This window comes from Homo sapiens, chromosome 9 (assembly GCF_000001405.40).
Source record: "Homo sapiens chromosome 9, GRCh38.p14 Primary Assembly".
Classification (NCBI taxonomy): domain Eukaryota; kingdom Metazoa; phylum Chordata; class Mammalia; order Primates; family Hominidae; genus Homo; species Homo sapiens.
The window spans coordinates 94,540,606-94,681,412 of NC_000009.12; the positions used below are offsets into that span (position 1 = coordinate 94,540,606).

The 140,807-nt window shown below is 46.2% G+C and overlaps 2 protein-coding genes and 2 long non-coding RNA genes across 19 annotated transcripts, besides 13 other annotated features; 1 reads left to right on the top strand and 3 right to left on the bottom strand.

The window, feature by feature from the left end:
- Window positions 7,408-7,577: an enhancer, noted in NCBI's record as "experimental_110288 CRE fragment used in MPRA reporter constructs". NCBI's record gives its function as "activates a minimal promoter by MPRAs in K562 erythroleukemia cells, with activity observed for the introgressed 9:97310380 variant allele {active_cell/tissue: K562}" and the evidence as "EXISTENCE:reporter gene assay evidence [ECO:0000049][PMID:34662402]".
- Window positions 7,893-8,062: an enhancer, noted in NCBI's record as "experimental_110294 CRE fragment used in MPRA reporter constructs". NCBI's record gives its function as "activates a minimal promoter by MPRAs in K562 erythroleukemia cells, with activity observed for both the introgressed and non-introgressed 9:97310865 variant alleles {active_cell/tissue: K562}" and the evidence as "EXISTENCE:reporter gene assay evidence [ECO:0000049][PMID:34662402]".
- Window positions 9,932-14,284, bottom strand: LOC124902218 (uncharacterized). Its single transcript, XR_007061674.1, has 2 exons — window positions 13,954-14,284; window positions 9,932-12,749 (listed from the first exon to the last, which is right to left on the bottom strand). It is a non-coding gene; the product is annotated as an uncharacterized LOC124902218 (long non-coding RNA).
- Window positions 12,690-13,352: an enhancer, noted in NCBI's record as "H3K27ac-H3K4me1 hESC enhancer chr9:97315577-97316239 (GRCh37/hg19 assembly coordinates)". NCBI's record gives its function as "activates a minimal SCP1, AML or CMV promoter by ChIP-STARR-seq in primed H9 embryonic stem cells {active_cell/tissue: H9 hESC(primed)}" and the evidence as "EXISTENCE:reporter gene assay evidence [ECO:0000049][PMID:30033119]".
- PCAT7 (prostate cancer associated transcript 7) lies at window positions 13,994-34,049 on the top strand. 14 transcript variants are annotated; one of them, NR_185904.1, is made up of 4 exons: window positions 13,994-14,242; window positions 14,548-14,740; window positions 18,364-18,547; window positions 26,785-30,332. It is a non-coding gene; the product is annotated as a prostate cancer associated transcript 7 (long non-coding RNA). The 14 variants fall into 14 exon arrangements; NR_185905.1 differs by lacking the exon at window positions 13,994-14,242 and adding an exon at window positions 32,374-34,049 and having other exon boundaries at window positions 14,478-14,740; window positions 18,279-18,547; window positions 26,785-28,218; NR_185903.1 differs by lacking the exon at window positions 13,994-14,242 and adding an exon at window positions 32,374-34,049 and having other exon boundaries at window positions 14,478-14,740; window positions 26,785-28,218.
- Window positions 14,017-14,679: an enhancer, noted in NCBI's record as "NANOG-H3K27ac-H3K4me1 hESC enhancer chr9:97316904-97317566 (GRCh37/hg19 assembly coordinates)". NCBI's record gives its function as "activates a minimal SCP1, AML or CMV promoter by ChIP-STARR-seq in naive and primed H9 embryonic stem cells {active_cell/tissue: H9 hESC(naive and primed)}" and the evidence as "EXISTENCE:reporter gene assay evidence [ECO:0000049][PMID:30033119]".
- Window positions 18,005-18,505: an enhancer, noted in NCBI's record as "H3K4me1 hESC enhancer chr9:97320892-97321392 (GRCh37/hg19 assembly coordinates)". NCBI's record gives its function as "activates a minimal SCP1, AML or CMV promoter by ChIP-STARR-seq in naive H9 embryonic stem cells {active_cell/tissue: H9 hESC(naive)}" and the evidence as "EXISTENCE:reporter gene assay evidence [ECO:0000049][PMID:30033119]".
- Window positions 18,115-53,219, bottom strand: FBP2 (fructose-bisphosphatase 2). Its single transcript, NM_003837.4, has 7 exons — window positions 52,952-53,219; window positions 46,702-46,864; window positions 43,972-44,064; window positions 30,857-30,997; window positions 26,665-26,802; window positions 22,737-22,856; window positions 18,115-18,527 (listed from the first exon to the last, which is right to left on the bottom strand). The coding sequence occupies exons 1-7, from the start codon at window positions 53,119-53,121 to the stop codon at window positions 18,333-18,335; spliced, it is 1,020 nt and encodes a 339-aa protein (NP_003828.2). The 5' UTR covers window positions 53,122-53,219; the 3' UTR covers window positions 18,115-18,332.
- Window positions 46,906-47,407: an enhancer, noted in NCBI's record as "H3K4me1 hESC enhancer chr9:97349793-97350294 (GRCh37/hg19 assembly coordinates)". NCBI's record gives its function as "activates a minimal SCP1, AML or CMV promoter by ChIP-STARR-seq in primed H9 embryonic stem cells {active_cell/tissue: H9 hESC(primed)}" and the evidence as "EXISTENCE:reporter gene assay evidence [ECO:0000049][PMID:30033119]".
- Window positions 47,408-47,907: an enhancer, noted in NCBI's record as "H3K4me1 hESC enhancer chr9:97350295-97350794 (GRCh37/hg19 assembly coordinates)". NCBI's record gives its function as "activates a minimal SCP1, AML or CMV promoter by ChIP-STARR-seq in primed H9 embryonic stem cells {active_cell/tissue: H9 hESC(primed)}" and the evidence as "EXISTENCE:reporter gene assay evidence [ECO:0000049][PMID:30033119]".
- Window positions 50,686-51,228: an enhancer, noted in NCBI's record as "H3K27ac-H3K4me1 hESC enhancer chr9:97353573-97354115 (GRCh37/hg19 assembly coordinates)". NCBI's record gives its function as "activates a minimal SCP1, AML or CMV promoter by ChIP-STARR-seq in naive H9 embryonic stem cells {active_cell/tissue: H9 hESC(naive)}" and the evidence as "EXISTENCE:reporter gene assay evidence [ECO:0000049][PMID:30033119]".
- On the bottom strand, window positions 62,528-99,658 carry FBP1 (fructose-bisphosphatase 1). Of its 3 annotated transcripts, NM_001127628.2 has the most exons (8): window positions 99,439-99,658; window positions 98,536-98,729; window positions 79,724-79,886; window positions 77,163-77,255; window positions 69,316-69,456; window positions 66,210-66,347; window positions 64,852-64,971; window positions 62,528-62,967 (listed from the first exon to the last, which is right to left on the bottom strand). In NM_001127628.2, exons 2-8 carry the CDS (start codon window positions 98,703-98,705, stop codon window positions 62,776-62,778), a joined length of 1,017 nt encoding a protein of 338 aa, NP_001121100.1. In that variant the 5' UTR covers window positions 98,706-98,729; window positions 99,439-99,658; the 3' UTR covers window positions 62,528-62,775. The 3 variants fall into 3 exon arrangements, with proteins under 3 accessions (NP_001121100.1, XP_006717068.1, NP_000498.2); XM_006717005.5 differs by lacking the exon at window positions 98,536-98,729; NM_000507.4 differs by lacking the exon at window positions 99,439-99,658 and having other exon boundaries at window positions 98,536-98,913.
- Window positions 67,440-67,941: an enhancer, noted in NCBI's record as "NANOG hESC enhancer chr9:97370327-97370828 (GRCh37/hg19 assembly coordinates)". NCBI's record gives its function as "activates a minimal SCP1, AML or CMV promoter by ChIP-STARR-seq in primed H9 embryonic stem cells {active_cell/tissue: H9 hESC(primed)}" and the evidence as "EXISTENCE:reporter gene assay evidence [ECO:0000049][PMID:30033119]".
- Window positions 69,370-69,869: an enhancer, noted in NCBI's record as "H3K4me1 hESC enhancer chr9:97372257-97372756 (GRCh37/hg19 assembly coordinates)". NCBI's record gives its function as "activates a minimal SCP1, AML or CMV promoter by ChIP-STARR-seq in primed H9 embryonic stem cells {active_cell/tissue: H9 hESC(primed)}" and the evidence as "EXISTENCE:reporter gene assay evidence [ECO:0000049][PMID:30033119]".
- Window positions 98,987-99,046: a silencer, noted in NCBI's record as "silent region_20057". NCBI's record gives its function as "represses an Ori minimal core promoter by ATAC-STARR-seq in GM12878 lymphoblastoid cells {active_cell/tissue: GM12878}" and the evidence as "EXISTENCE:reporter gene assay evidence [ECO:0000049][PMID:35858748]".
- Window positions 128,495-128,634: an enhancer, noted in NCBI's record as "active region_28632". NCBI's record gives its function as "activates an Ori minimal core promoter by ATAC-STARR-seq in GM12878 lymphoblastoid cells {active_cell/tissue: GM12878}" and the evidence as "EXISTENCE:reporter gene assay evidence [ECO:0000049][PMID:35858748]".
- Window positions 128,622-128,916: a silencer, noted in NCBI's record as "tiled region #4124; K562 Repressive DNase matched - State 4:PromP". NCBI's record gives its function as "represses a minimal TATA promoter and a strong SV40 promoter by Sharpr-MPRA in K562 cells {active_cell/tissue: K562}" and the evidence as "EXISTENCE:reporter gene assay evidence [ECO:0000049][PMID:27701403]".

Below are 140,807 nucleotides of genomic sequence, written 5' to 3' on the forward strand. Positions count from 1 at the left end.
CCAAAACTCCGGCGCCGGTCACGGACTGGGAAGGCAGCCTCCCCTTGGTATTTGATTCACCCACATTTCAAAGGCGTCAGACCATGCAGGGACACCTGCCTTGGTCCTTCACCCTTAGCGGCAAGTCCCCCAACCCCTTCTCTCCTTGTCTCTACCCCTTCTCTGCTTTTCTGGGGGAGAGGCAAGTACCCCTCAACCCCTTCTCCTTCACCCTTAGCGGCAAGTCCCGCTTTTCTAGGGGGCAAGAACCCCCAATCCCTTATTTCTGCACCCCGACCTCTTATCTCTGTGCCCCAATCCCTTATTTCCGCACCCCGACCTCTTATCTCTGTGCCCCAATCCCTTATTTCTGCACCCCAAGCTCTCATCTCTGTGTCTCAATCCCTTATTTCCATGCCCCAACCCTTTCTCTGCTTTTCTGGAGGGCAAGAAGCCCCCACCCCTTCTCCATGTCTCTACTCTTTTCTCTTGGCTTGCCTCCTTCACTATGGGCAACCTTCCACCTCCCATTCCTCCTCCTTCTCCCTTAGCCTGTATTCTTAAGAACTTAAAACCTCTTCAACTCTCACCTGACCTAAAATCTAAGCATCTTATTTTCTTCTGCAATGCCGCTTGACCCCAATACAAACTTGACAGTAGTTCCAAATAGCCGGAAAATGGCACTTTCAATTTTTCCATCCTACAAGATCTAAATAATTCTTGTCGTAAAATGGGCAAATGGTCTGAGGTGCCTGACATCCAGGCATTCTTTTACACATCAGTCCCTTCCTAGTCTCTGTGCCCAGTGCAACTCATCCCAAATCTTCCTTCTTTCCCTCCCGCCTGTCCCCTCAGTCCCAACCCCAAGCGTCGCTGAGTCTTTCTAATCTTCCTTTTCTACAGACCCATCTGACCCCTCCCCTCCTCGCCAGGCCAAGCTAGGTCCCAATTCTTCCTCAGCCTCCGCTCCTCCACCCTATAATCTTTTTATCGCCTCCCCTCCTCACACCTGGTCCGGCTTACACTTTCGTTCCGTGACTAGCCCTCCCCCACCTGCCCAGCAATTTACTCTTAAAAAGGTGGCTGGGGCTAAAGGCATAGTCAAGGTTAATGCTCCTTTTTCTTTATCCCAAATCAGATAGCGTTTAGGCTCTTTTTCAGCAAATATAAAAACCCAGCCCAGTTCATGGCTCATTCGGCAGCAACCCTGAGACGCTTTACAGCCCTAGACCCTAAAAGGTCAAAAGGCCATCTTATTCTCAATATACATTTTATTACCCAATCTGCTCCCGACATTAAATAAAACTCCAAAAATTGGAACCTGGCCCTCAAACCCCACAACGGGACTTGATTAATCTCACCTTCAAGGTGTACAATAACAAAAAAAAGTTGCACTTCCTTGCCTCCACTGTGAGACAAACCCCAGCCACATCTCCAGCACACAAGAACTTCGAAACGCCTGAACTGCAGCGGCCAGGCGTTCCTCCAGAACCTCCTCCCCAAGGAGCTTGCTACAAGTGCCAGAAATCTGACCACCAGGCCAAGGAATGCCTGCAGCCCAGGATTCCTCCTAAGCCGTGTCCCATCTGTGCAGGACCCCACTGGAAATCGGACTGTTAAACTCACCTGGCAGCCACTCCCAGAGCCCCTGGAACTCTGGCCCAAGGCTCTCTGACTGACTCCTTCTTGGCTTAGCGGCTAAAGACTGACGCTGCCCAATCACCTCGGAAGTCCCGTAGACCATCACGGACGCTGAGATTTAGATAACTCTCACGGAGAGTAAGCCCGTCCCCTTCTTAATCAATACGGAGGCTACCCACTCCACCTTACCTTCTTTTCAAGGGTCTGTTTCCCTTGCCTCCATAACTGTTGTGGGTATTGACAGCCAGGCTTCTAAACCTCTTAAAACTCCCCAACTCTGGTGCCAACTTAGACAATACTCTTTTATGCACTCTTTTTTAGTTATCCCCACCTGCCCAGTTCCCTTATTAGGCCGAGATATTTTAACCAAATTATCTGCTTCCCTGACTATTCCTGGGCTACAGCTGCATCTCATTGCGGCCCTTCTTCCCAATCCAAAGTCTCCTTTGCGTCCTCCTCTTGTATCCCCCACCTTAACCCACAAGTATAAGATACCTCTATTCCCTCCTTGGCGACCGATCATGCACCCCTTACCATCTCATTAAAACCTAATCGCCCGTACCCCGCTCAATGCCAATATCCCATCCCACAGCATGCTTTGAAAGGATTAAAGCCTGTTATCACTCGCCTGCTACAGCATGGCCTTTTAAAGCCTATAAACTCTTACAGTTCCCCCATTTTACCTGTCCTAAAACCCGACGAGCCTTACTAGTTAGTTCAGGATCTGCGCCTTATCAACCAAATTGTTTTGCCTATCCACCCCATGGTGGCAAACCCATATACTCTCCTATCCTCAATACCTCTCTCCACAATCCATTATTCTGTTCTGGATCTCAAACATGTTTTCTTTACTATTCCTTTGCACCCGTCATCCCAGCCTCTCTTCACCTTCACTTGGACTGACCCTGACACCCATCAGGCTCAGCAAATTACCTGGGCTGTACTGCCGCAAGGCTTCACAGACAGACCCCATTACTTCAGTCAAGCCCAAATTTCATCCTCATCTGTTACCTATCTTGGCATAATTCTCGTAAAAACACATGTGCTCTCCCTGCTGATCGTGTCCGATTAATCTCCCAAACCTCAATCCCTTACAAAACAACTCCTTTCCTTCCTAGGCATGGTTAGCATGGTCAGAATTCTTACATAAGAGCCAGGACCGCACCCTGTAGCTTTTCTGTCCGAACAACTTGACCTTACTGTTTTAGCCTAGCCCTCATGTCTGCGTGCGGCGGCTGCCACTGCTTTAATACTTTTAGAGGCCCTAAAAATCGCAAACTATGCTCAACTCACTCTCTACATTTCTCATAACTTCCAAAATCTATTTTCTTCCTCATACCTGACGCATATACTTTCTGCTCCCCGGCTCCTTCAGCTGTACTCACTCTTTGTTAAGTCCCACAATTACCATTGTTCCTGGCCCAGACTTCAATCTGGCCTCCCACATTATTCCTGATACCACACCTGACCCCCGTGACTGTATCTCTCTGATCCACCTGATATTCACCCCATTTCCCCATATTTCCTTCTTTCCTGTTCCTCACCTTGATCACACTTGATTTATTGATGGCAGTTCCACCAGGCCTAATTGCCACACACCAGCAAAGGCAGGCTATGCTATAGTATAAGCCACTAGCCTGCCTCTCAGAACCTCTCATTTCCTTTCCATCGTGGAAATCTATCCTCAAGGAAATAACTTCTCAGTGTTCCATCTGCTATTCTACTACTCCTCAGGGATTATTCAGGCCCCCTTCCTTCCCTACACATCAAGCTCGAGGATTTGCCCCACCCAGGACTGGCAAATTAGCTTTACTCAACATGCCCTGAGTCAGGAAACTAAAATACCTCTTAGTCTAAATAGACACTTTCACTGAATAAGTAAAGGCCTTTCCTACAGGGTCTGAGAAGGCCACTGCAGTCATTTCTTCTCTTCTGTCAGACGTAATTCCTCAGTTTAGCTTTCCCACCTCTATACAGTCTGATAACAGACCAGCCTTTATTAGTCAAATCAGGCAAGCAGTTTTTCAGGCTCTTAGTATTCAGTGAAACCTTTATATCCCTCACGGTCCTCCGTCTTCAAGAAAAGTAGAATGGACTAAAGGTCTTTTAAAAACACACCTCACCAAGCTCAGCCACCAACTTAAAAAGGACTGGACAATACTTTTACCACTTTTGCTTCTCTCAGAATTCAGGCCTGTCCTCGGACTGCTACAAGGTACAGCCCATTTGAGCTCCTTTTTATTAGGCCCCAGTCTCATTCCAGACACCGGGCCAACTTAGACTGTGCCCCAAAAAAACTTGTCATCCCTACTATTTTCTGTCTAGTCATACTCCTATTCTCCGTTCTCAACTACTCATACATGCCCTGCTCTTGTTTACACTGCCGGTTTACACTGTTTCTCCAAGCCATCACAGCTGATATCTCCTCGTGCTATCCCCAAACTGCCATTCTTAACTCTTGAAGTAAATAAATAATCTTTGCTGGCAGGGCTATGCTGAATCTCCTTAGGCACTCTCTAATCAGATGTCCTGAGTCGTCCCAATTCTTAGACCTTTTATACCTGTTTTTCTCCTTCTCTTATTCCATTTAGTTTTTCAATTCATACAAAACCGTATCCAGGCCATCACCAATAATTCTACACAACAAATGTTTCTTCTAACAACCCCACAATATCACCCCTTAACATAAAATCTTCCTTCAGCTTAATCTCTCCCACTGTAGGTTCCCACGCCGCCCCTAATCCCGCTTGAAGCAGCCCTGAGAAACAGCGCCCATTCTCTCTCCATACCACCCCCCAAAAATTTTCGCCGCCCCAAGACTTCAACACTATTTTATTTTTCTTATTAATATAAGAAGGCAGGAACGTCAGGCCTCTGAGCCCAAGCCAAGCCATCGCATCCCGTGACTTGTACGTATACATCCAGATGGCCTGAAGTAACTGAAGATCCACAAAAGTAAAAATAGCCTTAACTGATGACATTCCACCATTGTGATTTGTTCCTGCCCCACCCTAACTAATCAATGTACTTTGTAATCTCCCCCACCCTTAAGAAGGTTCTTTGTAATTCTCCCCATGAGAATGTACTTTGTGAGATCGGCCCCTGCCCGCAAAACATTGCTCTTAACTTCACCGCCTATCCCAAAACCTATAAGAACTAATGATAATCCACCACTCTTTGCTGACTCTCTTTTCGGACTCAGCCCACCTGCACCCAGGTGAAATAAACAGCCATGTTGCTCACACAAAGCCTGTTTGGTGGTCTCTTCACACAGACGCGCATGAAATAAAGTCATACAGCTGGCATTTCCTCATTTAGCCTGCTGTAAACATAGGCAACAGTTGTTACTACATTACATAATGGGCATTATGATAAAGAACCTCAACAAAGATCTGAAGCAAGAGTGCCAGCACGGTGTGAAAACATCTAAAAGCAAAATGGAAGAACTTGTATAGAATGGCATCTTTCAGGAACAGAAGTCTCTAGGCATAGAAGCAGAGATTAACAGACGAGACAGAGCAAGAGGGGTGGGCTAGGGAGGGAGCACAAGAAGAAAAGAATACAGAAAAATCATTGGGATGAAGAGATTTATAGAATCCAGAGTTTTTATCCTAAGATAACTGCAGCCAGTCATTGCACGCTTAACCAAAAGTAGGTTTCTCTTCATCCTTCAAGCCTGCTCCCCCAAAGATGTTTGCCATCTTTCCCTTTGACTTGCTGCATTACCTATCTCATCTCACTTTCACTGGAGGTTCTGCTCCCAGGTAGATGATGGGTGACAGCTGATGACTGAGAGAAAAGAAGCTCCTAACTTCTGTCTGTAGAAGTAGATAAAGAAACTATAACTGCAACCTCTCCTGTTCCCACCAACACTTGAGTCCTAACAAAAGCAGCTCTTTTCCTAGAAAGCTGGTCACATTCCTAAAAAGAGTTTGCATTCTGACCTTTACGAGTTAGGTGGAGACTCTCTCAACATTATTCCAGTTATAAGAAGGGGATGGCCTGAGAGTCAGGCAACCTGGGGCTCTTTAGCCTCATTACTTTTTAACCCTATTATCACACTTTAATCTCTCTGTGCCTCAACTTCTCTATCTAAAAACTAGATATGATTACTCATACCCTTGCAATTTTCACAGACAGTTCTCCATGATCAATTAACGTTTACCAAAATGTTTTCCCCATAGAAAAAACCCATGAAGCCTAGACAATACTATTAGCATTCCCATGCACACCTATGAAACAAATACCTGCTTATGGCTATCAACATGTGGTGCTGGGCTGACCTCCACACAAGTTAGGTAAACTGAGTTTTGCAATCTAGCACTATGTTGTTCCAATTTAGCTTATGATGGGAGAACACAGAACATTATTGAGGAATTTTTGAGGCAATATGTTGGGGAGTCAGCAAATGTGAGTTAGGGGAAGGGAGGACTTGTCCCATCAGATATTAAAATATATTTTAAAGCTCTGTTGGTTAAAATATCATGATATACTGGATCAGGGATAGACAGATAGCTCAATGAAATGTAATGGGGACCCCATAAACAGATCTACGTATGAAAATGCTTGGGAATGCAGATCAATAGGGAAAAAAAGAAATATTTAAGACAGTGTTGGAACCATTAGTTATTTGTGTATAAAAAACTGATTCTGGATCCATACCTCAAACTGTACACAAACTCAATTCCAGATGGATCAATGAAAAAGCCACGTTTCAAAATTTGGAAGAAAATACAAAATATCTTTTTATAATCTCAAGATAGGAAAGGATTTCATAAACAAGACACAAAAAACAAAATTCACAAATAAAAGATTGATAAACTTTGCTCCATAGAAATTAAGAATTGTGTTCTTTGTGGTGGTTGTTGTTTGAGATGGAGTCTCTCTCTGTCACCCAGGCTGGAGTGCAGTGCCATGATCTCAGCTCACTACAGCCTCCATCCACTGGGTTCAAGCAATTCTCATGCCTCAGCCTCCCAAGTAGCTGGGATTACAGGCATGTGCCACCACACCCAGCTAATTTCTGTACTTTTAGTAGAGATGGGGTTTTGCCATGTTGGCCAGGCTGTTTCAAACTCCTGACCTCAAGTGATCCGCCCACCTCCGCCTCCAAAATTTCTGGGATTACAGGAGTGAGCCACCACACCCAGCAAGAATTGTGTTCTTTGAAAAGACAAGGAGAGAGTAAAAAAGGCAATGCATAAACTGGCAGAAAATATTGCAGAACATATAACCAGGAAATTAGTATCTAGCTTATATAAAGAACTCTTCTAAATCAGTAAGAAATCTAACAATCCAATAAAAAAAAGGCAAAGATTATGAACAGGCATTTCTCACAAGAGGAAGTATAAACAGTGGGTAAACACATGAAAGGATGTTCAACTTCATTTGCAGTGAGTAAAATACTTGCACATGCACGTTTATAGCAGCACAATTCACAATTTCAAATGCTCATCAATGAGTGGATTAAGAAATTGTGGTGTGTGTGTGTGTATATATATATATGTATACACATATACCATTTAGCTATAAAAAGGATAAAAATAATGGCATTCACAGCAACCTGGATGGGATCAGAGGCTATTATTCTAAGTGAAGTAATGTAAGAATGGAAAACCAAACATCGTATGCTCTCACTTGTAAGTGGGAGCTAAGCTACGAGGATGCAAAGGCATTACAATACTATAATGGACTTTGGGGACTTGGGAGAAAGGGTGGGAAGGGGTGAGAAATAAAAGACTACGAGTTGGATAGTGTATACTGCACAGGTGTTGGGTGCACCAAAATCTCACTAATCACGTCTAAAGAACTTACTCATATAATCAAACACCACTTGTTCCCCAAAAACCTATGGAAATAAGATAAAGAATTTTTTTGTGTGTGCATACACATATTTTTTAACTTTTTTCCACAGGTTCATTGAGATATAATTTATGTATTATTTAATTCACTCATGTAAAGTATAAAATTCAATTTTTTTAGTGTTATTAACTGGGTGGATAAACAATCACGACATAATTTTAGAACATTTTTATGCTCCTTAAAAGAAACCTTACACCCATTAGCAATTTTTCCCACTCTTTCTTTAAACCCCTCCCAGCACTAGGCAACCATCCATCTATTTCCTAAGAATTTGCCTATTCTGGAAGGATTTGCCTATTCTGGACATTTCATGGAAGTAGAATCATAATAATATACAGTTACGTGTGACTCACTACTTTCACTTATCATGTTTTCAATGTTCATCCTTTTCAGAGTATGTATTAATATCTTTCTTTTTCATTGTCAATATTTTATGGACAGGCCACATTTCATTAATGATGGACATTTCTGTTGTTTCCTACTTTTTGTTGCTATAAATACCTGTATGCTACTTTTTGTGCAGGCACCTTGTTTTAATTTCTTTTTGAGGTATACATAGGAGTGAATTTACTGAGTCACGTGGTAATTCTATATTTAACCTTTTGAAGAACCGTTTCATTTTTCTGCATGTGGCTTGCCAATTATCCCAGGACCATATGTTGAATAGGGTATCCTTTCCCCACTTTGTTTTGTTTGCTTTATCAAAGATCAGGTAGTCTGATGCCTCCAGGTTTGTTCTTTTTGCTCAAGATTGCTTTGGTTTTTCAGCATCTTTTGCGGTTCCATACAGATTTTAGGACTAATTTTTCTATTTCTGTGAGGAATGGCATTGTAATTTGATAGTGGTTGCATTTAATCTGTAGATTGCTTTGGGTAGCATTGAAATTTTGACAATATTAATTTTTTCAGTTCATAAATATAGGATGTTTTTCTGTTTATGTCACTTTCAATTTCTTTCATCCATGTGCTATAATTTTCAGTATACACATCTTTCACATCCTTCATAAAAATTACCCCCTAGTCTTTTACTTATATATTTGTTTTGATACTATTATAAATGGAATTACTTTATTATTTTTCAGGTAGCAGTTTGTTACTGGTGTATAGAAACAAGAATTATATTTTTATGTTAAATTTTGTAACTCTCAACTTTATTGAATGTGTTTATAAGCTTTAACTTTTTTTTTGGTGGAGTCCAAGATTTTCTCTATGTTAAGATTACACTGTCAGAAAACAGAGACAATCTTACCTCTTCCTTTCCTATTTGGATGCCTTTCATTTTTTTGCCTTGTATAATTACTCTGGCTAGTTGATTATATGTAATGTTTTCCGCATTTGTAACCTGACCTCAAATCCATCTGTTGTAATACACTGATTGTTACTTTTCAAACTTGAAAACCTGGACTTTTTCACTACTCTCCCTTTCTCTTGGTCTGCTTCTTATTAAAAAAAAAAAACCTATCAATGTAAACCAGGACAGATCATTATTTTTCTATAAAACAATTTCAAAGGCATTAAAAAATTTTTAATCTAACACTTTTAAACTTTGTATGTCAATGTTTAAACTGTGGTCTCGCAAAACAAATCCATTAACTTTAGTGGCAGAAATTACGCTAATCCCTACACTATCACTGGGTCTAGCCAAGAGTTGACCAAAGATGCTATTATTAGATATGCTTATTTATTACCTTGTTCTCACAGTTCTAGTGTAAGTCTTGAAAATCTAGAAAAAATTTGTAAAGATTATAGTTGCACAAACTCCCTCTCTCATGAGTCACAGTTAATCCAGAATATTACTTCTAAGTTATCATAAAGCCAACAAGTATGATATACTGTTTAAAAATAATCCTAATTTTATAAATATATTCTATAAATTAAACATGTAATCGATACTATTTATTGAATATCTCATAATTATATTTATTTACATAGAAACAAAGGAATCAAAAGCATCTCTTATATAACATTTAAATGACTAAAAATACTTGATAGCATTGCTACATAAATGCTATGTAAAAGACAACAGTAAAAATGTCATTCCCTACATTTGCTAAATATATTGAGACACATTATTTTTTAAATATATCACTAATGGTTGGTTCAAGTGGGCAAAAATGATTCTAAGTATTTAATTGTGGAAAAATGTAGTACAGGGGATAGTATTCATGTGATGGAAGGGTTTTAAATGGAGTCCAGGGATTAGCAGCAGCAGGACGTTTTAATGACCAACAGGTGCAGAGTCTAGGATACAAGACAGAACTGTAGATAAGTCTGAATCTTTTCAGCATATCTAGGAGACATGGCTAACTCCACCTGTTCCCAGGCCTTACCTAGAAATTTCACGGCTCCAAGCCAGGTAAACACAACAATTTTCCAAAGTCAAAGAATCAATTTATGACATTAAAGCACTTCTAAAATTTAACCTCTGACTTAAATTAGACAAAATGGATAGATTTTGAAGATATTTTTATTCTACCAATGATTTTAACACCGTCTTTATTTTCCAAAGATTAGTGAAGTCATGTGAAATAAAAGGCATTAGAGCCTCTGTTTTTCTGACAAAATATTTAAGAGCTTTCATTTTCTGTTAAGTCGAGTACTTAGAGCTCCTTTATATATACATCACATACACAACACTTCTGGACAGGACACGATCTAGCAGTTGTAAGTTTTTCTTTCACATTTTATGAACCCTAACACAACTTCCACAGACCATCTAGGACATGATTTAACTTTGTGACTTGTCCTGTATTTCCCTCTGTTGTGATTAGTCATTCTACTTTAGGACAAGAATTTGCCATACAAGATCCTCTCTCACATAACATTTCTTTCCTTCATAATATTTCTTACCATAAATACATCTTCATATCCACAACTTTCTTTAGATCTCTTCCCTCTACTAATTTCTGATGCCCACTCAAACCAAAAAGGTCAGATAATGCAAGGCAAAACAGGAGAGCCTTAGATTTTGAGAGGGACCTGTCTGCTTAAAGTTCTTGGGGTTCCATGAGGAAAACAGAGGTTTCTCCTAAAATGGGTTTGTGGCACCTTCTGTTTTTCCTTCAGCAGTCTCAGGCTATCAGAAATTACCTTAGATTCTCTCATGTGGGCATCAAGAGTGGCAACAAGAAAGATTAGGGAAATAATCCAGACAACTGAGCAAAAAAAGAACTTACTACTGTCCCTACTGTAAAGGTGGATAAACTGAGGCACCATGCGGTTTAAAAATTCATGTTCACATAGAGTCAGGCTCCACAGCTCACTCTCTTAACCATCCTGTAATTTTGCCGACTCTATGCCCAGTCACGGATGCACCTGTATGGTAGCTCATGGCCCCCTTAGAGCTTAGAATCTGGGTTTCATTCCTGCTCTACAGCTATATAATTTAACAATTTTCCTCTGAATTTGTTGGATTCTAATCCTACATATCTCAAATTTTATTATTACTGAATCTTAAAGGAGGCTGTGATGTCCTTAGTCTTTAGAAATATTAAACCTATAAATAAAGGGCTATATGAGGTTAAACGTATTCAAATTTCTATATGGTTTAAAACATTGAGGAAATGTATTGACAAACAAACTTAAGAAACTGCAACCAATCTACTCTGGACAAAAATTTAGATACTATCTCTTCAAAATAAGCTATCTAGTGGTATTTACACACATTCTTCCATATATCAACAGTATTTCACATGCTCATAACCTTAAAAATAACTGAAAGTGTCAGAATTATAGGCCTTACACATTTCTGTGGGCTTGAAAAATGATACAATATAGATTGTCTTTAAGGCAGCTAAGAAAATGCATAAACTTCTAGAGTAATCAGTTTAAAAAAAAAAAGAGTTCATACCAAAGGTAGTAATACTACGATTAAAAGAGAGCTCAACACTGCAGGTTCTTAAAGGCAAAAGTTAATAAAGCCTTGTTTTTGGTAGTGAATCTCTGCCTTGCAAAATTATACACATGATTCTCCCCCCTTCATTTGCCTCTTGCAAAAATGTGGTGATGAACCAGGTTTGCTCATGCAGATGATGATACTCTTCAAAATGGTTGCAGAGAAATAAAATGAAGGGAATATGGTTCACTTAATAATCTCATAAATTAGAACTTATTACCCCAGTGACTCTTACATAGCTCCAGACAAATATTTGAGAGAGATGAAATGGCCTTTTGCTACCAATATCTTATGTGATGCTTCACTTTTTGGTTCCTTGGATAACTACTTACAACTCATTAGCCCATTTATGCCAGAGGTTGCAATTTTTTGAATTTTTGCATGAGTGAAAAATCAGACCTTGTCAATGACCTTGAGCAGTATAAGTAACTCCCACATGCTTAGCGTTCCAATAATGGAACACTAGGCCTAAGTGGGTTAACACAATAATGAAATCATAGCTATTCAACTAATTATACGACTTATTTGTTTCCTCATCTCTAAAACATAGTAAGGGACCAGTTATTTTAAAAATACATCACAGTGACAAGTTTATTTTTCACTCAGTTTGGGCTTGTTGTTTAAGGTCATTGCTTGGCATAAAGAAAACAAAAAGAGGAGAAACAAGAATAGAAACATCAAATAGAAGCAGCAGCAGCAAAAGAAAATGAAGAGGAACAAGAAGAAGAAAATACAGACTGGAAGAAAGGAAAAAGAACAGGTGCGTGAATTAGAAGGCCTATTATACCTTTTATCCTTTCCTCGATTCATGAAATTTGAGTTAAGTCCAAGAGTATCACAACAAAAAACAAGCGAAAAGATACACAAAAAGTCACCCCCTGAATTTTGTTAAGAATTAGACAATGCTGCCACTCATGCCTGGCTCAGGCGCCAGCAGGAGGAGGGCACCCTCCAGAGATTGCAGGACAAGGAGGAAGACTCCTCCTTACCCTACATGCACCTCCACCACTGCCACTGAGGCCCGCATTATAGCACCTTAAGGTTCGTCCCCACCCCAGGACAGGATGGGCAAGTGAGCGCTCCTACTCCCCTTCCCAGCCCCCAGACTTGCCGCTGCTACCAACGCTAGCGCCGATGCCAGTACAACCGCTGTTGCCCTCAATGCACCAGCCCACCCTACAAGGCTCCTATCACTTGGCCCCCACGGGTGCCCTCCTACCACTCTGGTCAAGCTGCAGTCTCTGTTGCTGCCACCAACCTCATGAGGCAAGCTGCAGAGCCACGCCATCTACAGGCTCCAGCATACCACAGGTGACTCCTCCTCCTCCTCCAGCCTGGCTGGGAGCAGTTGCGCAGGCAAAGCCAGAGAAACCTAGAACAGGATGCAGGGAGTGGAAGTGTTAGAGCTTCACCTTGTCACGCTGGCCACTGGGCGGCAGGGACCATTTCATTAAAGGCACTCACACCCACCTTCCAAAGTCCAGCCTCTCTTTCTGGCAAAAGCTGGCCAGGAACTGGGGCCTGGGCTGGGTGTGAGTGCCTTCACTGAAACCGGCTCCTGGCCAAGTCCAGCTGGCCAGGAATTGCTGGGCCCATCGGCACTGCGCTCTTCGGGGAGCCCGCGTAGGAGAAACTCAGACCCAGCCAGCCCTCTCCACCCAAGTGCTGGTTCCCATTCCTCACGCCTCCACCCACAGTGCCCTGTCCCCCTCCCTCCCCCGTGGTGCCCTCTATTCCCTGCCCGGTAGTCCCAGATGGTCTCCACAACACAGAGCGTGCGTGAGGGCGCGGGCCAGGGAACCACAGTGGGTGTGAGAGCCCTGCGGTGCTCAAGATTGCATGAGCACGAAGAGATCACCCTCTAGAGTCTGGAGTCCGGGAAGAGAAGAACTCCATCCTTCCATGGAGGCCACCAGAAAGAGGAAGGAGGCCACAGCTGTCGCTGCCGCTGCTGCCTCTGCAGCCCACCAACCCCACTGGCAGTATAGCCCCCGATAGCACCCCTAACCTGCCCCCTGTAACCCTGGGATAGCACACCCAACAGCTGCAGGCAATGTAACCAATACCCCCCCAAACCATCCCAACTCCTCGGCCGCAGGCAGTGTTAGCACCCGATAGTGCCCACCTGACGCAGCCACGGGTATTGCTGCACTAGACAGCGCCCCAAACCCGCCCCACCCTCACCCCGCCATGGGCAGTGCAGCTCCTGATAGCGCACCCCCAGTCACAGGCAGTGCAGCACCGGACCACGCCCTTAAACCACCCCCCACTGCCAGCATTGTAGCCCCAGATAACTCCACCCAACCCGCCCCTGCCACGGACAGTGCAGCAGAAGACAACGCCCCTAAGCCATCCACCGCCACTGGCAGTACACGTTAGTGTACACAACCTGCCTCTCCCGACCACCCCTGCCACCTCGGGCAGTGTAGCCCCCCATTCCACCACCAGCAATGCAACCCCAGAGAGTGCCCCCAAACAGTCCAATGCCACAGGCAGTGTAGCCTTTGGCAGTGAGCCCCTATAGTACACCCAACCCTTACCCCCAGAAGAGGGCAGTGCAGCCCTGGATAACTCACCTACCCTACCACATTTCTACCACTGTGGCCGAGCTGCGGTCTCTGATTTCACCACCAACCGCAGCGAGGCGAGCCGCGGAGGCGCAAGCTCCGGCTCCAGCCTCCAGCACGCGGCGGTGCCTCTTCTTTCTGTCTTCCAGCCCGGCAGGAGAAGCTCTCGCTGCTAGCCTCCCTCCTACCGCTCCGTCACCACCACCACCAACAGGGAGGGAGTGCCCCAGGCTCCAGGCTCCAAGCTCCAGGCTCCAGGGGGCGAAAAGTGACGGAGCCTTCCAGTTCTTTAAGCCGGGTACGTAGTAGCTCCCCACACCCACACATAAGTGCCAGAAATGACGCGCCGCTGCCTCAGCATGCTTTATATACTGAGGTTAGGAGACCCTGGACTACATGTTCTGATTGGATGAGAGAAAAACCTCTAGGCCTACTCTGATTGGACTTTATTTTCATGCTGTGATTGGTTGTCTTAAGACTTGCTCTCATCCAATCAGAACATGCAGTCTAGGAACCGGCATGCGCATAACCTCAGGATATAAATAATGCTGAAGCAGAGTTACGTTTTTTTTGTTGTTGTTTTTTTTGTTTTTGTTTTTTTAGGTTTCCGTGTGTTTCTATTGAGCTGCTCAGTGCCCGGCTTAGAAGACCAGGAAAAGGAGTCACAGGTCGTATGCTGGAGGCTTGAGCCGCGGCACCGTGGCGCGGCTCGCCTCGCTGCGGTTGGTGGTGGCGGTGGACATTGCAGCGCGGCTGGAGGGGTAGGAAGAAGAAGATAGTTTTGGGATAGATAGAGGTGGGTAAAGAGTGTGGTTAGTGCCAAAGGGAAAAAAGGATAGCGAGGAGGAGAAGGCGTTGCAAAAAGACGATGGGGAAAAGATGGTGGGGAAAAAAGTTTTTGGGTAGATGGAGGTGGAAAAACAGGGTGCAGAGAGGGAGGGAAGGAAGGTTTTGCAGAAAGACGGTGGGTAGAAAGTTTATGGGTGGATGAAGGGGGAAAAGAAGGTGGCAATTGGGAAGAGGAAAGAGTGGTGAGGGGGGGAAAATGGGCGAGCAGTAGGGAGAGAAGGTTTTGTGAAAAGATGGTGGGGAGAGAAGTTTTTGGGTAGAGGAGCAAAAGAAGATAGCAAGTGGGAGAAGGAAAAAGAGGGTAACCAGCGGGAGGAAGACAAGGTTTTGCGAAAAAACAGTGGCAGAAAAGAAAGATGGTGGAGAAAAGATGGTAGGTAAAAAGTGTTTGGGTAGATGGAGGAGGGAAAGAGGGTGACAAGGAGGAGGAGAAAAGAGGGTGGCGAGAGGGAGCAGGGAAAGAAGTTTGGGGAAAAGACGGGAAAATAGTTTGGGGTAGATGGAAGGCAAAAAGGAGGGTGGCAAGCAGTATAGGGGAGAGAAGAGAACGAGTGGGAAGCAGGGGCAGACTTTGTGAAAAGATGGGGAAATTTTGGGGGGTAGATGGGGAAAAGAGGGAGGTGAGCAGGAGTGGGGAAAAGGCTTTGAGAAAAGATGGTGGGGAAATGTTTTTGGGTAGATGGAGAAGGGAAGGAGAGTGGCAAGGAGGAGCCGGGGGAAAGACGATGAGGAAAACAGTTTTTGGGTAGATAAAGGGGGAAAAGAGGGTGGTGAGCAGCAGTAGGGAAAAGGCTTTGGGAAAAGACGGGGGAAAATGTTTTTGCTTATATGAAGGAGCAAAAGGGCGTGATGACAGCGGGAGGGGGAAAAAGAGGGTGGCCAGGGAGAAGGGGGAAAATACGGTGGGAAAAAAAATACGGTGGGAGAAAGTGTTTGGGTAGATGGATGGGGAAAAGCGTGGTGAGCGGGAGAGTAGAGAAGGCTTTGCGAAATGACGGTAGGGAGAAAACGGTGAAAAAGTTTGGGGTAGATGGAGGAAGAGAAAGGGTGGTGAGAGGGAGAGGGCCAAATGCGGTCAGGAAAAGAAGGTGGGGAAATGGTGGGGGACAAAGGTTTTGGGTAGATTTTTAAAAATAAGATTATTTGTATTTTCACTTTTGAGTAGTTTGAATTCTTTAGATGTTTTGTGTATTAACCTCTTGCCTGATGCATAGTTTGCAAATACTTTCTTCCATTCTCTGGGTTCTGTCTTCATTATACTGATTGCTTCCTCTGCTTTGGAAAAGGCTTTAAGTTTAACGTAATTACATCTTTGCTTTTGTTGCTTGTGCTGTTGATGTCTATTTGAAAATTCCTTGTCCTAACCAATTTCATGAAGCATTTTATCCTATGTTTTCTTCTCTGGTAGTTTCATAGTTTCAGGTCCTGCATTTAAATCTTTATTTTGAGTAGATTTTTGTATATGGTAAGGTAATGGCCTAGATGTATTCTTGTACATGTGGGTGTTGGGTTTTCCTGGTACAGTTTATTGAAGAGATTGTCCTTCCCGAATGTGTGTTCTTGGGGCCTTTGTTAAAAATGAGTTGACCGTAAACGCGTGAATTTATTTCTGATTTCTCTATTCTGTTTCACTTGTCTATGTCTGTCTGTCTCATTCGTTCATCTCTCTGTCTCTCCCCTGCCCCTTTTATTGATAGTACCATACTGTTTTGATAGTACCATGCTTACCATAGATTTGTAGTATATTTTGAAATCAGGTAGTGTGATGCCTCCAGCTTTTCTTTTTATTCCAGATTCTTTTGTCTATCTGAGGTATTTTGAACTTCCATGTTAATTTTAAGATTCTTTTTCTATTTAAATGAAGAATGTCTTGTAGTTGAACACAGATTGCATTGATTCTGTAGATCGCATTGGGTGATATAGATATTTTAACATTCTTCTAGTGCATGGACATGGGATATCTTTCCATTTACTTGTGTCTGCTTTAATATCTTTCATCTATGTTTTATGAAGTTTTCATTTTGGGAAAAGAAGAAAATCTTTGTTCCTTTTTGAGAAGGTGAAAATTTTTTGGTTGTGTAATAAGATTTTGCTGTGTCTGCTAAAGTTGCCAAGCCATGCTAGACTGAGGAACGATGTTGCGTACAGAATGACACTCAAGTTGAAATGTGTCTGTGGGCTGTATGCCCCACCCTGCCCAAGCTAAAGTGGGAAAGGAGAGCCTTGCTTCCTCCAGGGCCTTGCCTGGTCCCACCCGACACTGCCTTCCCCTAACCTAATGAATTACTGTAATAGATTTTTCCGTGTTGAATCATTCTTGAATTTCTAGGTTAAGCCTGACTTTCTCCTGATGCACCTTTGCTTTAAATACTTCTGGATTTGATTTGATTTGTCAATCTTTCATGAATGTCTTTCTTAGCCTCCAGGTCCATAGATATTCAGAGCAATTCTTCCTAAAACAAGATGAGATTTCAGATGCATAAGCCAACCCCTCCCCAGTCTTAACATAATTTGGACAAGTGACGAGTCATTTAACCAGTGTACACCAGTTAGTCCCTAGAATAGATTAAAACATTTCCCCAAAAACTGAAAATGCAAGGTTAAGAGGTTTAGAAAAGTAGTTAATTTCTAAATATTGACTCTGTTTCTGGCTTTAACAATAAGTGACCCCATTTTCCATTCAAACTGTGATTGGTCATCCAAATTATAGACTCTTAAGATAGGCTCAATCAGAAATTTCAGAATTTAATTGCCATGAGATTTCTAACTCAAGTTTATCCAAAATAAGACACAAATACTCTTCTAAGATATTAAGTTGGAAATTTACATGTGTTTGAGGGAGGTAATCACTACAGGATAAGACACTAGGTTCAAATTTCAAGCCAATCAAGACAATTTTTATTTTTTATTTTTTTAGATGGAATCTCACTCTGTCACCCAAGCTGGAGTGCAATGGCGCGATCTCGGCTCACTGCAAGCTCTGCCTCCCGGGTTCACGCCATTCTCCTGCCTCAGCCTCCCGAGTAGCTGGGACTACAGGCGCCCGCCACCACGCCCGGCTAATTTTTGTATTTTTAGTAGAGATGGGGTTTCACCGTGTTAGCCAGGATGGTCTCGATCTCCTGACCCCGTGATCCGCTGGCCTCGGCCTCCCAAAGTGCTGGGATTACAGGCATGAGCCACCGCACCCAGCTGACAAATTCTTAACTAATCTATGTACTCTTTGCCCACAAGCATGCAGCCGCCAATTATGTGGGTTGACAGACGGAATTATAACCATATTTGCCACTGTTTCTGACAGAAGACAAGCCAAAGTCGCACTTTCCACATGTGGGTTTTTATTTCTAGTCCTTCACATTGACCATAGAATCGCCTGTGGCTTCCAAACCTGTCGTAAGCAGTTTGTTGTTGCTCTTCTGTATGTGATTAAGTGGATTTACCTTTTGTATACTCATAGCTACCATCTCTGTTTATCGTTCATTTAGGGTCCTTAGACAAGGTGCAAGACAAACAGAAGAGGGCATGTGGGGTCAAACTCGCTAGCTGCCTGCCTGATTTTTCTGCACACAGGTGAGATATTCCTGCACATCCTCTGGTGACCCCAGAATGAGGGGGACTCGCTGGTGAATTGCCTCGGGCTTCACGTCCAGTACAGGCTGGGTCCCCGTGGTCGCCAAGCCTCCTGCCTGCTCAATGATGTAGGCCACGGGATTGCATTCATACAGGAGCCGGAGCTGTGGAGGAACAGAGGCAGGTGAGTAAACTCTGCAAGTGGCCAAATGTCCCGAGCCATGCCCCTAAAGCTGGGGGAGGAGTTTGTACTGCGGTGCTTCCATCTGGCTAGCATGAGCGCACCATGCACCTTGCAAGAGTGGGCCCGAGCTTTAGAGCCTACAGCAGGCCAGATGCATCAGATGGCACTCATCCAGAAGCCTTGGGGGCCCCTCTGGCCAGGTGACTGAGCCATGTATCTACCCATCTTGTGATCCTTGTGCTTATGAGAGACCTGCCTCTTGACTTGGAAATATGAGATCTAGGCATCTATTTCTTGGTTCAACAAGAAGCAAACTGATGCTGCAGGCCTTGGTGGAAGCCTTTATATGTGAGACCTCAAGGCTGGTAAAGAGTCAAGCTTGGATGGGACAGTAAGGTCACCTTGACCATGCCGGCTTGTCTCTCTGGGGACAGCCACAGTGGCTGGGATTGTGTGGAGGAACTCCACATCTTAAGCTTTGACTTGTCTAACTAGTTTGCCGGTGTTTCAATGGTCTTGTCTTTTGACCCTTAGACTAAGTGAAATCCCATCGTTTGCACTCCCATAGCATCCTGTACTTCCCCTCTGGTACCACTCATCACACTGAGGCCTCTTTAATGCCTGGCTTCCTCTCTAGGCTGCTGTCCATCCTAGCTGGTCACTGTACTATCTGTATTCTCAGTAGTGCCGACACAGAGAAAGTGTTGGCTCCGGCCTGTAATCCCAGGATTTTGGGAGGCCGAGGCAAAAGGATCGCTTGAGTCCAGGCATTTGAGACCCCATTTGAGATAGTGAGACCCCATCTCTACAAAAAATTTAAAAATTAACCAGGTGTGGTAGCGCACACCTGTGATCCCAGCTATTCAGGAAGCTGAAGTGGGAGGATCAACTGAGCCCCGGAGTTCAAGGCTGCGGTGAGCTGTGATCATGCTACTGCCCTCCAGTCTAGGTGACAGAGCAAGAGCCTGTCTCAAAAACGAAGAAAGTGTCCAAGCAAGGCCACTGTTTCCTGCACGAGGGGTCCCAGCCGAGGGCAGAAACTGGGTTGAAATCAGCCTGTGCCCTGCTTGCCAGTCTCTGCACAAGATCCAGGGCTGCTGTTCAGAGGAAGGAAGGCCTTCTCTAACCCTCCTGCAGGCACATGAGAACTGGCAGGAGGCTGCCTGTGTCCTGTGAGTACGCAGTGAATTGAAATGAATGGGGTTGGATTGAATGGACTTTTTAGGTCTATTTCTGTGATGATGTCATGACGCCCCCAGCCTGACTCACAACACACACCCCCATCACCTTAGATTCAGGGTGTCGTTCTGGCCGAGGCCCTGCTGCTGTGCATGACTCAGTATCATCTTCTTCTTTCTCCCCATCAGTGCAACCTGTGTAACTTCCCAAAAGTTCATTCTCCATTATCACCTTACGAAATGGTTGACCCAGCTATGTGCAGCCTTTCCTTACCATTCTTTTCTTCCAGTCCGTTTTGGTGATATGTTTAAACTACTTTGAGAAAGAGTCATATATTATGGTAATTTTTTTCTATTTTTCTATTATATATTTATATGTTATTATATATTATATAATATATATTTACATATAATATGTTATATATTTATATAATGTTATTATATATTTTTTCTATTGTATATATTATATATATTAAGGAGAGGAACATGATGCCTTTGGTCTAGGCTGGAGATCCAGGCATTCGAGAGAAAGTAGGTGAAGACTCCATGGGGGTATTTACTGCCATTTTGGTCAGTGTAAGGTGCCCTCACCCTAGACCTCTGGCTCTTAAAGTAGTGGGTGTCCAGAAGGGTGTAAAAAAGTTGTGGTGCATGCGGGCTGTCTGGGGGCAGATAGTTCTGTCCCTCATTACCCACAGGAGGGACACTGGAGGCCATGCTGTCCAGGACAGTCTAGCCAAGGAGACTCTCACCTTGACAGCTTATAGCGCTCAGCATTTTTCTCCCCTTTTATGTGGGGGATTTGGGGTATCAGATAATAAAGTCTCAGATTGTAATCAATTATCCTGTTGAGTCAACTACTTTAATCAAAAAAAGCTCAGCATTAGTACCTAATGCGCTTGTCTTGGAGCCAAGTTACTTTTGTTCTGACCTCAGATGCCCCTGTTGTAGGAAATTTAATATCAAAATGCCCAGGGCTTCATGGCACCTTGGCCTGCAGGCCATGTGACATGTGACCTGTATTTTTTTTTTTTTTTTTTTTTTTTTTTTGAGATGGAATCTCACTCTGTCACCCAGGCTGGAGTGCAGTGGCGCGATCTCGGCTCACTGCAAGCTCCGCCTCCCAGGTTCACGCCATTCTCCTGCCTCAGCCTCCCGAGTAGCTGGAACCACAGGCACATGCCACCACGCCTGGCTAATTATTTTTTGTATTTTTAGTAGAGACGGGGTTTCACTGTGTTAGCCAGGATGGTCTCGATCTTCTGACCTCGTGATCCACCCGCCTTGGCCTCCCAAAGTACTAGGATTACAGGCGTGAGCCACCGCAGCCAGCCATGACCTGTACTTTCTCTGCAATTAAATCTACACAGCTATACAGATGCAGACACACACAGGATAGGAGTGTGCACATGCACACACAGACACACACACACAGAGAGACGTCGGCACAGGGACCATGACAGCAGAAATGCGGAGATTAGGATCCAACAGAACTTTCAGTATGGGTGGTGGTTATGCGCAGCAAACGCAGATCTATCTATGGAGTGACATGTGCTTAAGGGACATGAGTATGTGATCCCATGTGAGTATTTTCTGACTCATTTACGATCATTTGAATAATTAGTAATAACTGATCTTTATGTTCTCCCCAATGTAACTGAGTAAGTGACCAGAGTGGTTCTAAGAATTTCCATGTCTTCGCCGGGCGCTGTGACTCATACCTGTAATCCCAGCACTTTGGGAGGCCAAGGCGGGCGGATCACGAGGTCAGGAGATCGAGACCATCCTGGCTAACATGGTGAAACCCCGTCTCTACTAAAAATACAAAAAATTAGCCAGGCGTGGTGGCGGGCGCCTGTAGTCCCAGCTACTCTGAGGCTGAGGCAGGAGAATGGTGTGAACCTGGGAGGCGGAGCTTGCAGTGAGCCTAGATGGTGCCACTGCACTCCAGCCTGGGCGACAGAGCAAGACTCCATCTCAAAAAAAAAAAAAAAAAAAAAAAGAATGTCCATTGTCCATGTCTTCTACTTGCCTCACTTAGTCCTCCATGGTGCTTAGCTTTCCTTCAGCACCACTTCTGCAGGCTTATCAGTGTTCTTAGTTCAGTGGGTGAATACACCTGGGCTAAGCACTCACATGAAGAGAAACACCTGATACACCAACCTATTAAAATCTCTCTGGCTTCATGTGCTGTGTGAGATCTCTCAGCGTGGCTTTGATTCTTAGCATTCGAATAATTCAAATCTCAAGGTGACTCTGAGAGACAGAAAAATGTGTCGCTGGTTGTTGGTGTGTCAGAGAAAACAGAGGCCTTTATTTGATTTGACTACTTACCTACGATTTCTGTGATTGGCTAAAATTCAGATGCATTTTTATGGGAGGTTCTCTGCAAGATAGCTGGATCATAAGGTTCTCACTTGATAATACAAGTATTTTAAGTTTTGCATCATTAAGTTGCAATTAGACCTTCCAGGAACTACCTTTCCAGATATATTGGCTGAGTTCTGAGTAGAAGTTCTTATTCTGAGGTTTGGAAATTCTCTAGGGGATACTTGGGCGGACTTCAGGGCATCAGTGAACTCCCTCAACGTGTAATTTGTATGTAATGTGTACGTTTACATGCATTTGTTCTGGGAAGTGTGTTGATAAGTTTTATTAGGCTCCCTATAGGGACCATCATCCCAGATCAGCTGGTGCTGAAGCTAAAAGTCAGATGCAGCCTGTGGAAAGTGAGACACACAGCTGGTTCATGGTGAACGGTGGGTGTGAGGCTGGAGGGGGTAAGACCAGTGAGAATCACCAGTCACATAACGTCAGCCTGTCGCCTTCTTCTTCAAACCTCCCACAGCCTGGAGACTCACTCAAGGGAAACAGAGTTCATTTTTCCTCCCCTGCCCATCCCCACACAGACATGCCATGAAGCAGTGCAGTAGCCAAACAGCAGGTGTGACGGGAGGGAGCTCCCCCACCTCCCTGACCGGATGCACAGCCAGTGGACAAGGGAGAATTACCTTGCCCTTAGGGCTCTTCTGGTTGGCTGGGTACAGGAAGATTCCTCCATAGACCAGGGTGCGGTGCACGTCAGCCACCATGGAGCCCACATACCTGGCCCCATAGGGAGCACTGCCATCCTAGAAGACAGAAAGCGAAGAGACAAGATCCAGTGGCTTTCAGGATTAGCCAGCACCTGCTCGTGGTCACAAGTCCAGTTGGTGTGACCTCTGCCTTCTTGAATCCCTATCCTCCACCCACTAGTGTAGGAATTGAAAAGATTATATAATTGTGCATTTCATTTATTATGAGCTCCTCAAACCTTACCTTGTGACTGGACTTAACAAATGCAGGACTGCTTAAAGTATGAGACAATATCCTGCAGCAATCTTAAAAGAGCCGCTAAACAAACAAAGAAAAAGGAAGTCACCCATCCCACATGCAGTGCCACCTATAGGCTCAAAATAAAGGGATGGAAGCCAAACATATAGAAAGCAGAAAAAAGCAGGGGCTGCAATCCTAATTTCAGACAAAATAGACTTTAAACCAATAAAGTTCAAAAAAGACGAAAAGGACATTACATAATGGTAAAGGGCTCAATTCAACAAGAAGACTTAACTATCCTAAATAATATGCACCTAACACAGGGGCACCCAGATTCATAAAGCAAGTCCTTAGAGACCTTCAAAGAGACTTAGACACCCCCCCACAATAATAGTGGCAGACTTCAACACCTCACTGACAGTAATCACTGAAGCAGAAAATTAACGAAGATACTCAAGACCTCGAATCAACACTAGACCAAATGGATCTGTTAGACATCTATAGAACTCTCCACCCAAAACCAGAAAAATATACATTCTTCTCATCACACACAGCACATACAGTAAAATTGGAACACACAATCAGACGTAAAACAATCCTCAGCAAATGCAAAAGAACTGAACTCATACCAACCACTCTCCAACCACGGCCATCTCATTACTGGGTATATACCCAAAGGAATAGAAATCATTCTATTGTAAAGACACATGCACATGTATGTTCACTGCAACACTATTCACAATAGCAAAGATATGGAATCAACCTAAATGCCCATCAGTGGTAGACTGGATAAAGAAATGTGCTACATATACACAATGGAATACTATGCAGCCATAAAGAAGAATGAGATCATGTTTTTGCAGGAACATGGGTGGAGCTGAAGGCCTAATTATCTTAAGTAAACTAACACGGAAATAGGAAACCAAATGCCACATGTTCTCACTTATAAGTAGGAGCTAAATGATGAGAACACATGGACACAAAGAGGGAAACAACAGACACTGGGGCCTACGTGAGGGTGGAGGGAGGGAGGAGGGGGAGGAGCAGAAAAGATAAGTATTGGATACCAGGTTTAGTACCTGGGAGACAAACAATCTATACAGCAAACCCCCATGACAGGAGTTTACTTATATAACAAACCTGCACAACTACCCCTGAATCTAAAATAAAAGTGTAGAAAATAAAATTACACCTGCATCATAGGAATATGTTATAGTGTTCTGAACCACTGTAGGATGAATATATTTAACAATAATATATGACATATTTTCAAAAAGCTAGAAGGAGGATATTGAATGTTCCCAACACAAAGAAATAATAAATGTCTGAGATGATGGATTTCCTAATTATACTGATCTGATCACTGTATATTATATATAATGAAACATCAGTATGTATCCCATAAATATGTACAATTATTATATGTCAATTAAAAATAAAACAATGGGTCTGGCATGGTGGTTCACGCCTGTAATCCCAGCATTTTGGGAGGCCAAGGCAGGTGGATCACCTGTGGTCAGGCGTTCAAGACCAGCCTGACCAACATGGTGAAATCCCATCTCTACTAAAAATACAAAATATTAGCTGGGCATGGTGGCGGGAGGCTGTAATCCCAGCTACTCGGGAGGCTGAGGCAGGAGAATCGCTTGAACCAGGGAGGCGGAGGTTGCAGTGAGCTAAGATCGTGCCACTTCAGCCTGGAGACAGAGCAAGACTCCACCTCAAAAAAAAAAAAAAAAAAGATGTTCCCAGTGGGGTTTTTGAGGGTGGAGTATCTTACACATGAATTTTGTTTACATTTTCTTATATTTTTTGTTGTCTTTATGTGATGTGTTACACAGGAACACAATTTTTATATTTGGGGAAAACATTAAGTCATAAAATCAAAACATTTAAATACAGAAAGAATCTTTCAGCAGACACACAGTGAACTATCAGGAACTAGAGATGGAACCCATATTCCTAAGCTCCTAGTTTTTTAGCCCAGAAGGACTTGACATAACAGAGACAGGTGTTTCTACTCTAACTTACCTTTGCTCTATAAAGAAAAGCTACGAGAAATCTCTCAGTTAAAGATATAGGTAGATAGATGATAGATAGATAGATAGAAAATAGATACATAGATGATAGATAGATAGATAGATGATAGATAGGTGAGAGTGAGGGAGGGAGCGAGGGCAGGAGGGAGGGATAACTATAGATGCTCGTAACTTGGGGGAGGAGAGCAAGGGCCTCTGAAGGTGTAGGATACAATTTGCCCTTGACTAATTACACCCATTCATTTTTACAACATTGGGGAGAAACATCCTTGGCCCACATCTGCTTATTTTGAGAGTGTTCTGAGAAAGCCACAGTTTTAGCAGAAAAAGCCCAGGAAAGTTCACCGTAGAGTTCTTCTCCACCACATGAATGCTCCTGCTTAATCTTCTCATCAAACAATGGCAATTTTGCAAGAGTTTTGATGGAAAATCACTATAATCCTGATTTAGCTCCTTTTGACTTCTTTTTGTTTCCTAATCTTAAAAAACCTTTAAAGGGCACTGTTGGGAACAGGCCCCCCAAAACCTGGCCATAAACTGGCCCCAAAACTGGCCATAAACAAAGTCTCTGCAGCACTGTGACATGTTCATGATGGTCTTAATGCCCACGCTGGAAGGTTTTGGGTTTACCGGAATGAGGGCAAGGAACACCTGGCCCGCCCAGGGTGGAAAACCGCTTAAAGGCATTCTTAAGCCACAAACAATAGCACGAGTGATCTGTGCCTTAAGGACATGCTCCTGCTGCAGTTAACCAGCCCAACCTATTCCTTTAATTTGGCCCATCCCTTCCTTTCCCATAAGGGATACTTTTAGTTAATCGAATATCTATAGAAACAATGCTAATGACTGGCTTGCTGTTAATAAATAGGTGGGTAAATCTGTTTGGGGCTCTCAACTCTGAAGGCTGTGATTTCCCACTTCACACCTCTATATTTCTGTGTGTGTGTCTTTAATTCCTCTAGCTCTGCTGGGTTAGGGTCTCCCCCACCAAGCTGGTCTTGGCAGGGCACCCATTTTTCTTCAGCAAATAACATTAAAAAGACTGCCTTAAGATTAAATTCCCAGTATCTCAGTTCATTACAGATGGATTAAAGGGTTGGTATGAAGCCTTACAAAAGCATCTGAACTTGATGGAGCTTATGTTGAGAAATAAAGTTTATATTTTATGTTTCTAATCTCTTTTAATTTCATTTTTCCATGAACTTTTTGAAGGCCTCTCATATAATTATTTATTCTAAAAGCAAATGCAACTGAGTGAGTCTATAGGTTGGAGCTTAAACAAATGACTTCAGAGAGGATCTGGCGTGAGCTCTGAATTTTGTAAATGTGATCTCTGCCTTCTTTATAAAGAATTTATCCTGGAAAAACTCAAATGTAAAGATAAGTACTACCTTTAGAAGGTAAATTTTAGCTATATAAGATACTGAATGCTTATGAAGAAAGGCAGAGTCCATCATCTTCATACTGACCACAGCCATAAACAGTGGCACCAACCTCTTTCAGCAAAGCCCCTGAAGCCACCACCCAAACAGGACCCCATGGGGACAGCATTCTGTCTGCCACCCACCTGGCTTTCTTCACTCACCTCAGGGAATTTCTTTTTCTGCACATATTCAGTGGTGGCCGCATCAAAATACTTGGCATAGCCCTCATTCAGGCTGTAAATCTTTCCTTTCTTCTTAATCTTGACATCTTTTTCCACCAGGACAAATTCACCAAGAGCCTAGCAACATGAAGAGAGATGCCAGGAAGAAGAGAGAAGCCAGGAAACAAGCCAACCGCACAATCCCCACATCAGAGCAGGAGAAGATGGGGGCCTGCTGGCAGAGCTGGGGCTTGGCTGTGGTCACTCTGAACCTGCTCTTTGGTGTTTTCATGAGTGGTGGGAAGAATAGGGACCATATGGAGCCCACACAGGAAGCTCTAGCAGTAACACAGCAAGCAGGAAGACAATTCTAAGGAAGCAGCCCATAGTCTTCTTTCTTTTCCTGTGCATCTTCCACTGTCAGTGAGGCTCCTCATTTATGGTGAACCCAACTGTGTGTATCTCCCAAGTTCTCACCCGCAGATTAATGTTTTCAGGAAGATAGGCCATCAACAGTGAGAGGAAGAAGTTACATTGTCGTATGAGGGATGCATTTTAACCATTAATTTGTGGTACAGGCTGGGCGCAGTGGCTTATGCATGTAATCCCAGCACTTTGGGAGGCCGAGGTGGGTGGATCACGAGGTCAGGAGATCGAGACCATCCTGGCTAACATGGTGAAACCCCGTCTTTACTAAATATACAAAAAATTGGCCGGGCGTGGTGGTGGGCACCTGTAGTCCCAGCTACTCGGGGGGCTGAGGCAGGAGAATGGTGTGAACCCGGGAGGCAGAGCTTGCAGTGAGCCGAGATCGCGCCACTGCACTCCAGCCTGGATGACAGAGCAAGACTCCATCTCAAAAAAAAAAAAAATGTGTGGTACAGTTATTTTGTTTATGTTAGTGATTCAATCATAGAAACTATTCAGTTTCTGGTATCCCACTCTTACCTGGAGAAAAGAGGAAGCCGCTTTCATCAGACACTGTGTTCACCCAGCGTAAGGAAAAAGTTGGTAAAATCTAAAGGAATCCTCAGACATATTAATAAAAGTGTGCCCAGTCCCTCTCCACAACCCATGTAGCCACTGTGGTCAGTACCTGCAGGGCATCTCTCAAATACCCCTATGTCTAGTTCTGGTGATATCAGTCACTAAAAATGGGATCAGCTTGTGGCAGATACCACCTTAAATGCTCATGTCTGTCTCAGTCACTAGGAGGAAAACCAGAGCCTGGAAACCAGATCCATTTTGATGAATGTCCAAGATTTTGAGAGTGAAAAACTCCAAAATGACAGCTCACAGTTGGCAGCTAGGCCAGAAGGTTCCCAAGGAACATCAGAGGTATTCCCGGAATATAAAGAGGCAAGGCCACAGAATGACTCCACATAGCAGAGGTGTTGCTACGAGAGGTGACACTGTCCCTGTCAGAAACAAGTCAGTGCCAAGGAGACTCAATAACAAAAACAACTAAACAATCCTTTCCTGCCTAACATGAGTGACAACTGCTTCTATATCAGTGACTTCAATCTCTCTGCCTCCTAGATAAAAATGATTAAGGTAACTAGTCATTAATTGCACCCACTTCCAGACAATATCCAATCCAGACTGACCCTCTCTTCCTCAAATCCTCTTTAGAATTACCAAGCAAAACCCCAAGTCCTATAAGCCCATCTCAACTCCCTCCTTATGCAACACCCCATGGTTCCTCTGCAGTGCCTGCTAAATCTAACTTCGGGTTATTACAGGTGCACGAGTGATGGTCTTTGACTCATGACCTTTAACTTGCTGTGGGTGTCTGTTGCTTTGGAGCAGCCCAGCGCTGATTTCTACTTCTGAAAAGTGCCCTGACTTGCTTTGAATTGGATGCCAGTCTAGGAAGACTCATATCTGGGCCTCTTGTAGGCCAAGGTCAGGCATGTACCTTAGCTTGAAAATGAGATACGCCTCCCTAGGATTTGAAACCTGAGTGAGAGGCGCAGCACTGGGGGTGGTGTCCAGGCCAGACCGGCCATGTTGCGAGACCACTGCCGTGCTTCCTGCTTCCTGGTCCTCTAGTCCTGCCCGTTCCTAGCCAGGGTCCTCAGCTTTCCCATCAATGCAGTAACTCCTTTCACTTAATTGAGCCGGGGTCAATTTTGCTGTTGCTTTCCAGCAAAGAGGATGGAGATGCACAACTGTCATCTGAACAGTGGCACTCACTCACCACCTGAACAGAGGCGCTCATTCTGCATCAGGGCGGGTGAAAACGCCTTACGTTGATCCACTCCTGGGGCTGGGGCCGGGACACTCAGGCCCTGGGAATATTGTTTCCACAGTTTTATTAACCTGGAAAATGTGTTCCTTTGTTCTGATTGTGTGGTCACCAACAACGGCTGATTTTTAATATGGGCTCTCATACACCCTGTTACCGATTATCAGACACCAGATCCTGGTCACAAGAAACAACAGCTCCCATTTGTAAATGAATGCCTTGACATTGAGCTTTACCCACAATGGAGAGTTGGTTAACAGGAGGTGGTCTCTCTGTGCCTGAACAATATGTGTGTTCTGACAAAATCAAATCACCAGCCCTGCAATCCCACAGACCTCACAGGCTCAGTTTGACCCACCAGGGAATGCTGCCTCCATAAGCTACTGGCCGCCTTCCATGGCATTTCTATCTGTGACAACTGCCACAAGCTACCTCCGCTGGATGTCAAACAGGCACTAAGCTTTGTGCACTGGGTCTTTGCTCAAATGTCCTTTTTAGTAGGGAGATGTGATCCAAAGGGGTTTCAGGCTAATACATAGAGATCCGGAAAGATGCTATGGTTCATCTCTTCCTTCTGTCATGTTGACAAGCTCTGGTGCCCACCTATGTCCAGACTGGGCCCTGCTTTCATGACTGAGGGCAGAAAACAGAGGCTCTGTCTGTGCCTGGGAATCTTTGAATTGGGTCCCTGAGTCAAAGCATCTCCCATCACCTTTAGAACTGCTCAGAATGTTCATGGAGATATTTTGCTTGTACTCAAGAGCAGTTGTGTTGGAAATTTAGTGTGGTAGAGTAATTAAAGCACAGACTGCTGGAGCATGACTCCTGACACCAGTCACTAGCTTGACCTTGCGCAAGTTACTCACTCTCTCTACGCCTCACTTTCCCCATCTGAAAATGGGAATAATTGTAGGACATATCTCATAGGGCCACTGTGACATTTAAATGCATTAATAGATGTAAATTTCATAGGACAGGTACTTTACATTCCTACCACTTACGAAGAATTATCTAACTCTTAGCTGTTATTCTACAACAACTTTAGAAAGGGTGTTTTATTGTCTGAGGGTAATATTTGCAAGCCATAGAATTTCTCAGGGTTTGCCAGCTTCTTTGAACATAAAGGGAAATTGGGGCATTAGCAAACTGACACAGCAATGGGTCTTGGTCTAATGGGCATACAGGTGAAAAGATTCTATTTGAAAAGTTTCTGGGTTTCCATACTGTAAACTCTGTTTTGTAAGTTAACTCCATGTCATTTTGAAATTTTGCAAACCCCTCTCTCCACACATGTGCACTAACACGTGAACTCCACAAGGGCTGTCATGTGTGTTTGATCAATGCTCCATCTCCGCTGTCTGGAGTGGTGCTTTGGGACACAGTAGATGCTCAATAAACAGCTGTAAATCAAAAACTTAAATACTTAACCTTTTGGTCTAAGTGAACAAGAGGTTTTGACGTGTTCTTTGGTGGATATTATCTGAGTTTTCACAAGACCTCAGTATACTTGGCAAAGCATTTCACAATTGATGGGCAAGCCATCCAGCATTTAAAAGTGAAATTCATGGAGCATTCTACTGGATGGTGCTGCTCTAACGAACCCATGCTTCTGCTGGAAATTTGCAGCATTGTGATTCTTAAATCATGGCATTCTCATAAGCCAAAGAGATTGAGTGCATTTTTGGAAAATGAGCTCCTTAAGGAGAGGGCCTGAGTTGATGCAACTGGCTCTGCAGGACACTCCTCCCCCCGAGTGCCCTCACTGGGACAGAGGCCCTTCATGGTTTCTGATGATGGTTTTGGCTCCCCAAACTAGGCTCTCAGGACCCCTGGTCCCCAAAACAAGTATTAGGAATAACCAGGACATTATCGCAGAGAACTGGCATTAAGGCACAGAGGCCCATGGAGTCCCCAGGCACAGATGATGCCATATTCTGTACCTACCGGGTCAAGCATGAAGAGGTCCACGCCTTGCCCTGTGGAGAGAGCCACCAGGGTTGCACTACCGTACAGCGCATAACCTGCGGCCACAATATTGCGGCCACACTGCAGGGCATCCTTTTCAGAAGGCTCATCCTCTGAGGTCTGTGGAAGAGAGGGATAAATGCCATGTGTTATTGTTGTCTCTGGAGAGAACACTTTGCCAGGGGCCTGGGCTTCAGATCTCCTCGAATCACTGAAGGAAGCGCGGTTCTTTGAATTTTAAGCTGCTGCAAATCCATCCAGAGGAAACGAGTGGCCATGTTGCCAACAGTTCTAGCTGAGCCATGGCAAAGGCCATTCTTGGACTTCTTCCTTCCTGTTTTCCAAACGCATGTGTCTGTAGCCTGACAAGAAAAGCACTCCCAGATGCTAAAACCGTAGCCCCTCTTCATCATAAGCCATGTTCCCAAGCCACGATACTCACAACTCAGATCACTGAGCTGAGCGTGCAGTGTCTCACTCTGCACACTCAACAGCCCTTTGGGGCAGATAGCACCATCACCTCCATGGCTCAGAGGGAGAACTCTGAGAGCAAAACCACCTAAGATTAACAACCTACTGCAGCTGGAGCGGCTGCACAACTCGCCCAGCAGCAGGAAGCCCTGATTCTGCCTTTCTCTCTGACTCTGTGGATGCTCCTTCTCACTTGCCTCTCTTCCCGGCAGCACCTCTTCCTCTGATTCCTTAAATGTTGGTGCTCCTTCTGGTCCTTCTGTGGCCCTTGGTACATCCAACCGGTGCAAAATGATTCTTCCTCACCCCCTTATCCAAAATGGGGACTCTTAGCTGCTACATTTGTATTGAGTTACCCCGTCTCCCACGACACACACACACGCACACTTATTTGATGGGGTCAAGGATAGATTCATAGATTAGTGATTCAAACTGGCCCAATGTGAGTCTCTCCTCCAGAAACCTAGAACTGGAGTACAGCATTGTTGTGATGTACGTAGAAGCTTTGTAAACCCGAATGTTCTTGCCTCCATGTTCTGACCTCATGGTCTGGTCTTCCAGCGCTTGACGCCATGAGCACTCAGAGCTGCTTCTCTGAAGCTCCCAACACATTTTCATTCACGGGCTTAGTGTCTGACTTCCCAGCTAGACTGTGAGCAACTTGGTGGCAAGTACCAACTCCGTCTTGTTCCTGTCTGTTTACCCATCACCTAGCACAATCCAGTCCACAGATATTGCATTTAATTCACACACACACACAACACACACATGAGTTTACACACACACATATATACATGCATACATGCAGTGATTTTCAGCATAAGAATCCTATACACATTTTTTGGATTTATACTGTTCCATTTTTTGTGTGATTGTAAATAGCACATATTTTAAAATGTAATTATAATTACGAATTAGTTTATTGCTAATATATAGAAATCTAGTTGATTTTGTATCTTGATCTTGTATCCTGTGACCTTGCTAAACTCACTAGTTCTAGAAGTGTTTTGGTTTTCTGTTTGTAGGTTCCTTGGGATTTTCTACATAGACCATCATGTCGTCTGCAAGAACAGTGTTATTACCTGCTTTCCAATCTGTATGTGTTTCATCATCTTCCTTGCCTTATTGTGCTGGCTACAACTTTCAGGATTACATATGTTGGGTAACAGTGGCGAGTGAGGACATCCTTGCTTTGTTACTGATCTTAGAGTATAAGCATTCAGTCTTTCACCATTAAATGTAATGCTAGCTGTAGATGTACTTGATAGAGTTAAGGGACGCTCCTCCTCTATTTCTTGTTTTCTAAGACTTTCTGTTTTTTCAGAGACAGGGTCTTGCTCTGTTGCCCAGGGTGGAGTGCAGTGGCTTGGTCATGGCTCACTGCAGCCTCCAACTCCTGGGCTTAAGTCATCCTCCCATCTCAACTTCTTGAGTAGCTGGGACTACGGGTATGCACTACCACCCCCCTCTCCAGCTAATGTCTTTTTTGAGATGGGGGTCTTGCTATGTTGCCCAGGCTGGTCTCAAACTCCTGGCCTCAAGCAATCCTCCTACCTCAGCAAGTTTCTTTTTTAAATAATGAATGAGTGTTGAATTTGTTCAAATGTTTTTTCTCCATCAATAGATACGATTATGTGATTTTTCTTCTTTAGCCTGTTGATATGGTGGATTACACTGACTGATTATGAATACTGGATCAGTCTTCCATCACCAGAATAAACCCCACTCAGCCATGGTGTATAATTTATTTTATGTATTGTTGAATTCTATTTGCCAATATTTTGTTAAGAGTTTTTGCATTTATTGATAAGGAATATTGGTCTGTGGTATTTTTTTGAACAATCTTTGTCTGGTTTTTGTATCAGGATAACACTGGTTTCATAAAATGAATTGGGAAGTGTTCCTTCCTATTATCTTTTCTGGAAGAGACTGAATAATCTGTGAATATTTGTTATGTTTTTCCAGTAAACCATCTGAGCCTGGAGATTTCTTTTCTTGGGCATGAGTTTCTTAATAGTATTGAGCCCTGTAGATAGCCATTCAAAGTATCTATTTTATATTGGGTGAGTTAGAGTATTGTAGTTTTTGAGACATTGGTTCGTTTCATCTAAGTTGTCAAATGTATGCATGTGGAGTTGTTTCTAATATTCTCTTTTTATCCTTTTGAAAAACAAGGCAACCTGAGATTAACAATCTACTGCATAAATACACAATTCTCTGATCATTTTCCCAAGATAAATTCCCAATAATTAAATAATTGGGTAAAAATCTTTTGATACATATTGAAAAATTGTCCTCCAGAAAGAGTGCATCAATTTATACTTTTACCACTAATAATAAGAGAGTTCATTTTAATTCAGCCTGGTAAACACAAGATAGCATTGTCTTTTCAACTTTGTCAATTTGACAGGTGGACAAAATGACATCTCTTTTGTTTTAACTTCTATTTTTTATGAGTCAGGTAAAACCTTTTATATGTTTATTTTGACCATTTTTATTTTGTAAGTTGTCTCTTTCATGTCTTGCTTATTTTTCTATCAGGATATTCAACTTCTTGTTTATTTTAATAGCTCTTTATATATAAAGGATATTAATGTCTTGTATATGTCACAAATATTTTCCTCGATTGTCATTGCCTTCTTATTTATGGTGCCTGTTTTTGCAGTGCAGTTTTAAAATTAAAATTATTCATGACATTCCATATGTTTTCTTCTCTTGTCTTTATGTTTAGACTGAATTTCTCCTACATCAAGACAGGGTGACACAAATATTCTTGTCTTTTCTTTCTGGTTTTATTCCCCACCTCTCTACCAAACTCATCAACTCATCTGTAATTTATTTCTATGCATGGAAAAAAAAGAATGGTTCAGTTTTTGTATTTGTCTAACACGGTCCTGAGATTTCAAAAACCCAGTTTATATCAGCAATCTTCATTGCCATGACACCTTTCTCAGTAAATTTTATAGTAGTTTGCAAATGATTTAGTGCGTCTTTTTATTTTTTTCTACACCAATAAATATCTGAGCCCATCAGATAAGTGGTGCTTCCTACCACTACTTTTTGGTAAAATTAATGAAAATTGCAAGAGCTCCATGTATTTGGTGGTAGAAATTATGAAATGTGGACTTTTTTCCTTTTTGTTGAGGTATAAAGCATATAGCAGAGCATACAAATCTTAATGGTACATCTTGATAAATTTTTACAAATATATAATATACACTTATGTGTATTTATAGAATATTTTACATAACATCCAGATCCATTTATATAACATTTCCAGCAACCTAGTGGACTTTAAGCCTAGTGAAGCCAGGCCTAGTAGTCTCTTCCAGTCACTATCACCTCCTGCCAAAGGTAACCTCTATTCTCACCTTTATCACCAAATCTAACTTTATCTGGTTTGGAACATCATCTAAATGAAATGACACTGCATATGTTCTTTTGTATGGCTTATGATTTTCAAGTTTATTTCTTTGCAATTTTACCTATGTTGTTATACATAGCAGTTTGTTCTTTTTCATTGCTATGTAGTTTTCTGTTGTATGACTATATCACAATTTATTTCTCCATTCTCATGTTGATATGCATTTGGATTTTTCTGGTTTGGGGCTACTATGACTAATTTCTCCATCTTTGGGCAGACACAGAATTCCTTTCTTCTGTGTGGGTCCCAGGAGTGAAATTGCTTGGCCATAGTGTGTAAATATCTGTTTAGCATTAGTAGGTCCTATCAAATGTTTTCCAAAGTAGTTATACTATTTGATAGTCCCACCAATGAGGTATAAGAATTCCAGTTTCTTTGCCAACACTTGGTATGCTTAGTCTTTTTAGATTTAGCCACTCTGGAAGAGGAGAATGGTGTCTCACTGTGGTTTTAATTTCCATCTTCCTAACGTAACTGGGCAGCTTAACTTCATAATATATTTTAAAACATTTTTCCCTTCTCTTGGGTTTCAAGATATAACCTTGAAGCAAACTGCAGAAGTCTTTTCTCTTAGCTATAAAATAGCTCCCTTTCTCACCATATATACTCCCTGCACATTTAGCTAACTGCATGCTAGTATCTATTATGTGCCTTCTTAGAAGTTCCAGGAGGTAATCTTGAGACGGACAGACCAAGCATGGAGACCTAGCTGCAAAATTCCAGAGATTACTTCCATGCAGCTAATTAACAACTCGGCCACTGTTGAGATGATGTCAGCCTGAGGTCCAGGTGGACTGGCACCAAAGATAATCATAAAAACAAGACCCAGAGATACTGTACTCAGCACAATTCTCTTGCATGCCCTCCTTAATCAAGTTTTCCTCTTTTAAACCCCTCCCTTCCCCCGAAATAGTCAAAGTGGTTGCTTTGATGGGAATCTGGCCACTTCCCCTTTACTAGTTGTGGTTAATAAAGTCACTTTCTATCTACCAGGCCTCACTCTTGTTAACTGGACTCTGCAGGCAGTGAGCATGTGGACCTGCATTCAGTTACAATTTTAGTGGCCCATACAGTGTGCTCTGGGGGCCCAAGCCCATGGTCTGGTTTCTATTGGACAGGGCCTGTGGGGCTGCCTGTAGGCTCCAGTTGCTTGTGGCTACCTGACCCCTTGGCTGGAATGCTAGGGAGTCTCCTGCAGCTGCCTAGATGCTTTTGTCTTGGGGATCCTCTCTTTCTCTTCCTGCTGCAGTGCCTGCTACCTCCAATATTTCACTGGTGCACTGAAAGTGACTTTTAGAGAAGTGACAAACTTTGGAATTTTGGAACTTTGAAACTTCGGAACTTGGTGAGTTAGTCGGAGTGCATTTGACCACCATCTGCCTCTTTTGGGATGTCACTGGGACTCTGCTCTATTTAGACTTGGCCACTAGTGACACCATTTGAGCATTTTATGCATTTGTATTTGTTTGTATTTGTGGCACCCTTGGGGCCTTGCTGGGTTCAGGCTGTTCCAGGGCTGGGGTTGGGGGGGCATTGGAAACTGAGGTGAGGGATTTGGGACTCTACTCAGCCCTCCCTCCCCCCACTTCTTCCAAGTCATCCTCCTGATAATCTTGGGGCACCCACAGCCTTATTCCTCTTGGCCAAAAGCACCCACAGCTCCCTCTGGCTAGAAACATTTCACCTTGACTGGTGACTTGCAAAGGTGGGAAGGGTTCATCCCACACCATGTAGGTCTGGGGCACTGAGGCTCTCCCTGACAGGAGATACACCCGGGTGGTGAGGGTACTGACCCCAAGCCTTGCAGTGGCTGAAAGGCTCACAAGCCTCCCCTCCTTCCTTTCTCTTTCCTCTTCCTTCCTGTAAAACTTGACCTTTGTCCTCTACATCTCTTTCTTTTCTTTTTCTCATTTCCTGTCCAATCCAGGGGTTCAGCCTTGAAGGAGAAAAACAGTTTCCAACATCATGGCCTCTGATTTTGTCATCTTCTCTGGGACTGGTTACATATTCTGGCCCATTTTTGTGCACATTTTAAACTGATGGGCAAATTACAACAAGAAAAATTCAGAGTTCAAATGGTTAACCTACACTGTGGAGTTAAGTAGAATCTTCTTTAGCTCTCTACCTTCCTCTCTTTTCTGCCTGCTTTAAATCTGCTGTTATTAAACTGCTGGCGCGAGACAAGACTCATTATTTATGGTCTAAATTGAATATAAACATTGAAAACTCATTTGAAACTGAACAGCAAAAAGGGGAAAAGATTTAAAAAGAAAAAAACCCAAACTGCCATAGAGACTGCTTTACCCCAAATTTTGGCTGCCAGCTTTCCTTGGATTACCTATCAGGGCAAACAAAGTTAGCCACGTGGACAGCTTCCAGTTTTGTCAGAAAAACAACTTGAAGCCAGCTTTTATAGGTCAGTGAGTTTGTGATGCTATCTCATGATTAGAGTTCTCAGATAAAAGCTCTTAGACCTTTGTTTGTGTATGGATGTATACATGTTTAGATATGTTTATGTAATGTACATGTTATAGTTATGTTCTGTCGTGTCTAGCATGCTACCAAATTGGCTTTATAAGTAAGTGAGTACACATAAATTAAGTTCAAATGCTTTCCAAGTTCGCATGAATCTTTGATAAATAAAACTGGCTTCAAAAATTATTAGTAAAATAAAAACAAAAATGCCTTCAGAATCATCAGCATACATTTGTGTCTAAGCAAATAAATTTTGTATTTGTCTCTGCTAAATGTTTAAAGTGTCAGGGTTTGGCGCAAAGATTGTAAGATTATAACCCAGCCAAACACAGAGTAATCTTTGTGTAATTTTTTTGACAAATAAGACTAAGTTAGGATTGTTAGTTCAATGAAAGCAACTGAATCCTCTGAGCTATTGGCAAAATGACCATGGATTTAACTTTGAGGTTCTTACTTAGGTGTTCACCTAATGTTCGGACTTTTAAAATGGTTAACAGGGAAATAACTTTAAATAATGACTAACTTTGTATAATATCTGTTTTCAGAAAGAATCTAGATAAACTTAAAGATTAAAAAATTAAATACACATAAATGAAATATGTTTTTTAAGTGAATTTTTTCTGTAATTTAAAATCTTAAAATTATTTTAAATTAAATAATAAATGCTTATTGGATGTCTGGTTTACTTCTAATTTTTTAAAAATTATAATAAATTATGGGACTAATTTACAATAAAATATGGGAAAACATGGTTCTAAAATTGTGAAATGACTTCATCTATAAAATGCTAACATCTGACAAACCGTTCAGGACTTCTTGCTTACTAAGTTTCCACTAAAATTTAAAGTTAGTAGAAATAAAAATTCTAATGACTATATAATTCTATGAATTGTATTCGTATTGTAAAAATAATTTTATAGGCTGGACGTGGTGGCTCAGGCCTGTAATCCCAGCACTTTGGAAGGCTGAGGCAGGCGGATCACAAGGTCAGGAGATCGAGACCATCCTGGCTAACACGGTGAAACCCAGTCTCTACTAAAAATACAAAAAATTAGCTGGGTGTGGTGGCGGGCACCTGTAGTCCCAGCTACTCAGGAGGCTGAGGCAGGAGAATGGCGTGAACCCGGAAGGCGGAGCTTGCAGTGAGCGGAGCTTGCACCACTGCACTCCAGCCTGGGCAACAGAGAGAGACTCTGTCAAAAAAAAAAAAAAAAAAAGGTTATTTTAAAAGAGAGAATAATTTTATATATTAAAAAAAAAACTTGGCCAGGCACGGTGGCTTATGCCTGTAATCCCAGCATTTTGGGAGGCCAAGGCGGGCAGATAACGAGGTCAGGAGATGGAGACCATCCTGGCTAACATGGTGAAACCCCGTCTCTACTAAAAATACACAAAATTAGCCGGGCGTGGTGCCGGGCGCCTGTAGTCCCAGCTACTCAGGAGGCTGAGGCAGGAGAATGGTGTGAACCCAGTAGGCGGAGCTTGCAGTGAGCCGAGATTATGCCACCGCACTCCAGCCTGGGCGACAGAGTGAGACTCTGTCTCAAAAAAAAAAAAAAAAAAAAAAAGTTGTATGGTAAATTCTTGTCCTAAAAATAATGACTGATATCTAAAGAAACAAAATTCAGGACAAGTCAAAAAGTTTAAGCATGTCATAAATGGTTTGTATAAATTGTATTAAAGTTTGTGGAGAATTTATAAAAGAATTTTGCATGTGATTAAGTTACCTATAATTAAAAGGGGATTCTTTATAATAGCCCCCTATGTTTAAAGCAAGGTTGTCTGTCTTAAGGTATTTATTTGCTCCTAATAACAAGAAATTTTACTTTTATAACCTCTTTCTCTTAAAAACTTCTCAGAATCATATCTCAGAAGTTTGGCTTTGCTGTGTCTTGCTGCTTTCAGCTTTTTCTCCCCTTGAGAAGGCCTGAGAGGATAACTCTCTCATTCAGCTTTTTCCTCAACTCTTGTGATCTTTTTCCTCCAATTTTATTATTATGGCCTGGCACTAAAACATTTTATCTTAAAGGTCTAGAAAAGCAATGTTTTCCTACATTATTACTTGATTCTGTACTTTCCTTGATATGTCTAAATTTGTCAATATGATTAGAAAGCTTCTCATGCAGTTACTGAGAATTATCTATTTCCCTGATACACTCACAGTTTGACTTCCAGGTTATCCAAATAGGCTTCCCCTAAAGAGAAGCAGCTACACTGCAGGTTTTTCTTTCCCTGTCTGGTAATTCACTTAAGAAACAACATTTTACATTTTATCAAAATAATTCCTATGTTGTCTTTATTAGGTTTTAATTGCTTAGAAAAGTTGAGATCTAAAAGGGTTAAAGTTTGTACAACCATATAACGTTCTGTATTGCCTTTTATTTGTTTGTTTGTTTGAGACAGAATCTTGCTCTGTTGCTCAGGCTGCAGTACAGTGGCACAATCTCAGCTCACTGCAATCACCGCCTCCTAGGTTCAAGTGATTCTCATGCCTCAGCCTCTCAAGTGGCTGGTCCAACACGCCCAGCTAATTTTTGTATTTTTAGCAGAGACAGTGTTTAGCCATGTTGGCCAGGCTGGTCTTGAACTCCTGGCCTCAAGTGATCCACCTGCCTCAGCCTCCCAAAGTGATGGGATTACAGGTGTGAGCCACCATGCCCAGCCTGGATTGCCTTTTCAATCTTTCAATTATCACTCTGGTTAAATGAGCAACTATTGTTTAACAATGACCTACAGTTCTGTTTTAATCAATTGTTTTGAGCCTTTTAACATCTTTAACTTTTTCAAAATTGAATCCTAAATTAAGTTTCTGACTTTCTGCTGGGGTTTACCAAAGCTATAAAAATTAATCACCACTAGGTTTTAAAATCATTTTACAGGTTCCAGACAGGTCAAAGTCTCTAGTATCACTACCTCTAGTCCCTAAAAAAGGCCCTTATCAGGTACTATTAACAAATCCTTGTGCAGTTAAGTTACAGGGCTTTGACTCCTGGGTGCACATATTTCATCTAAAGAAGGCATTGGCTCCTGCCAGTATCTGATACCAAACTCAAGCTAACCAAAGCCTTGTCTCTGGATCCAGGCAAAGGTGACAATCAAAGTCACCTGCTTTAATGAGACACAAGGACAGCCTTGTAGTCAAAACCAGTAAGATTAATTTATTAATTTTGCCTCTGTCTAAAGTAATATGATTTATTCTATGCCTTAATACCAAATAATTAAAATGCTTAACTACCTATAAGCCTCCTTTCCTGTCATTCTCAGAACTAGGCTGGGCTTATGATACTTTAAAACATTACTAATTCTTTGTATTTTGTTTTACCTCCAGAATTGAAACTATTCAATCCCCCAGGCCTAAAGACTATAGTGGAAGAAGTGAGCGTCTGACATAGTAAGGGCCAGTCTTATGGGATCAAATTAATTCAGAGCCTCCAAATCCAGGACGGACACAGAGAGGCTTCAACAGCTGAACAAAAGGCTTGTGTTTTGTGCAGCTAAGTGCTACTAGCCAAGCTCACAGTAGCTCGATGTATAGATTTGTAGATAAGTCAATTTTGGAAGCTTGCCTTTTGGCTTTGGGTTTTTGGCTTTTACATTGCTTAAAAGGGGTTTTAAGGTTAATGAATGCCTGGCCACCTCCATTCCCATCTGGCCTGGAACATTTAACTGGCTTCCACTGTTTTGACTCTAAGTCCCTGGGCCATAGGGGTCCCATCGAGGAACATCATGGACCCTGGGAAGGTAACCATACCACCCCAGCATCCACATGGGACAAAATAAAAGCTTGGCCATCAATACTGCCCCCGGAATACCTTGACAAAAAAGGGAGAATATAAACTAAAATAAAATCCTAAGCCTCTCAACAGACTGAATGGACCTGCCTCTTGGCCGAAGGAAATCCCCAGATAAACTGAAAAACAAGTTCAGGCCATGGCAGGAAGCGGGATCAGACAGGCCTCCCTATACCTTCCCCCACTTTTTGGAATTAGGCACAACTGAAAACCCTAAGATTGACAAAATAGGCTGTTTGTCACAATAAAATACCCAATTAGAAACGGGACCTAAGGCCACGCCAGGCAAGGGTTAGTCACTCACTCCTATTTTGAAGAGGAAACCATGTCCTAACTGCCATAGGTTTTTCTTTTTCTCTAGCAGCCAAACAAGCGCTGGCCTTAAGATCAGCTGACTAACTCACCCCCAGGCTCTTGTTCCACCAGCCAAGACTACAGCTTTAATTAGACAAAAGACTAAATTTCAGTAGCTCTCCTGATAAAAGACCACCAACCATGGGCTAGGTCTGGCCAGTTTACAGAAAGCACACACTGTGTGCCTTTATGTCCTAGAAAGATCTTTTGATATACAGGACCTAAATGGAATACATTCCACCCCAAAATAAACATGGGTCATACATGCATATTTATTCAATACACATATGTCAGGACCATCTTCATAAATATTCATAGCTCCTCCTATAATCTGTTAAATATGTGTGTGTGTGCGTGTGTGTGTGTGTGTGTGTGTGTGTGTGTGTGTGTATAGTTTGTTTGTTTTGAGAGGGAGTCTTGCTCTGTTGCCCAGGCTGGAGTGCAGCAGTGCAATCTCAACTCACTATAACTTCCACCTCCAGGTTCAAGCAATTCTCATGTCTCAGCCGAGTAGCTGGGACCACAGTCACATGCCACCACTCTTGGCTAATTTTTTTTTTTTTTTTTTGAGACGGAGTCTCGCTCTGTCACCCAGGCTAGAGTGCAGTGGCGCGATCTTGGCTCACTACAAGCTCTGCCTCCTGGGTTCACGCCATTCTCCTGCCTCAGCCTCCCAAGTAGCTGGGACTACAGGCACCCACCACCACGCCCGGCTAATTTTTTTGTATTTTTAGTAGAGGCAGGGTTTCACCATGTTAGCCAGGATGGTCTCGATCTCCTGACCTCGTGATTCGCCCGCCTCGGCCTCCCAAATTGCTGGGATTACAGGCATGAGCCACCCTTCCCAGCCCCCTTTTTTTTTTTTTTTTTTTTTGAGACACAGTTTCACTCTTGTTGCCCAGGCTGGAGTGCAATGGCGCAATCTCAGCTCACTGCAACCTCTGCCCCCGGGTTCAAGCAATTCTCCTGTCTCAGCCTCCTGAGTAGCAGGGATTATAGGCGCCCGCCACTATGCCCAGCTAATTTTTGGTATTTTTAGTAGAGATGGAGTTTCACCATGTTGGCCAGGCTGGTCTCAAACTCCTGACCTCAGGTGATCCACCCACCTCAGCCTCCCAAAATGCTGGGATTACAGGCATGAGCCACCATGCCCAGCCTGTTAAATATGTATATTTTGCCAACCTGTTGTCAAGCCCCACAGGAACCCCAAATATAATTGACAGTGGGGACCATGAAGTATAAGTAAAACTAAGTGCTGTACATACTTCCTGAATAATGCCCAAAACATACCCTCAGCCCCACAAGACACAGAAAAGCAAACTGCTACTATGTCTTAATCCCACAATGTCTTTAAATCATATGGCTTTAGATATCCTAACTACAACCCAAGGCAACACTTGTGCATGAATTAAGGCTGAGAATTAGATATCTACCAGATTATTCTCACAATATAACCCAAACTATACAGGCCTTAAATACTCATATTTCTGCCATAGATTCCCTATCTCAAGACTCTGTAAGAGCACGGTTTAATCAACTTCCTAATACATAGAAGACTCTCAAATACAATGTAACTGGCACTCTGCTTATTTTTCTCTTTGGTTGCTATGGATTGTTTGTTTGAGAGAGTCTTGCTCTGTCACCCAGGCTGGAGTGCAGTGGCATGATCTCAGCTCACTGCAACCTGCACTTCCTGGGTTCAAGCAATTCTCTTGCCTCAGCCTCCTGAGTAGCTGGAATTACAGGCGTGCACCATCACCCTGGCTAATTTTTGTATTTTTAGTAGAGACGGGGTTTCACCATGTTTCCCAGACTGGTCTCGACCACCTAGCCTCAAGGCCTCAAGTGATCCGCCCGCCTCAGCCTCCCAAAGTTCTGGGATTACAGGCGTGAGCCACCGCAGCTGGCGAGGTTGCTATGGATTTTATTGCCGTTGTACACTTTATATAGAATGAAGGACAAGTTTTCTGAATTGTGAAGTTTCTAGTCCTGCTGGATGTCACAAACCCACCCAGCTCTCTGTTGCTAGGATTTCAGGGTAGGCAGAATGGCCCAAAAGATATGCCAGTCCCCAGGATCTGTGAATACCCAGCATTACATGGCAACAAAGACTTTTCAGGTGTACTCAGGGGTTCAGATTTCAAATAGGGAGATCACCGTGGACCTTCCAGGTTAGATTAGTTCAATCTAATCCAATGAGCGTTAGCAGAAAACTTTCTGTGGCTGGGGACAGGAGAGATGAGGCAAGAGGGGGAGAGGATGTCAGAGATTCAGAATGCCACCTGGAACCTAATGCCATGTCTGACATTTGTGTTGCACCCAGACTTTCAAAACAAGATCTCAGCTGTCCTTCTGTGTTACCCTCCCAGGAATGCCAGAAAGTAGGCAGAGAAAGAATCGCCAATCCAGTTCTTCTAATGAGGAGCCCCAGGCAGAGAAAAGTTGGTGGTTTGCCTACAGTGGCTTTTCTCGTTAGTGGGAAGACAAAGGGTAGGACTCCAAACACACGGTTTTCAGCCCAGGAACCTTCCAGAGACCACCACAGGAAGGAGGTGTAAAATGTCAGCCTGTCTACTCACCTTTCTATAGATGGCAAAGATGGTTCCGATGGAGGCCAGGCAGTCAATATTGGAAGATCCATCCAGTGGGTCAAAGCAGACCACGTATTTCCCCTAAATCAGAGAGGAAAGCACCAACTGATCAGCACATCTTCCCATTAGCACAATTGCTCTGTGTCAGGGCTGTGCGTGGCAGAGTACACCACATCAAAAAGAGATTGAGAACCACAGCATATCTTTATCAAAAAACACCATGACTTACGGAGGGCAGGGTGCCAGTTTATACACAAATACTCCTCTGGGTTTTGTATCCATCTCACCTGTCTGATGCGAAGACCAGAAGATAAAGTGGGTGTGTCTTGAGAGACCAACGTCCCCCACACCCACCCACTCTGCTGTCACAGGCAGCTCAAGCCACCAAGGGAAGCCCCAGGTCCTTTTTATAGCCCCCTGTGTGCAAGGTCACGAGAGACCCTTAGTGATGGCGACCGGAACCCCCAGGCCAATTAAACACGGGTAATGCAACTTCAAGAGAAATGAGGGTCATTTCTCCCTCCACTTGATTTAGTTTTCCCTGACTTTCCAATGAGTATTGGCCTAGCTTCATTTGAGCTTTGTTTCTGTTTTTTTTCCTTGCTCAGCCAGAGTAGAAAAGTTAGATAATTTGTAAACTTGGAAATTCCCCAACATCTCTATAATAATCCAATTTTTTAAAAAAAAATCCAATTTAGCCCATTCATTCATGCATGCATGCATTCAGCAGATACATGTTGAGCTTCCAGCATATGCTGGGAAGTAAGTGTTCAAGGCCCTGGGGTTTGTTTCCGGGGGGTCAGCGATCCCGGCAGCAAGGCTGGATTTCATGGCACTGACATTCCAGTGGGAGAACAGACAGAGAGCACACAGGTCAGGACACATACAAGCAGGCTGTGGCACGTGCCCTAACGAAAACCCACATAGGCTGGGGGCTGGAGAGCCATGAGGGGGGGTCACATTTGATGACAGACCTGACTAGAATTAAGGAATGAAGAAACACACAGAGACCTAGAAAGCAAAATTGTTTGTTTTCTTGTTTTTGTTTTGTTTTGACAGAGTCTCACTCTGTTGCCCAGGATGGAGTGCAGTGGTGTGGTCAGAGCTCGCTGCAGCCTAGAGATCCTGGGCTCAAGCAATCCTCCCACCTCAGACTCCCAAGTAGCTGGGACTACAGGTGCACACCACCATGCCGAGCTAAATTTTTATCTTTTGTATCTTTATGTTGCCTAGGCTGGTCTCAAACTCCTGAGCTCAAGCAATTCTCCCACCTCAGACTCCCGAGTAGCTGGGACTACAGGTGCACACCACCATGCCGAGCTAAATTTTTATCTTTTGTATCTTTATGTTGCCTAGGCTGGTCTCAAACTCCTGAGCTCAAGCAATCCTCCCACCTCAGCCTCCCAAAGCACCGGGATTGCAGGCGTGAGCCACCGCGCCCATCCTAGAAAGAAGAATTTTCGACAGAGAGATCAGCAGGTTTGGAGTATTCAAGAGCTGCCACGGGCCAGGCATGGTGGCTCACGCCTGTAATCCCAGCACTTTGGGAGCCTGAGGCGGGTGGATCACCTGAGGTCAGAGTTCAAGACCAGCCTGGCCAACATGGCGAAACCCCGTCTCTACTAAAAACACAAAAATTAGCGGGGCATGGTGGCGCATGCCTGTAATCCCAGCTACTCAGGAGGCTGAGGCGGGAGAATTGCTTGAACCCGGGAGGCAGAGGTTACAGTGAGCTGAGATTGCGCCATTGCACTCCAGCCTGTCCAGCCGGGCAGTAGAGCAAGACTCCGTCTCAAAAAAATAAATAAATAAGTAAATAAATAAATAAAGGAACTGACATGAAGACCTATGTGGCTATGTGGCTTAGGCCAATAGGAGAAGACAATGGTAGATCAGACTGGAGAGAGAAACAAGAGTCATATCAACTGAAACTGAAAGTTGGAAGTAATAGTGTGATGTAGCTAAAATTATGTGAGACGAGGGCAAAAGTGCCTTTTGCAGTACCTGGCATAGAGCAGAGGTTAAATAAATTTGGCTTTACTTTAAATTCTTTTCCATTCCTCCAGCTAATCACAAAGAAATGGCCTCTTGTCTATTGACTATATTGCAGCTGAACATTGATTGAAACTTTTGGCCATTGGCAAACCTCTCTGTATAATAAGCTGTGTGTGAACCCATAGTGAATGCAGACCCTCCCCAGCCGTGCCTTCCTTCACCGACTTCACCATCCTACGAGGTAAGAGCACAGGAGGCTTGTGGTTTTGTTTCTGGACCAGTCTAACAGCTTGTCAGGCACTAAGAAATCTCTGCTGAAACTGTAACCCCTCGCAAAGTGCCGGCTGGGGGCGGGGGTGGAATGAGAAGGCGGGGCGGTGAGAGGCTGTACAGTACAGCTCTTCCCTGGACTCCACAAGGTTAAGCCCCCAAAAATTTGGCTCTTGTTACTGATTAAGTGAACAGCCACGAACAAGCGCCCACTGAGGCGGTTCCTGCATCACTCTGAACAATTTCCTGAATGAATCACTGTCCTACTGTGGAGTCTTCTTTCTCTAGACAGCACAAGATTTCCAAGTAGAGAAGTATGTAATCCTTTGTTTCCAGAAAACAAATGTTAAGAAATAGAGGAGAATCCCGGGAATTAAAGAAAAGTAAGGCAGCTTATTTCCGGCTCAGTATCATCATCTACTGGCGAGCGGGCACCGCAGCCCCATGACGCACCCGCTTCTCCTTGGCGGTGATGATGGCGTCCTTATTCTCTTCTGAGACCAGGACGCAGGTACTATAGGAGGATTGGACCATGTTGATCACCAGGGAATTGGATAGCACATCCAGTTTCTTCACCTCATCTCCCGTCACGTTAACGCTTCCTGCGATTCCATACCTGAGAAGACAAAAGGCTGAATGAGGAAGTCACTAGGGGGTCTTAACTCCAGCAAAGAGCCTGGGACCCTAAAACGCCAGCAGTGCAGTCCCCTCTCGTTCTGTGTCTCTGGAGTCTCCAAGTCACACGTGCAGAAGAAGGCGATTATGCCTGGCAGGATACCTCTCAGCCTTGCCTCCCTTACACCTTGGAGTCGTTGTCATATTTTCTTAGCCTTCCAATGAGATGACCCAGGACTCAGTCTCACTAAAACACAAACCCAGTCTCAGCACGAGGAGATGGAGCAGATGGGGGGACTCATCAAATCAGACCCATTGCCATAACTGAGGACTCCAAAAGTAAAGGACTGTGGCCTCCAGCTCCTGGAATTTGTTTTTTCTTTTTTCCTTTTTTTTTTGAAACGGAGTCTTGCTCTGTCGCCCAGGCTGGAGTGCAGTGGCACGAACTCTGCTCACTGCAAGCTCCGCCTCCTGGGCTCACGCCGTTCTCCTGCCTCAGCCTCCGGAGTAGCTGGGACTACAGGCGCCCGCCACCACGCCCGGCTAATTTTTTTCTGTATTTTTAGTAGAGACGGGGTTTCACCATGTTAGCCAGGATGGTCTTGATCTCCTGACCTGGTGATCCACCCGCCTCAGCCTCCCAAAGTGCTGGGATTACAGGCATGAGCCACCATGCCCGGCCAAGCCCTGGAATTTCAAGTCTTTGTGGATTGTCCTCACACAGTGCCCTGCTGGAATGAATTAAAATTGCCCTGTGGTAGCTTGGTGTTACTTGAACTGAGAAGGAAATGTGGGGGCAGACTTATTTCATTTTTTTCTTCACTGCCATCCCAAGCAGTATAAGAGAGTGCTACTACGAGAATTCTATGCCAGTCAGGGCCAGGGCCTCGTGCCTGTAATCCCAGCACTGTGGGAGGCCAAGGCGTGTAGGTCGCTTGAGCCCAGGAGTTCAAGACCAGTCTGGGCAACACAGTGAGACCCTGTCTTTACAAAAAAATACAAAAATTAGCTGGATGTGGTGGCACACACCTGTAGTCCCAGCTACTTTGGAGGCTGAGATGAAAGGATCATCTAAGCCTGGGGAGGTGGAGGTTGCAGTGAGCTGTGATCACGCCACTGCACTGCAGCCTGAGCGATGGAGGGAGACCCTCAAAATAATTCTATCTAGAGGCTTTGGGTTTTAGAGCATTCATATGCAAAGGTCTCCCCACTTCCACCCTCGCCCCTTCAGGGGGTTCTCAACACACCAGCAGGAGGGGTCCTCCTAAAGTGCCCCCAGTCTTACCCAGAGGCAAAATCCAAGTCCCCGCAAGTGGGTGTCAGGCACCACCGTGGAATCTCTGCGCCCGGGTTGGCATGGCTGCCCGTCTCTCTCATCCTCACAGGGTCAGCCCCAGCCTCTGAAACCTCCAAGGCACACACCTGCCTTGTGACTGACTGCCCAGTGGCCTTGCTGCCCCACCTGGGACACTCTTCCTCAAGAGCCATGTGACGGCCACCCCAGTCAAGCTTTGGCTCAAGGATCATCTCTCAGTAGTGCCTTCTCTGGCCGTCTGTTTGGAGCAGCATTCCCTGGTCCCCAACATCTTACTCGATGCATTTTCTCCTCTGCCCTGACCACCATCTAGGTCCTGTTTATTGTCTGTGAGCTTCCACAATGGCAGGATTTTTTTTTCCATTCTGAGGGAAGCCGTATCCTTCATGTGTCCACCCTGCACCACTACAGCAAGGCTCAGCCACCCCGCCACCCTCTCACGTTCCAACAGCCGCAGATGTCCCTGGGCCAGCACCCAGCAAGCGGCTCTGGTCCTTCTCGCCTTCACTAATGGTGTTCCCACCACAGCAGTGCTCTCTGCCCGGCTTTCTTCCTGCTATTCCTCCTTTTCCTCTCTGGGACGCCTCCCTGGTCCTCTCAAGTGGGCCCCACACACCAGAAACACCCCATCATCCCTCCTCAGTGTTCACCACACTCACGGACTGGCTTCCTGCTGCATGACCTGCTTGCAGAGGGCAGGATCCATCCTTCTGTCTGTTTCTGCAGTGCCCAGACACACAGCCCATGCTCCATGTCTGCTCACTGAGTTATGAGGAAAGGATGGCAAGAAAGGAATTTCCTTTGCCTACTGATGTGAATGCTATTTATTTGTTGAAGGAAATCTCAGGTGGTTCTAACAGGTAGCCAGGGTTGAGAACCACTGATCTACCTTAAGCTGGGGGCAAACTCATTTCCCACCCTCTTCCCTGAACAGCACCCCCACCTCACCCCCCAACACCAACCCCCACCCACAGCACATCATTTGGTGTCTGAGGAACCATGACGTGAGCAGTCAGCTGTCTTGGAAAACACTCCTAGCAGCCTCACCCCAAAGACTGTGCCTCCTGGTCAAGACAAAAGCAAGCAAGCAACAGCAGCAACAAAACTAGGCTGACTGCATCTGAGTTTCAGGGGACCACAAACACAGGCCTTGGTTCGATATGGAATCTGAATGCGCTTGCCACTGGAGGATGAACAGCAGGCCCAGGCCTGCGGTGGGCAGAGCTGAGAAACAGCCTCTGTCCTGCGCTTTGCAAATGCCCCCTCATCCGCCTAACCCCACCCCTCAGCCGACCCCCTGCACCCTCTCTCCAGGCACTGGGCAGCACCCCTCCTCCTAGAAAGAATGGAAACTCACCAGGAGATGTGAGTTCCCGGCAATAGCTTCACCTGAGATGATGGGGGAAAGGGGCTCTCTAGCCCGTAGGACAGTATCTTGCAGTGTTCTGACTGACACTAAAGCTAACTAACAGTCTCTAAAGGAATGATCCCCCACGGCCATGAGAAAGCCAAGGAGAGGCTCCAGGCGGGCACTCCAGCCTCTCTTGTTCCCACCATAAGAAGAGGAAAGAGAAGGGGAAAAGGAGACTCTCATAACTTTTAAATTGCATTCACGGAGCCCTTGCTAGAAAGATCTCCCCAAAAGGAGCCAGGGGCTTGCGGTCCCCTGCCTGGGTGGTGGTGTGTCCGGAATTGGTAGGTTCTTGGTCTCACTGACTTCAAGAATGAAGCCGCGGACCCTCGCGGTGAGTGTTACAGCTCTTAAGGTGGCGCATCTGGAGTTGTTCGTTCCTCCCAGTGGGCTCGTGGTCTCACTGGGCTCAGAAGTGAAGCTGCAGATCTTCGCGGTGAGTGTTACAGATCATAAAAGCAGCGTGGACCCAAAGAGTGAGCAGCAGCAAGAGCGAAAGAACAAAGCCTCCACAGTGTGGAAAGAGACCCAAACGGGTTGCCGATGCTGGTTTAGGCAGCCTGCTTTTATTCTCTTATCTGGCCCACCCACATCCTGCTGATTGGTAGAGCCGAGTGGCCTGTTTTGTCAGGGCGCTGATTGGTGCGTTTACAATCCCTGAGCTACATACAAAGGTTCTCCACGTCCCCATCAGATTAGTTAGATACAGAGTTTCCACACACAGGTTCTCCAAGGCCCCACCAGAGCAGCTAGATACAGAGTGTCGATTGGTGCACTCACAAACCTTGAGCTAAACACAGGGTGCTGATTGGTGTATTTACAATCCCTGAGCTAGATATAAAGACTCTCCACGTCCCCACCAGACTCAGGAGCCCAGCTGGCTTCACCTAGTGGATCCCGCACCGGGGCTGCAGGTGGAGCTGCCTGCCAGTCCTGCGCCGTGCGCGCGCATTCCTCAGCCCTTGGGTGGTCGATGGGACTGAGCGCTGTGGAGCGGGGGGTGGCGCTCGTCGGGGAGGCTCGGGCCGCACAGGAGCCCATGGAGTGGATGGGAGGCTCAGGCATGGCGGGCTGCAGGTCCCGAGCCCTGCCCCGCGGGAAGGCACCTAAGGCCCAGCGAGAAATCGAGCGCAGCGCCAGTGGGCCAGCACTGCTGGGGGACTCAGTACACCCTCCGCAGCCACTGGCCCGGGTGCTAAGTCCCCCATTGCCGGGGGCCAGCAGGGCTGGCTGGCTGCTCGGAGTGCGGGCCCGCCAAGCCCACGCCCACCCGGAACTCCAGCTGGCCCGCAAGCGCCGCACGCAGCCCCAGTTCCCGCTCGCACCTCTCCCTCCACACCTCCCTGAAAGCTGAGGGAGTGGGCTCCAGCCTTGGCCAGCCCAGAAAGTGGCTCCCACAGTGCAGTGGGGGGCTGAAAGGCTCCTCAAATGCCGCCAGTGGTCATTGACGGCTCAGGCACAGGCAAATCTGGTCTGGGCTTGGAACCGCGGTAGTGACAGGCACTGTGCGTGTCTTACGGGGCCGGCACAGTTGAAATCGTCATCACATGCGCTCGCTAACTCTGCAACAACCCTAAGAGTTAGGGATGCTACTATACTCTCCATTTCACAAAGGGAATCTAAGGTCCTAGCAAGAGTAAATCACGCCCATTATCACACGGTAGGAAATGCCAAATTAATAAGCACCTCAATTATCCAGTTCCTAGGGCCACTTTGTCTCCTTGCTCAACCGCCATAAAGTCAGAGTTTTGCAGCAGATAAGCAAGACCCCTACCATGGCAGCCACTGCCTAGCCAAGAGCCCTGCACAGAGGGGGAGCCCAATTTATGTGGATGAATCACCCTGAGATGGACTCAGGCAACCGCATTGAGGATAGCAGGGTCCGCACAGGGAGAGGCAAAGTCCCTGTCTACCGTCACTCAGCAGGGCTGTCACCCACAGGAGCAGAACAGGGCACCGCCTGCCCTCACATTCTGGAAGGCGATTAAATGCAGAGCGTGGCTGTTATTGCCAAATGAGGTAAAAACAGAGCTGAAGCATCCACCCACAGGAAAAAAGCAAGGATAATGCACCGTTAACCTGGGTCCTGCTACTGGGTCACCACCCCTAAATAAATACAGTCTGTGGTGATCAAATGATAATTACATCTTGTAATCTAATGCTATCACTTTTTGTGTTAAAAGCACTTAATTGCTCAGAGTAAATATTTTAAATGATTGGACTTTGTTAGCTCCTCATTTTGAGTCTCTTTCATCCCCAAAATATGTGTTCCTTCAGCTCCTGAGAGGACCTCCCCTGGAATTACTACAAGGGAAGCCCAAAGAAAGCTGGGGTTTTGTTTGTTTGTTTGTATGTTTTGAGATGGAATCTCGTCCTGTCACCCAGGCTGGAGTGCAGTGGTACGATCTCGACTCACCGCAACCTCCATCTCCCAGGTTCAAGCGATTCTCCTGCCTCAGCCTCCCGAGTAGCCGGGACTACAGGCGCCCGCCACCACACCCAACTAATTTTTGTATTTTTAGTAGAGACAGGGTTTCAACATGTTGGCCAGGATGGTCTTGATCTCTTGACCTCATGATCCACCCACCTTGGCCTCCCAAAGTGCCAGGATTACAGACAGGAGCCACCGTGCCTGGCCACCGGATTCTTTTTATTACAGACTTAAACTGGACACTGGGCTGTGACCATCAGCAGTGTAATGTGAACCTGGCCTCATCTATGCTCGGATAAAGCACCAAAGAGAACCCTGTGGAAGAAACCTCTGCGCTCCCCTCCCAGGACTAGCACCTCCCGGCTTCCTGCACACCAAGTGGAGGTGAAGATAAAGAAAGAGTCACAGAGAAGAAATAAAACACGTAGCCAGCAAAACACTCCTTTAGATGATGAGAGAGCAGATGCAGGAAGGGGCTCTACCAAGCTTCCTATGTCGTACATAATTTCCAGCTCCTAACATATTTGCAAAGCTTATTACAATAAAACACTCATGTCTGCAAGAGGCATAAAGAGATATTTCACGTCACCCCTCTACTTCTTTGTTCCAGTGAGACTCTCTCTGTGCAAGTACAAGTCATGATAACACAATACATATTTTAATGCAACAAGCCACTGCACTTGGTATCATTATAATAACTGGAAAAATTATATGTGTATTTCTTCATAGCATGTTTTCGTTCCTTTCTCAAAACAAGTCAAAGGCCCCTTTATCAAAGCACACATGATAGGAACTTGAAATGCAGCTTCCATCTAGGGCACACAGGGCCAATAAGCTTTGGACCCAGTTTCTTGCCAAAGCACCTGCAGCTCCCACACCCCTGCCTGGGCCTGGGGTGCTCTGTGCCCCATGCCTGCTCCCCAGGACTCACAGGTGGGCCAGACCGGCCTTGCGCACAGCCGAGGAGATGGCTTTGATGGCCGTCAGCATTGAGTTCAGCAGCTGGGTGAGCTCCCCAGTCCCTTTGGCCTGACGCCCCTTTTCCATAACGTAGCGGGTCAGGGTGAGCATGTCGGTTTCGAAGGGGCTTCTGTCCGTCATTTTGGCTGGAATGCTTCAAATCCTTTTCTCCCGGCAGGAAACCTTGCTTACTTCTGAGGGCTGCAGCTCCGCAGTGTGGAAGCCGATAAGAAATCTGTGCTGGCCCTGCCAGGATCTCTAAGGAAAAGGGCCCAAAACACATGACTCAAACAACTGCTGGGGCCCTCAAGGAACTCCCTCTGGCCTCGGGGACTGTGGCAGCTGCCAGGGAGCCGCAGCAGTCTGTAAATAGGACGGGCTGCCCAGAAACATGGAGCTGCTTTCTCCTGCTGAGCACCCCCTTTCAAGATACCAAGAAGCCACCATTTAGGCACAGGTGGGAGGTGAGAAATCCAGTTGATTAAAAAATGATGCATAAAACCCTCTTATTCCAGGCTCCAAAGGATTCTTCACATATAGTGACTGCAGGGCCTGGCTCTCCCGAGGGCGGAGGTGGCAGATTCGCAGGTTCCTTATCTGGGACGTAGGTCACATAGTAACATAATGGCAACCCCAGAATTCCTTTAGCCAGGGTTTGGAATAAGTTAGGAAAGAATGCTTTTTATTTCCAGTAGGCATGTATGACCAGTGGATATCCACAGTAGAGATCCAGATCCGGAAGAAAACTATTATATTCCTAGCACAGTTCCTGGCACCAGTGTTATTTTGTCAATATCTCTGGATGTCCACTTTTGTAACAAAAATTGCTTGTTAAAAAGGAAACACTAAAGAAGTGGATAAAGACAAACCTCCTCACCACCAGCCCATTCTCCCATCCCACTCTCCAGAAATCACTGCTGCTAGGGCTGGTGGCGGTCTGTGCAGCCAGTAGGCACTGGTGGGGTGCATATGGTGGTGGAAGCACTTTCTCTAGGGCCAGCCAGACCTGGCTGTGAGTCCCAAGCTAGCTATCTGTTGGTTGCATGATTTGAGAAAGTTATTAAACCCCTTGGAACCTCAGTTGTCTCACTCTTAAATGAGCATAACCGTGAAGCATCCATCTTATAGAGTGGCTGCAATGAGATGTACCTAGTATAGTAGGTGCTCAGTACTTTGTTACCTATTATTGCCCTTCCAGTTTTTTTTTTTTTTTTTTTTTTTTTTTTTGAGATGGAGTCTCACTCTGTCGCCCAGGCTGGAGTGCAGTGGCGTGATCTCGGCTCACTGCAAGCTCCGCCTTCCAGGTTCACGCTATTCTCCTGCCTCAGCCTCCCGAGTAGCTGGGACTACAGGCGCCTGCCACGACGCTTGGCTAATTTTTTGTATTTTTAGTAGAGACGGGGTTTCACCGTGTTAGCCAGGATGGTCTCGATTTCCTGACCTCGTGATCCGCCCGCCTCGGCCTCCCAAAGTGCTGGGATTACAGGCGTGAGCCATCACGCCCAGCCGCCCTTCCAGTCTTTCAATGTGCTCACAACTATTGTGCAATCATACATAATCTCATTTCACAAAACAGTACAACATGCACATTTCTCTGAAGGTCTTTTCCCCTGACAGTTATGTCGATTAGAATGTGTTCAGCTGCAAGAAATAGAACAACTAGAGCAATTTACACGTGGGGGTTTATTTCCTCATAGACCAGGAGTGCACTAGGAGGTGGTGGCTGGTGTTCATTCAGCTGTTCTTGGTTCCACTGGGACCCCTCTCTGTCTCGTCTCTGTCATCCTTGGTCGGCTGGATTGTGCCCCTTGCTTGGCATCCTGGGGGCACAAAATGTCACTGCAGTTCTGAACATCTGGCCCACGTTGAAGATGCAAAGAGGGGAGCAAGGGCAGCTCCAACCACATCAGTTCCTTTTTATTAAGAAAGAACAGTTTCCCTGGAACCCATCCTCCCACCCCCGTAGACGTCCCTGTGCACAGCGTCTGCCAGATCAGGGTCGTGTGGTGATGCCTGCAGTGGGAGCTGGGCGCTGGCATTGGATCAACCAAACTGGTTGAGGAGGGCAACCAAATGGTTGAGATGGGCATTGGTGCTCACAATTTATGTGGAAACTTTCAGATAAAACTAACATCTACCAGTAGATCTTAATATGCAGGTTTAAGATCCCAAATATATATATATGTTATTTATATATGTTTTTAGTTCCAGAAAGCAAATATTATGGGAAGATGTCCAAGTCAGCACACAGAGGCTTGGATCATTCCAGCTTGCGGACATTCAGATAATTTAGGTAAGTTGGCTCCTCAAATAGTAATGCAACAAACATCCTTATATTGGGGCAAGTGCTTCAGTAAGATACAACCCCAGAAGAGGAACTGCTATGTGACAATGTTCTAATTCTTTTCGCGGGGGTGTGGGGGGGTCTATCTTCACTTACCAAGAAATATGCTACCTCTTAATAGAACAAATACAGGATCCCATACCCTTTTTGTGATTTTCATTCAATCTATTTCAACTTTCAACACTGAGGTGAATGGATAGATGGAGACAGATGACACCTCTATCTCAGTATGTGGCACACATTAATCCACCCAATTATTTGATCCAGTAGTGCTATTTTTACAGATGAGGAAACTAGGGCTTCCTAGGGATAACACAGCTACTAGCTAGAATCTCAGCCCAGAGCTACCTGAGGTTAGCGTTCTTTCTCTTATATGATACTTTCTCCCATTCTAGGATGCTCCTCCTCCCTAGATGACTGAGCACCATACACGACAATGCACATATGCCTGTTAACACAATTAGAACATAGAATAAGACATGAGCTTAGAATTGAGTTCTAACAAGAGAGATCGCTATGTATAATAAAACAAGAACATCTGCCTGGGTCAGACCAGAGTATTGCTAAATCTATACCCAAAGGAAAGAAGCCTGGGCCGGGAATCAAAGCCCTCCGGGACTCAGATGCCTCAATTTAAAAATGAGATCCAGCTGAGCACAGTGGCTCACACCTGTAATCCCAGCACTTTGGGAGGCCAAGGCAGGGGGATCACTTGAGCCCAGGAGTTCAAGACCAGCCTGGCCAACATGGTGAAACCCCATCTCTATAAAAAAAATACAAAAATTAGCCAGTGTAGTGGCGTGCACCTGTAGTCCCAGCTACTCAGGAGGCTGAGGTGGGAGGATCACTTGAACCTGGGAGGCAGAGGTTGCCGTGAGCCAAGATGGCACCACTGCACTGCAGCCTGGGTGACATTGAGAGTCTGTCTCAAAAAAAAAAAAAAAATGGGATTAGACTTCATGATCCCTAACTGTATTATCTTCACTTAGTTTTAAAAACACACATTTTCGGCCAGGTGCAGTGACTCACACCTGTAATCCCAGCACTTTGGGAGGCCAAGGCAGGCGGATCACGAGGTCAGGAGATCGAGACCATACTGGCTAACGTGGAGAAACTCCATCTCTACTAAAAATACAAAAAACTAGCTGGGCATGGTGGTGTGCACCTGTAGTCCTAGCTCCTTAGGAGGCTGAGGCAGGAGAATTGCTTGAACCTGGGAGGCGAAGGTTGCAGCGAGCCGAGATCGCACCATTGCACTCCAGCCTGGACAACAGAGTGAGACTCCATCTCAAAAAAAAAAAAAAGAAGAAGAAGAAAAGAAAAGACATATTATCACTGCTTCCAAGTGTTTCTGAATCCAAATGAAAAGTGGTTGCCTTCATCATTCAGAACAATACTGTCACATTGAGAAATATGCTGGGGAAAAAAAGTTATTAGCAAGAGAGCCTTCTGCAATGGCTTCACTTCTGTCAGTTGCTAAGGGTAAGGTAAAGACTTGGGTATCATTTCTAGCTCATGTTTCTTCTGGAAGGTGCTCCACTGCCAACATAATAATCAATCCAACTTCCCTATTGGAAGCTGGAGAAAGGGCCATTCCAGTGTGTTTTACTCTGTGTGTTCCTGTTTAATGAAAGACTCATCTAAATAGAGATGCCACTTTGTATTAATCTGTTCACCCCATCTGACACTCAGTATCAGTTTAATAATAATAATAAGCTAATAACAGGAGTTATCATTTTTTGGGTAAGAACATTTTAATTTTGATATCATGAGGATCAAACTTGGAAAACTCTTCCTTTCCCAAGAGCTCTGGGAATTGTGAAAACTGCGGAATGGACCTTTCCTTGATCCTAACACGTCATGTTGCCATTAACAAATAAGCTTTGCCTTTCACATGGGGAAACCAATGATGATTCCTTTGACATCACTACAGAAATAGAGTGGCTGGATCTTCCAAGTTCTGGTCCAGTAAATGACTGCAGGGTGAAGACGGAGGCCTGGTTGATTAGTTTTCAGGTTTCATTTTGAAGCTAATGTTATCTGATTAAGAAGGTCTCCGGCTGGGCACGGTGGCTCACACCTGTAATCCCAGCACTTTGGGAGGCCGAAGCAGGCAGATCACGAGGTCAGGAGATCAAGACCATCCTGGCTAACACGCATCTCTACTAAAAACACAGAAAAAAATTAGCCGGGCATGGTGGCGGGCACCTGTAGTCCCAGCTACTCGGGAGGCTGAGGCAGGAGAATGGCGTGAACCCAGGAGGCAGAGCTCGCAGTGAGCTGAGATTGTGCCACTGCACTCCAGCCTGGGCGACAGAGCAAGACTCTGTCTCAAAACAAAAAAAAAGAAGGTTTCCCCTGTGATGGCGCAAAACAATGCTGAAAATGTGTATTCACACAAAAACCCACACACAGATGTTTATAGCAGTTCTAGTTAAACTAGAAACTGCAAACACCCAAAATCTCCTTAACAGTGAATGGGTAAACACACTGGGAGAGCCATACAACGGAATACTATTTTTTTTGAGGCGGAGTCTCGCTCTGTTGCCCAGGCTGGGGTGCAGTGGCATGACCTCGGCCTCCCGGGTTCACGCCATTCTCCTGCCTCAGCCTCCTGAGTAGCTGGGACAACAGGCACCTGCCACCACGCCCGGCTAATTTTGTTTTTGTATTTTTAGTAGAGACGGGGTTTCACCGTATTAGCCAGGATGGTCTCAATCTCCTGACCTCGTGATCCGCCCGCCTCGGCCTCCCAAAGTGCTGGGATTAAAGGCATGAGCCACTGCGCCCGGCCACAATGGAATACTATTAACAACACAAACACTAGTGTCACGTGTGGCACTTAGGCGAGTCTCAGAGGCATTGTGCTGAGTGACAGCAGTGGTCTCCAGCGAGTATCTACAGTCTCATTCCATTTGTAGGGGACTCTCCAGAATGCAAACCTGTGGGGACAGATAACTCTCATGGCTGCCAGGGGTAGGGGTGTGGGGAGGGGACAGGGCAATGGGGGTTTGCATGATAGAACAGTTCTAGACCCCAATTATAGTCATAATCCCAATTTCAAATTTTGCAAACTGAAATTCTGTACCCATTAAACAAGAACTCCCCATTCCCCCTCCCAACACCTAGTCCCTGGCACCCGCCATTCTGCTGTCTCTATGAATTTGGCTACACTGGGTCCCTCATAGACCATACAGTATCTGTCCTGCTGCGACTGGCTTATTTCACTCAGCACAATGTCCTCACCATCCCCGCATGCTGTGGCATGGGTCAGAGTTCCCTCCTCTCTGAGGCTCAACAGCATTCCCTGGTATGGACACGCCACAGTCTGTTCACCCATTCATCCTCTATGGCCGCTTGGGTTGCCTCCACCTCTGGGCTAGTGTGAGTAATGCTGCCATGAGCACAGCGTGCAAACATCTGTTCAAGGCCCTGCTTTTGATTCTCTCGGGGATGTGCCCAGAGGTGGACCTGCAGGATCATATGGTAATTGTCTGTCTAATTTCTGGAGGAACTGCTGCACCATTTTCCACAGCGGCTGCACCATTTCACACTCCCCAGCAGTGAGCAAGAGTCCCAGGGTCTCCACCTTATTGCCAGCACTTGTTATTTTCTGTTTGTTTGTTTTTACAGTAACCATCCCAATGGGTGTGAGGTGGTATCTCACTGTGGCTTAGAGTAGTTGCATCTTCCTAATGATTAGTGATGTTGAGCAGGTGCTTATTAGCCACTCCTGTAATTATTTTTATTATGCTTTTTGTTTGTTTTGTTTTTTGAGACAGAGTCTCGCTGTGTTGCCCAGACTGGAGTGCCGTGGCACGATCTCGGCTCACTGCAACCTCCATCTTCCAGGTTCAAGTGATTCTCCCATCTCAGCTCACGAGTAGCTGGGACTACAGGCACGCACCACCATGCCTGGCTACCTTTTGTATTTTTAGTAGAGATGGGGTTTCATGATATTGGGCAGGCTGGTCTCAAACTCCTGACCTCAGGTGATAAGCCTGTCTTGGCCTCCCAAAGTGCTGGGATTATAGGCGTGAGCCACTGCGCTCGGCTTATTATGTTTTATTAACATATCTGTTCACAACAGATTGGAAGTGAAACAAACAAGCCAGTGTTATGAGCAGATCTCTGGAGAGGCGCCGGTTGTCCGGCACTGTGGGTGTCAAGGATGAGCAGAAGCCTGGATAATTTGGGGATCAGGAGGGAGGGGGATTGGCCAGTGCCATGTATAAGTCAGCTCCCCCCGTAAAGGGATCCAAGGGAGGGCCTGCTATTTCTGCCACCCTCCAGCCCAGGCTGGCACCTGTGCAGCTGTCATGCCCCTTTCAGCTACATTTAAATGTTGGAAGTTCGAGTTACCTACATGATCTGAAATTGCAGCTGGTGACCTTTCAGCAAATGCCAAAGTTCTTTCAGGGCACACAACAGCGTGGACACACGGGGCATCTGGAAGGCCCAGAGGAAGGGGGGGGCAGCGTCCAGCTCACGCTTTTTTCAGCGCCACTGATGCATTGGTGATCACAGAGCTATTTATGGGCTTGCTGTGCTTGGTGAAAGGCCCTCACAGGCCTGGGCGGAAGTAGTAAGGACAAACAGAGTCTCTGAACAGTAAGGCAGTCTTAGGGCAGTTCATAGGGCGGGGCCCCCACCTGAAGTCTAGGATCTGGACTGTGACTCTACAGTACTAGCTGAGAGCATATTCTCTGTTAGCAAAACTCTGTTAGAATGCCTTCCATGCCCCGTCTCCAGTGATCTCAACAAACGCTCTTTCATGAAACCTCAGCATTTCTGCTTCCAGCACGGCAGACCCTTTAGGGTATCTGCTCAGCCCACGATCCCCATCTAAGAGAGAGGCGTGCCCTGCCCATAAAAAGAAAACCCAAGGCCACGTTTGTCTTATATGACCCGGGTCTATGGCTGCAGCTAACTGGACACAAGCTAAGACGTCAGGTTTTTTTCTCCGGGGAACTTGGTGTGAGACATGGAGACACAGTGGATTGGCTGACAATGCCAGGACGGACTAAGGGTGTGTCCTCGGGGTTAGGAAAGCAGTGGGTGCTAGGTTTCATGAGAGTCCCCTGAAGCTTTCCAACAAATTGCCTTTCTGCTTTAGCAGAATAAATGGGTTTCTGTTACCTACGATGAAAATGGCCTTGACTACAATAGATATTACAATTAACATTTTGCAAATGAAGAAAGGGAGACTCAGAGAGGTTAAAAATATTGCCAAGCTTGGTCTAGTTTAGTCAGGATAGCGTATGTTATCGTGCAGCAACAAATAAACCTGAAATCCCCACGGCTTAGCACAGCAAAGGTTTGTCTCTCCTTCTGGTCCCAGGCTGACATCGACATGGCGGTGGCTTAGGCCTCCAGGCTCCTGCCATGTCATGAACCTGTACAAAAATGCATGGCTTCAGAGGAGGACCCATCCTAATGTAGGTAATCTAGGCTCATCTCATCTTAATCCTTACTTTAATTAGATCTGCAAAGACCCTCATTCTTTTTTCTTTTTTTTTTTTTTTTTTTGAGACGAGTCTCGCTCTGTCGCCCAGGCTGCAGTGCAGTGGTGTGATCTCGGCTCACTGCAAGCTCTGCCTCCCGGGTTCATGCCATTCTCCTGCCTCAGCCTCCTGAGTAGCTGGGACTACAGGCGCCCGCCACCACGCCCAACTATTTTTTGTATTTTTAGTAGAGACGGGGTTTCACTGTGTTAGCCAGGATGGTCTTGATCTCCTGACCTTGTGATCCGCCCGCCCGCCTTGGCCTCCCAAAGTGCTGGGATTACAGGTGTGAGCCACTGCACCCTGATATATATATGGAAAAGGCTCCCAGACCATATTTCTCTCCCTTCATGCTTTGAGAACCAGATGCCAGCTGAGTTACAAGAAGTTTAAAACTCAAGAGGTGCTTTGTGCGTCAGGGGACTTTCCCAGAGGGCAGCCCCAGCTGGAGTGGAGAAATATTGGCTTTGGGTCTGTCTGGTCAGTGGGCAGAAGCAGATCCAATGCTCAAGATCAATTTCCTGCTGGGAAAATGTGAAATGAATGGGGAGTGTTTGGAGGGGAAGAAGCAGGATTCACATACACACATGTTTTCAGTTCCCAAGTGGAATCATATGGATAGATCCATTTTATATCTAGAGCTCAAGGAGGGCCACAGGTGTTACTTAGTGCCTGACAGAGCTTGCCACGATCTTGGACTCTGGTCCAGTAAGACCAGGGTTAGCGGAGGGAGAAACTGTTTCTATAGAGAGTTTAGTGAGAAGCCTGCTTGCTTGCAACAAATTGCATTTCCTTAAACCCTGTTCTTGTAGTGAATCCTTTTTCTTATGGTAACTAGACTGTAGGAACTATTAGCCTTTGTGAGTTAAGTGCCGTGCTTTTATAGAAAAATCACCACTGGGTGGCTGGGCGCAGTGGCTCACACCTGTAATCCCAGCACTTTGGGAGGCTGAGGCAGGCAGATCATGAGGTCAGGAGTTTGAGACCAGCCTGGCCAATATGGTGAAACCCCGTCTCTACTAAAAATACAAAAATTAGCTGGGTGTGGTGATGGGTGCCTGTTATCCCAGCTACTCGGGAGGCTGAGGCAGGAGAATCGCTTGAACCCAGGAGGCAGAGGTTGCAGTGAGCCGAGATTGCGCCACTGCACTCCAGCCTGGGAGACAGAGTAAGACTCCGCGTCAAAAAAAAAAAAAAAAAAAAAGAAAGAAAGAAAGAAAGAAAAAGAAAAATCACCACTGGGTAAACAGTAAACTTTCACTTGGGATTCAGATGGTTACATCCATGTTTGGGAGGCCAGAGGGTCACATGCAGGTACCACCACTAAGCCATTAGCTCCCCCATTTCTAGGAGGGCGTGAGTCGCCATGTTCAGGCTGCATGGTTCCTCAGCTGCAATCCTGAACAAGGCTGGGGAATGATGGGCCAGGCCTGAACGGGACGACATGAAGGAGAAGCCGTATGCTGGCTCACAGTGGCCAGGCTGCCTGCATTCAGGTCCCCACTCTGCCACTCATTGGCTGGAAGCCTTGAGCCAATTACTTCACCTCTCCTCGTCCATTTTGTCATCTATAAAATGGATTATTCAGAGTATCTGATTCATTGGGTTATTGTGAAGATTAAATGAGTTATCTAATGTTATATGCATCAGCAGTTATTATTGTCATCATCATTATTATTTGACACAAAGCAAGGGAGACTTTTTTTTAAGGAGGAATAAGTTTATTTCTCCTCCATCCACTCAAAATATATCTTAACACCAGTGGCATTATGGAGACAGCATTTGGTTAGGGAGTGCCAAGCATTCTACAGCATTTGATGGTGGAAATAGTCATGCTTTTTATTTCTGCTCTCTAGGAATGTAAGGTGCACAGCAGGTCAGGGTACTGCTGTGTGAGACAAAAGGTCCAGGTAGAGGCAATTCTCCGGATGCAGGCAGGGCAGGTGCTCACTGGGCAGAGTGCTTCTCATACACCTTCAGGAACTCGAGCACGTCGTCGGGGGATCCCAAGATCACCGGCGCCCTCTGGTGAATGTCTGTGGGAATGACGTCTAACACGGCCTCCTTCCCAGTGGTGGCCATTCCCCCAGCCTTCTCCATGACGTAGGCCATGGGGTTGCATTCGTACAGCAGTCTCAGCTGGAAAACAAGACCGGGTAGCGGCCTCCTTGTATCAGAAGGTATTGCGTAAAAAAGAGACTTTTCTGCAGCAAAACATGCAGAGCTGGTGGGAGTTTCCAAGGGAACGAATACTGTATTTTTCCTTCCTGTGAGGCTGTAAAAGTTTCCTCCCACCCCAGGTTGCATCTGAGACAAAACAGTTAACCATTTGGTTAAATTCAACCATTCATCAAGCCAGTGCCAGCAATAGATTACCTGATGCAAATGTGAGACAGACCACCTGCATACTGGACAGAATGACATTTTGGCAGAAGCGATCATTGCCTTCTCTTTATACCATGGAAACTGGACTTAATGAGTGATTCTGTGTGTGTTGGATGGAGCTTCGCCTATTCTAAAAGCAATAAAAAAAATCCATGGTGGTGTCTGGCTACAGACATCTGGAAAGCAGACCGGCTCCTCCAAACAGTGTGATATTGTTTGCAACTCTGTGTGCATTCCTTTTACGATTCTCCGAAGGCTTTTGGGTTGGAATTCAGTGTATTATACGTCTTGGCATTCACCTTTAAATATTAACTTTTTTATTGTATGCCTTTTCATGCAGTCTGCCTACTGAGCGACAGCTTTCTGCAGGTGTTTCCTGAGTCTATTTCCACATAGGTGTCATGGCTAGTTTTGAAAAACCAAAAAAAAAAAGAAGGAGCCTCAATATTTGTGTTCAGGAACAATTTCGGGGGACTTTAGAGAAAAGTGCTGGAAAGCAGGCTAACCACACAGGTTGATATGCCCGAGGCAGCTACAGCTGGATGATGGTTTCAGTAAATAGAAATGCCTTCATTCTGGATGCCACATGCTGCAAACAGACCCAAATACATCCAAACACATAGGTTTTGTGTTTAAGGGAACTGTTGTTCCTGTTCTCCTCTTGCATTAAAAAAAAAAAAGGCAGCCACGCGTGGTGGCTCATGCCTGTAATCCCAGCACTTTGGGAGGCTGTGGCGGGTGGATCACTTGAGGTCAGAAGTTCAGGACCAGCCTGGTCAACAAGGTGAAACCCCGTCTCTACTAAAAATATAAAAATTAGTCGGGCGTGGTGGCGGGCACCTGTAATCCCAGCTACTCAGAATGCTGAGGCAGGAGAATCACTTGAACCCAGGAGGCAGAGGCTGCAGTGAGCTGAGATCGCGCCACTGCACTCCAGCCTGGGCGACGAGTAAGACTCTGCCTAAAAAGCCATCTGTCCACTGGGAAAACATAAGAAGGACACAATACTTGGGAAGGAAGCACACTGTCACCCTGGCAGAAGGAAAGCAGGGCAGCTCTGAGCGAGCGTGAGGGAGCACAGCCACCCTGCAGCCTGCTGGGAACACCATGGGCTTGGACTAGTGAGTCGGTGGTGACGGCTCACCTGAAAGCTCTAGGTTTCCCCAGAGATTCTTTCCTCCCCTAAAAGGTATCGTTTTCCAAGTAGTGGATGTTGACTCACTAGTTACCTCTGTTTTACACCTTTTGAAAGCAATCAAAGAAGACTTCTACTGAGGATACACATTTGATTCGCTGCCTTGGAAGTGAGGCTGGGTTGTTTCATTTCACTTTATGAATGGAATTCATTTTGCCCCAGCCAAGCCCTGTATCCACTGGAAGCCCTAAGGACTTTCAGTCCTCGTCCTGACCGTTCATTCTCTTTTGCCATAGCACTGGAAGGGCTCTCAAGAGACTATTTTTATCTTTAGTTGATATCGTCTGGCTTTACCTTTAATCCACAAAAGAATATGCTACAGACACACGTAGCAACCTAGCATGGAGCGTAATAGCTAGCAAAACCTTTCTTCTTCCTAAACTAAATCGCGTGGGCTGCAAGTGAAATCTGCTCCTCACTCCCTCTCCAGGGGACACCCTTACCTTTCCATTGGGGCTCTTCTTGTTAGCGGGGTACAGAAATATCCCTCCGTAGACCAGAGTGCGATGAACATCAGCCACCATGGAGCCCACATACCGGGCCCCATAAGGAGCTGAATTATCCTGCAAGTTAAGACCAGCAAGAATTAGGATTGCAGAAAATAAGAAAGAGAGTTTTCTTGGTGTCTCCTAAGTTTCTTTGATTCCACATCCATTCACCGAGCACCTACAAGGTATGTATTTGGGGCTGTGCTAAAAAATGTGATGAGAATCCTGTTCCCAATAAATAGAAAATGGAAAAATGGAGACAGCCTCTCATCATCTCACAATAGGTCAGATTGCCCACAGAAGCCCCAACGAGGGTATGGTTGATTCTGGTTATGGGGCTGAGGCAGGCATTACAGAAACTGTACCATTTAGTAACACCTTAAAGGCTGAGAAAGTTTGTTACCAAGCTAAGGAACCGGGCAGGGGTGGGAGGCAGTGTGTAATTTACAGGAGAGGAAACTGCACAAGTGTCTGCTTAGCAATGTGGAGAGGGATATGGTCCTGGAGGAGGAGCCTGTGGGACTCGGGTGTGCGTGTGCGGAGCTTGGGGGCAGGAGGGGAATCCAGGATAAGGTGAAAGGAGAGATGAGTAAGCTGGAGAGAAAGCCTGGGGCAGATCTGAGGCCTCCTTGAACGTCCTGCAAACATTTGAGCTTCATCTCTAGCAAACAGCAGCCATCGATGGCTTTTAAACAAAGAAAGGACAAAATCAGATATTCCATATAGAGCAAGCTCCACACAGCCATTTCTTCTCTTCATATTCACTAGCTTGTAACCTCTTTAGGGAGATGTCACGATGGGCACTCTCGGTCTCGAGATAACTGATAGATGCACCTCAGGCAGGCCTAGCAAGGGGCAGACACCACTTGACGGGCATTTGAGTGGGGGAACCACATTTCATCCCATCTGGGACCATGGACCCCAGAAGGGAAGATGTTTTACTGCCATGAATTCATTCATTTGTTTAACTTTATTATCCTAATTTTCTTCTGCCAAGAGAAAGTAGCAAAGGCTGACATGGAGACTGATTTTTGATGTCTCAGGGTGAGAATTCCAGTCTCCAGTACTGAGGTGAGAACTTCATCGTGGGCTCAGTGTAGACGGAAGCCCAATCCACTCCATCCCTGCTTCCTTTCACCTTTAGGGTAAGTCATCAACCAATAGATTTCCACACTGCTCAGGAGCCCCACATGAGGCCCAAGGCCCTCGATCCCAAGGATCCCTTTCATCTCCGGGGGATGCCCCTGCCTCCAGAACGGCCTCTGGTGCCAGATGCCCAGAACCTGCACCACCCTCCCCGGGCCCTCACTTACTGGGGGGAACTTCTTCCTCTGGATGTACTCAGTGACGGCAGGGTCAAAGTCCCTGGCGTAGCCCTCGTTAAGGCTGTAGATTTTACCTTTCTTTTTTATCTTCACATCCTTGTCCACCAAAATGAACTCCCCGATGGCCTTTTTAGACAAGGAAGGAAAGGTGGAGAGATGACGAGCGCACTGGGTCCCCCAGGCCTGGATGAGGCGAGCGATGGGCTGGGCTACGCTGGGCTGGGGTCGCGGCGCACGGGCACCACTCATCTTGGGGCCCCGAGACACCTGCCAGGCTCTCTGGGAACTGTGAATGGGGTGAGGGGAAGCAAGACAATGCTGCAGAAGCCATCAGGGTGATAACAGACACTTTCGACTTTGTTTGCATATGATTTCAGTCAAACAAGAAAGAAACCACACAAAAATAGGGAGAGCAGACTTGTGAAACAACTGCTAAGCCTGCAAGAGAGTAAGAACCGTGTGTCCAAAGCAATATAAGATGTGTATGCCTTTACCAAACAGAAAAAAGGGTTGGTTCAGGCGGGAGGTGGGCTCTCAGGAGAGACGGGCCACCGCAGGATCAGTCCCTGAGTTACACCCAAGTGCTCAGCGCTGTTCTCGGCTTTACATTTCTACCTTGATGGGAGTTCTCCTTTCTGGGCGTTCTTATAGAACAAAGTAGAACCCTGAGTTTTGAGTCTGGCGTACGTAACTTCCGATGGCCTTTGCTCGCTGGCGTGTGAAGTTTTTCTCAGACTGCCTCTTCCCACATAGCCCAGGGTTAAGCTTATGCCTTTAAGCTTTAGGCTCTTCAAAGGAGATTTGAATTTGGGGGAAAAGTGTTGCAGAAGTCCTATTGCTCCGGATTGAGGATTGTTATGGGTTCCTGTGTGTTTTTGGCAAGAGGGTGATCGAGGCTCTGCCCATTTAGGAGGGGCTTGACGTTGACACAAGAGTTGAAAAGAAAAAAGGCCCACCGACACCTCTCTACCTAGCCATTTATTCCACAGCAGAAATTGGTTCCTACCCATATGGAATACGTTGAAACCAGACAGACAGGGAGAAAGGGAGGGGAGAATTCACAGTGGCCATTGAAAGGTGTCACTGGAAGTGATTCTTCTTTCTTACTTTTATGCCTTTTTTAATATTTTCAAAATTTTTGACCACAAGTATACCGGAATATTCTTTTATCGTTGGTAGAAAAATAAATAAATAAATGTCTTTCAAAAAACTATATAGAAAAGAAAGCCATCTCACAACAGTTGCTGGGTGCAGAGCGCAGGGCCCAGCCAGACTGTCCATGGTGCAAAGGAGGAAAGTCTGTGTACAGAGACAAAACATAAAAGCTCCCAGAAAGTTGAAGCCGCTGGAAACCCGAGTACAGCTGTAGCAGTGTTTTCAGCAGAAACCGTCAGCCTGGCTTTGCAGCAAGCGCAAACAAAGAGGAAGCACTTAGCACCTCCCTGGCGGGAGGCTCAGCCCCGTCAGGCACCGCAGACAGAAGGGCTGGAATCAAATCCCAGCAGCCCTGCATTGCGCTTCCAAACATTCAGGACTGAGGAGGGCAAAAGACTATCAAACACACAGAAGCTTCCCTACAGGGATGCTCCCCTGCAATCTGGAAACAAGAAGGGATTGAATGTTTTCTCTGCTTCCACCAACTCAAAGGTAACAAGAGAAGGCACCAGAAGAATGGGAAGCAGTCAGGGCCCGGCAAATCACAGTCAGCAAACATCAGTGGTGCCCGAAATTCCATCCTGGGCTCAGGTGGAACTTTGCTCTGGTTCTGCCACTAACTCCCCCACCCCACCCCTACCCAGGTCACCACATTTGGCGACTTTAACTAGTGCTATTACCCTACCCTTGTTTATTTGTTAAGTGCCCATGCTTCCAAGGAGGTGAAAGTCCACTTCCCTGACAGCCTGGGACAAAGGCAGCCTGTGTTGAGTTAGCCTTCCTGCCACACACAGACCCGGCCTCACCTCCAGCAGCCTATCTCGCACAGAAGGTTCCTGTTCCTTGTCTGTTCCTGGGGTTCAGTTTGCCAGCAAAAAGCACTTTACACATAGTTCACTAATGTCATAGGAGGACATCTCTAAAAGTTAAAAAAGTTGGCCAGGCATGGTGGCTCATGCCTGTAATCCCAGCACTTTGGGAGGCTGAGGCGGGCAGATCACCTGAGGTTAGGAGTTCGCGACCAGCCTGACCAACATGGCGAAACCCCGTCTCTACTAAAAATACAAGTGTGGTGGCAGGCGCCTGTAGTCCCAGCTACTCAGGAGCTGAGGCAGGAGAATCGCTCGAACCCAGGAGGCAGAACTTGCAGTGAGCCGAGATCACGCCACTGCACTCCAGCCTGGGAGACAGGGCAAGACTACATCTCAGAAAAAAAAAAAAAAAAGAAAGAAAGACTGCACCAGTTAACTGAAGGTTTGTGTAAATGTACACGAATAAATGTGGGAGCTATTTTTGAAGAAGCAATGTCGTCCACTGCTTCAGTTGGCACACCCATTCGTCTCAGGAAAACAGCCTTTTGGTGACTAAAGTAGAAAAGCTAGAAATGGATGGATACAGTTTATGGCAAACAGAATATCTACAGCCCCATCAGGTCCATAAATGCATTTTAGTTGGCCAACATAGTGTTGCACACATGCAGAAACATTATGTTTTTTACAATCCAGTGTTTCTTGAACCATTAATAGAAGCCTTGGCAAGGCGGGCCCCCTCCTCCCAATTGTAATTGCTGGAACTCTTCAGTTCACCCCAGTTCCACCCTTGCCCCCCGGCCTTCCTTCCCCAGCACACTTCATCATCCCTATGGCCTGCCTGGACCTGGCATTTGGGTCATTTGAGTAACAGCTGCTCTGAGGAATTCACATTGGAACAAAGACCCCCTCTTGTGCCAGTCTGAGATGGCATTTCTCACCTCCATAGTCTGCTCGGGAGGCATACACTCTCTCTTGGTCTCCTGCCCCCTTTCCACCACACATCATCATCTCTGTCCCTCCATGGGCATCACCTCCCACCTCCACATACCCCTGCCAATCCCCCACACATATCATTCATTTGCTCACAGACACCAGCCAAGCCCCCAGCCTCCTGTGAGGTCTCTCACCGGGTCCAGCATGAAGCAGTTGACCCCACAGTCCATGGCAAGGACCAGCATGGTGGCACTGCCATACAGTGCGTAGCCGGCTGCCACCAGGTTCCGGCCTGGTTGCAGAGCATCCTTCTCAGAAGGCTCATCAGTTGATTTCTAGAGCAAGAAAGAAATCAAAGAATGTTTTTGTTTTGTTTTGTGATTCTTTTTTACAGTTCAACCATTAACAGGAGGCATTCTCAAGGTGCTCTTCTAATGAAATAGGGCATCTTCCCAGAGGGGCCTTCCCCTACACATCAGCAATATCCTGATTAGATTATCACGGCAGCCTTCCCACCAGAACCCAGATTTCCTGCATCTGGATTCCTCTTTCCAATTAGGGCCCTCCTCCAATTTTTCTAATGTGATATTCCCTCATCTCTCCACTATCAGTTCCAAAAAAGAGCATGCCTTCTTGCCAGTTCCCACTAATTTAATCTTATTACGGGCATCCATCTCTGTCACCTGCCTACTCCATCTTTATTTAAATAAATTAACACTGGGCTGCAGGGCAGCCAGTCTGCGGAGGAAATCAGTTTTGTGAGCTCTTGCCGCTGCAGCCCATACTCTGCTGAGCATGTGGTCTATATCACTCACACGTCAGGGAAATTCTCAGAAACGTAGGAACTCAGAATATCTCCCCAGAGTCATTATGGGGTAGAGCAGATGCTGTCCAGTGTTTTAACCGTGATGCATGGGAAGAAGCACATTTTACATCACAAACCAGTGCCCCCACACACACACCAAAAAGTTACCAAAATAATACCTACACTTAGAACGTGGCATGTGCCGTAATCCATTTTTTCATTAAAAACACAGCCCACTGGGTCATGTGGTCCAGAGTTTTTCTAACACTAGGGAAGGGAGCCCCTTAAGGAGACAGCTCCTAACCACTGATTTCTTACTATTAATGATTTTCTTCTTTTTTTTTTTTTTTGACACGGAGTCTCGCTCTGTCGCCCAGGCTGGAGTGCAGTGGTGCTATCTCGGCTCACTGCAAGCTCCGCCTCGCGGGTTCACACCATTCTCCTGCCTCAGCCTCCCAAGTAGCTGGGAGTACAGGCGCCTGCCACCACACCCAGTTAATTTTTTGTATTTTTAGTAGAGAGGGGGTTTCACCGTGTTAGCCAGGATGGTCTCTATTTCCTGACCTCGTGATCCACCTGCCTCGGCCTCCCAAAGTGCTGGGATTACAGGCGTGAGCCACTGCGCCCAGCCTGATCTTCTTTATTAACACTGGATTGACCTCTTTGGTCATCAAGACAGCCCCAAACAAATCTTTCAGCTTAACTACTCTCTGCTTGAATTAAGCAGAAATAAAAATATGCAATTTCTCGAACTTCACTTATTCTTTTCCTAGATTCCTGCAGCTGAGCGTAAGCAGGGGCATCTGTATCACGCAGCTGGAGAAGGAAGTCATCCCAGCAAAACATTCCAGGTAATTTCTTCCCATAACTTTCAAAAGGGTGGCCCACAGAGCACCTGCATTAGAATCACCTGGGATATTTATTAAAAATGCACATTCACAGCCGGGGTCATGACTCATCCCTATAATCCCAGCACTTTGGGAGGCTAAGGTAGGAGGATCATTTGAGGCAAGGAGTTTGAGACCAGTTTGTGCAACACTGGGAGACCCCATCTCTACGAAAAAAAATTTTTTTTTAATTAGCCAGGCATGGTGGCATGTGCCTGTGGCTACTAAGGAGGCTGAGGCTGGAGGATCACTTGAACCTGGGAGGTCGAGGCTGCAGTGAGCCATTATCATTCCACTGCACATGCCTGGGTGACAGAATGAGAACCTGCCTCTTTAAGAAAAAGAAAAGAAATGCATATTCTGGGGCTACAGCCTAGACACACTGTCAGACTTTCCATGGCGGGGCCTGAGAATCTGCATTGCACTATGCAATGTGAAGGGGTGACCTTCACACTCAAGTGTAAGAACTTCACATTCAAGCATAACAACTACTCATATAAATGAGAAAACCACAAACCAGAAAACCACAAACCCATTTCTTTCCACCGCTTCCCTGCCCCTCCTAGTTTTCACCTGGGGAGGTGGTTAGTTAGCTGGTTGCACTGGGTTATTTGATTCAGTTTGGTTTGTATTCACCAGACAGTACAGTGGAGCTAAACACAGACTAAACTTACAGGATCAAAACTTTGAGGGAATAATTCCAAGTTTTGCCAATGCACAACCTTGAAAAATGAAATTAATGGCCTTTGTCAACATGCGCTGCCTGTCAGAGGCTCATTTTAACAATCACCAGCTTCCCTTGAAGCCAGGTACACAGTGGGTGGACTCAGGACTCTAACTCTCCTCTCCTCCCACTGCAGGCTTCAAGTAACCAGTTCTCTGCCAATAAAGGCCCCTTTTCCCAGAGATTCACCTCGCCCAGAACCATCCGTGCCGGCCTGTGGCAAAGGTGCAAAAGTAAACAGCCCTTCCCTGACATACGGTCACCAAATGCTCTACATTTATACACTTCCTCGCACGGAATAAAAAATAATAGTAATACTTGTCTATGACCCACATACTCAAAACGAAGAGAAAATTATCCCACTGAGCCATGGATTTGGAGGAATTCTTTTCTAGCCCAGCCCCCAATTTTTTTTTTTTTTTTTTTTTTTTTGGAGACAGAGTCTTGCTCTATCGCCAGGCTGGAGTGCAGTGGCACAATCTTGGCTCACTACAACCTCCACCTCTTGGGTTCAAGTGATTCTCCTGCCTCAGCCTCCCAAGTAGCTGGGATTACAGGCGCCCACCACCACGCCTGGCTAATTTTTTTTTTTATTTTTAGTAGAGATGGGGTTTCACCATGTTGGCCAAGATGGTCTCGAACTCTGGACCTCAGGTGATCCGCCTGCCTCAGCCTCCCAAAGAGCTGGGATCAGCCCCCTTTCTAATTCCTTCCTCCAAATGCTCAGCAATGCATGCCTTTCCTCCAAGGGAAACATATTCCATTCTCCTGCAGATGCCCAGGGACCAATGAGCACGGAGCACTTGGCAAAATCAGAAACCTCTGGACCCTTCCTTTCTCTGCCTATCTGAGGCCACCACCTGCTGTAGGCACTGGCTCCATGTCATCACATATTATTCCATGTCATCACATAAGGAGAAGTAGGCACAGAAACGGAGGGCCTGGGGGAGGAGAGACTGTCACGTCCACAGTGGTCTTTCCTCGGAGCAGAAACCAAACCCTACTTTTCTGAATCTCTGCTTTTGTGGTGGGAGCTGTAAAGGACATTGCAAGTTAGAGTATGTCCAGTAGAGGGTGATCAGGCTAGAGAGAAGTCTCAGATCCCTCTCCTGTGAAAGATGTTCAGCTTAAAGGGAAAAAAAGTGGGTGTGGTGGGCATTATTGGGAGGGCAGAAACACTGTTTCCAAACATGTCAAAGAATCTTATTTTCTTATGCTCTAAACAGCCAAGTGAGCAAAATGAAACAGATTTCAACTCAATATTTGGACAAACCATGATGGTTACCCAGCATTGCAGGAGAATTCGCCCTGTCAGGATGTCTCCAGCCAGACACTGGTGGGGCCAGGCACCGTGGCTCATGCCCGTAATCCCAACACTTTGGGAGGTCGAGGCGGGAGGATCGCCTCAGCCCAGGAGTTCAACACCAGCCTGGGAAACATAGCGAGACCCCCTTGTCTCTACAGACAATACAAAAATTAGCCAGGTGTGGTGGTGCACCTGTAGTCCCAGCCACTCAGGAGGCTGAGGTAGGAGGATGGCTTAAACCCGGGAGGGTGAGGCTGCAGTGAGCCATGATGGCGCCACTGCTCTCAGCCTGGGCGACAGAGTGAGACCTTGTCTCAAAAAAAAGAAAAAAAAGAAGAAAAAAAAAAGGCCGGACGCAGTGGCTCACGCCTGTAATCCTAGCACTTTGGGAGGCCGAGGCGGGCGGATCACGAGGTCAGGAGATTGCCACCATCCTGGCTAACACACGGTGAAACCCCGTCTCTACTAAAAATACAAAAAAAATTAGCCAAGCGTGGTGGCGGGCGCCTGTAGTCCCAGCTACTCGGGAGGCTGAGGCAGGAGAATGGCGTGAACCCGGGAGGCAGGGCTTGCAGTGAGCCGAGATCGTGCTACTGCACTCCAGCCTGGGCGACACAGGAGACTCCATCTCAAAAAAAGAAAAAAAGAAAGAAAAAGGAAGAAGGAAGAAAAGGAAGAAGAAGAGGAGGGAGAAGGAGGAGGGGAAGAAGGCAGAGGAGGAAGGGGGGGACGAGGAGGAGCAGGGGGAGGAGGAGGGAGGGAGAAGGGGGAGGGACAGGGAGAAGAAAGAGAAAGAATAGTAGTAGTCGTGGCCGGGCGCGGTGGCTCACGCCTGTAATTCCAGCACTTTGGGAGGCCGAGGTGGGCGGATCACGAGGTCAGGAGATCGAGACCATCCTGGCTAAAACAATGAAACCCCGTCTCTACTAAAAATACAAAAAATTAGCCAAGCGTGGTGGTGGGCGCCTGTAGTCCCAGCTACTCAGGAGGCTGAGGCAGGAAAATCGCTTGAACCAGGGAGGCAGAGGTCGCAGGGAGCTGAGATGGCGCCACTGCACTCCAGCCTGGGCGACAGAGAGAGACTCTGTCTCAAAAAAGAAATAGTAGTAGTCGGTAGGCCCTGGAAAGATGCTGTGGCAGGAGCTGCATGCAACATGACCACACATCCTTCCACGTGCCTTTCCAGGAATCGTGTAGCAAGGCCTGGTCACCATGGCAGGGTCACAGTTACTGATGCTGCCCCACTGGGCGTGGGCACCATGGTGCGATTCTAGCCAACAATCATCTCTGCAGAAAGCAGGAAAAATCCCCTTGGAAGCATTATAGATGTCTATGTTTATGCCTCATGAGCCCTCAACTGGTTTCAGCTGTTTCAAGCAATCAATAAGGCTTCAAAAAACTGAAATGACTTAGAGGTCTGTGTCATACTCATCATCACTTTCTTTTTATTAATTAATTAATTTATTTATTTATTTTTTGAGACAGAGTCTTGCTCTGTCACCCAGGCTGGAGTGCAGTGGTGCGATCTCGGCTCACTGCAAGCTCCGCCTCCCAGGTTCACACCATTCTCCTGCCTCAGCCTCCCAGGTAGCTGGGACTACAGGGGCCTGCCACCACACCCGGCTGATTTTTTGTATTTTTGGTGGAGATGGGGTTTCACCGTGTTAGCCAGGATGGTCGCAATCTCCTGACCTCGTGATCCGCCCGCCTGGGCCTCCCAAAGTGCTGGGATTACCGGGGTGAGCCACCGCACCAGGCCCCACTTTCTGTCTTTTAAAAAAGTCACTTCTGGTTCATTGAGAAGACAGCCGAGCCTTATTGTTGAGAATTCTGTCATTCATAATTCAAGCTGCTGTTGCAAGCTGGCTTGATTTTTTTTTTTTAGTTGATAGCCAATGTCTCTCAATTTCCCAGGTTTTTTTTCCTTAAAAAGTATTATTTGGGGGGACTGAGATGGAGAATGGGCTTAGTAAACATCAACACTGCTTTAGTTGTGGTTAACACATTAGCCAGATGTCTTCCTCTGCAAGGAAGAATTTTGCTACAAACCTCTCCTGCTATTCTGTGGATTTGATATTTTGCAAGGAAAATTGCATTCTTCCATGTCTACAACAGAAATGGTATGTTCCTTGGCATGACTTGGAAAATGGATAAATTGTTGCCTTTTTGCCTTTCTAGTATGAGAATTTGAATCTTCTATTCCTCAAACTGATTGTGATGTGGATCTGCCTCTTACCCAAGATAAAAAGCAAAATACGTTCCAATGACCAAAGATAACTGTGCCATGGGGGCTCTACTTTTCACATATTTGAAAGGAAATTATGTATAATACTAGACAATAAGTCACTTTTAGAGATAAAGTGCAAATTTGGGTCTCAGTTCTTTTTTTTTTTTTTTGAGACGGAGTCTAGCTCTGTCACCCGGACTGGAGTCCAGTAGCGCGATCTTGGCTCACTGCAACCTCCACCTCCCAGGTTCATGCCATTCTCCTGCCTCAGCCTCCTGAGTACCTGGGACTACAGGCGCCCGCCACCATGCCCAGTTAATTTTTTGTAATTTTTAGTAGAGACGGGGTTTCACCGTGTTAGCCAGGATGGTCTCAATCTCCTGACCTCATGATCCGCCCACCTCGGCCTCCCAAAGTGCTGGGATTACAGGCGTGAGCCATCTCGCTAGGCCAAGGGTCTCAGTTCTTAAGTTAATGCCTTTGTGTCCTAGAACAGAGTTCAGCTGAACCAACCTCTTCAGTCGATTCCAGCCTGTGAGGTTTCAGTTCTGAAATAAACAAGAGCTGAATATAGAATGGTATGGTAGACTTTGGAGACTTAGAAGGGGGTGATGGGAGGGGATGAGGGATAAAAAAACTGCATATTGGATACAATATATACTATTCTCGTGAGGTATAAACTAAAATCTCAGACTTCACCACTATACAATTCATTCATGTCACCAAAAACTATTTGTACCCCCCAAAGCTGTTAAAACTATATATATATATACTTTTTTTTTTGAGACGGAGTCTTGTTCTGTTGCCCAGGCTGGAGTGCAGTGGTGTGATCTCGGCTCACTGCAACCTCCACCTCCCAGGTTCAAGCGATTCTCCTGCCTCAGCCTCCCGGGACTACAGGCGCCCACCACCATGCCTGGCTGTTTTTTTGTATTTTTAGTAGAGACGGGGTTTCACAGTGTTAGCCAAGGCAGTCTCAATCTCCTGACCTTGTGATCCACCCACCTCGGCCTCCCAAAGTGCTGGGATTACAGGCGTGAGCCACCGCATCCGGCCTAAAATATATACTTTGAAAAAATAAAACAAAACAAGAGCTAAAGCTAAGAGGATGTACCTTGGATTTTATCATGTTTCCTGATGGGTGGATGGGTTTTCATTCTATTTTTCACTTATTCGTATAATTGAGCACCTCTCCCTCTCCCTCTCCTCCCTCTCCTCCTCCTCCTCCCTCTCCTCTCTCTCCTCTCTCTCTCTCTCTTTCTCTCTCTCTCTCTCTCTCAGAAAAAGCAGCTCTGGAGGAGGGGTGACTGCCCGAGTCAGGTGTTAGGAGACCCGAGCAGGGCTGGATTCTCATCCTATGCTGTGTGCTTTCTACGACTTAGAGCAAAGCTCAGTAAACTGTTTCTACAGACAGACAGATAGTAAATTTTTCAGTTTTATGGGCCATACAGTCTCTATCATAACTACAAAACTTTGACAGTGCAGCAGAGAATCAGCCAAAGGCAGTATGTGAAAAAATGAATGTGACCAAATGCCAATTAAAGCTTCATTCGTGAAGAGTAAAACTTAAAATGGATCACGAAACTTTGTTCTTTAGTTTTTTTCAACTATTTAAAAATGTAAAAATGGTTATTCTTTGTTCACAGGCTGTACACATTAGGCCACAGGCTGGACTCAGCCCGGGGCTCATAGCTTATAGACCATTGACTAGGGGACTTAAAGGACAGTTTTGACATAGTCTCTATTGTTGTCTTACACTCTCAACTCTGAGTTCACATCGTATCATCACTATACTTACCCTCTACTGCCTCTTTTTTAAATCTCATTTTCTATCATAAAAAGTAAGACATAGTAAAAAGAGTGAAATATCCTTCTCTTCCCACCCATATTTTACCCTATATTCTCTTTCAACAATCTAGTGGGTCTTCGTCATGCAATTAGTGCTGAAAAGCTCAGAACTTGAGATACAAATCTACTTCAGTCTCACAGTTTCATGATCTCCACTCCGGCTGCTCTGCCACAGTGAAATAGGACTGGATGCTCAATCTTAACTTCTGTCCCCAAACCAAGTGCTTAAGATATCACGTTTTACCTTTCTATAGATGCCAAAAATGGTTCCAACGGACACAAGGCAATCGATGTTGGAAGATCCATCAAGGGGATCAAAACAGACCACATATTTACCCTGAGCACAGAAAAAAGAAATACAACCTTAAAATGTTATAGCAAGATACACTAAAGGAGTATACATTAGGGGCTAAGAATGGGAATTTAGAAGAAAGTTCAAAAAATGTGGGTCTTATTTATTTGTACTGTCATGGAAGGCATGAGATGGCATACAGAATGCACAGATACACACACATACACACAAGACCATTAAACAGAGAAAATACCACTTAAGAGGTGCAGATGAAGGTAATGGAATACAGATAAGTCATGATTTCCTATATTGTTGATATAATCAAATCATAATTTTGCATTGAGTTTCCTGGCAGCCAAAGGAAAAAGAAGGTTAGTCACTCATTTTCCTTTATTTGTAAGGAAAAAAATAATTCCTTAGGTGAAGCAGAGACTTTGCTAGGGTTGAGATCTATAAGAAACTTCTCATGGAGGTCTTACAGATGCCCCTTGAGGTTGGGGTGCATAGAGTTTTCAAAAATATCCTGGCTGGGCACGGTGGCTCATGCCTAATCCTAGCACTTTGGGAGGCTAAGACAGGAGGATTGCTTGAGCCCAGGAGTTTGAGACCAGCCTGGGCAGCATAGAGAGACTCCTTCTGTAAAAAAAAAAAAAAAAAAAAAAAAAAAAAAAAAAATTCAATTAGCTGGGCATGATGCTGCACATCTGTAGTCCCAGCTACTCAGGAGGCTGAGACAGGAGGTATCACTTGAGCCAGGAGTTCGAGGCTGCAGTGAGCCATGACTGTGCACTCCAGTCTGGGTGACAGAATGAGGCCCTGTCTCTAAAAACAAAACTAAACAAAACAAATTTCTAGCGTAATTCCCAAAGTAGATAACTTTCAGTGGTAGTGGGAATACCGCAGATTCCTGTTTTGAGTGGGATTTTCAGTGGTGTGCAGGAGCTGGCTGGTATCGGCTCTCAGGAGCTAACGGTGCACATCTCTTCCCAACTCTGCCTTCAGTGATATCACATTGGTAGCTTAAAATCAACGATGGGAGAGTATTCACACCATTGACAGAGGCAAGTGGACATATCAGAGACTTGTTTGTTTGCTTTGAGACCCAGTTTACCAGCACATCACTGGGAGTTTTCCATCTCCAAATTAGCCACTTTACAATGTCGTTTTTAAATGTCTGTAGCAGATTAACATGATTCCCTGCCCTCTTGCTCTTCACAGACCACCCTCACTAATGCAGGAGGAACTGGAAACTGGAACACAGGAAGCTGCCTATCATGAAGGCCCATGATAGACAAGAGAAGTCCGGCGTGAGTGATGGAGAATATTAAACAACAAATCTAAGCCATACGCCTAAAGCTGCCAAAGACCTTGAAAGGCCCAGCTGAGAAAAACATGAACTTCAAGTCTGGCATGTACGGCTATTTTAGGAATGATGAAAAACAACTTCATCAGATGTGGCTCCTGCCCTCTTAATAGGGTGAGGACAGGCAGCCTCTTCATCTTCTCATTGTTTTTTCCTAATTCTACTCCTTCATGTTCCCAGTTCCTCTCAAACTGGGAAAGATAGTAAGCCCATATAACTGCACTTCTAATCTCAGAAGTTTTTTTTTCTAATTACAATTGTTGTTTTATAAAAGCTGGGAATACTCTTTCATTTAACAATCTTTTTCAACAGTCATTTGTTGTTGAGGCCCTCCAATGTGCCAGGCATTGCACTAGACACTGGGACACAGAGACAAATAAGATTCATTTTCTGCTCTCAAAAAGCAGAGATAACGCCAGGTGTGGTGGCTCACACCTGTAATCCCAGCACTTTGGGAGGCCAAGGTGGGCGGGTCACTTGAGGTCAGGAGTTCAAGGCCAGCCTGGCCAACATGGTGAAACCTCATCTCCACTAAAAATACAAAAATTAGCCAGGTGTGGTGGCGGGAACCTGTAATCCCAGCTACTCAGGAGGCTGAGGCAGGAGAATCGCTTGAACCCAGGAGGCGGAGGTTGCAGTGAGCCAAGATCACACCACTGTACACCAGACTGGGCAACAAGAGCAAAACACTGTCTCAAAAAAAAAAAAAAAAAAAAAAAAAAAAGAAGCAGAGACAGACCAATAGGGACTCCAATGCGTGCATCAGGGATGGAAGTTTCAAGCAGTCTAGGTCAACAGGAGGGTCAGTGTGAAGGTCAGGAATTTGGTGGATAGGGATGTAGTACAAGAGGTGACCAACAGAAGCCAGGGTTTGAAGAGCCTTAAACATGGCAATAAAAAGTTAGAAATGGAGATGAGTTTGTGGGAGTCCACTGGGGAGAAGGCGGCGTGAGCCACAACACTCATCTGCACAGTGGCTCAGGGAGGATTCGAGAGATGGCAGCAGTGAGGTGGAAGCTATGAAAAGACCACAGCAGGGATCTAGAGGGACTCCCAGAAACCCAGCTCAGCTGAACAAGTGGAGTCAATTATGAAGCTGGGAAGAAGACCGGCTACATTAAAACCCTCAATGGTGGAAGTACAGACCCACCCTTTTCTCCGGTTCCACTATGATGGCGTGTTTATCTTCTTCTGACACGAGAACACACGTGGCAAAGGATGACTTTAACATGTTCATAACCAGGTCGTTGGAGAGGACGTCCAGCTTCTTAACTTGATCACCTGTCACGTTGGTAGAACCAGCAATGCCATAGCTACAGGGAACAAAAGCCACAAAAAATAAGCCATGACCACCAGAACATGTAGATGAGTCCATAAACCCACCAAAAGTGAGTGTTCGGTAAGATTTAGAAGAAAGAGTTCATGTCCTTTGCAGGGACATGGATGAAGCTGGAATCCATCATTCTCAGCAAACTAATACAGGAACAGAAAACCAAACACCACATGTTCTCACTCATAAATGGGAGTTGAACAATGAGAACACATAGACACAGGGAGGGGAACATCACACACTGGGGCCTCTCAGGGAGCTGGGGACTAGGGGAGGGAGAGCATTAGGAGAAATACCTAATGTAGATGACAGATTGATGGGTGCAGCAAACCACCATGGCATGTTTATACCTATGTAACAAACCTACGCATTCTGCATGTGTATCCCAGAACTTAAAGTATAATAATAATTTTTTTAAAAAAGGGCCGGGCGTGGTGGCTCACGCCTGTAATCCCAGCACTTTGGGAGGCTGAGGCGGGTGGATCATGAGGTCAGGGGATCGAGACCATCCTGGCTAACATGGTGAAACCCCGTCTCTATTAAAAAATACAAAAAAGTAGCCGGGTGTGGTGGTGGGTGCCTGTAGTCCCAGCTACTTGGGAGGCTGAGGCAGGAGAATGGCGTGAACCCAGGAGGCGGAGCTTGCAGTGAGCCGAGATCGTGCCACTGCATGCCAGCCTGGGCGACAGAGCGAGACTCCGTCTCAAAAAAAAAAAAAAAAAAAAAAAATACAAAAAATTAGCCGGGTGTGGTGGCGGGCGCCTGTAGTCCCAGCTATTCAGGATGCTGAGGCAGGAGAATGGCGTGAACCCGGGAGGTGGAGCTTGCAGTGAGCCGAGATCGCACCACTGCACTCCAGCCTGGGCGACAGAGCAAGATTCCGTCTAAAAATATATATATTTTTAGAAGAAAGGAAGGAGGACATCAGCTTGGGAGAACAAGGCAGGAAGGTCTGGACAGACCCTAGAGAGGAGGAGATACTATCATCTGCCTCTTCACCTCGAACCTGTCATGGTGCCCTGCACACTTTTGTGGTTAAATCAGTGTTTCTTAACTTTGTTTTCATTATGATTCCCCTAGGGAGCTTTTTAGAACATTTTTTCCTCAACCATACTCCCCCATGAAATATTTTTAATACTACAGATATAGTAGATATCTGTTTATTGCAGTATGTGTCTCAGTGCTTTTTACATAAAAAGTTTGCGGGTGTTTTTGGTTTTGCCCAGAAAGAACCAGTGTTGGCCCCCAAACACACGGGTTAAACGAATCAATAGAGAGACCCAGCAAGCAAGGAAGCCTGGGTCGGGGGTAGCCTGAGTTGCGAGCCAAGCCAAGGGGTTTATGGCTTTATAACTAAAAAGACCCTAAAAGAAACAAAGCATCAACCGGCCCCTCTGCCTCATTTCATAGAGGAGAAAACTCAGACCCAAGACTCCTGTGGACTTCTCCACACAGGCAGAGGGTAGAAGTGAGACGCTGCCTATGACTCCCAGGCAGAGGGTGGAGGCGAGACCCTGCCTATGACTCCCAGGCCAGGGCTCTCTTGGTGACACCCTGGGCCCCTGGCAGGAGTCCTAGGGCATGGAAGTTGCAGGGATCCTGGAGTTTTCACTATTTTTAAGCAACCTGCAAGTCAGTAATTATAGAATTCCCAGAATCCAGTGGCTTGTCTAAACGCAGCCTAGCTTCTTAGACTTACAGAAGCGGCAGGTTGTCATAGCCTGGGGTTGCCCTGAACACAGAAAGGAGGGAGACGTCTCACAGGAAGGATGCACAGAGCAAGGCGAGAGCCTTGATGTGGGAAGGGGAAAAGATGGGTCTTTGAAGACACCAGCAAGCCTCTGAAAGTGGGTGGTAAGGGCACACCCGCGCCCTTGGCCATGATGGCGATGTGCGCTCGCCTGGGAACTGACGGTCCCTGATCCAGTGGCCGTGACTGCTTCAGCTCCTGCAAGTGCATTTGCCCAAAACATAACTCGCTGTGACTGGCTGGGCAAAACTGAGCCCCTCCTAGAAACCATCCAAACCCACATGCCTGGTCCGGCCTGACTATCTCAGGAGCTAGCTCCGGCTGTCTTCTCGGGCCCGCCTGTCAGCGTCTTTCAGCCACTCTTGGCATCATTCCCTTTCCAGCCTGCAAAGCACATCTCATCCCACCAGCCCTCCTCCTGCTGCTTCTCTTTTCACCCATCACTCCTATTTCATGAGTAAAAGACCAAGATGTCTATCGAGCTTTGAGCTCCACCCCATGTCCCTGGGCTTTCGATCCTATTTCCACATGATCTTTTTCTGACCCCAATTGTGAGGCTGGGGCTTGTGCAGGAAGAAGGCAGCCAAAATCTGGGAGGCCAGAGGGACTTGGCAGGGCCCACCAGCTCAAATGCAGCTCCCTCAGTGACCCCACTAGCAGCAGTGCTCTCTCCTTTCCAGCCTGAGAGTTGCACTGTCAAAGTCACTTTATGATTATTTTTATTTTTATTTTTATTTTTATTTTTGGAGACAGTGTCACTCTGTTGTCCAGGCTGGTGTGCAGTTGCGTGATCTCGGCTCACTGCAACCTCCGCCTCCCAGGTTCAAGCGATTCTCGTGCCTCACCCTCCTGAGTAGCTGGGACTATAGCCGTATGCCACCACATCCAGCTAATTTTTGTATTTTTAGTACAGACAGGGTTTCACCATGTTGGCCAGGCTGGTCTCGAACTCCTGACCTCAAGTGATCCACCCACCTCAGCCTCCCAAAGTGCTGGGATTACAGGCATGAGCCACCGTGCCCAGCCCACTGTCAAACTCACTTCTGATTCCGGAGGGCAAATAGCACCGATGGACCAGAAGAAGGGCTTCAAGGCAGAGACCAGGTCCAGGCCTCAGCTCCCAGGCTCCCCTGCTCTTTCTGAGCCTCCCTCCCTTTCACATGTGTCCAAAGAGGGAAGTGAAGTCTGCCCCCACGCGGCTGTCAGAGGATTGCATGAGATGACATACACAAAAGGCCTAGCACTAATAGGTGCAGCCTGACAGGGACAGCTCGGGGGGCCGGGAGGGCTGGGCAGAGGGGCCGAAGGCACTGGACACGGATGAGGCACTGAGGCAGGTGCAGAAGGAAAGTCCTATATTACCTTTTGGCCCAAGTCCCATCTGCTCAGGCACTTCCCTCAGGAACACTCAGGCCATGTGGTCTCTTTTACTCAAAATCTTCCTAGACAGCTATCTGAGTGCTCATTTATTCTACAAATATTCACCAGGGACCTGCTGTGCACGGGGAACCGTTCTAGATGCTGGGGTTACAGTGCCGAACACGGTAGATCAGATCCCGCCCTTGTGGAGCGTATATTCTACTGGGGTGAGCACAAACAAGAAATAAATAAGTGTTTTGGAATGAAAAAGATATGTCAGATAGTGACAGATGCTCGCTGACATAAAACAAAAACAAGGTGACAGGAGAGGGAGATGAGAGGCTAGATGGTTAATTTAGATGGTCAGGAAGATCTCTAGGGGGGCATTCAAGCTGAATGGTACTTTGAATGTTTTTCGTAAGAATGGGAGGAAATAGGCCGGGCACGGTGGCTCATGCCTGTAATCCCAGCACTTTGGGAGGCCGAGGTGGGTGGATCCACCTGAGGTCAGGAGATCGAGACCAGCCTGATCAACATGGTGAAGCCCTCTCTCTACTAAAAACACAAAAAATTAGCCGGGCATGGTGGCGGGCACCTGTAGTCCCAGCTACTCAGGAGGCTGAGGCAGAAGAATGGCGTGAACCCGGGAGGCGGAGCTTGCAGTGAGCCGAGATTGCGTCACTGCACTCCAGCCTGGGCGACAAAGCGAGACTCCATCTCAAAAAAAAAAAAAAAAAAGAACAGGAGGAAATGGGCCAGGCACGGTGGCTCACGCCTGTAATCCCAGCACTTTGGGAGGCCAAGGCGGGTGGATCCCCTGAGGTCAGAAAATTGAGACCAGCCTGACCAATATGGTGAAGTCCTATCTCTACTAAATACATAAAAATTAGCTGGGCGTGGTGGCACATGTCTGTAATCCCAGCTACTTGGGAAGCTGAGGCAGGAGAATCCCTTGAACCCAGGAGGCGGAGGTTGCAGTGAGCCGAGATCGCACCATTGCACTCCAGCCTGGGCAACAAGAGCGAAACGCTGTCTCAAAAAAATAAAAAAAAGAAAGAATGGGAGGAAATGAAAAAGCCCTAAAGAAGCCCAAATAAGTCAGCTAGTAATGACTCCAGAGAAGAGCTGTTTGTTAGCAATTTAGCCAAAGGAAACAGTAAGTACATTTTTCACATATTTCCAAATGGAAGGGAGTGGGTACTATGTGCACATTTATACAAGTAATTTTGTAAAGCCTGAGGTCTTTTTCCTGTGATGCCTGGATCCAGGAAGCATCTAAATTCAGAGAGAGGAGACCGGAGGGAGAAAGTCCTTGTAAGGATGGCTCTGATTTGCAGTACTCCTGGGCCAGCCCCACCACCCAGAGACAGACAAGTTATCCTGTAACTGTGTCCCAAACACAGGGGCACCGTGACTTGTTTTGTGGGATTAAATGAAAGTAGGCTATTTCCTCATGCAGTGGACTGCATTTTCCGAGCTTGCAGACTCAGCAGTTGGCCAGATTAAAGTGAGAAGCAACTTCTGTTGCCCCAGATCATGCCCAGACCTACGAGAGGTTACAGTCAGTGTCAGGGTGGGTGACTTAGCAAATCATGACCACCAGCCAGCCCTCCCCACTGCCATTCCAAGAGTCTCAGATGGCTCCTACCCTTGGCACACAGAGGAACCAACACAGAGAAGCTGAGGGCCACAGAAGGGGTGGTACACCGTTCACGATGGTAGGCTTGTGGGGCCACACAGCACTCTGCAAGGACGCATGGCACAGGGTCCTCAGCACCTGCATGGACAGGGCGGCCCGCATCCACCAAGCCATGCGGGGCTCTCACCACAGAACTGACGGGGCTGCCCGCATCCACCAAGCCATGCAGGCCCTCGCCACAGAACTGACAGGGCTGGGGCCGGGCACAGTGGCTCACGCCTGTAATCCCAGCACTTTGGGAGGCCGAGGCGAGCGGATCACGAGGTCAGGAGATCGAGACCATCCTGGCTAACACAGTGAAACCCCGTCTCTACTAAAAATACAAAAAATTAGCCGGGGACGGTGGCAGGCGCCTGTGGTCCCAGCTACTCGGGAGGCTGAGGCAGGAGAAAGGCGTGAACCCGGGAAGTGGAGCTTGCAGTGAGCCCAGATGGCGCCCCTGCGCTCCAGCCTGGGCGACAGAGCGAGACTCCGTCAAAAAGAAAGAATGACGGAGCTGCCCGCGTCCACCAAACCACGCAGGACCCTCACCACCTGCAAGGACAGGGCCGCCCGCATCCACCAAATCACGCAGGACCCTCAGCACCTCCATGGACAGGGCTGCCTGCATCCACCAAGCCACACAGGGCCTTTAGCACCTGCATGGATGGGGCTGCCTGCGTCCACCAAACCACGGCAGGAAATGGGCTCCACCTGCTTCGCGTTTCCATGACCCCGCTGGGTGGTGACAGATGCGTTAAGCTGGTTCCTGCCCCTTTCTTGGGAACGCCTCTTCTCTTTACCCCCAGTAAGCGTCCTTCCCCTCTTCTAGCAGGAAGGACCCTTCTCCAGCTATCCTCCAGTTGTCTTTGAAGTGTAAGAGAACACATGAAGATAGATTACTCTGGGCTGCTCCAACTCAATGTTCACGTACTTTATAACTTTGCTAAGATATCTTGAGGGAAGGCTTCTCCTGGTTAATCCTGGCGTTAGGAAAAGCTTCCAGAAAAGCACAGGAAAAGGATCCTAAGGTAGAAACAGTGGGTCAAGAGAATAAATTCCCCCGGCTGCCAGCCAACTATGCTGCCATGTTGATAGCAACAATGTCCAGGTGTCCCTCATGTCTCCAGGTCTCCTCTGAGCCGCAGTGAGTTAAGCTGGCCACACCGTGCTGGTCCCACCACCCTGGCTTAGTCCTGTCAGGGCTGCACAGCCATGATGAGCAGTCAGGACCAGACGCAGGCTCCATCAAGCCTCCCCCGTCACACCTCGGGGACCCTAAGAAGGGCTTGAGATTTCCCCGAGTAACACATTTACACAGGTCAATGAAAAGTGGCAAGCAGGCAAGGCTTCCGTGATTCTGAGAGAGGAAAAATTCCTCAGAAACAAGCTCAAGGACTTAATTAGCTGAAGATCACATGCAGTTTATTTTCTCCATAAGTTTTCAGAAGCCCCCTTAGAAATACTAAATGTCTGGCCAGGCACAGTGGCTCACACCTGTAATCTCAGCACTTTGGGAAGCTAAGGCAGGCGGATTACCTGAGGTTCAGGATTTCGAGACCAGCCTGGCCAACATGGTGAAATCCCATCTCTACTAAAAATACAAAAATTGGCCAGTCGCAGTGGCTCACACCTGTAATCCCAACACTTTGGGAGGCTGAGGCAGGTGGATCACCTGAGGCTGGGAGTTCAAGACCAGCCTGACCAACATGGAGAAACCCTGTCTCTACTAAAAATACAAACTTAGCTGGGTATGGTGGCATGTGCCTGTAATCCCAGCTACTCAGGAGGCTGAGGCAGGAGAATCGCTTGAACCCGGGAGGCAGAGGTTGCAGTAAGCTGAGATCACGCAATTGCACTCCAGCCTGGGCAACAAGAGTGAAACTCCATCTCAAAAAAAAAAAAAAAAATTAGCCGGGCGTGGTGGCGGGCGCCTGTAATCCCAGCTAGTAGGGAGGCTGAGATAGGAGAGTCACCTGAACCCGGGAGGCGGAGGTTGCAGTGAGCCGAGATCACACCACTGCACTCCAGCCTGGGCAAAAAAGAGTGAAATTCCACCTCAGAAAGAAAAAGAAAAGAAATTATAAATGTCTGCCTGCTGATCAGTCATCATTCCTGAATGGCCCTGAAGGATAGATTAACAAGAGCATTCACTCTATATTCCAATCACCACCTAGAGAGGGCGGGCTCAGCAGCCTAGAGTCAATAGCAGGTGTGGGTCTCAGCTCCTGGTGAGACAGCCCTGAGCCCTAGCGAATGCAGCGGCTGCCATCCCCCGTCTGAAGTTCTAGGAAGACTCCAGGAGAGCCCAGTGGATCCAGAAGACCATCCTGCCTTGGAAGGCGTTTCCAGGAGGCAGCTGTGAACCAGAGGTGATGACACCAACTACCCTCCGTGGGACTCGACTGGAGCCTTGCACACACCACCCAGCTCCCTTCTAGATCAGCTCCCAATTTGCCATTCTCTAGGGATGGGAAAAGGCAGCAAATGAGGCTGGAGGGATATGGGAAACCATCACACGACCCTGTCCAAAAAAGCCCTCCCCAGGCCAACTGTGCCTTACAATTAAAGGAGAGGAACAGGTGAAATGGCCAAGACATGGGCTGAACTGAGCCAGATGTAAACCTCCAGGCCTAGCTCCCTTCCCCTACCTCCCTCCCCTGCTCTGCCCCTCAGCCCCACTGCCAGAAAAGGAGTCAACAGTAGCAGTTGGGGGCTGATCATGCAGGGGCAGGAAGGGCAATTTTGATTGAGCCAGTGACTTGATCTGCCAAGGAAATGTTTTCTGAATAAAAGTTATCACAGAGGTGGCCAGACACAGTGGCTCATGCCTGTGATCCCAACATTTTGGGAGGCCAAGGCATGTGGATCACTTGAGGACAGGAGTTCGAGACCAGCCTGCCAACATGGTCAAAGCCCACCTCTACTAAAAATACAAAAATTAGCCAGGTGTGGTGGCACATGCCTACAATCCCAGCTACTTGGAAGGCCGAGGCACAAGAATTGCTTGAACCCAGGAGGCAAAGGTTGCAGTGAGCCAAGGTCACACCACTGCACTCTAGAACGGGCCACAGAGACTCTGTCTCAAAAAAAAAAAAAAAATTTATCATAGAGGGGAAAGGCAACATTGTGAGGTTTTCTCCACCTTTTCTGTATTGGGCCTAAGAGGAGAAATGTCAGAGCATAAGGAGCAAAGTGGCTTGAGGCCTTCCTTGAGAAGTAGCAGGCAGCAAACAAGAGAACAGGGCACCTGCTGAGGCCAGAGCACCACTGGCCGCTACTGTTGGCAACAGAATTTAAATGCCCCGCACCTCACAGCAAGGAGGCCAAACGGGCTGCATAGAACCCCAGAGCCCCAGCCGAATCAGGGCACAGTGTTGCACAAATGTCAGCTACTTCCAGGCATGTGTGAATCAATAGGTGGCTTTCAAACCACGGCTGAAAATTCTAGGACATGCTTTTAAATTGCACTGTTCCAGAGACCCGGATATTTGGTTTCCATATATCCAAGTTGAAGCTGAGATTTTCTTGAGAATAGCAAAGAGAACAATGATGAGGAAACACTAATCATGATTCACACTATATTTAAATACTTTAAAATCTCGTTCTATGTTGTATCAAGTTTATAAAACAAGTATATATTACATGCAATCTATTGGGTAATTTCAATTAAAGGCTTTTTGTTGTTGTTTTTTGTTTGTTTTGAGACAGAGTCTCGCTCCGTCACCCAGGCTGGAGTGCAATGGCGAGATCTTGGCTTACTGCAACCTCCCCCTCCCGGGTTCAAGCGATTCTCCTGTCTCAGCCTCCCGAGTAGCTGGGATTACAGGCACCTGCCACCACACCTGGCTAATTTTTGTATTTTTAGTAGAGACAGGGTCTCACCATGTTGACCAGGCTGGTGTCGAACTCCTGACCCCACGATCCGCCCATCTTGGCCTCCCAAAGTGCTGGGATTACAGGCGTGAGCCACCACACCTGGCCAAAGGTTTTTTTTAATATAGAAAAAGCAGAGCTGATTAGCATGAGTCCTGCTCGTGCCCTTCACAGATCCATGGCCATTGAATAGGCACAGCTGTTGATATGGGGGCGCTTCTGGAAATAAAACCACAGCTGCTTGGAAGAACTAATTCACCTCTCAAGCCTTGGCCTAGAAAATGGAAGCCTGTTAACTAGGAAGCCTGTTAATTGATTTGGGTGGTAAGACGGATAATTAAAGCAACAAGGAAGGATCAGAGCCTGAAGCTGAAGGCACCAGCCTCCAGGAGATCTTCCATGGTGCCAGGAGCCTGGAAAATGTGTGCAAGAGTGAGACACCAGCATTGGTGACATCACATAACCCCCACTCCTGGGGAGGTAGGGGGGAGGGTCTAGTCTCTCAACCCCCACCAAGAGAGGACCGGGAGAGCCCTCAGGCATGGAAGCATGACCTTTATGGGGCATTGTCTTCATGGCCTTAGGAATGGCCCACTCTCTTCTAAGAGCCACTGGGAGGGAGGGCACAGACAGGGCTGCCACCCCTGGAAATGCTACCTAAAACCTCGATCTTAAGAGGCCTGGGCCCAACCTGCTTTGTACAAGAATGCCAAGAGTGGAGGGCCTCTGAGCTCACCTCACCTGTTGGGCCATCCTGAGGATGGCACAGCCCTCTACCTGGGACATTCGAAATTAGAACCTTACAGGCAGCCAGAGGTTTTTCTAGTGAGGTCTGAAGCAAAAGTACAGGGCACCAGGTAAATGCCGAGTGTATACTCCAAGGGGACCGAAACTCTTACATAAACATGGCACATCTGAATGTGCCTCTGGAGGAAGAAAGACCTATCAGTCTTGATCCTGGAAAAAAGAATATTTTGTTCACCATGTATCCTTAGCACCTAGAACAATGCCTGCACATAGTAAGTTCTCAATGTAAATGGATGAATAAATTTAGAGAGTAATAAAAGGATCCAAGAATTCCTAAGATCATAAACTCCATTAGACCCAGTGGTATTGGTAATGCCTGCCTGCATAACCTCTACCATCCAACACTCCCAACTCCTGAAAAAAACCCTCCAGATTAGCATAGCTTCTTGGTAAAAGTGTGTTTGCTGTGCAAACTTAGCGTTAGACAAATGCAATGGCCTTTCACCCGGTTCCTCAGGAAACTAGAGTGTAATGGTCAAGGCCCCAGGCTGGCACTCTACACCACCAGGGTTCCAATCCCAGCTCTGCTCCATGCTCAGCAGCCGGGGAAAGTCACTTAGCATCTGTGACCTCTGGTTCATCTGCAATATGGGAATGTAGTGTGTCTGCTTCATAGTCTACAGAGAGGGGGCATAACTGAGTTGATACAGGTAAAGTGGTCAGAAAAGTGCCTGGTGCATAGGCAAGTGTGCAAGAAATATTACCGTTTCCACCTCTAGCTCCCTTGGCATAACACAACCATGCGGAGAAGCAAGAACTCAGCACCAGAAAGACCTCAGTTCAAATTCTGCCTTTGCTTCTTACTGATGATGTGACATCAAGTTGTGCAAAGCCCCTGAGTGGCTGTTTCTGGCCATGTTTGTGGGGATCATGGATAATGCGCGCGGTGCACCTGGTTCATAGTACTCCCCACCAAGGCAGCCACATGACAATAGAGCCCCGCAGGCATCCACTAAGTAAGTGTGGGTTGATCTGGGGATTGGGGGAAGGGGAGGTATCTCTAAACCAGTTTTGCAGGCAACTTCTTGGAGGACAGCCAATAAGGAACTGGCAAAAGAAGAAAAAAGTGCTCCAAGTTTACATTTGATAAAATCTCACTGGGAATATTATTTATTTGAGATGTTCTTGACATTTCACTTCAATTTTATTCAAATTAGTTGGCCCTGCAGCCCAAGTAAAGTGGAAAAGCACCAGGCAGGGTTGAAGTCTCTGTGTCCTTTCCCTTTCCAGCCCCAGAGATACGAAGGAGCTCTTCCTGGAGTTTGGGGAGCAGAACTCAACTGGAGAAACTGCCTATAATATCTCTTCTTTACTTTTACTGTAAATCCCACTGAAAAATTTAAAGAGCTCTAAGTCATTTTAATTCATATGATGGAGAACACCTTAGAAGCATAGATTAATGTGGCCAGTATTTTGAAATCCTTGGATATTTTAATTAAATTTTAGCATTGTTTTCCAAGTTTACAAATGGTTTCTAAAACAGAATGAACCATTTCACAGCCATGGACTTTGTGACACTGAACATGCAGATTTGTGATGATTGGGGGAGGCTGCCTTCCACAGCATCTCTAAAACACTGAAGGACACAAGGATTGGAGCCAGGGGCTGACAGAACTAGAGCCCTCCAGGGCTGCCTGGATCTGCTGACTTAGGACCATCTCCTCCCGAAGTCACTGTGACTGAGTAACACGATTGCAGCAGCAACACTTCACACAGCACACAGAAGAACCAGACTCGGGCTCGGAACACGCAGCTCAACCAAAAGGGAGGGAGATTATTACTTAATCCTTATCACTAAAGTCAAAGGTAAGACTGGCTTGTTACTGCTTGATTCCATGGTAATCAACCATTTGCCCAGCCAGGAACATCCAAAGGTTCAGAAATACATTGAAGAGGTGCTAGTGAGAGCTGCTTTCAAAGGTCACAAATACCTGCCTCTGCTTGCATTCACCGGGGCCTAAACTGGTAAACAGGATGGAACGTGGCTGTCTGCGCTTCTTTTATGCAAACAAACTTGCAATTTCACTCCTTGGTCATGTGGAGAAGAGAATTCAAGAAACATAAAATAAATCTGGTAAAGTTTCTAAAAGCTTAATGCCAAAAACTGCAAATTGGAAGATAAGCCTAAACGTGTATTAGCTGACGTGTCATTCTAAAACGAAATCTGAAGCTCTTTATTATTTCTTCTGTCAAACAGCTGAGAGGACCCCATATATAAAAGTAACTCTTCTGGACATAATATGAGTCTGATGGGAGGACATTTCCTGCAGCCACTCTTGGGTGCAACATTGTTCTAATATGTAACATGCTAGCCTGGACTCTCTCCCTGCTGATAGCATACAGGCTACTGCTAAGAAATGAAGAACAAAACATGCAAATAAAAGTTTACAAAAAAATGAAAATAAAATAGACCAGGCACGGTGGCTCACACTTGTAAGCCCAGCACTTTGGGAGGCTGAGGCGGGTGGATGACGAAGTGAGGAGTTCAAGACCAGACTGGCCAACATAGTGAAACCCCGTCTCTACTAAAAATACAAAAATTAGTTGAGTGTGGTGGCAGGAACCTATAATCCCAGCTACCTGGAAGGCTGAGGCAGGAAAATCACCTGAACCTTGGAGGTGGAGGTTGCAGTGAACCGAGATCACACCACACCACAGCCCTCCAGCCTGGGTGACAGAGCTAGACTCTGTCTGAAAAATAAAGAAATATAGCCTTCAGGAAAACAATGATATTAATAACATTGGTACCCAATTAGTAAACTTAATTGATCCTCCTACGAGTCTCTGAGGCTGTCTCCATCTTAACAATTGGAGAAACAGGTTCAGTGATGTCACATCAACAGCCCAATCCTCACAGACGTTGAATGGCAGGGCCAGGAATCTAAGCTTGGCTCCATCTCTCTCCAAAACGTGCTCTGAATCCCTGCACATTCCTGTCTGCTAAACTGGTCCAGATCTCCTCCTCTTTTCTCTGCCTCAGGGCAAGCGTGCCAAAACAGACAGGCAAAACAGCCTGCAGCTGGACAGCATCTCCCAACAGATCACCCTCTAACATCTCAAGTTCAGCGTTTCCAAAATGTTGGGATCATCTTCCCTCCTTCCCCAGACTAAAAACCAGCTCCTCCTTGTTTTTGTTTTTGTGTTGTTTTGTTTTGTGGTGGCATGGGCTCTGCATTCAATTGCTAGGACCAGCGATTTCAGAAACTCCCTCACAGCCCTTCTCATCTAATCCATGCTCAGACTTCTTCCAAATCCTTCCTCTCCCCTCCAAGGCTGCAGCTCTGCTGGCTACTCAACTGACGGCTCCCCCTTGCCACTGGTTTTCCCATATCCTATCTTTCGCTCTTCCGATATACTTCCAGCCACACCTTCTCCAGATTTGTCTCCAGTCACGCAACTGCCCCACTCAAAAAACTTTCAAAATCCTTGATCTCTCCTTTTCTATACCCCCAAAAGTGTAAAGTGTTCACCCTTGCCATTTGATGCTTCCCCAATGTACCCACAATTTCACATCCACGAACGCCCTACCATGAGTACTCCATGCTTTGGTCAAATTGAGTGGGCAACTTTTCCAGAAACACTTTCCCACCTCAGGACTCCTCCCCCTGTGACCTCCAGCCTGAACTGCGGTCCAGCCGCCGGGCCTTTTGCTTCCCCTGCACGTGCCCATTCTTGGCGCTCCACAGTCCTTCACCATGAATCGTATTTTTGGCACCTCTATGAAAGCATCTTTCTTTTTTTTTTGAGACGGAGTCTCCCTATGTCGCCCAGGCTGGAGTGCAGTGGCGCGATCTCGGCTCACTGCAAGCTCCGCCTCCCAGATTCACAACATTCTCCTGCCTCAGCCTCCCAAGTAGCTGGGATTACAGGCGCCCGCCACCACGCCCGGCTAATTTTTTTGTATTTTTTGGTAGAGACGGGGTTTCACCGTGTTGGCCAGGATGGTCTCGATCTCCTGACCTCGTGATCCGCCCGACTCGGCCTCCCAAAGCGCTAGGATTACAGGCGTGAGCCACCGCGAAAGCATCTTTCAGACCGGGCGCAGTGGCTCACGCCTGTAATCCCAGGACTTTGGGAGGCCGGGGCGGGCAGATCACCTGAGGTCAGGAGTTTGAGACCAGCCTGACCAACATGGAGAAACCCCGTCTCTACTGAAAATACAAAAAAATTAGCTGGGCTTGGTGGTGGGCGCCTGTAATCCCAGCTATGGGAGGCTGAGGCAGGAGAATGGCATGAACCCGGGAGGCGGAGGTTGCAGTGAGCTGAGATCGCCCCACTGCACTCCAGCAAGGGCAACAGAGCGAGACTCTGCCTCAAAAAAAAAAAAAAGAAAGAAAAAGAAAGCATCTTTCAAAACCTCTATTGCGTGTTAGAACGATACAAATATTTTTTCCTACAGAGTAAACTCTGTGTTGTTCTCGTCTTCTGGAACTTTGTACATGGTGGATGTTCAGTAATATTTTGTTAATTGAATGAAATCAGTGAATTCTTCAGTCAGTGATTTGGAAATGGATACAAAGGGAAGTCAACTCCACAAAACAAAAAACCTGAAGCCACTGGAGCACCACTTTCTCCCAAAGGAATGCAAAGTGGACAACACTCGAATTTGACATTTGAACCACAACTTCATCAGCTTGACTTCAAGTTGCAGACTGTTCTGATCTGCACAGTTTCTCTCCCAAGAGTGGATGGAGGGAGCCAGAAGCCCAGAGGGAAGTCTCCCAGGGCACATTTGCCCAAAGCAATGACTCCTTGGTATCTAAGCCTGAATTCACATCAAAAATGTCGCCTGGCCAACATGGCTAAACCCTGTCTCTACTAAAAATACAAAAATTAGGCCGGGCGCAGTGGCTCACACTTCTAATCCCAGCACTTTGGGAGGCCGAGGCAGGTGGATCACTTGAGGCCAGTTCGACCCTGGTCAACTTGGCAAAATCCCATCTCTACTAAAAATACAAAAATTAGCCAGGTATGGTAGTGTACGCCTGTAATCTCAGCTACTCGGGAAATTGAGGCAGGAGAATCACTTGAACCCGGGAGGCAGAGGTTGCAGTAAGCTGAGATTGCACCACTGCACACCAGCCTGAGTGAGAGTGAGGCCCTGTCTCAAAAAAAAAAAAAAAAAAAAAAAACCAGTTAACTAATAGATGAGATTTAGAGTTTGGTGAATTCTAATTGATTTCTAAAAAATAAAGGAAGAGATGTGTAGTGTGGCCAAAAGACCTCCAATCCGGGGTTCCTGAGATCCCGGCCACAGGCCAAGTCATCTCATCTTCCTCGGTCTCAGGGTCCTCTTCTGTATGAGGAGGTGATAGACTAGCTGACTGTTGAGTCTCTTTCAGTCTAAAACTCAATGATTCCATGAACATTTTAACAGGAGCAATGAAAGTGACTACAATAGCAACTTTAGGTTACACCAGGCTCTGTGCTTAAACTCCTGATGTTTCCATAATGATCCTGGGTGAGCTCCCTAAACTGGCTCCAGTGAGGTTCCTGCAAATCTGCAATCACCCCGTCCCTCTGGGTACATGCTCTTCTAGGTCCGGTCTTCAGCACTAACAAGATCTTTGCAGGAATGCTGGTTTTTCTTTCTGGATTTCAATGCCTGGAATGAATGTAGGTTGGGGGCCTGGCTTGAGAATCATGCTACCTGCCTGATGACATGTGATACTGAAAATGGCCAAACGCTGAACTTCCCACAAGATCACCTCAGTGTCCAGCATCTAGTCCTGTCAGCTACCCCAACAACCAGGCATGCACACCAGTTCCAAGGGTACAGCACTGTAATACCCAAAGGCTAGTAAAAACCAAAGTGCCCCAAAATAGAGAAAAACTTCAATACCTCATGATGTGTGCAGGGGAGCAGCACACAGCAGTTAAAAGGAGGTAGATGTAGATGTCCCGATATTAATGGATGTTTCTTGAATAATGTTAAATAACAAAGCAAACTACAGAAATGTGTATTGTGATCCCATTTTGTCTGCTATTATAGGCATATGTAAATATGTGTTCATGTGTAAACTTATATGACTGTAAAAGAGTATCCGGAAAAATAAGCAGTAAATTATTTGCAGTGGATACCCCATGGGATATATATGGGGTGGGTTTCACTCTTCCCTTGAATTCTTTTGAATGGTTTAAATTTTTGTCAATGAGTGCAACATAGTATTTCTTTAAAACCTGGTATTCACAACTATCTAGTATAAAAGTACACATATTGGCCAGGCACAGTGGCTCATACCTGTAATCCCAGCATTTTGGGAGGCCAAGGTGGGCAGATCGCTTGAGCCCAGGAATTTGAGACCAGCCTGGGCAACATAACAAAACCCCATCTCTACAAAAACACAAAAATTATCCGGCATGGTGGCACATGCCTGTAGTCCCAGCTACAGGGGAGGCTGAGGTGGGAGCACCAATTCAGCCTGGGAGGTTGAGGCTGCAGTGAGCCATTATCACACCACTGCACTCCAGCCTGGGCAACAGAGTGCGACTCTATCTCAAAATAAATAAATAAATAAAACGCATACCTTACGTAGCCAAAATTAACATGCTTCATCCAGGCCCCACCATCAAAATCTCACTATCCAAGGTCCCACTGTCTAAGGTTACTTAGACAGTGGGACACCTCAAAACACATCTTACATTTCTCAGTCTCTCTAGGGGTGTGAAAGGTACTGACACATTTTTTAAACAATATCAGACATGACAAGCCCTTTTTTTTCTTTTTTTGAGACAGAGTCTTACTCGGTCGCCAGGCTGGAGTAGAGTGGCACGATCTGGGCTCACTGCAACCTCCGCCTCCCGGGTTCAAGCAATTCTCCTGCCTCAGCCTCCCAAGTAGCTGGGATTACAGGCGCCTGCCACCATGCCTGGCTAATTTTTGTGTTTTTAGTAGAGACAGGGTTTCACCATGTTGGCCAGGCTGGTCTCAAACACCTGGACTTTGAGTGATCTACCCGTCTCAGCCTCCCAAAGTGCTGGGATTACAGGTGTGAGCCACCACACCCAGTCGACAAGCCCTCTTTTTAAAATATATCCCTGGTCCTCAAAGGCAGTTAAAGCTGTGAGCCACCTATACTAGCTGTAAATTAAAGCTTAAGATTTCACCTGGGTATGTTTCTAAAATAAGAATCCTTAGGAATGTATTATTAAGAGGGGCCAGAGGCAACAGTAATGGAGTCATCACCTTCCTTAACATGTCTGCTTAATATTCAAAAATAAATGTGATCATACCACTCCTTTACATGAATTACCTCCACCAGTCCATACTGTGGGACCAAAGCCAGACAGCCTGCCAGTAAGAAAAGGAATCTAGATTGCAGGATGCGGGGCGGAGAAGAGTTTTTAAGAATGGAGAAATGCATTCCAAACCCAAGTAGCAGGGTTGTATTTGTTCAGGTCAGCTCTGAGCATCATGCGTCTTTTTTTTTTTTTTTTAAGACAAAGTCACGCTCTTGTCGCGCAGGCTGGAGTGCAATGATGCGATCTCGGCTCACTGCAACCTCTGCCTCCTGGGTTCAAGCAATTCTCCTTCCTCAGCCTCCCGAGTAGCTGGGATTACAGGCGCCTGCCACCACACCCAGCTAATTTTTGGTAGAGACGGGGTTTCACCATGTTGATCAGGTTGGTCTTGAACTCCTGACCTCAGGCAATCCACCTGTTTCGGCCTCCCAAAGTGCTGGGATGACAGGCTAGAGCCTACGCGCCCAGCCCATCATGTGTCATTTTTATAGTGTGCATAAGTGCGGGGAATGTTAGTAAAGTGTATGGACAATCTGAAAACCCAGTTACACTTCAGTTAAAAGTGTGGATCAGTTAGCTAGAAAATACCTGCGCACGGCGGCTCATGCCTGTAATCCCAGCACTTTGGGAGGCCAAGGCATCACCGGAGGTCGGGAGTTCGAGACCAGCCTGACCAACATGGAGAAACCCCGTTTCTACTAAAAAAAATTACAAAATTAGCTGGGCATGGTGGCACATGCCTGTAATCCCAGCTACTCGGGAGACTGAGGCAGGAGAATCGCTTGAACCTGGGAGGCAGAGGTTGCGGTGAGCCAAGATCGCACCATTGCACTCCAGCCTGGGCAACAAGAGCAAAATTCCATCTCAAAAAAAAAAAAAAAAAGAAAAGAAAAAGAAAATACCTGTGCACACCAACACAAACGAAAGGATGTTGTGTGACTTACAAAAAACCTCACAAGAAGGGGTCCTTTGAGTCTCCACTCCACTTGACCCCTTGCTACTCACAATGTGATGAGTAGACAAACAGTATCTGATGGGCAGCACCCACCACAGGAGAACTTCTTAGAAATGCAGAATCTCAGGACCTGTCCCAGAGCTATGGAAGGAGGGCACACATCTTACCAAGATCCCCAAATGATTCCTGTGCCCAGTGACGTTCGAGATGCACTCCATAGCGCATTCAGAACCATTCTACAAACCACTTTTGAGCTTTCCACTAATTGGGCAGAGGCTGCACACACCATCATTGCAAATCGATAGGGGTTTTGAAGCCCTGGGTGTTTCCTGTTTCTGGCACAGCATGGCAACTGTCCCAGCAAGGGGCAGCCCACGGGAGCTCCTTTGCACACAAGCCCTGCTGCTCCTAAAGGCTCTGGACACACAGGAGACCTCCCAGCCTGCTTGCGGGGGGGGCGGGGGGGACACTCGCTCCTAACAGGTCTTGTTTCAGGTCAGAGATAACTGGATTAGAAACCTGACTTGGGTCCCTAATTGCAGAAAGAGTGAAGGAGGACAAAGAAGAAATGGGGAAGGAAGGCACCTGAGCTAGCACTTTCCTGTCTGAGGCTAGGGCGGGTATGACGGGCAGGCCAGGTGCCCACACTTGGCCGGCTGAGAGGGGTACGAGGCAGGCTGCTCAGGGCAGAGAAGAGGAATGCAAGATGGAATCAGGTGTACACCTGTGAGACGGACCCCCAGGTGGGCCCCTCCAAGGTCAAGGGAGGAGATGAGGACTTGAGTGAGGCTGAGCCAGCTTCTGGAGAGAGGGGCTACCAGACAGAGAGCGAGAGAGGCGCTCAGACATCAGACGGACAGACAGAGGCTGACGGCAGGAGGCTCAGAGGGCCCAACGTCAGCCCGCCGGGCAGGCTCCCCAGGCAGACAGACAGGACGGGGCCCACCGCCCAAGGCCCGACTCACAGGTGCGCGATGCCCGCCTTGCGCACCGCCGAAGAGATGGCTTTGACTGCTGTGCAGAGCGAGTTGAGCAGCTGGGTCAACTCGCCCGTGCCGCGGGCCTTCCTGCCCTCCTCCATGACGAAGCGGGTCAGGGTGTTGACGTCCGTGTCGAAGGGCGCCTGGTCAGCCATGCTTGAACCGGGTAGAGCGCGGGGCTGCAGGTGCAAGCGGCAGGTGCGGGGCTGCAGGTGCGGGCGGCAAGAGAGGGCAGTAGGCACTGGCCGCAGGTGCGGAGCTGCAGGTGCGGGCGGCAGGTGCGGGCCGCGGGACCTGGCGGGAGGACTGACAGACCGACTGCCGCCCCGAGTGTCCGCAGCGCTCGTGGTGCAACTGGGCCAGGCCAGGCGCCGGCGGGTGAATCGCGGAAACCTTTAGACGCGGGTCGGCCCCCCGCCCCCGGGAACACTCTTGCGCCCCGCCTACCCCGCGGACCAGACCGCGGCTCCGCCTGCTTGGATCTTCAGACAAGGTCGGGGATCCTCCCTGCGGTCTCCCAACCCCCGCCCCCACGCGCCCTGCCGCCCCCTAGTCTTCCTGGGCTGTCGCCCCCCACACACACCCCTCCGTGCCCTCCACCCGCACTGTGGAGCGGGACTCGGGCCATCGGACTCTGCCAGAGAGAAAGCTATGACTGTTTCCTCCAAAATCATAAAACGGAAGTTCAGAAAGGTTAAGTAACTTGCTCAATGCCACCAGCTAGGCAGCGAAACCCGCAGCCAGTCCACATGGCCTGGCTTTAGCTCTGCAGCTCCTGCCCCGTGTGGCTGCCTGCCCCCGCCCCCTGCCCAAGCCCCGTCCACTCTGCCTGGCCTGTCACCTGGCCCTTCTGTCCCCGCTAGGAGACACAGAGTCCCCGTTTCTCACCCATCTGAGGGCCCACGTCTGAATCCTTAATCCAGGCCTCTTCTCAAGATTCCTAGAATTCGAGAGCTATTGAGTATTTGAATTTCCAAGATGTGAGTCTCGCCCGGAAGTTTCCCGGAAAACGGTCGCTGACACAGAGTCCTCGGCTACCACACAAAGGCCAGAGGGCTCCACCGCCCGCATCCTGACCCCCTGGTAGCCACAATGCTGCAATTGATGTGCTGATTCACGAAACAACACCTATTGAGCACCTGCTGTGCTGAACACTGTCCTACCTTCCAGGGGTGGAGCCTGATCCAAACAGACAAAACTCCTGCCCTTTTCGAGTGTACGTTTTCACAGAGAAACAGTAAAAATAAATATATAAACAATAGATTAGTTTGTTACATAAGCCATAAGTACCATAGAGAGAAACGAAATAGAAAAGGAAGACACGGAATGTGGAGGGGAGAAGAGGGTGAGCAGAGGCCTCAGTAAAAGCTTCTCTGAGAAAGGGATATGTGAGCAAAGAGGTGAAGGATGCAACGCGCCGGTGGAGATGGGAAGGAGAGCGGTTTCCTCACCGGGAGAGCCAGTGCACAGGCCCTGGGGTAGGAGACCATGTTTCAGGTTCAGGGAATGGCCAGGAGACCGGTGGAGCTGAAATAGAGCTAGCAAGGGTCAGAGGTGGAGGAGATAAGGCCAGCGGGAGGATGCAGAGGTGAGGTCTAGAGGGCCAAGTGAGGTTTGACTTTGACTAGGAGGAACCCACTGGAGAGTTTGGAGAAGAAGAGAGGCATGGTCTACCCTGTGTCTTCATACTGCGGCTACTGTGTGAAGATCAGACTGAAGACAGTGCCCTCCAGGTTACTAGGAGATAGTGAGCCAGGTGTTAGCAGTGGAGGTGGTGGATTCTGGACATATTTTGAAGGTAGAGCTGATGGGATTCGTTGACAGATGAGATATGTGAGAGACAGGAGTCTCGGATGATTCTAAGGTTTGAGGCCTGAGAAACTAGAAGAATGCAGTTGTCCTCGACTGCGATGGGGAACACCGAGAGGGGCGTGTGCTGGAGGCAGGACTGACAATTAGGAGCTAAGTGTGGGACCTGCTAAGTTTGAAATGCCTTCTAGACATCCAAGGCAATGTCAAATAGACAGATTTATGTATCTGGAGTTCAGAGGAGAGATCCATGCTGCAGGTATAAATTGGAAAAGCCAACTGGAAAAACCAACCAAAAACCAAGAGATGTGACATCCGGGAAGCCAGATGAAGAAGGTAAGTAAAGGCGGGCTGACCCATGTGCCAAGCGGTGTGGATGGGGCAGGCAGGACAAGCTCTGAAAATTGACTGCTGGATTCACCGTGGAGACCTGGGGTGCAGATTCCTGTGCCCAGGGTTGTCAGATGCGGCGGCGTTGAATGAAGGAAGGTGGTGGTACCACCAGGAAAGACAGCGACTGTCTCCTCAAAGCCCCAGAGGGGACTTAGATGCCTGGCAAAGAGAGTTGATCCTTTAAGGGTCTTATTTAACTCTTTGTTCCTCAGGCAACTTTTCAGGAAAAACCCTGTGTTAAAAAAAATAGTAAGAGAAATACATCCTTAAACATAAAAACTCAAATAGGCCCGGCTCACTGGCTCACACCTGTAATCCCAGCACTTCACTTTGGGAGGCCGAGGCGGGCAGATCACCTGAGGTTGGGAGCTCGAGACCAGCCTGACCAACATGGAGAAACCCCGTCTCTACTAAAAGTACAAAAATTAGCTGGGCATGGTGGTGCATGCCTGTAATTCCAGCTACTCAGGAGGCTGAGGCAGGAGAATCGCTTGAACCTGGGAGGCGGAGATTGCAGTGAGCAGAGATGGCACCATTGCAGTCCAGCCTGGGCATCAAGAACAAAACTCCATCTCAAAAAAAAAAAAAAAAAAGAAAAACAAACAAACTGGAGGCTGAGGCGGGCAGATCTTGAGGTCAGGAGTTCAAGACCAGCCTGGCCAACATGGTGAAACCCATCTCTACTAAAATAAAAAATTAGCCGGGCATGGTGGTGTGCACCTGTAATTCCAGCTACTCAGGAGGCTGAGGCAGGAGAATCGCTTGAACCCGGGAGACAGAAGTTGCAGTGAGTCAAGATCCTGCCGCTGCACTCCAGCCTGGGCAACAGAGCGAGATTCAATCTCAAAAAAAAAAAAAAGAACTGAAATGTGATGACTAGTATTTTTGGCATAGTAACTAGTTACTAGGGGAGAGCTAGAGCTAGTAACTAGGGGAGTGTGCCCCTTTACTTGCCAGACTCTCAGTCCCTCAGGATCTTGGATTGGCTAGGACCGTAAAAGTCATCTAGTCCAGCCAACCCTCATTGGACACCATCCCTGATAAGAGGTGAAGAGCTTGGGATCTGCATTAAGCAAACTTGTTTGAGTCCCAGCTCCAGCCCTCAGCAGCCAGAGATCTCGGACCAGTTACCTAATCTCTGTAAACCCAGTTTGTTCATCCATATAGTGGAATAATGGTTCCATCTGGCAGTGGTGTCATCGGGCTGAAATGAGATGGCATTGGCAGAGTGCTTAGCTCAGAGCTACACACAGGGGACACACTGAATACGTGGAGGAGACCCCTGTCTAGCTCAGTCACTTCTGCTTGTCACCCACGATGATGGGCAGCTCATTGCCTACAAGGCAAGCCATTCCCCTTGGGACTAGGCCACGTCGCATTGTGGTGAAGTGCACAGACTCTGGGGCTGCATGGCTTGGGTCCAAACCCTGGCCTGGCCACTTACTGGCTGTGCAAGCCTGTGCAATTGGCTAAACCTCACCAAGCAACCATTGGCTCATCTGTAAACTGGGGCTAATGATTGTAGCCACCTCATAGGGTTGCTGGGAGAATTATACAGGCAGTGCTGGTAGTGTTTAAGAACAGTGCCCAGCATGTAGTAAGTACACAGTATGTAAGTGTTTGCTTCGTTACATGGGTAGGGCCAACTGTTGTTTTCATGTGAACAGAAGCAAGAAAGTTCCCTGGCCATCAAAAGGGGCTAGAGGGATGTGGGAATTGGCAGCTGAGCCTGTATTTGCCTGGTGTGCAGTGATATCCCCTCCATCATATTGGTCGATTGTGACTCGCTCTTTTCTGGGTCAAGATGCATAAAGCCCATCACCCAGGTATTAGCAAGAGACAGAGGAAGGCGGCCACCTCACATGGGTTCCTGGCCTGTGGGTTGGGCCCCTCCCTCCTCCACCCACCACCCTCGCAGAGTTGCTTCTTGCCACATACTCCAACTTCACATGGGATTGCAGATTCAAGTGATGTGAGCAGTATTACCACATGTGTAACACTCGAAATCCTGCGAAGAATCAGTGCTCATGCATTTCCTCACCCAGCTCCCACGATGGGGTTATGTTGGAGGCGGGCAGTGGAGAAGTAACAGTGTGGACAGTCCCTGCCCCTACAACAGCCGCCCTCAACCCAGGGCTCCACTGCTTACTTTCCCCTCTGTGGGGGCGGTTAGTGCCACAGGAAAGAAAAACAGGCCAGGCACAGTGCACACACCTGTAATCCCAATGCTCTGGGTTGCCGAGGCAGACAGACCACTTGAGCCCAGGAATTTTAAAAGCGGCCTGGACAACATAAGGAAAACACTGTCTCTAAAAAAATTTAAAAATTACCCAGGAGTGGTGGCGCATGCCTGTAGTCTCAGCTACTGGAGAGGCTGAAGGAGGAGGATCACTTGAGCCCAAGAGGTCGAGGCTGCGGTGAGCCGTGATCACAGCACTGCACTCCAGCCTAGGCAATAGAGTGAGAGTGTGTCTCTAACAAAAACACAAAAAGAAAAACAAAAGCCAAGTGGTGTATGTGAGAGGGATTGCAGTAGCATGGTCCTTCCTTAAACACCTCCCCCAGCTCCTGTGGCCCCGGGGGCCTGGTGTGGAAACTAAACAGCAAACATCTATTTAGCACTTGCTAAGGGTGTGGCACTTGCCCAGGGCTTCAGAAGCAGCCTTTAATCAATCCAGAACCACTCTGGGGTGGCTTCTAATCAAACCCCTGTCTTTACAGATGAAGGGACTGAGGCTTTTCTTTCTTTTCCTTTTCTTTTCTTTTCTTTTTTTTTTTTTTGAGATAGAGTCTCACTCTGTCGTCCAGGCTGGAGTGCAGTGGCATGATCTCGGCTCACTGCAAGCTCCGCCTCCCAGGTTCACACCATTCTCCTGCCTCAGCCTCCTGAGTAGCTGGGACTACAGGCCCCCGCCACTTCGCCCAGCTAATTTTTTGTATTTTTAGTAGAGATGGGGTTTCACTGTGTTAGCCAGGATGGTCTCAATCTCCTGACCTCGTGATCCACCCACCTCAGCCTCCCAAAGTGCTGAGATTACAGGCGTGAGCCACTGTGCTTGGCCCAATTTTTGTATTTTTAGTAGAGATGGGATTTCACCATGTTGGTCAGGCTGGTCTCAAACTCCCAACCTCAGGTAATCTGCCCGCCTCGGCCTCCCAAAGGGCTGGAATTACAGATGTGAGCCACCACGCCCGGCCAACAAGGTCAAATAACCTGTCCAAGGCCTGCAGCCAGGCAGGAAGTGACAGAACAAAGACTCAAACCCTCATCTGTCTGATTCCAAACCCCATATTCCCACTGACTTGCTGGTTCTTTCCTAAGTGGCAGTTTCCCTCCACGTCATGCCTCCAGGGACAGGCAAGGCTCTGAGCCCGCCTACGGCAGCTCTCTGGACTCTAGAGCTATTTCTGGGCTCATGTTCATTCATTCTTTCACTCAACACATAGTTTTTGAACACCTGCTGTATGCCAAAACCATACCACACCCTGAGGTTGCAGTGGTGAACAGGACAGACACAGCTCAGTCCACTTTAGGTTTATATTCTTTGTGGGGGAGATAAGAAAAAAAATCATTTAACCAACAAAGACACAAAACTGTTTCAGGGAGCAGAGTGCTATGAAGACTGTAAAGCAGGATGAGGTAAAAACTCAAAGCCTTTCTTATGAAATGACTTTTGATCAGAGACTGAACAACAGAAAGGAATGGGGCAAATGAAGAGCTCATAGAGGAACATACAGAAGAACAAGCAAGGCTACGGCAGGTGCAAAGACCCTGGTGCATTCAAGGATCAGCTGGGAGAAGGCCAGTGTGGCCTGAAGGGCAAGTGAGGGAAGAACCACAGGAGATAAAGTTGGAAAGAGAGACGAGGGCAGATTATGAAAGGCCTCACAGCAAGTCGCTCAGGTTCTATTCATGCAGCCAGAAGACAGGGGAGGCCAGGTGCAGTGGCTCACGCCTGTAATCCCAGCACTTTGGGAGGCCGAGGCAGGCGGATCACGAGGTCAGGAGATTGAGACTATCCTGGCTAACGTGGTGAAACCCCGTCTCTACTAAAAATACAAAAAAATTAGCCTGGCGTGGTGGCGGGCACCTGTAGTCCCAGCTACTTGGGAAGCTGAGGCAGGAGAATGGCATGAATCCGGGAGGCGGAGCTTGCAGTGAGCTGAGATCGCGCCACTGCACTCCAGCCTGGGTGACAGAGCGAGACTCTGTCTCAAGAAAAAAAGAAGATGGGAGGGTTTTAAGCTGGGGAGCGACATGACTTACTAAACGGTGTGAGAATGGACCGTAGGTGGTCAAGAGCAGAAGCCAGGAGACCCAGCAGAAGGAGTCTGACCTAACCTCTACTTGATTTACAGTCAAATATGTGAAGCCCGCTGTCATATTCCCCATACATCTTTACTTCTCCAGTTAAATATTTTCAGCTCCTCCAGCTGCTCCTCAGGTGGCAAGATTTTGAAGTTCTTCCCTTCCTGTTCTGGACCTGGTGGCCCCTTGAGGCTCCTTATAACCCCATGCTCTATTTCCACGATTCCACCCATCTGCTCCACCTCATGTTCCAGGGGTCCTCTCTCCTAGGAAACTAGCTGTATTTTCTCCCCCCTGCTGATAATATTAGGAACAGGCTGATGATTGCAGCAGCAGGATGGGGCAGAGGGCAACTGAACCATGATGCAGTTGTAGTAAAGAGCTCAGCCAGCCCTGCGGGGAGCTCCTCTGAAGCTAAGATGACTCTGCAGAGCTGTCCTGAGTTGGGGCAAAGAGGCCTGGAAGTTAGACCTCCAGGCCAACATGTCATGGGCTATTGGCTGTCCTGGGAAGGGGCGTGACGTGGGAGAGTTAGCTGTCATCAGCAGAGGCAGTTCCAAAGACGGATGACAGCTGAGCACCGCCCACCGGCAGCAGTCCCAAGAGCTGGGAGCCCCTTCTTTGTCCTTAATGAGGAGCTGCAAGGCATCCCACAGCACCCACCGTCATCAGCAAGGAAGGCCAGAAACTGCGGGGAAGCAGGGTCTGTCTGCATCTCTCGGCTTTCCTTTCCTCTGTGTGGCATCACTCTCAGACACTCTCTCCCCTTGAAGCCCCATGTATGGCCACAGGTATCCCCAGAACTGTGCTCAGTCAGCCCAGCTTCCTTTCCCTCTAGTTCCAGCAAAAATCCAGTGTGGAACTCTTCCTGGTCCAGAGAGGTGACCATTCCCTGGCCAAGAATTGTTATAGTGATAGCACAGACCTCCTCCAATTTATAAAAGGTGTAAGTAATTACACACATTAGTGCTCTGTTACACAGATTCACTGAAATCATGGAAGTTGGGATACGCCCAATACACAGTGGCTGCAGCAGATATGGAGGGATGGTAGCCAGGGTGGAGCATTCTGGAGCTGAGGGAGCATAAAATAGCATGAGAGGCCGGGCACAGTGGCTCACACCTGTAATCCCAGCACTTTGGGAGGCCAAGGCGGGAGGATCATCAGGTCAGGAGATCAAGACCATCCTGGCTAACACGGTGAAACCCCGTCTCTACTAAAAATACAAAAAATTAGCGGGGCGTGGTGGCGAGCGCCTGTAGTCCCAACTACTCGGGAGGCTGAGGCAGGAGAATGGCGTGAACCTGGGAGGCGGAGCTTGCAGAGAGCTGCGATGGCACCACTGCACTCCAGCCTGGGCAACAGAGCGAGACTCCATCAAAAAAAAACAAAAACAAACAAACAAAATAGCATGAGAAAGCTGAAGTGAGTGTGTAACCCAGAGCGACGAAGTGGAGCGTGTTAGTGAGAGAGGAGTCAGCGTGCCCCGAGAGCCGGTGGGCGAGGCCACGGAGGGAGGGCGCCAATGCAGGAGGAAGGCGTGCTCTGCCCTCTTGGCCACGGCTACCCTGGGGCCTCCAGACTACAAATGGTTACCTGTCCACAATACTTATGGAAACGGAGGCTAAAAAGTTACAGCGATTTGACACAGTAAATGTATGTCTCTGTAATCTAATAATAAAAATCCGGGAGGTATATTCTACATGTCTTTTTAATTCTATTTTTCTAGAAATTCATTCTTTGTTGTATTTTACAAAAGCAGTGACCTGTGATGGGTTGGGAATGTTTCAGAAACTGGTCCTTCACTGCAGACGGTTTGAAACGCACTCCTCAGGATGCCAGGGGCCCATCCAAGTTTTCTCTTTTTTTTTTTTTTTTTGAGATGGAGTCTCACTCTGTCGCTGAGGCTGGAGTGCAGTGGCGCTGTCTCGGCTCACTGCAAGCTCCGCCTTCTGGGTTCACACCATTCTCCTGCCTCAGCCTCCCGAGTAGCTGGGACTACAGGTGCCCACCACCATGCCCGGCTAATTTTTTGTATTTTTAGTAGAGACGGGGTTTCACCGTGTTAGCCAGGATGGTGTCGATCTCCTGACCTCGTGATCCACCCACCTCAGCCTCCCGAAGTGCTGGGATTACAGGCGTGAGCCACCGCGCCCAGCCAAGGCCCATCCAAGTTTTCTAACAGATGTCATCCAAGGCATCTGCTTCTCCCAAAGGAGCACGTAGAGGAGCCTGCAGGGGACAGAAACAGAGAGCCACCATCTGGGTGGGAGCCAGTTGAGGTCTGACCTGCACTGAGGCTGGTGGGAGCGAAGACCCCTGGAAGGAGGGCCCAGGGCAGGGGTTTCTTTTTCCACCAGCGCCTTAACGACGTGAGGGCTTCCGTGTGAAAGGAAAGTTACAATGAACTGGACTTATAGGCTCTAACGTACTCAAAAGCGCCTCCCCTAACCTCAGACACACATATGGAATAAATCTTGGATTCCAGTATGTGGGCCGGATGGCATTGCCACTCCTGATATAACCTCAGCATAAATCCTGCCTTCCTGAACCTCTACGTCCCATCAGGGCACTTTCTTTCTGCCTACGAAACAGCTCTTCCACCTCCCTCCTCCTTGCCAGTCCCCTTCTCCTCCCTCCCATCTCTGCCCTCATGCTGAATGACTCCTGAAGGCCAGAGGGTAATTCCAAAGTAACTCAGATCTCACCACTCCCTCACTCCCAAACCTCTCATGACTCCCCATTGTCTGGGAACAAACAGCCCTTGAGCAGGGCATTTAAAGCCCAGTGCATGTCATCCCACCCCACATTTCACCCTGAACACCACCTCTCCCACCACTCCCCTGCCCCAGCTGTCCTGCTGAGTGTTCCAGAGTCACTTTTGCACTTTTATTTGCCTTTCCTGCACAGCTCACTCTGTGACTATGAATTTGTACCTGTTGTGTTGGGCAAATTCCGCAAGACCACTGCTCTGAACCCGAGGCGGGGTGGGGAAATCTTCACCACTCACTCACTCTAGGGCTGGGTGCCCGCCTCCAGCCTAGCTTCCATGCAATGCTTCATTTGGGGGTTCAGTCTTAGCAAAGGAAAGGAAAGGTCAGGAAAGGGCACGAAGAAGCTTCCATCTGCTGGGTTTCTTGCCTATGTCCTCAATGCCTTTCATCTGACTTAATTCCTGTGACAACCCACTGAGGAGGTGTTTAGCCACCTTTGCAGTGGAGGAAACAAAAGCTTAAACAGCTTTACTCTTGTGCCCGAGGTCACACAGTAGGAAATGGTAGAGCCAGGATTTGAACCTAGGCCTCTCTGATTCCGAAACCTGCTTGTAGGTACTAAACATATTGCTTCTTTTTCATCAGATGAGACTGAAAAAGAGAACACCCATATTCCAGGACTGGCTCTGCTAGAAATCAGCTCACCTTAGGAAGGTCACTTCATCTTGCTAGCCAAGCTTCCTCATCTGTAAAATAAGGAGGTATATGTTTTGCCAAATTCCTTCCTTCTCTTGCATTCTTTTGCTCTGAGCAATAATAATAGCTCGCGTTTGTTAAGGCTTATTACACGCCTAGCATCAAGCTAAGAGCACTTTTATATGAATTATCTCATTTGGTCCCACCACACCCTTATGATTAAGTGCAGTTAGCACTCCCCTTTGGCAAATGAGGAACCTGTGGTTTGGAGAAGCTCAGCAGCATTTCCAAGGTCACACAGTTGAGAAGCAGGGGAAGGACATTCTAGTTCAGACGCACTGGCTCTGGGGTCCACACTCTTATTAGCCTGCCTGGCTTCCACGACCTCAGAGTGCAGGCCTGGCTGCTTCCTCCATCTGGGGAAAACAGTTCAGCCCACCCTGAGCTCACTTGTCCAGGGTAATTCCCGGCCACCAGGCAGGTCTCTGAAGGCCGGGTTCCCCAGGGCTGGGTCAGCTACCCTCCTGTGGGCTCTCACTGCCCACAGACTCTTAGGGCAGGAACTACCGTGTGTCTCCAGGGCATAGACAACACACTGTGTTGCAAAAGGAAAAGACTTTCTCTGAGAGCAGCCCTTGCTGGGGAAACATTAAACGGAGGGCTGCTGTGTTTCACCTCTACTGGTTCCAACCGGCTGAAGTAGCCCAGGATCTCGCTAATGACTTTTGTGACCAGCGAAAGGGCAGTGGGCAATCTCAGCTCGCTGCAACCTCCGCCTCCCGGATTCAAGCGATTTTCCTGCCTCAGCCTCCCGAATAGCTGGGATTACAGGCACGTGCCACCACCATTAGCTCAGCTAATTTTTTGTATTTTTAGTAGAGATGGGGTTTCACCGTGTTAGCCAGGCTGGTCTTGATCGCCTGACCTCGTGATCCACCCGCCTTGGCCTCCCAAAGTTCTGGGATTACAGGCGTGAGCCACCGCGCCCAGCGTATGCGGCTTTTCTTAACCAAGCTTATTGAGACTTAAAGGCCTCATTCTGTCCTACCCAGCTTGCATGTTGCCAATCCTTAATTAGCATAACCACTGAGAAAAACCATTTTTTAAAATTATTTAAAATAAAAAAAAAAAACAAGCAACAACACCACCAAAATCAAAACCCTAAGTTTTTGCCTCCCAGAAAACATGTCAGTAAATTTCTTCACTGGTATATTCCCTTGTCTGGCCAGTAAATCAACTCAGCATTGTTATTATCACTATTATTACTGCTATAATATGTATTTATGTATGGTTCTGATGGTATTTGTTTTATTCTTTGGCAACACATAATAAGTTTAATAAATATTTGTCTGGCCAGGCAAGGTGGCACACTCCTGTAATCCCAGCACTTTGGGAGGGCCAAGGTGAGAAATGTCAGGCCTCTGAGCCCATGCTAAGCCATCATATCCCCTGTGACCTGCATGTATACATCCAGATGGCGTGAAGCTACTGAAGATCCACAAAAGAAGTGAAAATAGCCTTAATTGATGACATTCCACCATTGTGATTTGTTCCTGCCCCACCCTAACTGATCAATGTACTTTGTAATCTTCCCCACCCTTAAGAAGGTTCTTTGTAATTCTCCCCACCCTTGAGAATGTACTTTGTGAGATCCACCCCTTGCCCTCAAAACATTGCTCCTAACTCCACCGCCTATCCCAAAACCTGTAAGAACTAATGATAATCCCACCTCCCTTTGCTGACTCCTTTTTCAGACTCAGCCCGCCTGCACCCAGGTGAAATAAACAGCCTTGTTGCTCACACAAAGCCTGCTTGGTGGTCTCTTCACTCAGATGAGCGTGACAAGAAAATCACTTGAAACCAGGAGTTCAAGACCAGCCTGGGCAACATATCAAGACCCCGTCTTTACGAAAAAAAAAATTAAAAATTAGCTTGCTGTTGTGGTGCACACCTGTAGTCCCAGCCACTTGGGAGGCTGAGGTGGTGGGATCACTTGAGCCCAAGAGGTCAAGATTGCAGTGAGTCATGATCAAGCCATGCACTCCAGCCTGGGTGACACTGCTCTTCTCAAACCACCAACCCCCTACCTCCTACTTGACAGATTAAATACAATCCTTAGGTAGGAGCCCTTTGGCTTCTCCTGACTGGCTAGAAGTCTCATGACATCTGCCTCGCACCCAATCTGCTTCCCTCCTCCTAAGCCAAACCCTGCCTCTGAGCTTTGATGGCATCCATCTGCCTTCTTAGTGAGCCTTGCGCCATGTCCACCTGGCTCCTTCTTGAATATTCAACTACATCCTCTCACCGGATCTGTCTCACAGACCAATATGCTTAAGTCTCTCACTTCTTAAAAGAAAAGTATAAACCTTCCCTTGACCCTCTTACTCCTCTCCAGCTACCATTTCACAGTCAAATCTCTTGAGAAAATGGAAAACAAAAGTCAATGAGGGCTGGGCGCAGTGGCTCAAGCCTGTAATCCCAGCACTTTGGGAGGTCGAGGTGGGCGGATCACGAGGTCAGGAGATCGAGACCAGCCTGGATAACATGGTGAAACCCTGTCTCTACTAAAAATACAAAAAAAAAAAAAAAAAAATTAGCTGTGTGTGGTGGCGGGCGCCTGTAGTCCCAGCTACTCGGGAGGCTGAGGCAGGAGAATGGCGTGAACCCGGGAGGCAGAACTTGCAGTGAGCCGAGATCGCACCACTGCACTCCAGCCTGGGCAACAAAGCGAGACTCTGTTTCAAAAAAAAAATACAAAAATTAGCAGGTGGGCACCTGTAATCCCAGCTACTCAGGAGGCTGAGGCAGAAGAATCGCTTGAACCCAGGAGGTGGAGGCTGCAGTGAGCAGAGATCGCACCACTGCACTACAGCCTGGGCAACAGAGCAAGACTCTGTCTCAAAAAAAAAAAAAAAAAAAAGTCAGTGAGTACAAAAACTCCCTCTGTTTCCTCCTGCCACTCCCAGGCAGCTTTGACCTCTGTGGCCCATTGAAAGGATGCTTGCCAGGGTCACTGATGACTTCCATGTTGCTAAATGCAACAGACACTTCCCAGTTCCCCTCCTGACTTCTCAGGGCATCAGACACTGTGGGCTACTCCCTTTTTCTTGCCACACTCCTTTGCTTTTTGTCCCACACTCTCCTGCTCTGCCTTTAGCTCTCTGGGGTTCTTCATGGACTCTCTGGCTGGGCAGTCTTCCGGGGCCAGCCCATGGCTTTAATTACCATTTGTTTTCTAATGGCTGTGAAACTCACATCACCAGCTCAGCTCTCCCCTTGGAGCTCCAAATCCCCATATCCAGCTGCTTCTTGATTTCTGTATCTCGATGTCTCAAAAGTCATGTCACACACAAGACTGAATTCATGGTCTTTCCTGACCTTCCACACCAAGCCAGATCTTTGTCCAATATTTTATTTCTTGGGTGATGACGTTACCAATCAGCCAGAAGTCTAGGATTTTTCTTTGACAGCCCCCCTCACCCTCCATATCCAGCCCACCCCCAAGTTTCTCCTTCATTCCCCGCCCCCCGCTCCATATTCAGCCCACCCCACCCCCCATAATTTGTGTTTTCCTGATGTCTTTGAACAGGTCCAGTTCTCCCTTCTCCTCTGGCACCATTCCGGCCCAAGCTGTCAGTCATCCTCCTCCCAGACTATAGCAGAGGCCTCCTCGTGGCTCTTTCATATCTATCCTGCACTCTCCAGCCCATTCTCTTTGCTGCAGCCAAAGCAACATTTTGAAATAGCTGAGAACACACACACACACATGACTTTGGTTGTGTGTGTTTTGAATAAGGGCTAAAATATTAACCCTGGCCTACAGACCCTGCACCATCTGGCCCCCCAGCCTCTCCAGTGTCATCTTCCATGTCCCACCAGCTGCCCCTGCTTCCCTGTTTCTGCTCCAGCCACATGGCGCCCTCCCTGTGCAGGGCCTTTGCATGGTGTTCTGAGTGCACTGCCCTGGCCACCGCCTTTTGCTTGGCTTGGGTTGTGTCTACGTTTGTGTTTTCAGCAAAACATCCCCTGACCCCCATGCAGGCCAGGTCTCATTCCTTACAGAAGCCAGTTTTCTTCCTTTAGAGCCCTGATGCCAGTTTGTGAAACACACTCGCTAACGTAGGGATCCGAGTGATGGACTGATGTCTGTCTCCTTCCAGCAGGCTGTTCACTCTCTGAGAGCGGAGGTATCTATTCTGCTCACTCTTTTATCCCAAGGTGTTCTTAACATGGCACCCCGAAGAATGTAGGCCCTCAGGAAATATTTGTCAAATGGTGACTGAAGTGGAGAGAGAGAGAGAGGGCAATGAGGCCGCCGCTTGTGAGGGCTCCAAGTGTTCGGAGGGAGTGGATTGTGCCTATTCAGTCACGCACCTTTGTCACTTGGGAAATGGCTGGCTCTGGCCTTGCACCTAGTGGGGGCTTCATAAATATTGGCAGGATTGAATTGAACTGAGTTGACGCACTCACCAGCTCCACTGGAAAATGTGTCTCGAGCTAGCACTTACTGAGCATGTAAAACTACGGGTCATTATGCTGAATGCTTCTCATGTGTTCACCCATTTAATCCTGAAGACACCATGAGATGGGCATTACTGTTCCATTTTTATAAACAAAGGAACCAGTCAGGGGCCCTGTGGGAAACAGATGGCACACTCAGGATGATTTCAGGAGAATTTCACAAAGGAATCCTCCACAACCATGTGGACGGGGGTGGGGGGAAGAAAGGCATAAGGGGCTGCGATGCCTCAGGGCTCACAGTGACTGCTGGGGGCTTCACTGCTACCCCTACGCTTGAAGTTTGCCAGAACCCCACACAGAGAGGGCAGAGTGGAGGAGCTGCCTGTCAGGAGCCAAGATGGCAGGTCGAGGGCTGTGGCCAGTCCAAGGTACCCCTGAGGGCACCAGAATAAAGTGTCCAGACTCGCTTTCCCTCTGAGGCTGTGCACTGACTGAACCCAGCTGGCAGCCCTGGGGCAGGGGAACCCTTGATGCCGTCCTGCGGGTCAGCCTCCCAGGGCCTCGAGCAGGTGGAGAAGGATGGAAAATGGACCTGGAGGTGCAAACAACCAGCACAAGTCCCAGAGCACAGTCCTCAGAGCTGGAGCCCCTCTCCAAGGCCCATCAAGAGCCATCTCCATAGTCCTCCAAGAGGACTGCTGTCCATGTACCGCCTTCTTGGAACAGAAATCAGAGAAGTCAGAGTTCTTCTCCATGCGAGTACTGACGAGTGGGTGCGCTGAGACTGAGTCATTGGCTAGAGCAGGAACTGGTGGGCAGTGATGCTGGGGAAGGAAGTACAGAGAGGACATGTCAGGTGGTCACCAGCCCAGCAACTCCCCATCACATGTGCCTCAGCACGTCCAGCCTAAGGGAGGGAGGGACAGTCGACCCAGACCTTGTCAGTCCACAGGCTGGAGGTAATTGAAATCCAGCCACTTTGATGGCAACTGCTATGGCCCTAGTCCTGTACTATAAAGCAGATCATCTGAGAACAAGAGAGCTCACCCAATGTCCATTTCACCTTGAATAAAATCTGGAGGCTGTGGCTCTGCTTACCCTCAACAGTCAGCTAGGGGCACTTCTCCAATGACACACCCCATGTCCTTAGACTTCCTCAGTGGCTCAATGTCTAACATGAGGAAGCGAGAACATGGACATCCCAACGCTTGTGTAATTGTAACGACTGTCTGCAAAGCACTTCAGTGTTCCCAAATGGAAAGATTCCCCGGAAGTAGAAAGAGCTATTATTGTCCATTATGAGCATTCTTTCTAGAATCTTCTTCTTTCTACCCTCAACTGTGGCTTTTTAGACTAGCAGACATCTGCCAAAAGCCACTAACCCAGAGACACTGATTCTATCAAACAGCACAGTGGGACAGTCACTCTCCCAACTTTCTTTCTTTTTCTTTTTTCTTTTTTTTTTTGAGACAGAGTTTCGCTCTTGTTGCCCAGGCTGGCGTGCAATAGTGCAATCTCGGTTCACCGCAACCTCCACCTCCTGGGTTCAAGCGATTCTCCTGCCTCAGCCTCCCGAGTAGCTGGGATTACAGGCATGTGCCACCGTATCCAGCTAATTTTTGTATTTTTGGGAGAGACAGGGTTTCTCCATGTTGGTCAGGCTTGTCTCAAATTCCCCACCTCGGGTGATCCACCCACCTCAGCCTCCCAAAGTGCTGGGATTACTGTCATGAGCCACCAGGCCCGGCCCCCAACTTTCTTAATAATTAAATCCAATCTCTTGCTAGACAGACTTTTTTGTTGTAGTGCCAAGGCTGCTTGAAATTTTCATTTTGCTGTCTAATTTGCATAAACTTGTAATCAATAAGTTTTTGCCCTATACTTGGCCCCTACTCCTACCGTAGTAAAATATTCGATGCATATTTTTCATGGAAATATTGAAGAAACATACATTCTCAGACAAGAAACATCAAATGTGGCCATTGCTTTTGTACCACTCAATATGCAACTCAGACTGGTTGAAATTTAGACCAAATGGTAACATCCAGAAGAAGATAGGACCACAGAGCTAAGGAGGGCTGCAGTGGGCTGAATATGGTGCCACTGCCCACAGTGTCCACCCAGAATCTGGGATGGTGGCCTTATTTGGGAAATGGGGTCTTTGAAGATGTAATCAAGTGAAGGCTGTTGCCATGTGATCATCCTGAATTACCCAGGTGAGCCCTAAACCCAATTACAAGTGTCCTCACAAGAGAAAGGCAGAGAGAGATTTGAAACACACAGAGCAGAAGGTGATGTGGAGGTGGGACAGAGACCCAGCGAAGCAGCCACATGCTGAGGAGCGCCTGGAGCTGGAGGAGGCAGGAGAGGACTCGTCCTGAGCCGTCAGAGGAAGGACAGCCCTGCCGCCACCTTCATTTCAGACTCGGCTTCCAGAACCGCAGGAGGACACAGTTCTGTGGCTATGAACCACCCGATTTGTGGTGCTTGGTTATGGCAGCCACAGGAAATGAATACAGAAACTATTCAAATCCCCTGGTTGAATTCCTTTATTTTACAGATGAGAAAAATAACAGCATTCGCAAGCGACACACAGTTTATGAAATGTTTTCACAGAGTGACCATGTTCAGTCTTCATAGCAATTCTGTGAGGTGGTAGTTTCTGCCTGTTAAAAGGAAAACTGAGGCAAACTACATTTAACAGAGTTTAATTGAGCAAAGAATGATATGGGAATCAGGCAGCCCCCTGACCAGAAGAGGTTCAGAGCGTCTCTGGTGCTGCCGTGTGGTGAGAGTCTTTACGGGCAGAGAACGGAAAGTGAAGCACAGAAAACAGAAGTGAGGCAGAGAAACAGCCTGATTGGCTACAGCTCAGCGTTGGCCTTACTCGAACACAGTTGGAAGACTTGGCCACCTGTGAGTGGTTGAAGTATGGTTGCTTGTCACAAGAGTAGGTTACAGCCCCTTTCACATCCAGTTAAGTGACAGTTCCCTTTGTGCAGAGAAGCCTTTAGCCACACAGGTCCCAAATGTAACATAACATTTGTTACACTTAAAATAAGTAAGGAGGCAGCTGTAGGCTAAATTTAACATGCCTGGGAGGAGGGAACTGAAGCTCAAACCAGAAGCAGCAGATAGATGGGTCTGCAAATTTCATGCGTTTTCCACCAGATCTCTGCCTGTGGCTCAGAGAGGTGTGGCAGCACAGCTACCTCACACAGCTGCTGAGAAACAGGCTTGGATACAGGTCTTTTTTTTCTCCCCACTTTTGCTTCAGATCTCTACCCAGGTATAACGAGCTGCATCTCAAGGTCAGAACGACTGAACAATAAAGAGGTTGGTTCAACAGATGACCTCAAAACTCATAACCTACATCCCGAAGCTAAAGAAAAACTTACGTCTCCAAAAAGAGGTGTAGTTAGCTGCAGGTTATTTGAATGAGCAGCACATGCTGTGCATTTGCTTTAAGATTCTCCAAACACGCAGAAAGCCAAGCTAATCCTCAGCGCTCCCATGCCAATCTGGTGTGGGGACCCTCCACTCCAGGCTGCCTTGTAGAATGCCTTATTGATGTGCGGCAAGGGGCACCCCATGAAAGTCCCAACAGCTCTGAAGGTAATGAGCAAATAATCCAGTTGAGCAAGCAATCAAAGAACAATAACAATTGTCTTGTGACAATACCCCCCAGTTTGTAATTAGTTAGCTTAAATTAGTTTAAATTCACTTCATTTGGAAGATTTTGCCTCTGAGGCAGGCCAAGGCTCTCTTTCAGAGGCCAATTAGATTAAATTAGAAGTGGCACATTAGCTGGGGAGACTTCATTCATTTTGGGTTTTTGCAGCCTTAATTATGATGCAGACACAGCTGGAGTCATCCTTTGGAGGGTTTTCTTGCTTCAGCAGGCACTGGAGGCGACTGGATTCCTGGGAGAGGTGCTTTCAGTGGCGTGTGTGGCCAACCAAGCCACCCAAGGCTACTTTGTCACCAGATTCTGCTCTTGGCCCATTCCCCCAGCTGCTGTGGGAGAGTCACAGGAAGTGAGGAATCCTAAGAAGATCTTCCTTTTTCAAAACAGCTTCATCAAGGTGCAATTAACAGACAAGAAACTGCACACACTGAAAATACACACTTTGGTATGTTTTCACATGTCTATACCCATGGAACTACCACCACAATCAGAATAATAAGTATATTGAAGGAAATGAAAATATTTCACTCCAAAATATACTTTTTGGCATATTTTAAGATGGCTATTCAAAAGGGCTAGAAATCCAAGAATAGCTGAAAAGCTGTCTTGCTGGGGGAGGTTTGCGTCCATAGAGACCATCTTTGTGAGCCAGGCCTCCTCTTCTGCCCCTGCCATAAGCTGATTTGTCATCTTTTTTTTCTTTTCTTTTTTTTGAGACGGAGTCTCGCTCTATTGCCCATGCTGAGGTGCTGAAGTGCAGTGGTGTGACCTCGGCTCACTGCAACCTTTACCTCCTAGGTTCAAGCGATTCTCCTGTCTCAGCCTCCCGAGTAGCTGTGACTACAAGTGCATGCCACCACGCCCAGCTATTTTTTTTTTTTGGTATTTTTGTATTTTTAGTAGAGACAGGGTTTCACCATGTTGGCCAGGCTGCTCTCGAACTCCTGATCGCAGGTGATCCACCCGCCTCAGCCTCCCAAACTGTTGGGATTACAGGCGTGAGCCACCGCACCTGGCCCCCCCGACTTGCCATCTTAACCCACTGTGGGCCACCCTCAGATCCCCTGTTCTCTCTGTAACCTCGAGGAGATACACAAGCTTCTGCACCCGTGGGGGTTGGGGTCATCTTTCTGTGATTTTCCCTCCATGCACGTTGATAAATTTGTATGCTGTTTCTAGTATTAGTCTGCCTTTTATAAATTGATTTTTCAGCAAGTTTTTAGAGGATGCAGGGGAGCTTTTTCCCTTGGTCCCTGCAATATCTATCCATTGCCCCCAGAAATTTCCTCGTGTAATTTTGTCATCTCTCCCTCCACCCCTTCCCTCTCACACAGACTCGGGCAACAACTGGTCTGCTTTTGTCACCATAGACTACTTTGTATTTTCTAGGATTTTATATAAATGGAATCATACTACATGTACTCTTTTTTTGCTCTTTCGCAAAGCATAATTGAGATTTATCTATGTTGTTTTGAGTTATCAATAATTATTCCCTTTTTATTGCTAAGTAGCATTCTATCATCCAGATATACTACAGTCTGTTTATGTTTATCGTTGAGAAATTTGGACCTTTTCTAGGTTGGGGTTATTTCACATAAAGCTGCAGCAGACATTTGTATACAAGTTTTTGTGTGGACATATGCTTTCATTTCTTTTGGGAAAATACCTAGTAGTGGAATGGCTGGTCATAGGCTGCTATATGGTGAACGTTTTCAGAAACTGCCAAACTTTTCCAAAGCCATTGGACCATTTTACATTCCCATTAGCCTGGGACCATTGTTACAGGTTCCCAGGTGATCTATATCTTCCCAACACCTAGTATGATTAGTCATTTAATTTTAGCCATTCTAATAGGTATTAACTAAGGTTACCCTAAAGCTGCCTCCATACATAGTTTAAGTTGGGCCTTAATTTCCTCTGTACATAGTGAACTATAACTTAACTGGATGTGTAAACAGACTATAACCTACTCTTGTGCCAATTATCAAATTGCACTCAATTTTCTTTTTCTATAATTCCTCTCCAATCACGTGGCAGCCACCAGCGTTATTCTGACCTATTCTGGCTCAGGAGGCCACACAGTTCATGAATCGTTCTTTGCTCAATTAAACTCTTAAATTTAATGTCTTAAGTTTTTATTTTAACAGTCGTAGTGGTTCTCATTATGATTTTGTGTGTGTGTGTGTGTGTGTGTGTGTGTGTGTGTGTGTGTGTGTGTGTGAGATAGCATCTCACTCTGTCACCCAGGCTGGAGTGCAGTGGTGCAATCATGGGCTCGACCTCTTGGGCTCGAGTGATCCTCCCACCTCGACTTCCCAAAGTGTTGGGATTACAGGCACGAGCCACTGTGCCCAGCCTCTCATGGTGATTTTTAATTTGCATTTCTATAATGACAACGATGTTGAGCCTATTTTCCTGTGCTTGTTTCCCAGCTATGTAGCTTCCTTGGTGAAGTGTTCATTCAAATCTTTTGCCCATTTAAAAAAAATGGGTTGGTTGGGCCAGGCGCAGTGGCTCATGCCTGTAATCCCAGCACTTTGGGAGGCCGAGGCGGGTGGATCACAAGGTCAGGAGATCGAGACCATCCTGGCTAACATGGTGAAACCCTGTCTCTACTAAAAATACAAAAAATTAGCTGGGTGTGGTGGCGGGCACCTGTAGTCCCAGCTACTCGGGAGGCTGATGCAGGAGAATGGCGTGAACCCGGGAGGCAGAGCTTGCAGTGAGCCGAGATCGTGCCACTGCACTCCAGCCTGGGCGACAGAGCGAGACTCCATCTCAAAAAAATAAAATAAAATAAATAAATAAATAAATAAATAAATAAATAAAAATTGGGTTGGTTGTTTTCTTACTGAGTTTTGAAAGTTCTTTACATATTCTGCATACAAGTCTTTTATCAAATATATGGTTTATAAATATTTCCTCTCATTCTGTGGCTTGTCCTTTTATTCTCTTAACAGTGTCTTTTGAAGAGATGAAGTTTTTCATCTTTTTTTTTTTTTTTTTTTTTGAGACAGGGTCTCTCCCTGTAGCCCAGGCTGGAGTACAGTGATGTGACTTCATCTCACTGCAGCCTCTACTTCCCAGGCTGAATCATTCCTCCCACCTCAACCTCCTGAGTAGCTGGGACTGTAGGTGTGTGACACCACACCCAGCTAATTTTTAAAAAATTTTGTAGAGATATGGTCTCACTATGTTGCCCAGGCTGGTCTCAAACTCCTGGCCTCAAGTAATCCTCCCAGTTCAGCCTCCCAAAGTGCTAGGATTACAGATATGAGTCACCTCACCTGACCTGAAGTTCTTAATCCTGATGAAGTCAAATTTGTCAATTTTTTTTCTTTTATGTACTGTGTTTTGGTGTTGGATCTAAACAAAAACACTTTGCCTAGCCCAGGGTCATAAGACATTTTCCTGTGTTTTTGTAAGAGCCAAGGGAAAGATTCCCCTTCACTCTGTGAAGATTTACTAGCAAATCAACTGACAAAAGGCAGACTAATTGGAGAAAGCGCATAAAAATGTATTAATGTGCACACAGGGGAGAATCAGAGAGTGATGGCCCCATATGCCATTGGGGCCAATGTATTTATATAGCCTTATTTCAGGGGGGTGAGGGGAGATGGGAATATAGGTGATTGTGTTGAGGGGTAATAAATGATTACTAGGGAGAATGAATGGAAAGAGGAACAGAGATTAACTTGTGAATGAGTTCTATTCAGGTGTGATTGGGTCCTATTCAGGTGTGGGTACATTCTTGGTTGTTTTTGGTCTTGCTTTGTCACCCCAGCTGGAGTGCTATGGCACAATCTTGGCCTTGACCTCCTGTGCTCAACTGATCCTCTTACCTCAGCCTTCTGAGTAGCTGGGTCTACAGATGCATGCCATCATGTCCTGCTAATTTTTAAATTTTTTTTGTAGAGATGGGGTCTTACTACATTGCCCAGGCTAGTCTTGAATTCCTGGGCTCAAGCAATCTGCCCACCTTGACCTCCCGAAGTGCTGGGATTACAGGCATGAGTTACCGCCTTGGTCTTGTTTTCTGCAACAGATAATAAGATAATAGGGAGGGGGAGGGAACAACAATTGTTCTCCTGATGGGTACATCTAGTCTTTATGAAGGTAGGAGAAAGTCTCTTCCGGATCAAAGGTCTGTTGACCTCTAAGGGCCTTTAATTCAAAATACTCATTATACCAGGAAGCCATATTTCAGGGTAAAGTTCTCTGTACTCCTTCATTCTAGAAATTTTACAGTTATTTTATTTTATTTTATTTTATTTTATTTTATTTTATTTTATTTTATTTTAAGACGGAGTCTCGCTCTGTCACCCAGACTGGAGTCCAGTGGGACGATCTTGGCTAACTGCAAGTTCCACCTCCCGGGTTCACGCCATTCTCCTGCCTCAGCCTCCCGAGTAGCTGGGACTACAGGCGCCCGCCACTATGCCTGGCTAATTTTTTTGTATTTTTAGTAGGGACAGCGTTTCACCGTGTTAGCCAGGATGGTCCCGATCTCCTGACCTCGTGATCTGCCTGCCTCGGCCTCCCAAAGTGCTGGGATTACAGGCGTGAGCCACCGCGCCTGGCAAAATTTTACAGTTTTAGATTTACCTCTAGGTCTATGATATATTTTGAGTTAATTTTTATATATGGTGCAAGGTATGGATCCAAGTTCAATTTTTGCCAATGTAGATCCAATTGCTCCAGCACTGAATTGCCTTTGCACCTTTGTCAAAAATTAGTTATCCATATATGTGTGGATCTGTTTCTGATTTCTGGACTCCCTATTCTATTCCATTTATCTATTTGTCTCTCTGTGCACCAACACCATATGTTTTCACTATTGTAGCTTTAAAATAAGTCTTGAAATCAGGTAGTGTTAATCCCCAACTGTTTCCCAAAAGTCATTTGAGTATTCTAGGTTCTTAAGTTTTCTTGTGAATTTTAGAGTCAGTTTGTCAGTTCCCACAAAATCTTGCAAGAATGTTGACTGGCAATTTGACGCCTGAATATGTATAAGTTTTCATTTATTTAGGTATTATTTCACTTCTCTCAGTGATGTTTTGTTCATATTTGTTTTTGTTTTTAAAGACTAATTGGAGAAAAGGCATAAAAATGTATTAACGTGCACATGGGGAGAATCACAGAGTGATCGCTCCCTATCTCATTGGGGCCCACATATTTATACAGCCTTATTTCAGAGGGGTGAGGGGAGATAGGGAATATAGGTGATTCTGTTGAGGGGCAATAAATGATTACTAGGGAGAATGAATGGAACAGGGAACAGAGATTAACTTGTGAATGAGTTCTATTCAGGTGTGGTTACATTCTTGGTTGTTTTTGGTCTTGTTTGTCACCCTGGCTAGGATCTTGCTCTGTTACCCAGACTGGAGTGCAGTGGTGCAATCATAGCTCACTGCCTCAAACTCCTGGGCTCAAGTGATCCTCCTGCCTTAGCCTTTAAATGCATTCTAACCTCTCTCCTGCTAGAATTACCCCCCTAGAGCCAGGGCAGTAGGCAACTGAGAAGAAATTTTCTAACTAGCAAAGAGGCTTGATTTTCTATTGTGTTAGTTTTGCTGACAATTCCTATGTGGTAGTTTTTCTCAAATTCTACTGTGCATCAGAATAATCAGAGAAGGGTATTCTAAAAACAGAGATTCCCAATACACCCTCTCTTCAACCAATGAATCAGAATCCAGGAAATCTGTAGTGTATTTTTAGGCCACTGTTCAGAAGATTCTGATATATACTTATGTCTAGAAGCCTCTATTATAGAGAATTCTTGGGGTTCAGGCACTTGGAAATTCATTATTACATTGTAAAACTAACTTCCTCAGTATTAATATTATTTCTTCTTCCTCTACTTAGGCTCCTGGGTTTCTCAGCTCTCTTTTAAAGGAAACCAAAAATATTTTATCCCAAAATATACTTCTTTGTCATACTTTGGGGTGGCTCTTTGGAGGGCCTGCAGACAGGAATAGCCCTGCAAAGCTACCTTTTGTGGAAGAGATTTGCGTCTGTAGGAAAAAGTCTGCACTGGTGAAATAAACAGCCAGGCTTTCTCTGAGGCCCCACCCATTCTTTCTGAGAGCAGCTCAGTGATTACCTGAGCAATTTCCACGTGCGTAACATGAGAGCTTTGGTGTGAGCAGCGTTCCTCCCTTCGCTCCCCTCAACCTGTGACCCCACCTCCCGAGAAATGTGGTTCCAGGCCATTGTTCTTTGGGCTCTCCCATCTTCCCTGAAAATCGTTTATTTCTACACCTCCTTCATCTCCCCTCTTTCCAACCAAGAGGATATTTAAGCATCAACCGTCTTGCCATTCTTTGAGTTTTCGTATTTTGTGTGACTCCTGTGCATGTACGTGCACGTTAATAAAATTTCCCACCAATCTAGTCTCAGTGTGTTTTATAGACCCAAATTATCAAAATTTCAGGGGAAAAATTTAAACTTCCCTACATTCCCTAGGAAAGCAGATTTTCAAAAATTATTTCCAAGTGTTGTTTTAGGAATACCTTATATGCACTTTCCTTCCAAGAGATAATTACATGGTCAACAGCCACCATGCCTAGGAGGCCCTGTGACCCTGTCCCACCCCACCTCAGCCAAAGTTCATTGACTTTGGGTGCAAATAGCCAAAGGCAGCCTTGAGCTGACTCAAGTACACTGAGCAGTGACAAAGTCACAGAGCTTGGCTTGCTGAGAGCCGTGGAGATGACAAAGTCTTGAAGCAATGGAGGTCAGATGTTCGTGCTGACCTGTCAACAGGTGGGAGGTGGTAGCGGCTAGATCATATACAGCAGGAGGGGGCTTGTTTTCCTGGAATAAAAAAAAAAAAAGCCAGACAGCAAATATTTCTGTCTTTGAGCACCATACTGTCTCTGGTGCACCATAGTCTAGTGTTGCCATTGTGGTGTGGAAGCAGCCATCGACAGAACATAAAAGAATACGGACGGCATGGCAGTCACAGTCAGTTGACTTCATTGTAGAGCCTTATGGGCCACAATGAGGTATTTGGATTTATTCTATTGGCAAGGAGAAGGCACTGGAGCATTATACAAGGTGGGGTGGAGGGTAATTAGATCTCACTTACACTTCAAAAATTATAATCTTAGAGCTGTAAAAATACCATGGTACTAAAGGAGTATTTTTATCCCTTGTGAAAGAAAGCCAAATTGTAAGCTTTCAGGACCAGCCAGGGTAATCTTCAATTTACGTCTCCACCATCTTCTGAGTTTTATCTTAAAGTAGGTGTAAGATAGTCATCCTAACATTACCATGGAATTATAAAACCACAGGGTTGGGATGGGTGCGGTGGATCATGCCTGTAATCCCAGAACTTTGGGAGGCCAAGGCAGGTGGATCACCTGAGGTTAGGAGTTTGAGACCAGTCTGGCCAACATGGTGAAACCCGGTTTCTACTAAAAATACAAAAACATTAGCCAGGCATAGTGGTGGGTACCTGTAATCCCAGCTACTTAGCTGGCTGAGGCAGGAGAATCGCTTGAACCTGCAAGGCAGAGGTGACAGTGAGCCAAGATCGCATCATTACATGCCAGCCTGGGCGAAAAGAGCGAAACTCCCTCTCAAAAACAAAAAACAAACAAACAAAAAACCCCAACGGGGTTGCAAAGGCCTCGAGAGACTGTCTCATTCAATCACCAGCCTTCCAACTAGGTCCATGCCTCAATCAACTCAGAGATGAAAACCCAAATGATGTGCCAATGCTGAGCCTGAGGATGGGTTCTGCTCTTCCCTGTGTGACAGGAACACCCACCCCCACTCTGATGAGAGGTTAGAAAATAATTCTGCTTTTTCCAAAGAGATTAAGCAATAACAAACAGAAACAAGAAACTAAAAAATCTTGGGTGCCTTTGGACTGCAGAACTTACAATCTCTCTAAATCCCAACTCTGACTCTTCAAATCTACCATTTGACTTTTTCCATTGAAGTGAGTTGATTTAATTCTAGTGCAGCCACAAATGTAGATGAAGCACCCGGGAACCACATAGCACATCGCGGGATGCAGACAGGAGTTACTGACACAGACGACAGGTCCCAAAGTAGAAAATTAGGTCTCTTAAAAATCATTTTAAGGGAGATTATAAGCATGGAAACATGATGTCTACGTATTGTTAAGTGAAAATAGTAATATACTGTCTGATAACATTTCTGTAAAAGAACAGAGAGAGATTGGAATCATCTTGAAATTAAAGATTTCTGCGAAAAAAACAAGTGTCCACCAGTATGTACAGCATTCTTCAACTTATGTTTTTAAAATGCTGTGTATAAGTGATTGAAAAATCATATCACAGGGCATACAATAGCAAGTTTAAAGCACGTGCTATTATAAGACAAGGCAACATGGTAAGAAGGAGGGAGATGGAAAAAAGAAAAGGAAAGAAGTCTGTCTGTGGTATGGCCAGAGGGGAAAGAAACACTGGGAGAAAACCCACTCATCCTGGTCTTTCCTGCCACTTTCAGATATCCTCCTGGTAGCTTTGCTGTCTCAGTCCTGTACTGACAAATGCTGGTAATGGGACTGCATGAGAGCAGTCATACTCTGAGGAATCCACCGGCTTTTAAGTGTGGTTCCATTACAGGATTATGTGGCGCCACGAAGTCCAATACCCAGGAACAGAGGATGGGGAATGTGACCCACAGAGCTCAAACAAAATGACAAAGGAGACCACTTGGGTTCTAGGGCAGCAGATCACATTTGCTTCTTCCAAAGAACCAGAAAGCTTTTTAAAAAGCAAATGGAATAAAGATGTGGATGAAAAGTTTTCTCCCTGGGATAAGTGGATGGGGAGGAAGAAAATGAAAAACAGGTAAATTGCTGAAGAAAAGGCAGTATAGTGAAAAAATCAACATTTAAGAATTAATTATATGCCACTTTTCAAGAAATAAGCATAAGACACCAGAAAAATACGAATTTAGTGAAGGTCGAACAAACACTTTTTTCCCAGTGGCTATGAAAGAGAGAAGCAAGCATCTTTAAACGCTGGCAATTATGCAGATGGCAGAAAGAATAAAGACTGAATTTCATTCCCACATAAGGGAGAGTATAAGGGAGAGTATTAGGGAGACAAAAAGCAACCTGAAGCGTTTACAGTTTTGAGTGAGCGGACAGCCCAGCAAGCATTTAGAACTCATTATCTGAGCTGTGAAAAATGACCCTCAGAAATCACTGAAATTAATCAAGAAGTTAAACATTTATTAAAAACAAGCTTAGAGATTATAGGAGAAAGGTCGAGTCCAGAGACTCCAACAAAGCTGAATCAGCTGATTTCTGGGCTGTGAAATGTGTGGTGCTCAATTTAGGGCACAAGGTTCAGATGCAGGTAAGGCCTCTGGAGCCCCGTCGGGCCGGACCTGAGCCTGCATATGGGGAAATCGCTGTTGTTGTCAGCCGCTCTTGCAAAAAGCTGATGATGTGGCTGTTGAACAACCTGGGACCCTTGACCCTGCCATGACGTTTGTACCAATGTGGGTGTCTGGGTGACATTCAAAATTAAATAAATCAAACTTAAATTACCAAGTTCTAGACTCCAATGTCCAGGGAAATGCCACATTTTGCTGTGGGCGACAGAATTTTGCCCCCTCCACGCTTTTTGTCATAAGGGTCAAATAAACAGGATCATTGAACAGACAGAGTGGGCTCTGATGTGCTTCTCAGCTGGACACTGAACACGGGCAGTACTGTAGTGATGTCCCCAGGAGCGATTGTGCAGGAGTGAGGTGGGGCAGACGGCTTTTCCTGCTGGCTGCTGAGTTGGTGCCATATACATCTCTGCTGCCCGAGGCAGGAGTAACATTGAGCCAATACCATATCCTGTTGAATTTTGCCAAAATGAGAACGCACAGAATCCTCAGATGGTCAAGTGGGAGAAACAAAAAGAAAAATGTTCTGTCCTCCTACCTTGGTCTAATTATTTACTTTCTTTCTTTTTTTTTTTTTTTTTTTTTTTTTTGAGACGGAGTCTCAGTCTGTCGCCCAGGCTGGAGTACAGTGGTGTGATCTCAGCTCACTGCAAGCTCCGCCTCCCGGGTCCACGCCATTCTCCTGCCTCAGCCTCCCGAGTAGCTGGGACTACAGGCAACCGCCACCACGCCTGGCTAATTTTTGGTATTTTTAGTAGAGACGGCGTTTCACCGTGTCAGCCAGGATGGTCTCGATCTCCTGACCTCGTGATCCGCCCGCCTCGGCCTTCCAAAGTGCTGGGATTACAGGCATGAGCCACCGCGCCCGGCGATGTTTAGAGTTTTTTTAAAATCAGGTTACAAAATGGTGTAAGCCAAATTAAAATGTACAGAGAAACCAAAAGAGGACGGCAACATGCCTCAGTGAAATAGTGACTGCATCTGAGTAGCTGTTTTTTCTGTTTCTTCAGACTTTGCTGCACTTCCCCAATCCTCCATAATAGCAACAGCAGAAGCACAGCCTGTGGGGCTAGCCTTGCTTTAAGCATTAGCTGCTGTTATTCCCAGCGTTGTTACTCGTATCATCAAAAGTTGATAAACTGAAAGCTGAGAAAAAGACCAAAGGTTAGAGGGAAACATTTAGAAATGTGTTAGAGACTTGTTTTTAAAGAAACTTTTAATTTTGAACGAATTTTAGGTCTACACTGCAAAGATAATTTAGAGAGACCCTTCCCCCCGTCCCGGTTTCCCCAGTTGTGAACATCTTACATCACCGTAGTACATGTGTCAAAACTAGGAGATTACGACTGGTACATGACTTAACTAAACCCCAGACTTCGTTTGAAATTTACTTGTTTGGCTGGGCGTAGTGGCTCACACCTATAATCCCAGCACTTTGGGAGGCTGAGGCAGGTGGATCACTTGAGGTCGGGAGTTTGAGACCAGCCTGACCAACATGGAGAAACCCTGTCTCTACTAAAAATACAAAATTATCCCGGCGTGGTGGTGGGTGCCTGTAATCCCAGGTACTCAGGAGGCTGAGGCTTGAGAATCACTTGAACACAGGGGGCAGAGTTTGCAGTGAGCCGAGATGGCACCACTTCACTCCAGCCTAGGGGAAAGAGCTAAACTCTGTCTCAAAAAAAAAGAAAAAAGAAAAAAAAGAAAAGTAATTCACCTGTTTTTCCACTTAGGGACTCTTTCTGTTTTAGGAGGATGAGATTTTTGAATGTTAACTAATGTCCCCCTTTTTTTATATTTTAATTGTGAAACATACGTAGAAGTTCATAAAACAAAATGCACTATTTAAAGGAAAATGAAAAGTTCAAGGAATGGAATGATGCCAGTCTCCTGGTATCCTTTTTCTGACTCGCCACCCAGAGGTAATCATTACCCTGACTTTTATGGCAATAATATCCTTGCTTTTCTTGGTAGTGTTACTGTCCAGCTATAATCTCCTCAGTAAAGTAGTTGTGCCTGTTTTTGAACTTTATGTACATGAACGCATGCTGTATATTCTTTTGTTCAAGGTTATCTGGTTGTTGTGTGGTGTGTGTGTCTATGGCTCATTCATTTTCATTGCTGTGTGGTACTCGACTGAGATGCTCTTTGATATTTTCTCCTGCTCCCTGCCCTTCCCTAATCAAATAGACCTTCTGCCTCCATGTCCCAGGGATGGCAATATAACCACAGAAAATCAAATTAAAATTATTTATTATTATTTCAAAAGCCCACATCCTCACGGATTTAAACGAGATTTATAGCAGGATTTCTCAACCTCCACCCTATTGACGTTAGACCTAATAATTCATTTGTTGTGGGGATGTCCTGTTCAGTGCAGGATGTTTAGCAGCTTCCCTGGGCTCTACCACTAGGTGCCAGTAGCATCCACGGCCCTCCAGTTGTGAGAACCAAAATGTCTCCAGATATTATTGCCAAACATCCCCAGGGAGGCAAAGTCACCCCAGATGAGAGCCACTGTGAGAAGAAGGAAAGGAAAAAATCAGTTGGGGAAAATGCAGACTGCAGAAGCAACCTGCCTGAAAAGTTACAGCAACAGGCAAAAATGAAACAACCTTGGGGAAAAAAAAAAACAAAAAACCTCAGGCTGCACCTGCGCACAGATAAGCAACTTAGTGAGCTCCCAGGAAAAAAGTTTCTTCCCTTTTTTCAGGCATATATACGGTGGAAACTTGCACAGATGGGGAGGGGGCTTACCTAAAACAAACCCACAGTTAATACAAACTAGAAAAGCAGAATTCGTGATGGCCTAGAGACATACCCACGGCTGCGTAACAGAAGGGGAATTGCACAGACAGCTTTACTGATAAGAGAAGTGACTCAAACTGCTAGAGATAAGAGTTTCTGATAAAAGCTTTTGAACTCAGCTGTAACCCCGCAATCCACTCGGAATCCTCTCTCCTCTGCAGAGAGCGTTTTTTCTGTCACTTTTTTTTTCTTTTTCCTTTTTTTTTTTTTTTTTTTTTTGAGATGGAGTCTCTCTCTGTCGCCCAGGCTAGGGTGCAGTGCCGCAGTCTCGGCTCACTGCAAGCTCCGCCCCCCGGGCTCACGCCATTCTCCCGCGTCAGCCTCCCGAGTAGCTGGGACTACAGGCGCCCGCCACCTCGCCCGGCTAATTTTTTTGTTTTTGTTTTTGTATTTTCAGTAGAGACGGGGTTTCACTGTGTTAGCCAGGATGGTCTCGATCTCCTAACTTTGTGATCTGCCCTCCTCGGCCTCCCAAAGTGCTTTTTTTTTTTTTTTTTTTTTGGAGACAAGAGTCTCGCTCTGTTGCCCAGGCTGGAGTGCAGTGGTGCAATCTCGTCTCTACTCCAATAGAAATGTAATTGGTTTTTGTATATTGATCCTGTATCCTGCAAACTTGTACTTGTTACTAGCTCTAATAGGTTTTTTTGGTTTGTCTTTGTGTGTTCTTTGGATTTTCTATATACAAAACCATGTCATCTGCAGATGCAAAGAATTTTGCTTCTTCCTTACCAATCTGGGTTCCCTTTATTTCTTTTTCTTGACTAATTGTTCTGGTTTTATTTTTTTTTTAACAATTTTCTCTTAAGCTTCTCTTCTGCCAAGCCATGGAATCATGTTAGTAGTCAGTTTGGGATCTTCCCTGCTTTCCTGGAGTTGTGTCTAATTTTTTTTTTTTTTTTTTTTTTTTGAGGCAGAGTCTAGCTCTGTCGCCCAGGCTGGAGTGCAGTGGTGCGATCTCGGCGCACTGCAACCGCCGACTCCCGGGTTCAAGCGATTCCCCTGCCTCAGCCTCTGGAGTAGCTGGGATTACAGGCGCCTGCCACCATGCCCAGCTAATTTTTTGTATTTTTTAGTAGAGATGGGGGGCTGGGCGCGGTGGTTCACGCCTGTAATCCCAGCACTTTGGGAGGCTGAGGCGGGCGGATCAGCTGAAGTCAGGAGTTCGAGATCAGCCTGGGCAACACGGTGAAACCCCATCTCTACTAAAAATACAAAATCAGCCGGGCATGGTGACACATGCCTGTAATCCCAGCTACTCAGGAGGCTGAGGCAGGAAATCGCTTGAACCTGGGAGGCGGAGGATGTGGTGAGCCGAGATCGCGCCATTGCACTGCAGCCTGGGCAACAAGAGTAAATCTCCGTCTCACCAAAAAAAAACAAAGAAAACAAAAAAGGAAAGAAATTAAGAAAACAATCCAATTCAATTAACAATAACATCCAAAAGAATGAGATATTGAATAAATTTAACAAAAGAAATGTGAGTCTTGGCCGGGCATGGTGGCTCACACCTGTACTCCCAGCACTTTAGGTGGCCGAGGCAGGCGGATAACGAGGTCAGGAGATCAAGACCCTCCTGGTTAACACAGTGAAACCCCATCTCTACTGAAAATACAAAAAATTAGCCAATGGCCGGGCATGGTGGCTAACGCCTGTAATCCCAGCACTTTGGGAGGACGAGGCGGGCAGATCACAAGGTCAGGAGGTCGAGACCACGGTGAAACCCCGTCTCTACCAAAAATACAAAAAAAATTAGCCAGGCGCGGTGGCGGACGCCTGTAGTCCCAGCTACTTGGGAGGCTGAGGCAGGAGAATGGCGTGAACCTGGGAGGCAGAGCTTGCAGTGAGCCGAGATCGCGCCACTGCACTCCAGCCTGGGCGACAGAGCGAGACTCCATTTCAAAAGGAAAAATATTAGCCAAGCGTGGTGGCGGGCACCTGTAGTCCCAGCTACTCAGGAGGCTGAGGCTGGAGAATGGCGTGAACCCGGAAGGTGGAGTTTGCAGTGAGCCGAGATCGCACTACTGCACTCCAGCCTGGGCGACAGAGTGAGACTCCGTCTCAAAAAAGAAGAAAAAATCAAAAGTGTGAGTCTTGTTTACTGAAAACTATATAATATTTTTGGAAGAAACTAAAGAAGAATTAAATAGAAAGACATGCCATGTTCATAGATTGGAGGATAACATCATTAAGATGATAATCCTCCTCAAATTAGTCAACATAATCCCTAACAAAAGCCTACCTGCTTTCTATGCAGAAGTTGAAAAGTTGATCTTAAAATTCATATGGAAATGCAAGAGACCCAGAATACACAAAACAGGCCTGAAAAAGAACAAAGTAGAAAGACTCACATTTCCACTCCAAAGCTATAGTAATCAAGATGATGTGGTGCTATTGTAAGGATAGACATAGTGATAAATGGAATAAAATTGAGAGTCCAGAAATAAACCATTACTTTCAGGATTAATTGATTTTCAACAATGGTGATAAGACAATTCAATGAGGAAAGAAGAGTCTTTTAAAGTAAGGATGCTGGGGAAACCACACACATCCATATGCAAAATAAAAAAGTTGAACCCCCCACCTCACACCACATACAAAAAAAAATTCAAAATGTATCAAAGACCTAAATTACATTTAGAGCTAAAACTATAAAACTCTTAGAGAAAAATACAGATGTGAATCTTTGTGACTTTAACTTAGGCAATAGTGTCTTAGCTGTGGCACCAAAAGCACTAGCAATTAAAAATAAACAAATTGAACTTCATCAAAATTTTAAAATTTTGGCCAGGTATGGTGGCTCACGCCTGTAATCCTAGCACTTTGGGAAGCCAAGGCGGGTGGATCACCTGAGGTCAGGAGTTCAAGACCAGCCTGGTCAACATGGTGAAACCCTGTCTCTACTAAAAATACAAAAATTAGCCAGGTGTGGTGGCACACGCCTGTAATCCCAGCTACTTGGGAGGCTGAGGCAGGAAAATTGCTTGAACTTGGGAGGCAGAGGTTGCAGTGAGCCAAGATCGTGCCACTGCACTCCAGCCTGGGCAACAGAGCAAGACTCTGTCTCAAAAAAAAAAAAATTAAACATTTCGTGTGGCAAAGAACACTAATAAAAAGTGAAAAAAATACACAGAATGGGAGAAAATATTTGTAAATCATATATCTGATAAATAACTTGTTTCTAGAATATATGAAGAACTCCACTAAACAATAAAAGGGCAATAAAAATGAGCAAAGAATTTGAGTAGATATTTCTGCAAGGAGAATATACAATGGCCAGTAAGCACAAGGAAAGATATTCAACATCATGAGCCATTAGGGGAATGAAAATCAGAACTACAATGAGATACTACTTCCTACCTAGTAGGATAACCATAATTTTAAAAGACAGACAATAATAAGTGTTAGCAAGGATGTGGAGAAAATTGGAAACCTCATACACTGCTGGTGGATATATAAAATGGTACAGCTGCTTTGGAAAACAGTCTGGCAGTTCCTCAAAAAGTTAAACAGAGTGACCATATGGCCTAGTAATTCCACTCCTAGGTATATACCCCAGAGAACTGAAAACATGTGTCCACTCAAAAACTTATACAAAAATGTTCATTGAAGCATTATTCTAAATAGCCAAGGAGTGGAAACAACACAAATGTCCATGAATGGCTGAACAAATGGAATACTATTCATCAATAAAAAGAAATGTTACAATATGGAGAAAGCTTGACAACACTATGTTAGGCTAACAGCCATGTATTGTATGATACCATTTATATAAAATATCAAAAATAGACAAATCCATAGAGACAGAAAGTAGATTAATAGTTGCCAAGGGCTGAGGGCAGAAGGAATGAAATTACAGCTAATGGGTATGGAATTTCTCCTTGGGGTGATAAAATGTTTAAGAATGCAGCCATAAAAAAGAACGAGGTCATGTCTTGCGGGAACATGGATAGAGCTGGAGGCCATTATCCTTTGCAAATTAACACAGGAACAGAAAACCAAATACTGCATGTTCTCACTTAGAAGTAGGAGCTAAATAATGAGAACTTATGGACACAAAGATGGAAACAACAGACACTGAAGTCTACTTGAGGGTGGAGGGTGGGAGGAGAGGGAGGAGCAGAAAAGAGAACTATTGGTTACTGGGCTTAATACCTGGGTGATGAAATAATCTGTGTGACCAACCCCCATAATACGAGTTAACCTACGTAACAAACCTGCACTTGTATCTCTGAACTTAAAATAAAAGTTGAGTTTTGTTTTGTTTTGTCTTGTCTTGTTTTGTTTTGAGGCAGAGTCTAACTTTGTCACCCAGGCTGGAGTGCAATGGCACGATCTCGGCTCACTGCAACCTCCGCCTCCCAGGTTCAAGTGATTCTCCTACTTCAGCTTCCCAAGTAGCTGGGATTACAGGCGCATGCCACCACACCTGGCTAATTTTTGTATTTTTAATAGAGATGGGGTTTCACCATATTGGCCAGGCTGGTCTCGAACTCCTGACCTCAACTGATCTGCTCACCTCAGCCTCCCAAATTGTTGGGATTACAGGCGTGAGCCACCGCGCCCGGGCTCCTGAGTCTCCTTTTTCTTTGTATTATTTCTGCCTCATGGGTTACCCCACACAAACAGCCAGTGAGGCTTCTCACAGTCTGACCTGAACCTGCATCTTGAGTTCAAATCACTGCCCTGCTCTGACCTTGGGCTAGTCACTCTTTTCGGCCAGGCGCAGTGGCTCACACCTGTAATCCCAGCACTTTGGAAGGCCGAGGCAGGCAGATCACCAGGTCAGGAGATCAAGACCGTCCTGGCTAACACGGTGAAACCCCGTCTCTACTAAAAATACAAAAAATTAGCCAGGTGTGGTGGTGGGCGCCTGTAGTCCCAGCTATTCGGGAGGCTGAGGCAGGAGAATTGCTTGAACCTGGGACGCGGAGGTTGCAGTGAGCCAAGACTGTGCCACTGCACGCCAGCCTGGGCAACAGAGTGAGACTCCGTCTCAAAAAAAAAAAAAAAAAAAGAATGCCTCTTTTGGCCAGGCACAGTGGCTCATGCCTGTCTTCCCAGCACTCTGGGAGGCCGAGGTGGGTAGATCACCTGAGGTCGGGACTTTGATAACAGCTTGACCAACATAGCGAAACCCTGTATCTACAAAAAATACAAAAATTAGCCGGGCGTCTTTGCAGGCACCTGTAATCCCAGCTACTCAGGAGGCCGAGGCAGGAAAATCACTTGAACCCCGGAGGCGGAGGCTGCAGTGAGTTGAGATGGTGCCATTGCACTCCTGCCTGGATGAAAGAATGCCTCATTTGTGGGGATATTTTGAGCATTAAATGAGACAATAATGTTGAACGGCTTAGCACCTCCAAATGGACAGTAGGTGCTCAATAAACTTTTGCTATTATTATTTCCCACTCTGCCCCTGGACTATGGCATGCATATTTTCCCTCCATCTTTACCCATAATATTGCCTTGGCCTAGACTGTCTGCTTCTCTCAGCCCCTTCTCTCTAGCCAAATCCTTTTCATCCTTTTCAAAATTTGCCTTAAGTCTAATCTTAACGGATTTGTCCAGCCCACAGGGCCCTTTCTCTCTCTTAAATTTGGAGCCCTCGGCTATCTCTTTCACTCATTCATCCAGAATCACATGCTGCCTTAGAACAGTCTTTTCACTACTGTATTTGTTAATTGTCACATATTTTCACCTAAACTGCAAGGTCCTCGAGTTCAGGAAGCTCACACAATGCTTACATGTTAAGGCCTGTGACCCCACCCGAAGTCTCAGGGAATATTTGCTGAATGAAATTTGTGTCCTTAACAGAGTCACCAGAGAATTAAGGTATTCCATTGTATGCCATGAAAAAAAGTAACAAGCAATATGAGAATACCTATTTTTAGATGTTTTGGCTTCAGGGTTTAATTTGACTGTGTTGGCGTTAGATCTGTTCTCCGCAGGCCTTGGATGTTTTTTCTTTAACGTGAGTTTCTTGGCTGAGATGAAGTGGGGTTGCCACTCTGTAGTGAAACCTGTAACCGTGCCATTCAAAATAAGTGAATTCCCTGTGGGGGAAAGTTGAAAGCCAGCTTTTGGAACTTGGATTTTTTTACCTCACAGCTTTAAAGGAACAAATCTGCCCCAGTGAGACAACAGATGCAGTTGTGAACTTTTGCTCTTGGTCTACATATTTACCCCCATTCCTCATGAGAAAGGGCAGAAATAAGCTGGAATAAATGATTTCCAGCATTCTCTGCATTCCTGGAACATTGTTGAAATAGATATTTTCCTGAGGAGGCCATTATAAGCAATTGGACTTGGCCACTGCACAGTGAGTCTTTTGCATCCAAAGTTACTTAATTTTTGCTTATTATTATTGCTGCAGAAGCATTTTTGGATCCTATCCTTTCCCTCCACTCTCATAAATTTGGTTGAAATAGCTGCACATAAATATTGGACATGGTTCCAAGTCTGTCACCATACCCAGATGTCTCCTCTGCTCCTCTGTGGCTGATCCTAAGCTCCGCCTCATCTCATAGATGAGCAGGAACTCAGGACCCCAGCATCTTTTCTTTTGTCAATCATTTTCTTGAGTACTTATAATGACTAAGGTTTTACATTCATTATCTGGATTTTTATTGTTGTTGTTTTTGAGATAGAGTCTCACTCTGTCGCCCAGGTTGGAGTGCAGTGGCGCTATCTTGGCTCACTGCAACCTCCACCTCCCAGGTTCAAGCGATTTTCCTGCCTCCGCCTCCCAAGTAGCTGGGATTACAGACATTCACCACCATGCCCAGCTAATTTTTTGTATTTTTAGTAGAGACAGGGTCTTACCATGTTGGCCAGGCTGGTCTTGAACTCCTGACTTCCGGTGATCCACCTGTCTCAGCCTCCCAAAGTGCTGGGATTACAGGCGTGAGCCACCATGCCCTGCCTGCATTCATTATCTTGTTTAATCCTCAAAACACCCCATAAGGAAGGTCATTTAATAGAGGACAGAAGTGAGACTTAGAAGCCACCAAGGGGCTAGATGGTGCAACCCAGAAGTGAGGGGCCTTTGGCTATCTGGGGGTGTACATTGGCAATTGGTATACAGGAGACAGGAAGGAGTGGGGAAGATAAATTCCACCTCTTCTGTGGAGTCGTAACCCTCCTGGAGAAGTCCTCCTTAGGTAGAGGACATCCATTGGTGACTCATTGTGATGCTGTGGCCAATACAGTACTATGTCATGCTGTGTCCGGAGTTGGTTCCTTCCAGTGGGCTCTTGGCCTAGCTGACTTCAAGAATGAAGCCACGAACCTTCCCAGTGAGTGTTACAGGTCTTAAAGGTGGCACAGACCCAAAGAGTGAGCAGCAGCAAGATTTATTGTGGAGAGCAAAAGAACAAAGCCTCTACACCATGAAAGGGGACCCAGGCAGTTTGCTGGCTGGGGTGGCCAGCTTTTATTCCCTTATTTGTCCCCGCCCACGTCCTGCTGATTGGTTCATTTTACAGAGTGCTGATTGGTCCATTTTATAGAGTGCTGACGGGTGCATTTACAATCCTCTAGCTAGACACAGAGCGCTGATTGGTGCGTTTTTACAGAGTGTTGATTGGTGCGTTTACAATCCTCTAGCTAGACAGAAAAGTTCTCCAAGTCCCCACTGGACCCAGTAAGTCCAGCTGGCTTCACCTCTCAATGCCACACTAACCAGCATCTTTTCTTGCCTTACAGCTTGTTTTCCCTCACCTTCTTGGCCCTAGGTTTGTACCCCTCATATAAAATACCAGCTCTCTAATCAGGACTCCAGCTCCTCTTTCTTGAGGACCTGGGTAAGACAGTTATTTTATTTTCCCAATTTACACAATTGAGTTGTGTGTAAAAATGGCTCATTGAGGCATGAAGAGAAGAATGAGCATAATAACATAAACTACAATTCAGAAAAGCATCCCAAACACGAGCAGTGAGGAAGAATCTCTTGTGAATGCCAAAAGGAGTCTGAGTGGGTGAAACAAACAATTATTTCACATATGACACAGAAAAAGGAAAATCAAGTTCGATGCAGTCCCCAGCGTACTGTCTTCTATACAACTTTTCAAACGGCCGGGCATGGTGGCTCATGCCTGTAATCCCAACACCTTGAGAGGCTGAGGCAGGTAGATCACGAGGTCAGGTGTTCAAGACCAGCCTGGCCAAGATGGTGAAACCCCGTCTCTACTAAAAATACAAAAATTAACCAGGCGTGGTGGCAGGTGCCTGTAATCCCAGCTACTCGGGAGGCTGAGGCAGGAGAATAGCTTGAACCCATGCAGCAGAGGTTACAGTGAGCCGAGAGTGCGCCACTGCACTCCAGCCTAGGTGACAGAGTGATACTCTGTCTAAAAAAAAATAAATAAATAAAATAAAACCTTTTCAAACTTCTGCTTTATTTCTGTACAAGAAAACTCTGAGCTCTCCAGTAGAACAATTTAGGTTTTAGGATAAGCACAAAATAATGCTTTGCAGTATGCAATTTTGTTGCCAAAACCATAGAGACATCATTCAAACTCCCACTTCTTATACTAAAAACAGGTAGTTTACTTTGCTGCCAAGAATCTTATAAAATCATCCCAAATTTACAAATGTTATGCCAGGAGAAAAAGTAGAAAAGTTTATTCACAAAATTTCTTTTTAAAACATCTCTATGGATAGCACATAAAACTCAATGGCTTAAGATGTGGAAAAGCCATTACTATCATATGCGTATGAGCAGATATTTTATAGCTGGATAAAAATGCCCCTGTCCAAAGTATGAATCAACTTTTGGCACATGTGTAAGTCAAGTTAGGCCAGGCGACATGGAGCAACAAATAAACCCTGAAACCGTGCCTTTATAAAGTCTGATGCAGTTGGGTGACCCCTTCCATACTGCAGCTGTGCCATGTAGAACGAGTATCTGCCAAGATCACTGCAGCACAGGAAGAGACGGAGGAGGCATGCAGCTCTCAAACACCTTCACCTGGAATGACGCATTGAGAAACACCAGGAGGAAACGTGAGGACAACAGGCCATTGCTTCTGCCCGTGGTGCATGTATGAGGGAGAAGTATGAATGGTTTTGTTGTTGCTGACTACCAACAGGACCCCATGCCTTGGGCGAGTGAGTGTGTGTGTGTGTGTGTGTGTGAGATTAAATAACCAGGAGATGTGATGTGCCTTGGCAGTGCAGCCACCAATGGATGTGGATGGGGTCTGTGCTCCATGTGCAGCGCGAGGGGGCAGTGCCACAAAAGTAAGAGAAGATGCATCTGAATGTCAACCCTACCCCGGGTTATCCTCTGAGAACACCTAAGGACAACAGCATGCTCCCAACCTTGATTCAGTATTTAAGAAAATGAAAATCACATGTAATCCACATGCTTGTAGTTCTCTCTTCAGTGTGTTGTGGCAAGACACTGGGACTGAAACACCAAGGCTTCAGTCTAGGTCCTGCTGCTCACTGCACAGAAAGCCAATCACTGAGACAGTAAGTATTGCCAGGGAAGAAGGCTTAAATCAGGTGCTGCAGCTAAAGAGATGGGAGCTCAGCCTCAAATCCATCTCCCTGGGGGACGCAAATTAAAAGTGGACGTAGCAGCGAAGAATGTGACCCTGCATGGGAAAACAAAAATGAGGGAGGGGTAAGGAAGAGGAGTTGGTCCACAAGAAGCTGGTGGTGGGTTAGGCAGTCATGACCTGTGAGGGGTCTGCAGCATTTTCCAGATGCTGCAATCTGGTGAGTTTCCGTTCCTTGATGCTTATCTGGGAGGTCTGATGATTGGTTTCCTGAGAAAGAAACTCAGGTAAGACAATTGTAACTTTCTCAAGTTTTAAGACTGAGAGGGGCAGTTCCTGGCATTCACTGAGGCTCACTTCCTTGGACTCTTTGGAGGTAGAGCTCAGAAATACACATTTTAAACAAGTTCTGCAGAGATTTTTATGCACACCAATTTATTGGTAGGCTTGGAAAACTTTGCTAAAAATGGATACATGAAAACATGAGATGTCAATTGCAACAGGCAATGGAAATGAATTTGAGTTTAAAAGTTCCTCTGTCCTGAAGAAATTTCAGATGGTAACTTTATTTCCAACTTATGTGCTCCTTAAGCAATAAAGTTTTCAGTGCTGACATAAGCCAAGTTTCTTGCCTTTTATGGTAAAAACATTAGTGACTCCGTTTCTCCAAGTGCGAGGACAAAAATCCCAGTAATCCCTCTAATTCATAGCACCTCCACAGATAATGACTGTTTGTTGTCAGATGGAAATAATTTCATTAGCATAAGTGGATGCGGAGTTTATAAATGCAGACGCATGTGTTTCATATTCTGCTCCTATTTATTTACACATTCTGTAAACACATGTATACACAAAGTCACATGGACATTTTTAGGCGAGCGCCTGGAACACTGTGCACATGGAAATACCGCAGTTGTTGCCTTCAGGACTTTTTTTGTCAGGTGGCAAGTTGGTTACTGTTCAGAGGATCTCAGTTACCCCATTACCACCTCTCCCAGGTGAAAATGTGCCCTGCCGCAAGTCAGGCTCTGGAACTTTCTTGAACTTCCTTTTTCTCTTCGAAAAGTCCTGTCCTCTTAGGGCTCTAATTTATTGGAAAAGTAATTCATTCCCAAATATTCATGGTTTCTAATATGTTAATATCACAGCCTTCTCAAATAACATATCTCTAAATCCACAATACTCAAAGTTAATGAAGAGAAGTTCAATCAGGTTGATGAGGAGGCTGGATTGTACACTCCCTTCTGCTAACACAAAAGGCCTTGGACACACCTGGGATCAAGTCAGAATGAACCTGGTTCTGGAAACACAAGCTTGCACAGTGTAGGGAGAGGCAGGTAGAAAAGGTGGCAGAGCTGTGTGTCTCTTCTGAGCCTCCCCTGGAGAATGAAATGGACCCAAATGTTATCTACCTCATCAGAAACAATTGGTAACTACAACCCAGTGTCTCCTGAGCTAAATTAGATTTTTGTACTACATGCTAAATGTAATGTGACGGGGAAAAAAGAAAGTTAGGTAGAAATCATGCTTTCCAAAGCTCTCTTTATTTAAATGGTCTGTTTTGGTCCAGGGACTGTATGATCTTTTTTTCTCTCTCTTTAAATTTATGAAAACTTTTTTTCTGATAGTGAAAGCAAAAATACTAGCTGTCTTCTGCTGAGTATACTCTGTGCCAGGCACATGCTAACTCCTTTACATTAACAGATGAGAAAATGGATGCCTAGAGCCAATAGCTGCCTCAAGATTGAACAGCTAATTAGTAGCTAAACCATGATCAGAACCCGAAGCCCATGTACTGGAGAGTGTTCCCCTAAAATCCATGTGCTTCCCAGAACCTCAGAATGTGACCTTATTTGGAAATAGGATCATCACAAATGTAAGTAAAATGAGGTTATACTGGAGGAGGGAGGGCCCCTAATCTGATATGCCTGGTGTCCTTAGAAGAGGAGAAGAGACAGACACACAAAAAGAATGTCACCTAATGATGGAGGGGGCAGTGATTGGAGTGAGGAGGAGGCTGGTAACACCAGGAGCTAAGAGAAAGGCGGAACAGGCCCTGTCAACAACTAGACTACAGGCTTGTAGCTTCCCCCACTGTGAAATACTACATTTCTCTTACAATCTGGCTGGCTTAAAAGTAAACAAAATGTATTGTTTCAGAGTTTTCCAGGCTGGAAATCTGGAGTTATTGTCTCAGTTGTTTCGTACTTTGTTAAAGCTCATGCAGCCTGCCATCTGAAACAATGCACCCTGCAAGGTGCTTAGTGTAGAAACTTTGGAAAACAGAGAATTCACTAAGTGCTCATGGTCCCACGTTCCAGAACCAGTCGCTGTAGAGTGTATATTTTCCAGTTTTCTTCACTTGCCTCTGAAGGCCATTCTGTCCACTTCTACCTTTTAAAAATAGTAGCAGTTCTCTTATGTATTTTCTTCTTTTGTTGTTTGATCAGCTGTACTCTTTATGGGATGTGCTTTCAAAAGAGTGAGAACCACTG

Bases quoted from the DNA above. Each gene is read 5' to 3' on its own strand.
- FBP2 (NM_003837.4), bottom strand. From the start codon at position 53,121: ATGACGGACAGAAGCCCCTTCGAAACCGACATGCTCACCCTGACCCGC. The intron at 46,865-52,951 runs GTGAGTCCTGGG...TTGTCTTCTCAG, and splicing joins AAGGCCGGTCTGGCCCACCT to GTATGGAATCGCAGGAAGCG. The intron at 26,803-30,856 runs GTAGGTACAGAA...TCATGTTGCTAG, and splicing joins ACCTCTTCATGCTTGACCCG to GCTCTTGGTGAATTTGTCCT.
- FBP1 (NM_001127628.2), bottom strand. From the start codon at position 98,705: ATGGCTGACCAGGCGCCCTTCGACACGGACGTCAACACCCTGACCCGC. The intron at 69,457-77,162 runs GTAAAACGTGAT...TTCTTGCTCTAG, and splicing joins TTTTTGGCATCTATAGAAAG to AAATCAACTGATGAGCCTTC. The intron at 66,348-69,315 runs GTGAGAGACCTC...TTGTCTAAAAAG, and splicing joins ACTGCTTCATGCTGGACCCG to GCCATCGGGGAGTTCATTTT.